Below are 144,179 nucleotides of genomic sequence, written 5' to 3' on the forward strand. Positions count from 1 at the left end.
TTGACTGGACTTGACTTGACTTCCTGGCTCTAGTAAGGACTCTAGCTGCTGCATTTTGGATCAACTGTATTTTCAGAGTGTTAGGGGATCACATTAACAAGCACAGTGATGACTACATCTATATACTTTGTAGCGATACCACGGAAGGTCTGCCTGAACACGTTTGGCCGATATCTGAAGAGGACCATCTCAAATACTATAGCATTAAATTCTTGTTTCAATGGAAAGTGTGTGACTGCGACATTTCCAGCAACTGATGAAAAAGTATAACATGCATCATTTTGCCATGGCGAGTGACGTAAAATCATCAGTGGTGGAACGCTTTAACCGCACGCATCGGGGCAGAATGGCACGATTTTTAACAGCCATCAATTCAAAGCTTTATTATGACATCTTACAAGATCTTATAGACGGGTATAATGCGACCTATCATAAAAGCATTAAAACGTTCATAAAGCAAACGAAGCGGATGTGTTTAATAATCTGTATGGAAGGATGCGTAAAGATGCACCTGTCTTTAGGTATAAAATTGGCGATGTGGTTATTGTGTCTAAAGTCAGATAAATCGTTTAAAATAGAAAAGATTTTAGATCGAAAAAAGAGAGGGAAACAGGTGTTCTGTCTCGTGAAATTGTGGGGGTGGCCGACTAAATTTTCATCATGGTTGCCAGAACAGGACATCTTGGACATACAGATTCCCTTAAAGTAACAGCGAGTCTGTCATAAGCATCATTTGTGAAAATCTATATCATGAGCAAAGGCAGATTTTACGTTACGCTTCCTTGCAACGCGTCAATGGACGTATATCCTGACAACCGTATTTCTAATTACAAAACAAAACTTGCCAGAAGTATGAACCTCAAAGGCCAGTGGGAGGTCGGCTTGATCAAATTTTATTATCCTATATCCTGGTACGCGTTTAATGAGGAGGATGCGGCATTTGTTATTAACACGACACCCAGCATACTGGGGTATGATGAGGATCGTCACGAAGAGACTGAGGGCATGATTATCTATATTAAAGAAAAAAACCTTCAAAACATATCTAAAGTAATATGTTAAAACCAGGATATTACGAGGATGTGCTGGTTAGAGAAATAAATGCAAATCGGCCTCTTAGAGTGACCCTCGGTTACGATCACGTCAAAAACAGGATATTTCTAAAAGCACAGACGAGCAGATGTTCGTTGTCCATAACATACGCCTGCCCATACCATAACCCCACCACCACCATGGGCCACTCGATCCACAACGTTGACATCAGCAAACCGCTCACCCACACAACGCCATACACGCTGTCTGCCATCTGCCCTGTACAGTGAAAACCGGGATTCAGCCGTGAATAGAACACCTCTCCAAAGTGCCAGACGCCATCAAATGTGAGCATTTGCCCACTCAAGTTGGTTACGACGAACTGCAGTCAGGTCGAGACCCCGATGAGGACGACAGGCATGCAGATGAGCTTCCCTGAGACGGTTTCTGACAGTTTGTGCAGAAATTCTTTGGTTATGCAAACCCGGGTGGTTGGTCTCAGATGATCTTGGAGGTGAAGATGCTGGATGTGGAGGTCCTGGGCTGGTGTGGTTACATGTGGTCTGCGATTGTTAGGCCGGTGTACTGCCAAATTCTCTGAAACGCCTTTGGAGAAGGCTTATGGTAAAGAAATTAATATTCAATTCACGGGCAACAGCTCTGGTGGACAATCCTGCAGTCAGCATGCCAATTGCACGCTCCCTCAAAACTTGCAACATCTGTGGCATTGTGCTGTGTGATAAAACTGCACATTTTAGAGTGGCCTTTTATTGTGGCCAGCCTAAGGCACACCTGTGCAATAATCATGCTGTCTAATTGGCATCTTGATATGCCACACCTGTGAGGTGGATGGATTATCTCAGCAAACGAGAAGTGCTCACTAACACAGATTTAGACAGATTTGTGAACAATATTTGAAAGAAATAGGCCTTCTATGTATATAGAAAAAGTCTTAGATCTTTGAGTTCAGCTCATGAAAAATGAGGGCAAAAACAAAAGTGTTGCATTTATAATTTTGCTGTGTATGTTGACATTAGAGGAAGTGCATTGGCATGGTTCAAATCATACTTATCTGACCGCCATCGATTCGTGGCAGTGAATGAAGAGGTATCATACCAATCACGAGTGCAGTATGGAGTACCTCAAGGCTCCGTATTATGACCGTTACTTTTCATGTTTTACATGTTACCCTTGGGAGATATTATTAGGAAACACTGTGTTAGCTTTCACTGTTATGCTATAGATACTCTATTGGAGATTAGTTTGTGATTCAGAGGGAAGAGAAACAGAAATTTATAAAGTATGGGGTATGATAAGGAAAATGAATGGAATTAGGATTGAGTTTAGATATCCAACATAAATAAAGAAGGCACAGCTGTTACACAGAAGGAGAAAGTGGAAATGATTATGAAAACATTTATCAAAATCCATAGCTCAGAAAATGTCAGTGAGGAAGGGAGGAAAGGACGAGAAGAAATGGCATATAGAGAATTAATTATGGAAGATGAAGAGGTGGATGATCTACTTAATTTGCTATTAACAATAGGAGAATTAAATAGTGCATTAAGAAATACTAGCTTATCAGCACTGGGTAAAGATCAGGTATGTTATATAATGTTAAAAACTTAAAAGAATCATCAAAAAGTATTATTTTAGAGTTACATAGTAATGTGTGGGAAAAGGGACAACTACCTAGTTGCGGGAAAGAAGCTCTAGTAGTTCCAATATGTAAAGCTGAGAAGGAAGGTACAAGTACTAATGATTACACGCCAATTTCTCTTACATCGCACTTATGTAAGAGAAATTGGCGTGATGAACATTTTTGTTATGGAAATTAAGGGGAATATTTGTAATAGGGTGACCATAGGGGCCATTTTTATGGGACTTGTCCTTGTCAGGATTTCTATATTGCCTAAAATATCCAGGGTTTGGCTGTTTGCACTTTGCAGATCTATCGTTGCATTCACGAGAGCTGTAGACAGCAGAGCAGATGGCTCCTTGTGCATTTGAATCACTCTTGCGGTACTTGTCATGCTGGCTCGGGCCCGGACGCTTCCCAGACACCGGTAAATCCCCTCTCTCCAGCTCAGGCCAGTAGTGTCTGGGAGGTACACGGGACGGTGGTAATTAGCCCCGAGCCAGAACAGCTTATTAAGCGTTGCGTCATCAAACGCCGCCGCCGCGGCGATCTTGCAAAACTTCTCCGCATACTCAAAAAAGGGATAACCCTCGAGGATCAGGGCGGTGAGGCGGGAGGCGGCGTCCATGCCACGGAGCAAAAACTGGAAAAAATAAAAACACTTTTTTCAAAAAACAAAAACAAAAAATGTTGGACGCCGCTTACTGTTGTGGGTCCTGTATTACTGTCACGCTTCACTGGAGCAAGGCGCGAGGAGACACGGAGATATCCAAAAAGCCAGGTGTATTTAATTCCAAAGCACAGAACGAGGAGCTTGGGGAAAGACGAACAATACAGGACATGGGAGACAGGGAGACACAGGGCTTAAGAACACTAGGAAATCAACGAGGAAAACCAGGAACAGGTGGGGAGTAATTAAACAGGGCTGGAGACAAATGAACTAATGATGACAAACGAGGACAGGAACAGGAAGGCCAAATATGGGCCCGAGAGGAGGGGGAAACAAGACACAGGACTGACACTCGCCGTCACGAGAGTTTTTTTGGCACACGTCAACATGACATCAGAGCAAGTCGGACGTAACTCGGACACTTTTCTAACCGGCATGCATTTCACGGTGATCACCGATGATCGGTTGTGCACAGACTTTGCTCGTCTCAAACAAGCCTATTGATCGTGCGCAGCGACGCTTCAAGTCGAGGGTCATTCTACAGAAACGTCCACTTTTGGTATGGCAAGATGTCTTAAAATGTATTTTATGTTCTTTTTTTAACATTTAAACTATTAGATTTACCTTTTGACTTTATGAATACACATAAATGACAGATTATTATTATTTTTTTTTTTTTTGTGCATTTATTTACCTTTTTTTCCCCACTCGTCTAATCTTACTACTTTGGCAATTTTAAAGGTTTTAAAACCTTTAGTTTTTAAGAAATATTATTTCTCTATTTTTTTCAGCACATGTAATCAGAGTTACAGAAAAATAATAATGCAACAAATAAGGAGATTGTTTTATTTATTTTAATCAGGTTTGTTAAGTCATTTGCACAACCATGTATTTGCTATAACAATGAAAACATTTAAACAACAACAACAACAAAAAGTTATAAACAAGTAATGATGCAATCCTTTAAATCTTAACTCTTGAGTGTAGCAGAATTCAGTGGATGTAAAAATAATTATCATGTCACATGTGACAAATTTTATTTATTGTGACATAAGACCAAATATCCTTATTAGGGGCCAAGCACTGAAGGTGCGTTGACGTTCTTATTCTTCTTCTTCTTCCGCTCAGGAAGTCTATGGCAGCCCATAGAACTGCTTGCGGAAAAGTTGTGAAATTTGGCACACTGAAAGAGGACAGTCTCAACATTAACCGTAGCAAATTCAAAGTCTCTAACTCAAACTCTCTAGCGCCACCACTTGTCCAAAGTTTCAAGTCAAGTCACCTTCATTTATATCAAGAGGTCCTCGCTGCAGCCTGTAGCACGATGACGTACTGGATCAGATCCAATACGTAGTGGATGTTTTATGCACATGCGCTGTATAGGTCTCGAATGAATTCATAGTTTTATTTACATTTAATCTTTATCCAAAGCGATTTAGTCTAAGTGAAGTCTAACAGTACATGTAGCAATTAAGGGGTTTTGATCTACATTACAATACGCAATGATCTACATTACATTACAATGTTAAAACTTTAATGTCTAAATTCATCCACGATGCTTTTGTCTTTACTGGCGACTTCAAAGTTGTTTTTTTGTTTTTGTTTCATATGTTATCGCCAGGATGCCCAAATCAGTGCTGTATCCATTATTATAAGGATACAATAAGCACTGTAACATGATATGAAGAGTTTATTTGCAAAAACAGATACCTCCGTTTTTTTTTTTTTTTTTTAAATCATGTTTTTTATTATGTTATTATGTTTTTATTGTGTTTTGTTGTTAATTAGCTGTTTTTTAAGTTATTTTTAGCCTAGTCAAAATAACCCAATTGCAGTTTGATTGAGATTAATTGGAATGCACAATGAAGAAACATGATTTATGAGAATTGTTAAAAACATAGTTATCTGTTTTTGCAAATGAACTCTTCATATGCAGATGTTGCACTGTAAATAGCTAATTATAAATATATACATCACTCTGACAGAGTTAGCTAAATGTCTTTTTGATTGTATCCATCATGTTTATTTAAATTTCATAGGGGATATTAAATAAAAAAAAAAGTGTTTTATTATGTGATATGTGAATGTATAGTATTATCTGTTATGATGTATTTTCTATGCCAGTGTGATTTTCTGTTCAGGAAATCTGTACAGACAATAAAGTTAAACAAACAAACAAACAAATTAATGCCGATCCATTTTGTTTATATAGCTATTACAAACATTTTCAATAGGCTAATAATAATTTTTTTTAAAAACATTAAATTTATAATAAGACTTTACCTCGATAATAACGCCTCAGGCGGGTAACATAAATGTTTTATTAGTTGACTTTCACACATCGTCTGATACAATACAAAACACTCAAAAAGAGAGAGAGAGAGAGAGAGAGAGAGAGCGCTCTCGTAACGGAATGGATGGTATGTCTTTAGCCATTAGATCTATCTCCAGGGATTTAACTTGCATATGAATAACACACAAATAATAGAAATGGTCATCTTTGTTGAGGAGACTGTGTGTGTATTTATTTGTAGGACAGATTGACTGTAAAAACCCGATATAACCCGGGATAACTGGTCTATTGGCTAACAGAATCCCGACTGACAGGATTGTTTTTCTTCTTTTTATTTTTATACTGTATAAAAAAAGATGTCCACATATTTTAGTAGGCCTATAACTTTTATACTCTGTCACGTAGGCCAGAGAGGGAGAACGAAAAATAATATTTGATTCATGAACGACTTATTGACAGAATAAGATTATTATAGAAAAAAAAAAAAATAAAAAAAACAAGACAATAGAACCCATTTTTTTCATAAAGAACAAACAAAATTGTAATTAGTAGATTCCAGAACGAAGCAAACTACAAAAAGTTTCAATAGCCTGCACTACTGGTTTAAAATCACAGTATACTATAATTTGTGTAAGCCTGTGAAACACACCTATATATCTCGTAATTACAGTTTAATTTACATTTAATACTAGCTTTTAATGACAACATCCACTACTTATTGGATCTGATCCAGTACGTCATCGTGCTACAGGCTGCAGCGAGGACAGACTCATTTATATAGCGCTTTTAACAATACAGATTGTGTCAAAGCACTTAACAGTATCAAATTGGAGGATAGAGTGTCAGTAATGTATAATAATAAGATTAAACACTCAATTTTCAGATAAAGGCATTTCATTATTGAATTCAGTAATGTCATTGTCTAGCTTAGTTTAGTTTCAATAGTATCTGTGAAATCAAACTGACGATAATCACTAGAAATTAAGTGTCCCCAACTGAGCAAGCCAGAGGTGACAGCGGCAAGGAACCAAAACTCCCTCTGTGACAGAATGGAGAAAAAAACCTTGGGAGAAACCAGGCTCAGTCAGGGGGCCAGTTCTCCTCTGGCCAGGATATTATTGTTTATTTATTGATTTAATTAAAATTTTAAATGTATAAATGTATTATATTTCTATTTTTATATTGTTGCAATTTCTAACAATAATAGTATTATGTAGTTAGGTATTTTATTATATTTTTAGTTATTTAGTTTTATTTTTAATTTTATTGTATTTTTAGTCAAGGTCTTCACTGGGGATATGTCCCCGGGGCTAATCCAGGTGTCTGGCCTCCACCGACGATCAAGGCCGCAGATCTGTGGCATCATCTCCCGGCACCGATCCACCATCTGATCCGGACACGGACAGAGAAACAGAATAAGAAACAAACAGACAAATATTATCATAGATGCCATTCTTCTTACGATGTAACAAGTACATTGTGTGTTATGAGGAGTGTTCCCGGTTCCGGTTGATCTAATTAATGCAGCCTAACAATCCTTTAACGGATGTGAATAATAGAAGTGTAGTAGCGTGTTATGTGTAAACCAGATTAAAGAAATGTGTCTTTAATCTAGATTTAAACTGACAGAGTGTGTCTGCCTCCCGAACAGTATTAGGTAGATTGTTCCAGAGCTTGGGTGCTAAATAGGAAAATGATCTGCCGCCCGCAGTCGATTTTGATATTCTAGGTATTATCAAATGGCCAGAGTCTTGAGAACGCAGCGGACATGGAGTATTATAATGTGATAAGAGCTTGCTCAAGTACTGAGGAGCTAAGCCATTCAGGGCTTTATAATTAATTAACAAGATTTTAAAATCTATACAATGTTTGATAGGAAGCCAGTGCAGTGTTGACAGAACCAGGCTAATGTGGTCATACTTCCTGGTTCTAGTAAGGACTCTAGCTGCTGCATTTTGCCGCTATTTTCAATTGTTCGTAAAACCTACTTTTTCGAACTCGTTCTAGACAGTTCGTCCGATTTTCACCAAAATTGGCTCAGATCATCTACAAACCATGCTGGCAAAAAGTTATTGAATTCAAGTCAATTTGTCCAAGCGTTTTTGAATAACACACTAACGAATTTGCCGAAGAGCATGCAAAAATGTATCTAAGGCAATATCTCCGCAAGAGTTTGACATATTGAGACCAAACTTGGTGTATTTTATAATAAGCATGACCTGAGGCTACCTGCACTTTTTCGGCGCTGTGCCACCTAGTGGTCAGGAGATATGAAAAATGCATATTTTTGCTTATAACTTGTGAATGGTTGGGCAAAAATCACAAAACTGGTCTCTTTAGATTCAGTGCATCATGCGAGTCCATTTATATCAAATTATTACCCATGTCAGCCATTTTGGGCATCGGCCATTTTGAATTTTATTGTAAAATGCTATATTTTACAAACACATCAATATATCTGTCACGGAACGGCGAAGAAGCGCCACGAAAAGACGGAGTCAGGGTCCAAGTGCAGGGAAGGTGCTCTTTAATTGAAACAAAAAACCAACACTGCAAAAAACAAAACAAAAACAGGAACGGGATACACCAAAGGCAACTAACAACACAATGCCTGTATCCCTTGAGTCGAATCCACACTAACACAATAACACTTAATTTAGCCAGGCAGAGTAGCGGGAGTGTGGTGCATAAATAGTCCGTGGAAATTGGGAACAGCTGTGGGTGTAATGAGTGGGACAGGTGTGTGTGATGTGACAGGTGTATGCATTTACATGAGATGAGTCCGGGAGGAAGGGAGATGGTGATCTCTGGTGGAGACAGGGAGAAGCGCAGGGCCCGGACTCATGACAGTATCGTTACGAAACTTGGTATGGGTCATCAGAACAATGCCCTGAAGCAGGGATGGGCAACTTCGGTCCTGGGGGGCCACAGTCCTGCAGAGTTTAGCTCCAACCCTAATCAAACACACCTGATTGTAGCTTTCTAGTGATCTTGAAGACCTTGATTAGCTGGTTCAGGTGTGTTTGATTAGGGTTGGAGCTAAACTCTGCAGGACAGTGGCCCTCCAGGACCGAAGTTGCCCATCCCTGCCCTGAAGGAACCTGGGAAGTTTCGAGCCAGCGCCACCTAGTGTTAAAATCAGATATTCACATGTTTATAACTTTGGGTGTGGTTGACTTATTTTCAAGGGATTCACCTTTTTAGACTCCTGAATTCTTGCCGAGTCCAGCGATACCAAACTTGCCAGGTTTTGCCTTATGGTTTGTGCAACGTTGCATTTTTGCACTTAAAAAACATTTGCCAATATATTACTTTTTACTTACTTTTACTTTTGTCATTTAGCAGACGCTTTTGTCCAAAGCGACTTACAAATAAGAATATAATATTAGAAACGTTACTCCAATCAACACGAAACCATTCGAAAACATAGCATGCTGGCTATACGCCAGTGCCCAATTGCCAAAATTTTGATAGTAAGTGGCACAAAACTGCAAACAAAGTCAGCAGTCAGCCATTTTTCATCTATTCAAATACAAATATATCTATAACTCCAAAACAAAATGAGATATTTTCAACAAATTTGACACACATATGTATGGGCACACTCTAAGGACATATAAAAAAATTAGTGGGATTGTGCCTCTTGGTGGCGCTATAATTGAACAAAACATGAAATTGCCATTGACTACAATAGAGTATTATGATATAAAATGTTATATATTTTGAATGCATTGGTGTGCCATTACGAAAATTTGTATGTACCATTGAGACCATGACCTGAAAGTACTCAAAACGTTGAGACGGCATTAATAGATTCCTTGGGTCATGCTGAGAACAGTGATACCAATGTTGCCATAGTCAGCCAAACTTCCTGTTCGCCATTTTTATTTTCTTTAAAAACATACTTTTTCTAACTCCTCCTTAACTCCTTTACTTTCACCAAAATCAAATCATATCATCTTCAGACCATGCTGACAAAAAATTATGGATTTTGTGTCGATAGACAAAATTGTCTTCGCTTACCACAGCAACAAATTTGAAGCATGATGCCAAAATGACACTTGAGGCTGTATCTCTGCAATGCTTTGGCATATTGACACCAAACTGTGTGTGTGCCATTGTCACCTCACACAGGACACACCACATCGCTTTCGTCACCGTGCCACCTGTTTGTCAAAAGTGATAACGGCGGTACAGGACAATAAAAACCAAAACAAACAGACTGAAAAACAGCACATATCCAAGGGCTGTTGCAATACTCAATGAACACTGAATGTATATATTGCTGTTTTATTTATTTTTTATTTATTTTTATTTTTTAGTATTTGTTTTTAATTGTAAATCTTATTTTTTTGCACTGATACAGGATTGCACACAATTTCATTGTACTTTGTGTAATGACAATAAAGATTGTGATTCTGATAGGTCATTCAATCACATTACTAGTAGTTTTATATGATTTTTCAGCCATTTGGACTACAATCATCTTAAAATGGCTTCAATTACTTATTGCTGCAGTTGGTCTCATGCTTGCTTCTGTAGTCCTTGGCCCCATAATTGTTGCTTGCAACTATATTTCTTCAACCATAATTATTAGATGAGACTAAATTGTTACATTTGGCATACATTTGGCAATTAGTGAAAGCAGTTAGTAAAAGAACATAAACATAAACTGCAAACAACCATAAGGAAGGTAACACCAGTGACAATTTTCATGAAAAATGCATTTTACTAAATGTCTGCTGTATCAAACTACATGTTGTCAATCATGGCATTCTCACTAAATTAAATTTAATCCATTTGTATTCTATTTTTTTTACAATTCCCTATCAGTAAAGTAGGTCATACCAGTGACTTCAACTAAAAGCATAATATGAAATCATGAGAGAAATTAGAACATTTCTGATAACTGAAAAGAGACAGTGGACTTAACATGAACCTTTTTTCATAGATCTTCAGGAAATAGAACCAAGGAAGTCAAGTGATGTCATCAGTGTGATTTTTATTCTCACTCACCATGGTTGGGCAATTATGTACAACACCTGCATGTTATTGGTCAAACTACTTTGGATATTTTAGGCAATCTATTCTAGCAAAGATTGGGCAAACATTTTCAGGAATAATAAATGTACAAAATGGAACACCACAAGGAAGCATATAGTCCTTTACTATTTTCTTTTATGATTAATAATGTGTTTTTAAGTATTGAAAAATTAATTTAGCTTCATACAGATAATGGTGCAATCTGGAAACGAGGGAGGAATATAAAATGTATTGTTACAGAAGTAGAAAAATGGTCATATAAGTGTGGTTTTAGATTTTCTGTTGGAAAAACAAAAACTTTTTCCATTTCAAAATGTAGGATTAGCAAAGAGGTCAAACTAAAATTATATGGTCAAGAAATAGAGTATCATGTTTTAAATTTCTGGGTATATGGTTTGATGCAAAACATGTTTAAAACACATTCAAAAAATTGTAGCTAAATGTAAAAAGGTACTGAACTGAGGTTTTCATTTCTCTCTCGCTTCGTTTTTCACGAGTTCATCAAACAACAGTGGTAAGTGGTAATTTAAGTTGGTATCATGAAGTGAAGTGAAGTGACATTCAGCCAAGTATGGTGACCCATACTCGGAATTCGTGCTCTGCATTTAACCCATCACACGTGCACACACACAGCAGTGAACACACACACACCGTGAACACACACCCGGAGCAGTGGGCAGCCATTTTATGCTGCAGCGCCCGGGGAGCAGTTGGGGGTTCGGTGCCTTGCTCAAGGGCACCTCAGTCGTGGTATTGAGGGTGGAGAGAGCGCTGGACATTCACTCCCCCCACCTACAATTCCTGCCGGCCGGAGACTCGAACCCGCAACCTTTGGATCACGAGTCCAACTCTCTAACCATTAGGCCACGACTTCCCCTTCATCAGTCACGGTGAGTAATGGCTTCTTCTCCTGCTATTGTTGTTTGCACTTCATGTCACATGTATAGTTTATCTCTCTCTGTCGGCAATGAGGGATTCACATGTGACAAATGCAGGGAAATAGTTAGGCTGAGAGAGAAGGTTTCAGAATTAGAGACACGCATCCAAAATTCAGTTGAGGATAGTAAGAATGTAAGGGCTGTAGATACTGTTTTGGATGCGACTAGCTCAGGGAGTCCTGTACATTGTTCGGTTCCGGTTGAGCCCGTGCAGCAGGGCAGCTGGGTGACTGTAAGGCGGCCTAGTCGCGGGTCGAAACGCCGCTCTTCCGTTCTGATCAGAACATCAAACAGGTTCTCCCCACTCAGTGAGGCACCCACTGAGAAACCTGATGAAAGTGCTCTAGTTATTGGTGATTCTATTGTACGGAACGTGAAAATAGAGACACCAGCCACCATAGACCATTGCTTACCGGGAGCCAGAGCGCCTGACATCTTGGAAAATTTAAAAGTGCTGGCTAATGCTAAACGTAAATTCAGTAAAATTGTTATTCACGTCGGCGCTAATGATGTTCAACTTCGCCAGTCGGATATCACTAAAAATAATGTTAAAGAGGTGTGTGAACTTGCAAGTACGATGTCAGACACTGTAATATGCTCTGATCCGCTCCCTGCTTACCGTGGCGATGAGATTCATAGCAGACTGTCATCACTCAATGGCTGGATGTCTAAGTGGTGCCCACATAATAGCATAGACTTTATAGACAATTGGACGAGTTTTTGGGGCAGACCTGACCTATTGAAAAGAGATGGTGTTCATCCCTCCTGGGGTGGTGCCACTCTTCTCTCTAGAAATGTGGCACATATTCTTAGAGTTTGTACTTGACTAATTGGGGCCCAGGTCAGGAAGCAGACAGACTGGCTAAACCGACCGTCTGCAAGCCGCCTTACGTCACAGAAGTCAGTTAATTCTCAGCACATAGTCAGTAAATTCTCCTTCACCCAGATATCACACTATAGAGACTATGTCTGTTCCCCGAACTAGAAAATACAGAAAACGTCCAAACCAAATTAAGAGTAACAATTTAATTGATGTTCAACAAATAAAAAATGTTTACAATACAGAGAAACAATTGATAAAACTTGGCTTACTGAATATCAGGTCCCTTTCTACAAAAGCACTTTTTGTAAATGATTTGATCAATGATAATAATCTAGATTTGCTCTGTTTGACAGAAACATGGCTAAAACCAGATGAATACATTACTTTAAATGAGTCTACCCCCCAAGATTACTGCTATAAAAATGAGCCACGTCCGAAATGTAAAGGGGGAGGTGTTGCTACAATTTATAGCAATATTCTCAGTATTTCTCGGAGGGCAGGCTTTAAGTATAACTCGTTTAAAGTTATGGTGCTGCGTATAACATTATCTAGAGAAACACGTGTTAGTGATAAATCCCCTGTGATGTTTGTACTGGCTACTGTATACAGGCCACCAGGGCACCACACAGACTTTATTAAAGAATTTGCTGATTTTCTATCTGAGTTAGTACTGGCTGCAGATAAAGTCTTAATTGTTGGCGATTTTAATATCCATGTCGATAATGAAAAAGATGCATTAGGATCAGCATTCATAGACATTCTGAGCTCTATTGGGGTTAGACAACACATTTCCGGACCTACTCATTGTCGAAATCATACTCTAGATTTAATACTGTCACATGGAATTGATGTTAGTGGTGTTGAAATTCTGCAGCAAAGCGATGATATCTCAGATCATTATCTAGTCTTGTGTAAACTCCATATAGCTAAAACTGTAAATTCTACAACTTGTTACAAGTATGGTAGAACCATCACCTCTACCACAAAAGACTGCTGTGTAAGTAATCTTCCTGATTTATCTTAATTCCTCAGCATATTCAATAGCACATAAAAACTTGATGATGTAACAGAAACTACGGACTCTCTCTTTTCTAGCACTTTAGATACAGTTGCTCCTTTACGCTTAAGGAAGATCAAAGAAAAAAGTCTGACTCCATGGTATAATGAGCACACTCGCACCTTAAAGAGAGCAGCCCGGAAAATGGAGCGCAGATGGAGTAAAACAAAACTAGAGGTATTTCGTATAGCCTGGCGGGAAAATACCCTATCCTACAGAAAAGCATTATAAACTGCTAAATCTGATTACTTTTCGTCTCTTTTAGAAGAAAACAAACATAACCCCCGGTATTTATTCAATACAGTCACTAAATTAACGAAAAATAAAGCATCAACAGGTGTTGGCATTTCCCAAAAGCACAGCAGTAATGACTTTATGAACTACTTTACTTCCAAGATTGATTCTATCAGAGATACAATTGTAACCATGCAGCCGTCAGCTACAATATCGCATCAGATAGTACACTATAGATCCCCTGAGGAACAATTTCACTCATTCTCTACTATAGGAGAGGAAGAATAGTATAAATTTCGTCTAAACCAACAACATGTATGTTAGACCCTATTCCATCTAAACTACTAAAAGAGCTCCAGAAGTCATAGATCCTCTTTTGGCTATTATTAATTCATTACTGTCGTTAGGATATGTCCCCAAAACCTTCAAATTGGCTGTTATTAAGCCTCTCATTAAAACAACACAACTTGACCCCAACGATTTAGTTAATTACAGACCAATCTCAAATCTCCCTTTTCTGTCAAAGATACTAGAAAAGGTAGTATCCTGACAATTATATTCCTTCTTAGAGAAAAATAGTATTTGCGAGGAATTCCAGTCAGGATTTAGACCGTCATAGTACTGAGACTGCTCTCATTAGAGTTACAAATGACCTGCTTCTATCATCTGATCGTGGTTGTATCTCTTTATTAGTTCTACTGGATCTTAGCGCTGCGTTCGACACTATCGACCACAACATTCTTTTAAATAGACTAGAACACTTTGTTGGCATTAGTGGAAGTGCATTAGCATGGTTCAAATCGTACTTATCTGAACGCCATCAGTTCGTAGCAGTGAATGAAGAGGTATCATATTGATCACAAGTGCAGTACGGAGTACCTCAAGGCTCAGTACTAGGGCCATTACTTTACACGCTTTACATGTTACGCTTGGGAGATATTATCAGGAGACAATGGTGTTAGTTTTCACTGTTATGCTGATGATACTCAGCTCTATATTTCTTCGCGGCTCAGTGAAAAACACCAAATTGAGAAACTAACTGGATGACAAGTAACTTCTTACTGCTAAATTCTGAAAAAACAGAGGTGTTAATTATCAGACCTAAAAACCTCAAATGTAATAACCTAGAACACTATCTAACACTTGATGGCTGCTCTGTCAATTCTTCTTCATCAGTTATGAACCTAGGTGTGCTGTTTGATAGCAATCTTTCATTTGAAAGCCATGTTTCTAGCATCTGTAAAACTGCGTTTTTCCATCTCAAAAACATATCTAAATTGCGACCTATGCTCTCAACATCAAATGCAGAAATACTAATTCATGCGTTTACGACCTCAAGGTTAGACTATTGTAATGCTTTATTGAGTGGCTGTTCTGCACGCTTGATCAACAAAATACAGTTGATCCAAAATGCAGCAGCTAGAGTCCTTACTAGAGCCAGGAAGTCAAGTCCAGTCAAGTCTGCTTTATTGTCAATTCTTCCACATGTACAGCACATACATACAGAGAATTGAAATTGCGTTACTCTCAGACCCTTGGTGCACACAGTTAACATTAAACACTGACAATAGACGTTCAAATACAGATAAATACAGTTTAAACATATGTACATACAAATATACAGATATACAAATGAGGACATTGTAGAAAAATAAAGAGAGAGATAGATAAAGTGGCATAAGGCACATGACAGATAGAGTGCAAACCAGATAAATAAAACAAAACTGTGCAGATATATGTGTATAGAGTGTGTGTATATATATATATATATATATATATATATATAGTGCAAGAGGAGCTTATCAGTAAGAGGACATTGCAGAAAAATAAAAAAAAGAGATAGATAAAGTGGCATAAGGCACATGGCAGAATAGATGTAGATATATGTGTAGTGCAAGAAGAGCTTATCAGTATGTTAAAGTGACAAGAGGACAGTCTTTTATTAGACTATCCGAAGAGGTAGTTTGCAGTCAATGCTGGATGAGGTAGTGCTCAGTCCTATGCTGCACAAGTAACAGGTGCTGGTCACAGTTTTTAAGTGGGTGGGGGCTGGGGGGTGGAAGGTCCTGGGGATGTGGGGAGCTGGGGGGGGGGGATTCGCAGTATCAGTGTTTAGTGTTGCATGGGGTAAAAGAAGGGGGGGGGGGGGCAAGGACGGGAGGGAGTTCAGCTTCCTGACAGCCTGATTTATGAAGCTGTCCTTCAGTCTGCTGGTCCTCGCCTGGAGATTCCGCAGTCTCCTCCCTGATGGTAGAAGACTGAAGAAGCTGTGTGTCGGGTGGGTGGGATCACCTGCAATGCAGAGGGCTTTGCGGGTGAGACGGGTGCTGTAAATGTCCCTTCAAGGAGGGGAGAGAAACACCAACGATCTTCTCAGCTGCTCTTACTATGCGTTGAAGTGACTTGCGGCAGGATGCGTTGCAAGCGCCATACCACACAGTGATGCAGCTAGTTAGGATGCTCTCGATGGTGCCTCTGTAGAAGGTGCACATGATGGGGGCCGGGGCTCTGGCTCATCTAAGTTTGCGGAGGAAGTAGAGATGCTGCTGTGCTTTCTTGGCCAGTGCTACAGTGTTGTTAGTCCAGGAGAGGTCCTCTGTGATGTGCACACCCAGGAACTTGGTGCTGCTCACTCTCTTCACAGTCGCACCGTTGATGGTCAGAGGGGCATGCTGAGTGTGTACTCTCCTGAAGTCAACAACAATCTCCTTCGTCTTCTCCACATTCAGAGAGAGATTGTGGTCACTGCACCACCCGGCCAGGCGGCTCACCTCGCTCCTGTAGTTTGTCTCATCTCTGTTGCTAATGAGACCCACCACAGTCGTGTCATCCGCAAACTTAATGAAAAGGTTGGAGTTGTGTGACGGTGTGCAGTCGTGGGTCAGCAGAGTGAAGAGGAGGGGGCTTAGCACACATCCTTGGGGGGCCCCAGTGTTCAGTGTGATGGTGCTGGATGTGTTAATGCCGACCCGTACTGCCTGAGGTCTCCCGGTCAGGAAGTCCAACAGCTAGTTGCACAGAGAGGTGTTGAGCCCCAGCTGGACCAATTTGTGAGTGAGCTGTTGAGGGATGATTGTGTTGAATGCTGAACTGAAGTCTATGAACAGCATCCTGACATATGAGTCTTTTTTGTCCAGATGTGTGAGGGCTGGGTGGAGGGCAGTGGCGATGGCATCATCGAGCGGTTGGACCTATATGCAAACTGGAAGGGGTCCAGGGAGGGGGGGGGCAGACTTGATGTGGTGCATGACTAGCCGTTCAAAGCACTTCATGAGGATAGGAGTAAGTTCGATTGGACGGTAGTCATTGAAGCAGGATGGAGATGACTTCTTCGGGACTGGAATGATCGTGGTAGCTTTGAAGCGTGTGGGGACAACGGCCTGATTTAGCGAGATGTTGAAAATGTCTGTGAAGACATCAGTGAGTTCCACTGCACAGTCTCTCAGTACACGCCCAGGAATGTTGTCAGGATACGGAGCTTTGCGTGCATTGATCCTGCTGAGGGATCTCCTCACACTGTCCGGGGACAGCGTCATCACCTGGTCGTCGGGAGGAGGTGGAGTCTTCTGTGCGGTGGTGCTGTTTTGTGCCTCAAAGCGAGCAAAGAAGGTATTCAGCTCGTTCAGCAGGGGGATGGTGCTGTCACAGGTCTGTAGTGGGGGCTTGTAGTCCGTAATGGTCTGTATCACCTGCCACAGGCTCCGAGTGTCTCTGCTGTCGCTGAAATGATGAGCTATCCTCCTGGAGTACTGTCTCTTGGCCTCTCTGATGCCGCGGGAAAGGTTGGCCCTAGCTGTCTAGCTTCAGGCCCTCCTCATCTCCAGCTCTAAAGGCAGCGTTCCGAGCCTTCAGAAGTCTGTAGACCTCCCCTGTCAGCCACGGCTTCTGGTTGACCCTGACACTGATAGACTTTGTGACCGTTACATCATCAATGCACTCGGTGATGTAGGCAGTGACAGTCTCTGAGTACTCTTGGAGGTCTGTAGTGTTGTTGTATGTGGCAGCCTGTTTAAACATATTCCAGTCAGTCTTGAAGTGCCTCTGACGACCCTTCCGGCCCCACTTTTATCTGTTTGTGTATTGGTTTGATGACTTTAACGAGCGGTCTGTATGCAGGCATTAGCATGACAGTGATGTGGTCTGAGGCTCCGAGGTGGGGGAGGGGGAGGGCCTTGTAAGCTCCTTTCTGGGTGGTGTAAACAAAGTCCAGAGTATTTTTTCCCCTTGTTGGAAAGTCTATGTTTTGGTGTATTTTTGGGAACACACTCTTTAAGTCTGCGTGGTTGAGATAAGAGCTCGGTACGGAAGTACGACCATATTAGCCCGGTTCTGTCAACACTGCATTGGCTCCCCATCAAACATTGTATAGATTTTAAAATCTTGTTAATTACTTATAAAGCCCTGAATGGCTTAGCTCCTCAGTACTTGAGCGAGCTCTTATCACATTATAGTCCTCTACGTCTGCTGCGTTCTCAAAACTCTGGCCATTTGATAATACCTAGAATATCAAAATCGACTGCAGGCGGCAGATCATTTTCCTATTTAGCACCCAAACTCTGGAACAATCTACCTAATACTGTTCGGGAGGCAGACACACTCTGTCAGTTTAAATCTAGATTAAAGACACATTTCTTTAACCTGGCTTACACATAACACACTAATACACTGCTATTATTCAAATCCGTTAAAGGATTGTTAGGCTGCATTAATTAGATCAACCGGAACCGGGAACACTCCCCATAACACATGATGTACTCGTTACATCATAAGAAGAATGGCATCTACGCTAATATTTGTCTGTTTCTATTCTGTTTCTCAGTCCGTGTCCGGATCAGATGGTGGATCGGTGCTGGGAGATGATGTATGTGGCCCTAATCGTCGGCGGAGGCCGGACACTTGGATGAGCCCCGGGGACATATCTCCAGTCACCGTCGCCATCCGATCCGGTCCGTATCCAGCCCAGATGGTCACTGCAGTCACCAGATCCAGTCCGTATCCAGATCAGATGGTGGATCAGCACCCAGAGATGTCCTCAGCGGAGACCAGGACACCGAGATGAGCGCCAGAGACAGATCCCCAGTGAGGCCCACTTAGACAACCATCGGGAAAGACCACTGGAACCAGTTGAGCCCTTACAATCTGACTTTGCTGCAGTTGGAATTGAACAGCTGGTTCGTTTGGCCAGAGGAGAACTGGCCCCCCGACTGAACCTGGTTTCTCCCAAGGTTTTTTTCTCCATTCTGTCACCGATGGAGTTTTGGTTCCTTGTCGCTGTCGTGTCTGGCTTGCTTAGTTGTGGACACTTCATTTCCAGCGATATCGTCGACCTGATTGCAAAGACACTATTTAAACTGAAACTGAGCTGGATGATGACGAATTCAATAATGAAATGCTTTTAACTGAAAATCTTTTTTTTTAAAAAATCTTTTCATTTTACATTATTGACACACTATTTTCCCTTTTTGATATTATCCAGTTGCTTTGACACAATTTACATAGTTAAAAGCGCTATATAAATAAAGGTGACTTGACTTGACTTGAATATAATGAGATGTTTAGTGGGGGGCTGAGAGGATGGCTCTGAGAAGTATGTATACGGGTTTGATATGATCTTTATTTGATTATGTTAGCATAGTGTATCAGTCTGCTGCTAATAGTGTGTTGAATGAGGTGGACAAAGTTCAGTACAAGGCATTAAGATTATGTGCGGGGGCGATGAGATCTACACCAACTGCAGCTTGGTAAATTGAAATGGGAGAAATGCCTTTAGAAGAATTGTACTGTCACTAAGATATTCGGTGAGTATGACACAATCAAAACACCCAGCAAGGATAAAACCATTCTGGGAAAAAGGGAAGAATCAAAAGCTTTGGTTGGGAAATAGCTAGAGAGGTAAAAGAAATGGAAATTAGTGAAATTCTAATAAGCCCAACAGTTCCATGGCCAACAGTCCCTCTGTGGTTAAAATATCAACCTACGGTGGACATGATATTAAGTAAGGAAAATAAGGATGAGTCAAAACCAAATTCTCAAATAACACATAAGTACATTCAAGAAAATTATTATGGATATATTCAAATATATTCTGATGCCTCAAAAAATATGTAAGACAAAGTAGGTGTGGCATTCAGTATTCCAGAAGTTAAAGTCAAAGCCAGTAAAATAATCACAGATAATTTGTCATATACATTGTGAAATGATTGCAATTTTACTGGTATTGCAAGTGGTGGAAGAAAATAAACCAATGAGGTCAATGAAGATATGTTCTGATTCAAGTTCATTTTGATCACACAAAAAACAAGTAATTCAGAGAGCAGAGCAGATATATTGATTGAAATTCTTCAAACAGTATATTGGATTCAGATGGTGGGAATTAATGTAGCTTTGTGTTGGGTACCAGCTCATGTAGGAGTAAAAGGAAGTGCAAAGGAAGCAACAAAGAAAGACATATGCAGTTAAAATATATTAAGAGTAAAATGAAGTGTTTACTCAAACAACATGTGAAGAATAGGTGGCAGAAACAACAAGGAAGAAAAAAAGAACGGAGAAGGTTTTATAGCATTCAAAGAATTGTAGGTACATATAGAGTAAAAGTGAAAAAAGTGAAAGTGATGTGACATGTGGCCAAGTATGGTTACTCATACTCGGAATTTGCACTCTGCATTTAACCCATCCTAGTGCACACACACACACACAGCAGTGAACTCACACACACGCACACACACCGTGAACACACACCCGCAGCAGTAAATATAGAGCAACAGGAAGAAATAGATCTCAAGAAACCATAATTTCAAGTTTCACGATTTGGTAATATTGCTGTTAATAGCTATTTTAATAGAATAGGGAGACATGAAACCAGAAATATTGTAATCAGGAGGAAAATATAGAACATGTTTTACATGTCCAAGATACAGCAATAAAATACTGATTGCTGACCTCAAGGAAAATAAAGAGAAATTTGATTTGAAAAAAATCAGGTGCTTTAAATTTTAATGCGGTATTTAAAGGATTGGTTTATATAAGTAGAATATAGTGATTTCAAGGGTAGATGATGATCCTGACCCAGACTCCTAATCAGTAGGTGGCGGCAATGGGCCTAAAAGTTGTATGCCATCCGCCATTAAACCGCCAAGAAGAAGAAGAAGAAGAGATGCAGAGGCTGGAGTCTTCTTCTTTTATGAAATTGCATAAGCTCGTTTGAGTGTAGGTTACCATAGACCATAATACAAAATAATAGTACGGGGATTTTAATTAAGCGAGCTAAAATCAGAACCGGTGTTGTATTAACCATAGTTAAGGCTGCAGCGCAATGGCAAACCGAAACCTAAAACTGGTGAATATTCAAAATAGTGCTACATCCCCGCACCCACAGAATGTAAAGAGCACCACGGAATCTCCTGCAGATCCCAGTGAAAAGATGGAGCCTGCCGCTCCATCACCACGGGGCCCCAGTCCTGCAAACGCTGAGCCTCAAGAGATGACTCTAAACCTCAAGAACTTTAGGAGACCCGGGGAGAAAACATTCACTCAGCGGTGCAGACTGTTTGTTGGTAATCTCCCATCAGATATGACGGAGGAAGATTTCAAGAAGATGTTTTCCAAATATGGCGAAGCAAACGAGGTGTTCATCAACCCAGACAGAGGATTCGGCTTTATTCGCCTGGTAAGACGCTTACAAAACATGTAACGTTTTTAGTAAAGCAAAGTCTAATAACTTATTTTTAGAGCGTGGTGCATAAATAATTACATGAACGTACTTCTCTTGGGCTGGGGTTTTCTGGTCTAATTATATAATGATTATTTAGCTGGTATTTCAAAACCAGCTAAATAATCAATCAAATAATCACCAGCGAAGTATTCAAATAATAAAACCAACCAGCTATATGAATTGCAAGATGTCTGCTTAAAGGTCGCTTAACCTGGAAAGCATCTGCTGTGTACAAACATCTGATAGACATCTTTAAGACGTAATGTTTTGCATACATTATAAATATTCTATTTGACATCCGATAGGAAACGTCACGTATTGCAGATGAGCAAAAATACATCTTGCAGATGTAAATGTATGCGTCAAAATAGAGGTCTCTGTGATGTGCGTGTTCTATCAGGGATTTATGCTGCATTCACGTGCTATCGGAATTATCATAAATACGAGTTTCCTAGTCGCAAATTGGCCATATAAGGCCGTTCATGTCTGCTTTCCGACTAGGAAGCTTGTATTTTCGAAAGTTCCGATAGCACTGAATGTAGCATTAGAAACGAGGTTGAGCCTGAAGCATGCCCCCGTAAAAACTTTTTTCCCCCTTCTACACATTCCGAGTTGGTATTTTAACTAGGCGTCCAATAACTTTCAGAATTATTTTTAATACCATTATTATCAGTACCAAGCTATTTTCTAATTGTAACCTTGTTGACCACAGTGACTTAAGATGTGACATAATGTCTCTTATCTGACACATTATTTTAAGGTCTTGCTAAGGAGTTGATCAGTAGTGCTGGGGGTATTCCAGTGCTTCTTCCCAATTCACCTACATATACTTTATCCTAAAGGTATCTAAACTTTTTGTGAAAGGAAAAAAAAAAAGATACTTTCTAAGTGTGTATGGGAAGAATTTGTATTTTCAGATACGCACTGAACATAATAACAAGTAGCCTAGTTGATTTGCCAGTAGTAGGTTGTCTTTTTTGGGGGGCATAATGCGTAACAGAAAATGGCCAAACATCTGTTTTTCTGCTGTGCGTTGCTCACATTGTTTGCATTTTTATAAAGGTTTGCAGTGTTGTTACAGATAAAATATAACATTAAATGAATATTTTTTCACCAGGTTAGGTTTTATTAATAACTTTAACCCCTTTCAGGGCGTCTTTGTTAACCAACGGTCTTCCGAACATATTTGTTGTTCTTCTTTTTAATTTGTGTTTGTAGTTAAAAATGAATCCTCCAAGTGCAGTGGGTTGCGGGCAATATCAGTTAGATCAGGGGTGCAAAACTCAATTCCTGGAGGGCCACACACCTGCAAAGTTTAGTTCCAACCCTCTTCCAACACACATACCATGAAGGCATCCTGAAGGGCTTGATTAGCTGGATGATGTGTATTTAATTAGGTTTGAAGCTAAGGGTAGTGTAAACCCACGCATTCAAAGTAATTCAACAGATTAAGTAGAGTAAACTTAATTAAAAAAAAAAAAGTTCTGTTAACTTAGGGTGCTTTCACATCTGTAGTTCGGTTCATTTGGTCCGGACCAAAGGCAAAAAATTATACATTGTAGCTATTTTTAGCCATTTTGTTTCCTTTTCACACCACATTGTTTGCTCTGGTCCGAACCAACTGAAACGAACCAAAATACAGTCACATGACAACATCCGCTTCACTTGTCAGCTAGATGTGTCTTTGAACGCATTCCCTAAACTGCTTTTCGATTGGTCAGAAAGAGCATGCGGGAAAATTTCGACGGTGCCCCCCGGAAGTAAACACAGACAGGAGTAAAATGCAGCAGACAGCACACTGCTATTACATTATTATTACAAATATCTATGAAGCTCCGCACCTCCTCACAGCCCCAAGTTTGTCCGCGACCTGCCATGCTAAAATGCAAACTGTCAACAAACACTTCCTCATCCTATAATGCACAGCGCAGCTGACTACGGCAGCTGGTTTAGTCCAAAAATGCGCAGTTCTTTTTGCAGTTGGGTCTGTTTGAGGTCGGATCGCGTTCTCACCACAAACGAACTGCTCCAGGGTTCGTTTGAAAGCGTACCGAGACCACCTCTTCAAGGAGGTCTCGGTATGCTTATTTGGTCCACTTTTGGTGCGCACCCGAGTGCGATTTCTGCATTCTCACCTGCCCAAACGAACTGCACCAAGAGGAAAAACTAACTCTAGTGCGATTCAACCGAACTAAGGGTGCTTTCACATCTGTAGTTCGGTTCATTTGGTCCGGACCAAAGGCAAAAAATTATACATTGTAGCTATTTTTAGTCGTTTTGGTTCCTTTTCACACCACACTGTTTGCTCTGGTCCGAACCAGCTGAAACGAACCAAAATGCAGTCACGTGACAACATCCGCTTCACTTGTTGGCTAGATGCGTCTTTGAGCGCATTCCCTAAACTGCTTTTCGATTGGTCAGAAAGAGCGTGCGGGAAAATTCCAACGGTGCTCCCGGAAGTAAACAAAGACAAGAGTAAAATGCAGCAGACAGCACACTGCTATTTTGAGGCTCCGCACCTCCTCACAATCCCAAGTTTGTCCGCGACCTGCCATGTTAAACTGCAAACTGTCAACAAACACTTCCTCATCCTATAATGCACAGCGCAGCTGACTACGGCAGCTGGTTTAGTCCAAAAATGCGCAGTTCTTTTTGCAGTTGGGTCTGTTTGAGGTCGGATCGCGTTCTCACCACAAACGAACCGCTCCAGGGTTCGTTTGAAAGCGTACCGAGACCACCTCTTCAAGGAGGTCTCGGTACGCTTGTTTGGTCCGCTTTTGGTGCGCACCCGAGTGCGATTGCTGCTTTACACTGTTATACTTTTTGTTAGACTTTTTTTTTAGTCTTCGAGTTAAAACGTATTTGTGTTAATATATTTGAATTATTTGTTGATGAATCAAGCACCATCTAAATGTATAATTTTACTGTACTTATTTTTTTAATTGTTTCAACATTAGTGTGTGCGTCTGATGTGAGTTTTGAGTGTATCAGGATTGATAGAATGTATTACTCCAATGAAATTTCAAAGCAGAAGGTGGCGGTAATGCATCTCACGTGCTGTTTTACCAAACACATGCCTAAACTAAAAAGAAGAAGCCACCACGTGGTGAAGGCGGGAACTGAATCTGAGGACAGCACTAAATCTCTGCAGCAAGTTGGATCTTTGCGCTTAACTTTTTGACGATAACCATCACGGGTCTCAAAGTAAGTGTTAAATACATATTTTAAATGTGTTTTAAGAGGGCTTTTGAAAAATGTTTTTACGTGTTTTTTTTTTGTTTTTTTTTTAATGGAGTAATAGTAGACTTGCCATGGTATACTGTAAACCCAGTTATATTCGGTGTGAAGAGGAATACTGCGATGTGATTTTTATTTTTTTTTATGCCGGTTTAAAAGGGAAATATGAATTGGATTTACATGGCAGCAGTTGTACATCTATCAGTGTACTAACGATTAAAATTAAATGCCATATAGGTGCCTGAAGAGCATGTTACGCTTGTATGAGACAGCGAATTATGAACGGTGAACAGACTTTACTTCTAAGTCACATTTGAGGCGAAGCTGCTAGAAAAGAAAATTTTCATATGCTAAAATCATTTTAAAAGATTTGTATTTCAGTTTGGTCCAGCTAGTTTCCTAATCCTAAATAAGTGTCCCAGGTTTCATGCCAAAATCGGTGACCTAGCGAAAACTGTGACCAGGGGGTCGCTGTTCAGCAAATGTTCGCGTGGTGGCATGTACGTGTTAGATCAGACAAGCGGTGCTGTAAAATGGTCCGGTTACTGACGTAACCTCGGTTCCCTGAGGTAAGGGAATGAGCGTTGCATGAAATGCTAAGGGGAAAACTCCTGTTTTACTTTGTTTTGAAGCCTGATTTGTTTACGTTTGTGTAGCTGCACAAACCAATGGCACTTTAGACTGCCAGAAAGGGAGGCTAAAGTGTATGTCTGACCCCTATATTACACTGCCCTCCAAAAGTTTGGAAACCTTCCTAAACCTTCCAACAAGACAATGACCAATGACACTTCCAAGCTGTGCAAATCCTATTTGGAGAGGAAACAGTCAGCTGGCATCATGTCTGTCATGGAATGGCCTCCCCAATCACCCGACCTCAACCCAATTGAGCTACTATGGGAAGAACTAGACTGTGATGTCCGTAAGAAGTGTCCAACCAGTGTGAATCATCTTTGGGCAATCCTGCAGGAGGCTTGGAGTAATATACAGTATCAAGTCAATGTTTGAATAAACTGACAGCTCGGATGCCCAGATTATGCAGAGCTGTAATAGCTGCTAATGGTGGATATTTTGATGAATCAAAATAATTTTTTTTTCTATGTATAAACTGTTTATGTAATAAAATGTTTTTGTATTTTGTGTTGTCCCTTATCAGTGCAAAATTATCACAAATGAAAAAGGATTCATGCCAATATTGTCCAAAATCCCACTTTTCTAGGGCGTTTCCAAACTTTTGGGGGGCAGTGTAAGTCGGTTCAGAGCGCCATCAGATCATCCGACTGAAGCGACAATCATTGATTCGTGTGCATCTTATAGCGTGGCAAGTGACGCAAGGCTCGTTCCCTTATCTCAGGGAACCAAGGTTACGTCAGAAACCCTTTCGTTCCCTTTCGACGGTCCCCCCCTTGTGTTCCCTTTCGACGGTCTCTCCCGTTGCATGAAACGCTAAGGGGAATGCATCCAATCACGCCGCGCTATGAGCAGATACAGGTCATCCTTCTCTGCGAGCCCAGTCTCGGAGCACTAATAAGGACCCCTAAGAACATGAACACATTGTGCCCTAAGCTAGTAGCCGAGAAGCACTAATATAACCAGCTTTGCCCAAGGGGTAAGAGAAGTACTTTAACTGAAAGAACTCGTGCCTGTAAGGCAGGGATGTCCAAGTTGTAGAATCTGGCAAATGTGGACGGCGACCACCAGTAGGGGTGTGCTCAAAATATCGATTCTTAGATACATACCGATATAATAAAAAAAGATACAGTATCGATATTCTAGCCCTTAGTATCGATACTCCGCCCAGCCATTAGGGGGCGCAGCGGCGCCCGCGAGTTTAAAAAAAACTCATGGAAAATGTTAAAGCAAGATGTAGCATTTAAGTGATTTCATAGTGAAATATGTTATGGCAGTACATGGTGTCACAAAAAAGAATTATAAGAAGATTTAATAAGAAGTTAAGAATAATAAGAAGAAGATTTTGTGCTTGTGTGAGCTCAGACTGTACCCTTGGAAAGTTAAATGTTGACTTGTGGTAATTTCCAGATGAATACAATTTGTGTACAATTAATCAGAGCACTTAAAGTTGCAAATATTTAAGCAAAATGCACTTTGTTATAATGCACTTTTGTCTTCAATAAATTGAAGAAAAATGCAGAGTTCTGTTTGTTGAGTAAATGTGTTCAGCATTAACTAATTGGCTCTGGCCCATGTATTTTTATTGAATCGTATCGAATCGTGTCACATTGTATCAAATCGTATCGAGACAGCTCTGTATCGAGGTACGTATCGAATCGTGACCTGTGTATCGAGGTATGTATCGTATCGCCAGGTTCTCCAAGGTATACAGCCCTAACCACCAGTCGACGGCCGCACAAATCTCACCAATAGAAATTCTGCTCGACCATGCCCAGGAGGAGGCCATCCCCCTTGTGGAATGGGCCCTCATACCTATAGGGCAGGGGTATTTAACTAAAATTTAAAGAGGTCCAGTTAGAGAAAATTTTGTGAAGCAAAGGTCCGGAAAATCATAATGTCTAACTAGTTAGTGTGATGGCTTATATATTTAAGTAACCTAGTAGTTGTATCTGCATGTAATAAATACCTCACTGCCAAATCAAATTAATTCAGTACAATTCAAAAACATTTTGACAATATTTATTGTCATGTAACATAGAACTGAACATATATGTATGACTGTAGATACAGTGGGTACGGAAAGTACCCCCTTAAAGTTTTCACTCTTTGTTATATTGCAGCCATTTGCTAAAATCATTTAAGTTCATTTTTTTCCTCATTAATGTACACGCAGCACTCATATTGACAGAAAAACACAGAATTGTTGACATTTTTGCAGATTTATTAAAAAAGAAAAACTGAAATATAACTTAGGGATTCATGTTAAAAATGACAAACCTCCCGGCGGAGAACTGCGCCGGCCTGGACAACGCGATAAACTACCTTTCTTCTAGCTTCTTGAAATAAACGTGTAACGTTAGGCTAACTAAAAACGTCAATTAATTAATTTTCTCACTTACCAATGTAACTGTCGTTCTCCCGAGTGCTGAGCGCAGTCAGCGCACCATGAACCCTTGAAGTTTAAACAGTGGTGCTCGCACGCTTTTAAGTGGTCACTCTTCGCGAGATGGGACAACTGATCAGCGCATAGATACACGTTCAATGCTATTTATGTCAAAGATCATTTTATGCATCTATTTGGAGGGATGAGTTATAAGAATAGCCTTTTAGAATACCCTGAAACTCGATATGAGCATGTTGCTTGTCAATAAAAGAGCTGCAGGGCATCTTACATGACATATGATAACTAGAACTTGTAATCATGTTAGTGTGCTGATTAAATAGATGACTAGCGTGTACCTATTAATAAATAGATAAAACCGTCCAGATTGCTATACACTGCTAGAACACATGTAGCCTATTTCTGCCTGATCAGTTTGCTGGTATAATAATAGGTTGATTCAGTGCAGGTGTGAATTAAGTTTATTTTTTTTGGAATAAAGGTGTGTCAAAGTAAAATTGAAATAAAATCACAAATATAATGTAGCATAATAATTTTAAATAGCCTGATGTTTAAACGCACATAAAAAGCATGGTTTAGCCCAAAGAACCCTTTTGTTCCAAAAAGGGTTTTTTCTCCTTATACAGAACCTTTTTGGCATAAAGGGTTCTTTGGAGTTGAGTAAAGAATCCTAGGGTTCTATATAGAACCCCAAATAACCTTTTTTTTCTAAGAGTGTACTTTAGTCATTAGGTCCAAACTCAAGACATGAGGTGCTGATTGACAGTGCTTTCAAATCACTCACTCGTTTAACCGACACCAAAACTAGGAGGAGGGTCGTTTTAAGCAATTATGGGCTGCAAGTCAGCCGAATTGAGCGGCTCGAAGGGGGGCCCTCTTAGGGCCCGCATGACTATTGACAAGTCCCAAGACGGCATGGTCTGGGGGCGAGTGCCTCCATGCACCCCTGAAGAACTTAACGATCAGGTCGTTCCTACCGATCGACTGGCCAGCTTCGAGAGCTGCCACATACACTTTGAGCACGGAGGGGGCGCGCCTCTTATCCAGCAGCTCTTGCAAAAAGGTCAACATGTGGGACACATCACATGATATCGGGTCCAAACGTGCAGAACACCAGTTATGGAAGACCAACCGTTTTAGGCTGTAAAGGCATCTTGTAGATAGGGGTGTGCGATTATATATCGTCTGCGATAATATCGTAATTGTTGTTTTAACAATGTGCAATTTGACATTTATAGAGTATTTTGCAAAAACCGAACAAAACGCCTACGTAGTGCATGCATACATTAGCGTGGTGATGAAGTGGGTTAAACAGTGCATGTGCGCATTTAGAGTGCGTTCTTTCACTGCATGATTCGGTCTATTAGAATGCATTAAGAATGATCACAAAATTCAAGATATGGGGGCATAAAATGTTTATATTTACATTTCATATAGTTAAAATCACAATTATTGTCTTCAAAAATAAGCATGATTACAAATGTTATATTGCTTTTATACAACAGCTCAATAAAAAATAAGTTAATATTAAGAGACTTACGTTTTAGACAGTATATTGCCTGTTTTTGCTCCATTTCTCTGACAAAAAATAATTCCAAACAGCTAAAGCACTGTTTTGCGTCTCTGAGCAACCTGACGGTGTTTCGTTCCTGAATGAATCAACTGTTTAAATTATTTGGTTCAGTCGTAATGACTGACTTATTAACAGTGACTTTCTGCCACCTACTGGTGGTTTTAATTTCACATTTAAAGTCTATTTTCATTTTTAAAATAATTTTAAATATCAGTATTCAATGTTTTGTTTAATGTCAAAAAATTATGCATTTGTAACTGGTTAAAGCACTCCATGTCTCTCTGAGCTGCATGTAATGGTGTGTAAATGCATCTAAATGCCACTTTAGATGCAACTTCTGCAAAGATTAATTTTGATGATACTGGTTTTGTTTGTTTGGTAACAGACTAAATGTCTTATCTTAATTGACTGATTAAATGTAACAATTTGACTCAAAATGTACACTATTAGAAACAATGGCTTTATTAAAGATAAAAATCTATTTAAACTTAAATTAAAAGATTAATCACTGATGTGAACTGACCGCACATCAACACAATAACACGCGCTGCAAAATATCGTCTACTTATTGTTATTGAAAAAACATAGAGAGATCTTTTTTTTTTTTATCACACACCCCTACCTGTAGATGGCGCTCTCGCCTCCAAAATTATATTGCTTACACTCGCTGGGAGCTGATTAAGCTCCCGTTGAGGCACCATGCATGAAGGCTCCACAGCTCCGGCCGGGGATGCCAAATAATGCCCTTCGCTTGCGAGAGAAGGTCCCTCCTCAGCAGAATGTGCCACTGCTTCTGAGGGCAGCACTAGCTCTGGGAACCAGGCCTGGTTCCTCCAGAGCGGGGCCACTAGGATGAGAGAGCACTTGGTCTCCCTAACGACCTGAGGAATCGGGGCGATTGGGGGAAATGCGTATAGGCGAGCACTGGGCCAGTCATGGGCCAGAGCATCTCGCTGTATTGAGAAGTATATTGGGCAGTGAGAGTTGTCTTCTGAGGCAAAGAGGTCGACCTCTGCCCTCCTGTAGACTGACCAGATCTCTTGAATCGTTCGAGGGTGTAGCGCCCATTTGCCCAGGGCTAACTTGCCCCTGGACAGCATGTCTGCACCAAGGTTCAAACTGCCTGGCACACGAACCGCCCGTAACGAGAGGAGTTCTTTCTGTGCCCAAAAAAGGAAGCGACGAGCCATCTTGTAAAGAATGTGTGACCTCAGACCGCCTTGGTGATTGAGCCACCACCGTCATGCTTTCTGACCGGACCAAGACGTGGTGCCCTTTTAAGGCTGGAATGAAGGTTTTCAGGGCTAAGAAAACTGCCAACATTTCTAGGCAGTTGATATGCAGGCGTTGCTCCAGGGCTGACCAGTAGCCGAATGCCAGATTGCCCTCCAACAGGGCTCCCCAACCTGAGTTGGATGCGTCCGTTGTGATTACCTTCCTTCCGGAGGTCAGGACTAATCTCATTCCTGTTTGAAACAAGCGAGCGGTTGCCCAGGGGGCCACAGCCTTGATACAGCGGTGGTCTACCCTGACAGGAAGCCATCCCAGGCTCCAGGCATGGGGTGGAACACGGGCTTTGAGCCAAATGTGGCCGCCTATAGAGCAGGTCCAGAAATATTACAGAGCCGGCGACCGCCACGAGACCGAGCAACTTCTGAAAAACCTTCAAGGGACATGTCGTCCCAGATTTGAAGAATGCTGTCAATCGCTGAATGGTCAGGGATCATTCCAGCATGTTCCATGTCCACATTTGGGCAGAGTCTAATGTCGTTCCCAGAAAGACATCCTGCTGTCTGGGCAACAAATAACTCTTCTGCAGGTTGATCTTCAACCCGAGGTGCTCTAAGTGGCTGAGCAACTGCGTTCTGTGAGCGACCAATTCCCATTCTGATCTGGCTAGAACCAGCCAATCGTCGAGGTAGTTCAAATGCGGATTCCCATCTGTCTCAGAAGGACTGCATAAATGGAAGGACTGCATATTGTTAGGCCACTCCCTCAAACGCGAATCTCAAGAACTGTCTGTGATGGGGAGCGCATCTTTCAGATCCACTGTCAGAACCAGTACTCAGGTAAAATCTGACTCGCTGTTCGCTTTGTTGTCTGAGACCGAAGTTTGAATAACACCCCTAGAGCGAGGCAGCCTGCGAGTGAACTGAAATGAGTAGCCTCGTTGAATTGTGATTAGAACCCAACTCGATGCGTCCAGTATGGTTGGCCAGGCTGATAGCAGCGATGTGAGAGGATCTATTTTTTGTGAATGAAGGCTTGGCGCGCCTGAATTCGCGAGTGAGAGAGTGTGAAGAGGAAATTTGCTCTTTGGTCCGCTGTCACAGCAGTAAAATATTTGGGTACGCATTGCACCTGTAAGGCATGACCCATGGAGAACAAAACTCTATTCAGAGGTGTTCGGAGGCATGGAGGATGAAAGCGAGCTGTTTTGAGGGAGTTCCGGCCGAGGACTACTCCTCTCCTCTTCCTCTCTGAAAAAGTTTGCTTTGCTAGACTCAATGCTCTGGCAACATGAACGCGGCGTCAGAGTGGGCGTAGTCCAAATCGTCTAGTCTGAAGCTATCTATGATAATAATGATTGGTGACAGCATTCTCACTTAATCCGACTAAAAAGATCAAACCGCTCATTAGATGAGGGGTGCTGATGATCTTCACATGTAAACACACTGGCAGATCAAAGTGCAGCGTGAATGAATGAATGAACTCATGCAGACGAGGGCGTTAATCCTCACGTTTAAAACACACTTGCGGATTAGAGCGCTGCAGGGGAGAGTGAAGTACACGCTGTGTTGGCGTTAGGGCTGGACGGTATATTGAGTTTATAAAATATATCGATATATTCTTTATAAGGGATACGGTATGAGGCAATACCGTTTATAGCGATATACAGTAGTTTGATACGAGCGCATATGAAAAATATAGTGGAGACCGACTCTATATAGTGGAGACTGAGAAATGCACAATCCAATTTGTTCTAAACATGTGGCAAGCTTTATATTAAGGGCTTTAAAAAACACTTGTAAGATAGTATTTAAAGTTTTCATTTAGACAACCATTCTTAGTAGTAGGCTAACACATTAGTAGACAACAGCAAGCATTAATGTTTAAATTGTTTTCTGTATAAGAATTTCGATGCTGGTGACAATATCTAGCTCGTCCCGTTTTCTTTAGTCTTAAGACATGAAACGTGTTTTACAGCACCACTTGTCTGATCTAATGTGTGCGTGCTCCCGCGCAAATATTTGCTGAACAGCGATCCCTGGTCAGTTTTCGCTAGGTCACCGATTTCGGCACAACACCGGAAAATCAGCTTCTCTGCCATTTACTCTTTTATGTAGAAAGCAGGAAAACACTGATATTGCAGTATCACACAAATGCTGTTTGATACTGCAAACCGGTATTTCATAATTTATTAATTTATTATTGTATTCATAACACACTGGTTTGTAGTGCAGATAGTTGTACCATTTACTGTACTTTGTTAATCATCTAGATATTTGCCTGTAGTAGCTATTGAATCAGAAGTCTCACATTCATAGAAAATGGCTTTTGTGTTGTAAAATAAGGTTGGATTTTCTGGTATGATACTGTGGCAGGTCTACATTAATTTTCTTGTACTCAATCATAGATATAATGCATTAGCTAAATTTGAAAGTTTTTGATGGAGGATTAAATTTTGACATTGTGTCGGCAAAGATAGCCTAGTGGTTAGTGCGCCAACTGTGCTCATGGCGACCTGAGTTCGATTCCAGTCTCTAGGTCCTTTGCCGATCCCGCCCACCTCTCTCCACCCAATACTTTTCTGTCTGCTCTCAACTGTCCTATCTAATACAAAAAGGCATAAAAGCCCCCCCCCTCCCAAAAACAAAAAAACATTTACATTTTGTTTTCTTGCCTTTCAGGTTGTAGGCACCAGTATTATTTGGCAGTGTAAGTTGTTCAATTTTATTTATTCCTGAGTATACTGCCTTCTGCACATGCATCCTTCCTCCAACAATGACATCAGTTCACACATGATTTTCTACAGATTTTCATACAGTATATTATACAGAAACATGATTTTTAAATGTTTTTAATGAAGTATCTTTTGTTCACCAAGGCTGCATTTATTTGATCACATATACAGTAAAACAGTGATGTTGTGAAATATTACAACTTGGATTAAATTGTTTCCTTTTAAATATATGTTAAGATGTAATTTATTGCTGTGCTCAAAGATGAATTTTCAGCATCATTACTCCAGTCTTCAGTGTCATGAGCCTTCAGAAATCATTCTAATATACTGATTTTCAGTAATGATACTGTGAAATCAGCTTTGCGTCACAGGAATAAATTACATATTAAAATGTCTTTTACAAAGTTATTTTAAATTGTAAAACTATAGGGCCTTTCACACCGAGGGACCTTTTCATAGTACACAAACTAATTGCGGAACTACCCACTTTTTGGCGTGTTCGCACCGCGGGAACTAGGAATGGTTTTAGTTCCCGGAACTCCGTTTAGAGGAACTAAATTAGCTCCTACTTAGGACTGGGCGATATATTGCATGCGATATGTATGCGCATCTCTTCAGTAAAGCCGGTTTCTTGATTAGCGCTAAATCTCCCATCACCTGTTTTCAAATGCAGCGGCATTTAATACACAGAGCTGTAGTTCACTGACAAGCTACGCAATATCACTTTCATTATCGCTGATATATCACCTTCGATAATGAATGCGATATTGCGTAGCTTATCAGTGTACTATATATGTATCGCATATATAGTATCGCATGCGATATATATATATCGCTTGCTATATATATCGCCCAGCTCTACTCTTACTTCAGAGTAGGGTCTATTTACAAACGGCACTTACCTGAATACTTCCTCTATGGCATTTTGTGCTTTTATCAGCCTCAATGAAATGTAACACTGCAAATTGTCGTTGGAGATTCTTAGTCCTCCTTTCCATTCTTTCAATCGCTTGACGTATACATCGGAATTCTATGTCCATTATTGTGAAACCCGCGAGACGCAACAAAAAAACAAGTCCGATCACAGCATTCTCCATCCTACTGTTGTTAACGTTGTTCTTCTTTGTTTACGTTCTACGCCGCGTACAAATGACGTCGCTGTCGACCGGCTTAAGTCACTTCTTGGTACCCACTGTCGGTGTGAATGCAACCCTTTAAATGGTACTGGGAAATAGTTCACGCAAGTACTGTACTTTTAGTTCTGGAACTAAAGCAGTGCGAAAGGCCCTTGTTTGACACTTGGTGAGCAGAAGAGATTTCATTGTGAACATTTAAAGGGGTCATTAGATACTGATTTTCCCCAAGTTGATATGATTCTTTAGGGTCTTAATGAAAAGTCTATAACATACTTTAGTTAAAAACAGCACCCGTTTTACCTTGTCAAAAACAGCTCTGTTCACAGAGACCCATTTCGGTGCATGTCCCTTTAAATGCTAATGAGCTCTGCTCACCCTGCCCCTCTCTTCCGTGGGGTGACGAGCCGTTCTCTGAAACTGTTAACTTTAGCCGCATTTAGCCGTGGGACTTGCTAGCTAGCACATTATTAGGAAAGATGACTTGCAAAGACTCGTAAAAAAAACCTTACACTCACTTCTTCTGTAGGTGAAGCTGGATCACAAATGATTCACGCGAATATAGATTCATTTAGGTAGATTTGGGGAGATTTTTGTCATTTATAGGGTGGTTGTGTCCACATACTGCCAAGAGACATTTCAGTTCAAACAACATGAAATTGTTTGTGAATTTTGCATCTGATGACCCCTTTAAAAATCATAATTGATACAAACTTGACAAGTACTGTATGTCATTATGTGACAACATTTGAGCTCCAGAACTGCTTGCCTAAGACTTTGAATTACAGGCAAAACTTTTGTAAATAATGTTCGGTTTTTAACACACACCACTTGTTTCATTTCAGAAAATACAAAGCCAGGCACCAGTTGTCTTGCATGAGTCACCAAGGACCATGGTTTTAGCTAAAAACAATCGTTAGTGTTCTACTGAAGAAAGTAAGTCTGCAACTTTTATTTGAGGAACTAGGCTTTGAGTTTGTATTATTTGTTTCTGCGCTGCCTTATGGAAGGACAGTGTTTCCCCTGCCATTATATTAGGGGGTGCCCTAATTAATACAATAAATATCAATAAATATAACAAATAATTTCATTTTTTCAGGAAATTCAGACAACAAATGCCGTTTTGGCACTCTTTGATGTGTGGCGAGACAGATCGCTGTATAGAAGCCTCAGTTCTAACGGCAGCGTGGAGCACAATCATCCCTTCATCTTTATTACTAGTTTTAACATGAAATATAACTTAATGAACATCTAATTTAATCAGTCAATTAGTGTTTCAATTGCGGAAAAGACGTCAATAAAACAGCTTGGCATGTCACGTAGCATTTTATTTAGCTCAGGTAAGTCATCAGTGTCTACAGCTCGTTATTTGCTAGAGAAATTAAGTCTAGTGAAGAGCATCTTGAGAAATATTAGTCTATATACTTCATTAAATTTACATTACCTGTTAGTGATGTCTTAATTATTTAATGTATATTTAAATAGATATTTTATGAAACATGTTATGACAGCCTCTGTGTAAATTATTATATTTCAACAACAAATAGAAATTGTGTAATTTAGAAATTAATTTAAAAACTGCATTATGTGCAATCGACATGTTTGCATACACATTTTTTAATTTGAGTTGATTATTAATGTTAAAAATAAATAGTAATTGAATTTTGTGCTATAGCAATTCTAGTACTTTCATGGAGTGTAGCATTTATTCATTTACATTTACATTTATTCATTTAGCTGACGCTTTTATCCAAAGCGACTTACAATTGCTATATATGTCAGAGGTCGCACGCCTCTGGAGCAACTAGGGGGTTAAGTGTCTTGCTCAGGGACACATTGGTGTCTCACAGTGGATTGAACCCGGGTCTCTCACACCAAAGGCATGTGTCTTATCCACTGCGCCATCACCACCCAGCAGCAGTATCCATATCATTTCAGATTGTGTTATTAGCAAATTATTAATAACAGTATGCATAGCAAATCAAATTATGTGTTTAGTTGCAGCAGCAGTAGGTAGACCACAGTTTACATTTACATTTATTCATTTTGCAGGTGCTTTCATACAAAGTGACTTGCTGAAGTTTCGGTATATAAAAATGGATGGTATGTGAACTCAAGCGAATAGGCATCATTTGCGTTTCATTTAAAATGGGCTTCTTAGTACCTTTTGTGCAGCTGTAGCAGCAGTATGCATAGCTATTCAGATCGCTAGTTTAGTAAATTTTAATAGCAGCAGTACACATAGCAAAATTAACATGCAATGTTAGAAATATTTGCAGCAGTCTGCATGGCAATTCAATTATTGTTGCTATTATAGCAGCGGAAGCAGAAAGCGCTTTAGTTGCATGTAATTTTAGTGATAACTCATGGAGGGTAAATAAACTCTTTAAAGTGCAATAGGCATTTTATTACTTTGCTATTCAATTCAATAGGGTTTATAGAACTTTTCAAAGCGAAATAAGCATTAATTGGTTATTTAATAAAGGGGCAGTAGCAATTCTAAGTACTTCTGTTCAGCAGTATGCATAGCTATTCAGATCACAATGTTAGCAATTTTATAGCATTCATATCAAATTCAGATGCAAGGTTAGAAATAATATTAGCAGCAGCATGCATAGCAAGCAGTGTTAATTTCGTTGACGATGACGAGAAATATTCGTCAACGAACCTTTTTTCTGTGACTAAGACGAGACGTTGACGAGCTAAAACTAATATCTGATGATAAAAACTATGACGAAATTTATGCGCGTCTTCATTAACAAGACGAGACGGGACTAAAATGTTATTTGAGGACTACCGGACATTCAAAATACATCCTATAGGCTAAGTTAACTGTCTTGTCTTTCAAAATGTGCGTCTCTGTCATTGGATAAGGTGCGTTTGCATATCTAGTCTCAGTATGGCAGCCGCAATGGATGGATAGGCTACCAAAACGCGAACTAGCGATCTGAAACAATGGCCTCAGCACCCGAAGGGTTAGGGAGTGGGTGACCAGACGTCCCGTTTTTCCCGGGAGTCACAATTCATTGTCGATTAACTTAAAGTCAGTGAAGGTGCGATAGGGGGAAACGCGCTGATAGAAGTGCTCTCTCTCGCGCACGCTCCACTTCTTCAGTTGTCATACAGCGCGTGATCAGTTCTCAGTGCTCAAATACACACACAGCAGTCCAAATGTCTCTCATGTAGAGTATCTCACGGAAATACAGTCCGTTATGGTTTAAGTGAGCTTAAACAGGTGGGTGAAAACTGAATGCATGTCAGTAGGCTATTACATGCATACCTTCCGTCTTAAATGGACAGCATTCCTAATTATCTGTCATAAATGTTAACCAACAAAAGATGTTAAATGTATACTTGTTAAGTAAACCTACTGTATCTGAAAAATTAGTTTAATTTATATCTCTACCAAAAAATGAAAATTTATTCCAGTTTTTCCAAATTCAATCCTTGATTCAAATTTCTCATAACTAAGCTTAATTGATTTGGTCTAAAGAGAGAAGAATTAATGACTATTTTTGTTTGAATGCTACATATAAAATAGCTACCAAAATAAATGTTGGTAACTGCAGTTTGACTAAAAGTAATGGCTAAAAGTTGACAAAAATGCAATGAATTTCGTCAACTAAAACTAGACTAAAACTATGAAAGACTCAAATGACTAAAATGTGACTAAGACTATTAAGCATTTTCGTCTCAAGATAAAGACTAAGACTAAATCAAAAATGCCTGCCAAAATTAACACTGGTGTACAGTGATTTATTCTTTTGTCAAATATTTTTTTAGCTTATTAATAAGTTAAAGGTAAGTATTTCCATTGCAGTAACATTGATGAATGTTAAAGAGAGAAAAAAATAAATAATTACAACTCTTGAATGACAAATTTAAAATGATTTGCTCAGGCCGCCCGAGCCTGAGTCAGGTGGTTGCTGGGGGTTACTTCATCTTTCAGCATACAGTGCGATTCCTGTTTCTTAATGACGCACACAGTGCACGTTTCTACCTAGGTAAGTTTGAGCTATTGGCTCAGACTCACATAGTTATTTAGGTCATTAGTTAAATAAGTAGCTCTATTAGCCCAGAAACACATTTAACTCGGGTGACTAGTTCAACCGACCAGGTACACACAGCAATAGTTCACTAGCATTAAGCCATTCGGCAAAGCCGGCCCAGGCTCACTTAGATAGCAAAACACATGGTCTCACAGCTCTCCGTAGCAGCAGCAGTACATATGTCTTGGCAATAGATCTGTTCGTTTTGGGGGGTTTTATCTTTTATATTCCTTCTGCCTGTAGGGATTATTTTAAGCATATTATTGTAAAGCAGCAGCATGCATAATTGTTTTGTTTTCTTCTTCCAGCTTGTTGGGGTTTGTTGGGGACTAAAATGGTCGCATTTGCGACCAAAAATATTAATTTGCGAGTGAAGTTTTTGCTGAGGTCGCCACTGGCGACTATATATAATTTGCATGAAAGGACTTTTTTCCCGATTGTTTTGCGCTCACATCTTTTGTTATGTTCACGTATTAAACTTACATAAGACGATGCGCATCAAAGTTTTACTGGAAAAGAGTTTCAAACAGGCCTCGTCTCTGCCGCACACAGTCTGGTGAACGAAGTGAGAGAGACCTGAAAGGGCCTGTTTACACCTGGTCACTTCATACATTTTCTCTGATCGGTTATCTATATGATTTGTTAAAACGTTTCCCCATTTACACTTGGCCACATAAATGTGTCTTCGCAAAACGGATATAAATCCGTTCTTCAATTGTCGCTTCATATGCAAATATAACGGAGTTCACGTCAATGAAAGCAATGGATAATTTTATTAATTATCAGCTAATTTCAATATCAGAGACCGCAACAAGAGAGCGCGTGGCATCAGCACTGGAAAGATAGGCTAGTCTCGCTACTTTTAATGAAGAAGATTGTGTGTTGAGCATCTGCGACTTACTTTCAGGTTCATTCAGTTTGCGCGTCGCTTGCTGAAGAAATACTCCGCTACTCATCCGCGGTGATGCTTGTTGCATTGCGCTGTCATATCTGACTATAACATGCCATATAGCCTATAAAACGCTCTCACACGTCTATTATTTTAATATTATGGGAGGAGTAAAATTACCATATGTGGTTTCAACAACCAGATGCATTTACACTTGTCCGATTTCGCCCAGACCACCTCCTGAAGTGGTTCGAGCGATTGGATTTATATCCGTCTCGAATGCGTTTAGGACGGCATTTACACCTGGTCTTTTCAGGATCAGATAGCTATCCGATCAGGAAAAAATGCATGAAGTGACCAGGTGTAAACAGCCCCAAAGTGCAAGTGCAGAAAAGCCGTGTCTATTTCGTGCACAACTTGAACAAACTTCAACAGGTAAAGCTGTCAGCTCTGTGGATACTGGCAATATCGTCAACAATTCTCATTTATAATCATTACTAATATGGCTTCTTCTTATCGAGATCTTAGTCTATATGCTGTGTTCTGTTAATGCATGGACTTCCTGTTATTTGAAGCGCACTTGCCATCCAGTAATCGCAAAAAGCTTTGTGCTGTCTTACTTTTTAATAAACAAAGTATCAGCTTTAAAATGCTACGAAATTCTAATTATGCGGTTTGGGTGCTCTTTAATGCGGACCACAAGCGCACACTTTCGGTAATATAAACACCAGTACCCCGCGTCCACACGGTCCGTGCATGCGTCCGGGTCGCGCGAGCGGAGAGTATCGCACTTAATGCTCAGGCGCGATCTCTTTAGCACCTCAGTTAAAGCAGCAAATGAACCCATTATATATTTCGATTTACTACTATAGTATGAAATGAACATGATCAAAAGGTAGGCAATAAGAAAGCCTATAGTACTGAAATGTTTTATGTAAAAGCTCATTCAGTGTTTCAAACTGAGGAAATGTATAAAGCTTGTAAACATTGCATTGTAATACATTTACCTCAGAATAACCACTCAGTGTCCATAAACTCATCAGTCAGCTAGAAAAATAACTATAAAGAGGAGCGTTTTGCTATATTTATGCGCTGTTGCATATTAATATTTTTACTTATTCTGTTGTACATGATTTAACTCCTCCTATAAAATTGCATTTTACTAATGAAGAAAAACAGACTGAATGTGTGAAAGACGTGACAACATTTATAGGATGCACTGCACTCAGTTGCCAAGTGATGCTTATGGTCCATGATATTGGTACAGATTCTGTGTAACGAACAATTCTTTGTGACTGTATATTTCAAGTTGTAAAAGACATTTAATTCACACTTTAAGTGAACCTTAGTCCCCCGGTCGACCTGATCATCTACAAGATGGATTAAAATGCTGATAAAGCCTAGAAAAGATAAGGCATAAACACATGACAAAATGATTGAAATGTTAAAATAGGGGGGGAAAATAAAATGATAATAATAAAATAAACCACTTTTATTCTGTGGCACCTAAAAAAATAATTTGGCGCCTAAGTTTTTCTTTTATAGGAGCCAATGGCTCCTTACTCGATTTTTTTTGTCTGGAGCCCTGGGTTATTTTATATGCTATCTGTGCAGCAGCAGTATGTCTTAAATACTCATGGCACCGTATCGCCATATGCATTGGAAGTAGCAAGTTCCTGTACTTGCTTGCAGCAGCAGGAGCAGCAATAATCTAAAACTACAGCTATAATCAACAGCAGCAGCGCTGTAGCAGATCTATTCGGCCAAGACCAAATACATTAACATTGTCATATCCATCACCATGCTAAAATCTTCCGACAGTTGTCATGATTAAAAAAAAATATATATATCTATACACACACACACACACACACACACACACACACACACATATATATATATGCGCGCGCTTCAACGTTTTCGGAGATGTGAGATCCATCGGGGTTCAGTAGCCGTTCAGAGATCATTACACCCGCAGAGAGTGCCTGACCGCAGCCAGATCTTCTGGAATGTACCGCTGGCTCTGATATCTCTATAGTGGTTAAACGCGTGTTGAGTAAATCTAATGGCCAGTCTTTGGTCTCGTTAAATTATTTGTTTCAGAGCAAATAGTTTTGGCAAAATAATATCATGTTTATACAATATTGCACGGTCTTTGTACGGTTGGCTGAATTGCCTAGCAACTTTTATGATGGCTGTTGTTGTTTATTACAGTATGATATGATTATTCAATAAGTAATATTTTATGTAAATTATAATAGTATTTAATAATAGTGTTTAGAACCGAGGCATGGTGCGTGTTCGTGATATTGACGATACAACAAAGATAACTCTTTCCTCAGTGGACATTCAGACTTATGTTTTATCTTCTGTAGGAGATCCTGTATCAGATGCAGGAAATCACAGTCGTTCAGTACATCTTTTTCTCATAATACTTCATTCTACATAATGCAAGCTTTTACTAACTACAGTAATACAATAAGTTTTCAATGAAGCAACTCAACGTCCCTTCTCTACTATTTCTAAAGTGACGTTTTGGAATTAGTAGCTGTTAAACTGTCAACTTTAGATTTAAATCTGTGGCGGAAGGAAATAGTTCTGCACAAAAGAGGGCTTTTAAAAACACGCTGTTGTTTCTAATTTATTTACACACTCGTGCCGTCGAACTGTTCTATAAATGCAATATAACACTCGTAGACGTGCGATGTGGCTGTACCCTATATGGCTGTACGCACTTCTACTCATGTGATTTTGCTCATATATGTATACATGTGTAACTTGAATTAAGAAAATAAACAAGGTAACTGTGTAGGGCAACAAGCTACTGTCTATCCAACAGGGGCAGGTTTATGCAGGAAGCACAGCTTTTCCAAATGTAAACCTCTAAAATGAATAAATTAAAGTTAATGAATAATATTTCTGTGGTGTATTTTCTGGTAATCAAATGAACATTCAGAACATTAGGATTTATTTAAATATTCGGTCCTACTTTATATTAGGTGGCTTTAACTACTATGTACTTACATTTAAATTAATAATTTAGTACAATGCACTTATTGTGTATGTACATGTTTTTACATTGTACTTATATTTAAAAAATACCTATATGTAATTACATCTGTAATTAATTTCTGTAATTACATTTATAAATACACTATTAACCCATCCCTTACACCTACCCATACCTCCAAACCTGTCCCTTACCTTACCCGTATCCCTCCTCAATAGCAGCAAAAGTGTTTTGCAATACAATATGAACACAATAAGTACATTGTACTTATTTTTTGATGTAAGTACATAGTAGTTAAGGCCACCTAATATAAAGTGTGACCAAATATTCTTTTTGCAGTTTAATATTCAGACACTAGTCTCACGATTTGATTTAAGTGTACTGAACTGTTTTTTATTTATTCATCAAAAATTTGACAGATTTCCTGAAATTCTGCATTATACAGTAAATTCTAATTTTTATGACTGGATTTCATGCTTCAGTCCGCGTTTTCTGCATTGTGGAAATCATAGGGCCCTACTAATGTAGCAAACGTGTATGATAAGCTCATTGTGAGGGTAAAAAGACGGGGACATTGTTTATTTACTCTATAGCATTGTGTCTCACCAACTAGGTGACAACGTAGCGTTAAATCACCATTCAACAGACTCAAGCCACCACCGCACTGCTGGCTATTGGGCTGCAGAAAGATACTAACTTTTCAATCTTCTACGTTACTGACAAACTATGCTGACTTAGGAAATATGATGTGACCGATGTGATAAGAAATGTGGCCGTAGAAATGTGCCGCAGACGCATTCAGTGATGTGTAGATCAGATCTAAAGTCTGCTGTTAAATGAACCATCCATTCATCATATCATCAAGCAAAACTAAGAATTAGGATCCGTGTTATGTGACGATCAAATATAGGTGCGGGTGGGTGGTGGGCGGATAATTTGTAGCAGCGGGCTCGGGTAAAGTTTGAGCTCATACGCGCATCGCTACACTACAGTGACCTGGGTCGCCAGTACCAAATATTGGAGCACACTCTGCTGGACAAGCTAAATAATTATACCATTTCAGGGGTAGACGATAAGGGAAATTTGTCTTTTGAAGTTCACTGGCCCAGGTCAACGCGTCGGGTATTGATCCCAATAATCACGAAAAAGAACAGTTTGCTTGAACAACATGAATAACATTTATTTTTTTTAAGGTAGGTTTAGTGCAAAGTGCAGCAAAACTGTGGAAAAACATGAAACAAGTGCAAATAAACTTATTGCATAGGATTCATTCTCTGTAGTCACACAGCAATTCATTACATTATGTTCATACCATAGGTTTCATACACGTTAACTTTTCTCTAACTTCGTCTGCATATGTGGGCATTGATCTGCAGAGCTCACAGTAAACCTCTTTTTTTTTTCTTGATCGTAGCCCAGCTAGGGGTGGGCGATATGGGAAAAATATCATATCACGTTTTTTTTTTAGAAATATCACGATTCACGATTTTATCACGATTCTTTGTCATGTTGGTTTTACAAGTTGTCTGAGCATTACAGCCAAACTAGAAAGACAAAGCCTTTCAAGGTAACAAAAAAAAAAAAAGACATGGCAGATATTTAGGCCAAAGTGGGCGAAGATAAAAATCTTTGTCATCATTCTATCTTTCTTATTAAAAAATAAGAACAAAGATACACATTACAAATACACATAATATACATATAAAACAAACAGTGCTTTATTTTCAGGTTCAATAGGTGTATTTAGCAGGAGCATTCAATGAAATTGAATGAACAAATATAAAAATAAAACACTACATAGACTGATTCCTAAAGCAACTGTATTAAAGTTTTTCAGTCAAGAATAGTGAGTGATTTTTCTCTTTGCGTTTTGTTGTTTTGTTAACGTTAAATGAATAGTTCCCCCAAAAATAAATATTCTGTCATCTGTCAATTCTGTCATAATGTTTTATTTTTATACCATCATTTACTCAAAAGTTGTTTTAAACTTGAATGAGTTTCTTTCTTCTGCTGAACATAAATGCTATTTTGAAGAAGGTGGAAAACCAAACAGTTGCTGGTCCTCAGTGACTTCCATATGATTTTTCTTTCCTACTATCAAAGTCAATGTAGACCAGCAACTGTTTGTTTACCCTCATTCTTCAAAATATCTTATTTTTGGTTCAGCACAAGAAATTAATAGTGGTTTGGGACAACATGTGAGTGAGTAAATAATGACAGAAATTAAATTTTAGGGTGAACTATCCCTTTAATGACAGTCGACAGCATGTTTAGTGTCCTGTCCCTTTAAGAGCTGCACGCATCTAATATACAGGCACGCATCCGTTTCTCTCTTAACTATTTACTTTCATTTTAGAGATAACCAACTGAGTCTGTATGTAAACCTTGTGTGTTTTGACAGTATTAGCGCAAAAAATAAGTTAGTTGAGTAATCAGGCGCTGTTAGACAGGCTTTTTAGTGTGCGTGCTTCAGGTGTATGCGCTCAGAAAAAGCGCACGTCAGACCAGCGCGTGAATGAAACATTTAACCAGCAAGGCTTGTATGCAAATAATGTACTTTTGCGATCGTGAATAAATGCAGTGTCCTGTCAGAGTAACTCTACTGCTATATGTCGTGTTGTACAGTACATAGAGACGGAGGCACCAGAACTGTATTTGACATAATGTGTGCTGTAGCACGATACTACGATATTTCTTCAAAAGCAGATTGTGGAGACATTTTTATCGTCCACGATCAAAAATCGTAATATCGCACACCCCTAAGCCCAGCCAATTCCAGCTGTCTCGCCACTGGGGCTGAAACTTTCTCTGCCTTTTCTTTTCGTATTCCCTTTCGCTTTCCCTCAATTCCTCTGGTGATTTTCTCTTCCTTGCCTTCTCTTTTTTACCCGGCGTTTGGCCGGGTGATGGGGTTTTCAGAAACATGTAGCCTAGCTTAATAGTAGCTATAGGTAGGTGCTGAGCAGCAGTGTGCAGTTTGCGCGCGTAACCGCGGGAGCGAGCAAGGCGGTGCAGACGGAGCGCATAAACCCGCTGCATCTGTAAGGCCGTCGGGATCATGTAACGTGTTAGCGGTGGTTACCGAGACGATTTAACAGAAATCAAAACACAGAACCACAGGTAATTAATGTGAAATTAGACTTTTTTTTTTTTTTTTTTTTTAATCGAGGCATTATTTTTACTGGCCCCACCGGGCTAGTGGTTGGAGCGATCTGGTGGCCCTGACGGTTTTAAAAGTACGTCCGGGCCACCGGGCCATTTATATTGTCGAACCCAGCATTTAGAAGCATTTCATCTGCGTAATGGCAGCGCTCATCGTTTACTCAGGAAAAAGGTCTATACGTTCTGTCATAAAATGTTCATATCAGCGGTAAGGGTGTTTGATATATATCGTCTGCGATAATATCGTAATTGTTGTTTTAATGATGTGCAATTTGACAATATTATATTAGATTAGAGTCAACTTTATTGCCATTGCACATGCAAGGTACAGGGCAACGAAATGCAGTTAGCATCTAACCAGAAGTGCAATAAGCAGAGGTACAGGATATACAGTGCCTACAATATGTTACATATGTATAGAAATATACAGATAAGGCAGTACTATGAACATAATTTACAAATTTTAAGTACTATCAGTATGATATACAGATTGGTGATATGAACATACTATACAGATGGATTATGCAGTAAATGTATGTACACTATGAGCAAAAACTATGAACATAATTACAAATGGATATGAATAAGCTATACATTAAGATATATAAACACTAGTGCAATGAACATTGAAAGTGCATAGAAAATAAAAAATTCCAGTACATAGTAGTCAAGTGTGTAGATGGATTTTTTTTTTAAACCGATTTAGTGATGGGAGGGGTGGAGAGTTTGTAGTGGTGTGTGAGGGGGTATCATCGGGCAGAGTTCAGTAGGGAGACAGCTGTAGGGAAAAAGCTGTTCCTGAGTCTGCTGGTCTTTGTTCGGAGGCTCCTGAAGCGCCTCCCAGAGGGCAGTAAGTTAAACAGTCTATGGTCAGGGTGAGAGGAGTCCTTAAGAATGCTGCGAGCTCGACGTAAACGGCGTTTTCTCTGTTTGTTGGACGTCCTCAATGGCAGGAAGTGGTTTCCCTGTGATGAGTTGGACGGTTTTCACCACCCTCTGCAGTGCCTTGCGGTCAGCAACTGAGCAGTTCCCATGCTAGACTGTGATACAGTTGGTCAGGATGCTTTCAATCACACCCCGGTAGAAGTTCACCAGGATGGCTGGAGACAAGTGGTTCTTCTTCAGTGTCCTAAGGAAGAAGAGGCGTTGGTGAGCCTTCTTGACTAGGCTGGATGTGTTGGTGGTCCAGGTCAGGTCCTCCGAGATGTGGGTTCCCAGGAACTTGAAGCTGGAGACACGTTCAACAACCATCCCGTTAATGTGGATGGGGTCATGTGTGCCACTTTTCTTCTTCCTGAAGTTCACAATAAGCTCTTTTGTCTTACAGGTGTTGAGGAGCAGGCTATTGTCAGCGCACCATGCAGCCAGGTGCTGTACCTCCTCCCTGTAGGCAGTCTCATCGTTGTCTCTGATGAGGCCAATCACTGTGGTGTCATCAACAAACTTGTAGTTGGATCCATGCACAGGCCTGCAGTCATGGATGCAGAGGGAGTAGAGAAATGGGCTCAGCACACAGCCCTGTGGTACGCCGGTGTTGAGTGTGATGGTGGTGGAACAGGTGTGGCCTGACCTAACATGCTGAGGTCTGTTGGTCAGAAAGTCCATAATCCAGCTGCAGAGGGAGGTGTTAACACCCAAGTCTCCAAGTTTAGTGGTCAACTTGGAGGGAATGACGGTGTTGAATGCTGAGCTGAAATCAACAAACAACATCCGTACATATGTGTTGTTGTTATCCAGGTGTTCCTTGATGTTCGATCAAGATGGCGCCGCGTATGACTGCTGTGGTGTGGAACGCTCCCGTACTTTTGTTGTTTTTGTTTGTTTGTTCTGTGTTTAGTCATTCTCTTGCTGTCAGTTTTACCAGAGACGAACTACTGGACATAAGGCAACACACACCGGACAATTTTTTTTCCGGTTTTTGATTATTCAGACGCGTTGTTGGATGTTTTGGTCGGAGGGGCAGCGGTCCTAGCCAAACGCGCGCTCAGACGGAAAAGAGGGAAGCGCGCCGGCGCGCTGGTTAAACTCCGCGAACGCGGCTTCCGAACTGCGCTCCCAAGCATTCATCTAGCGAATCTCCGATCCCTTCCTAACAAAATGGATGAACTACTTCTCCTCACCCACACAATTAAGGACTTTTCAAACTCTGCTGCATTGTGCTTCACTGAAACCTGGCTGAGTGAAAACATCCCGGATAGCATGCTTCATTTGCCGGGATATCAGCTGTTCAGATCAGACCGCATCACGGAGCTAACGGGGAAAACGAGAGGTGGTGGACTATGTTTCTACATAAATGAAGGTTGGTGTTCAGATGTAACAACTCTGAAGAAGATGTGTTCTCCTAATTTGGAGGCCATCTTCATAAACTGTAAGCCGTTCTATTCACCCCGAGAGTTTTCCTCTTTCATTCTCTTGAATGTGTACATGCCTCCGGACGCGTGCGTGAGCGCCGCGATGCAACAGCTGGCCGAACAAATATCTGAAACAGAGCAAAGGCACCCGGACTCTTTTTTAATCATTCTTGGAGATTTTAATAAAGCAAATCTCTCCTGCGAACTGCCAAAATACAGACAGCACGTTACATGTCCCACCAGAGACAGTAATATATTGGATCATTGTTACATAATAATTAAAGATGCATATCACTCTGTCCCACGGGCAGCTCTGGGGTTCTCTGATCACTGTTTGGTTCATCTCATACCGACCTATAGGCAAAAACTCAAATCTTCTAAGCCTGTATTAAGAACTGTTAAGAGATGGACTAATGAAGCAGAGCAAGATTTAAAAGCTTGTTTTGACCTCACTGATTGGAGTGTTTTTGAAGCCGCTGCCACCGATCTGGATGAGCTCACAGAGACTGTAACATCATATATCAGTTTCTGTGAGGATATATGCATCCCCACCAGGACATTCTTATCATTCAATAATGATAAACCGTGGTTTACTGGGAAACTCAAACAGCTTCGTCAGGCCAAAGAGGACGCTTACAGAAGTGGGGATAAAATCTTGTATAACCAGGCCAGGAACAGACTAACAAAGGAGATCAGAGTGGCTAAAAAGAACTACTCTGAGAAGTTGAAAAAATAACTTTCAGCCAACGATCCGGCGTCAGTATGGACTGGTCTGAGGAACATCACCATGTACAAGACACCACCCCCACAGTCTGTGGAGAATCAACAACTGGCTGACGATCTCAATGTGTTTTACTGCAGATTTGAAAAGGCCAGAGTGACACCCAGCACCCGCTCTGATCTGCACTTCACACATTCACCTTCCCCCCCTGCAACCCCCCTTACTCCCTCCCCCACCATTCTACCTGCGTTTAAAGTCTGTGTAGAGGATGTGAACCGGATCTTCAGAAAACAGAAATCTAGGAAAGCTTCAGGACCAGACGTTTTCACCTGCCTGTCTAAAAGTCTGTGCTGTCCAATTGGCCCCCATCTTTACACAAATCTTCAACAGATCTCGGGAGCTGTGTGAAGTTCCCTGCTGCTTCAAACGCTCCACCATCATTCCCGTCCCCAAAAAGCCCAAAATCACTGGACTTAATGACTACAGACCTGTCGCACTCACGTCTGTGGTCATGAAGTCACTTGAGAGACTGGTCCTGGCCTACCTGAAGGACATCACTAGACCCTTGCTGGATCCTCTTCAGTTTGCCTATAGAGCAAACAGGTCTGTGGATGACGCTGTCAATATGGCATTACATCCTGCAACACCTCGACAAACCTGGGAATTATGCAAGGATCTTATTTGTGGACTTCAGCTCAGCCTTCAATACCATCATACCTGACCTTCTCTCAGACAAACTGAGATAGCTCTCTGTGCCCTCCTCCATCTGTCAGTGGATCACCAGCTTCCGGACAGACAGGCTCAGCCTTCAATACCATCATACCTGACCTTCTCTCAGACAAACTGAGACAGCTCTCTGTGCCCTCCTCCATCTGTCAGTGGATCACCAGCTTCCTGACAGACAGGCAGCAGTTAGTGAAGCTGGGCAAACTCACATCCAGGACTCTCACCATCAGCACTGGCGCCCCTCAGGGTTGCGTTCTCTCCCCACTGCTCTTCTCCCTCTACACGAATGACTGCACATCAAATGACCCCTCCGTCAAGCTCCTGAAGTTTGCGGACGACACTACAGTCATAGGCCTCATCAAGGACGGTGACGAGTCTGCTTACAGACAGGAAGTTGAGCAGCTGGCTGTCTGGTGCAGTCTTAACAGCCTGGAGCTGAACACGCTCAAAACTGTGGAGATGATAGTGGACTTCAGGAGAAACCCCCCTGCTCTCCCCCCACTCACCATCATGAACAGCACTGTGACTTCAGTAGAGTCATTCAGATTCCTGGGAACCACCCTCTCCCAGGACCTGAAGTGGGACAATCACATTGACTCTATTGCGAAAAAGGCCCAGCAGAGGCTGTATTTCCTCCGCCAGCTAAGGAAGTTCAACCTGCCTCAGGAGCTGTGTTCTTCTATAACTGTTTGGTTTGGTTCAGCTACCAAAACAGACATCAGAAGACTGCTTGGGGTGGTGATGGCGCAGTGGATAAGACACATGCCTTTGGTGTGAGAGACCCGGGTTCGAATCCACTGTGAGACACCAATGTGTCCCTGAGCAAGACACTTAACCCCTAGTTGCTCCAGAGGCGTGCGACCTCTGACATATATAGCAATTGTAAGTCGCTTTGGATAAAAGCGTCAGCTAAATGAATAAATGTAAATGTAAATGTAAGACTACAACGGACAGTTAGGACTGCTGAGAGAATTATCGGTGCCCCTCTGCCCAGCCTCCAAGAACTTTACACCTCCAGAGTGAGGAAAAGGGCTAAGAAAGTCACTCTGGACCCCTCACACCCAGCTCACTCTCTCTTTGTACTGTTGCCCTCTGGCCGGCGCTACAGATCACTGAGCACCAGAACAGCCAGAAACAAGAACAGTTTTTTCCCCCAGGCCGTATCCCACCTGAACAACACATAACACACCCCGGTACTGTACATCTGTAAATAACCCATCAAACCTTCATCTGTACATAGGACACATGCACGTTCACAGTTCTGTCTATGGTCATGTCTCTTTTCTGTATATTTTTATTACTATTTTTATTCTTAATTATTGTATATTCTCTTCATTAGTGTTCTTTATCACCTTGATTATATGTTGTCTGCACTATGTTTGTACTTTCTGTACTGGAAGCTCATAACACCAAGACAAATTCCTTGTGTGTGCAAACACACTTGGCAATAAAGCTCTTTCTGATTCTGATTCTGATTCTGAGGTGTGTGAGTACCTAGTGCAGTACTGTGTATACTGCATCCTCAGTGCTCCTATTGCTACGGTAGGCAAATTGGTGTGGGTCCAGTGTGGGTGGGAGGCAGTTCTTGAGGTGTACCAGGACCAGTCGCTCAAAGCACTTTATAACAATGGGTGTGAGTGCTACGGTAGTCATTCAGGCACGTTGGGGAGGAGTGTTTCGGCACAGGCACAATGGATGTGGACTTAAAGCATGTTGGCACAGTTGCTTGGGTGAGGGACAGGTTGAAAATGTCTGTGAAGACCCCTGCGAGCTGCTCTGCACATATCCTGAGCACACGTCCAGGAATGCCGTCGGGGCCAGCAGCCTTGCATGCATTGATCCGGCTCAATGCTGTGCAGACATCTGTGGAGGTGAGTTTGAGGGTCTGATGGTCTCCTGAGAGTGTGATCTTGGTGGCTGTCTCCTTGTTGTTATTGTCAAAGCGAGCATAAAAGTCATTTAGCTAAGGAAGGAGACATCTGTGACCGTCGGAGTGGAGTTGCATGGCTTGTAGTCACTGATGACCTGGATGCCCTGCCACATGCGCCGGGGGTCAGAGTTGGAAAAATGTTCCTCTACCTTTAGCTTGTAGCAGTGCTTGGCCTTCTTGATGCCCCTCTTCAGGTTAGCCCTGGATATGCTGTAGGCCTGAGCGTCATCTGATCTGAAAGCCGTGTTGCGGGCTTTCAGCAGGAGCCGCACCTCCTTGTTCATCCATGGCTTCTGATTAGGGTACGTTGTGATCTGTTTCACTGTTGTAACACTGTCAATGGAGGTATTGATGTAATCCAGTACAGAGGTGGTATATATATCAATGTCCGTGTGAGAGCCACTGGCAGCCTGAGAAGCAAACATACTCCAGTCCGTGTGTTGAAACTTGTCCTGAAGTACAGACTCTGCTCCCATTGGCCACACTTTGATGGTCTTCACTGATGGCTTCACACGGTTGATGAGGGGTGAATATTTGGGGGTGAGAAACAAAGAAAGGTGATCAGACTGTCCCAGGTGGGGGAGGGGAGTCGCGATGTAAGCTCCAGCGATGTTTGTGTAAACATGATCCAAAGTTTTGTCTCCTCTAGTGTGGCAGGAGACATGCTGATGGAATTTGGGGAGCACTGTCTTGAAGTTGGAGTGATTCAAATCACCTACAACAATAAATGCAACCTCCGGGTGTACAGTCTGTTGTTTACTAATCGCCGCATGCAGTTCGTTCATAGCAAGCTTGGCATTAGCATCCGGGGGAATATAGGCTGCAGTTATAATGGTGGAAGTGAACTCCCGCGGCAGATAGAAAGGTCTACACTTCACCATGAGAAACTCTAGGTTAGGTGAGCAGTGTCTTCCAACAATGTCAGAGTTCGTACACCAAGCTTTGTTTACATAAATGCATAATCCTCCGCCTCTGGTCTTGCCAGAGTCATCTGCCGTTCTATCTGCTCGGAGCGTGTAGTGTCCGGTTAGATCAATAGAATTATTGGCTCTGTCGCTCTGTAGTTTCAGTGAAAACCATGACGTTGCAGTCCAAATGTTTCTTACTATGGGTGATGCGAAGTCGTATCTCATCCATTTTGTTCACTAATGACCGCACATTGGCGAGGAAAATGATGGGTAAAGAGAGCCGGTGCTGTGTTGGCTTTAGCTTAGCTCTTAGTCCTCCGTGCTTCCCCCGCCTTTGTTTACAATCTCGGCGCCGCCTGTGAACACTTCCGCCCGGCCGAGCAGAGTGCGTAGCCTCGGGTGTTCTGGAGATCTCAGGGATGAGTCGATGATTGGTTATAAAACTGTTGGAAAAGTGCAGACCGATATCCAAAAGCTTCTGTCGGGTGTATGATGTTAAGGCAAAGCTGTTCAGTGCGAACAGGCCCAAGATGAGCAGGATAAATACTGCAAAATTGCAAAAACTGGAGAGACGCTGAGCCTCATGATATGTACGCGCCGCCATCTTGGTCAATATTGAGTATTTTGCAAAAACCAAACAAAACACCAGTGGAGTGCACGCATACATTACCCTACGTGGTGATGAAGCGGGTTAAACTGCACGTACGCATTGAGAGTGTGTTCTTTCACTGCATGATTCAGTCTACTCTTTTTTACAGTCTATTATTAAAATGCATTAGGAATGATCACAAAATTCAAGACATGGGAGCAGAAAATTTATATATTTACGTTTCACATAGTTAAAATCACACGGAGTGCCGTTTTTTTCTTCAAAAATAAGCATGATTACAAATGTGATATTGATTTTATACAACAGTTCAATAAAAAATAAGTTAATATTAAGAGACTTACGTTTTAGACACCATTGCTCTATTTCTCCAACAAAAATAATTCCAAACAGTTACAGCACTGTTGCATCTCTGAGCAACATGACGGTGCTTCGTTCCTGAATGAATCAACAAATGATTTGGTTCAGTCGCAAGGACTCACTTATTACAAGTGACTTTCTGCCACCTACTGGCGGTTTATTTTCATTTTGAAAATAATTTTAAATATCCATATTCAGTGTTTTAAAATGTCAAAAAATTATGCATTTGTAACTGTTTAAAGCACTCCATGTCCCTCTGAGCTGCATTAAATAGTGTGTAAATACATCTAAATGCAACTTCTGCAAAGATTAATTTTGATGATACTGGTTTCATTTCTTTGATAACAGCGTAAATGTATTATCTGATTAAATGTATTGACTGATTAAATGTAACAATTTGACTCAAAAGATGTACACTTTTAGAAAAAAATTGCTTTACTAAAGGTAAAAATCTATATAAAATTAAATGAAAAGATTAATTAATCACTGATGTGAACTGACCACACAGAATATGAAGAATATCAAAAACTGCAGCTGTCTACGGTAGTCAGATATCAGCACAGTAACGCACTCCGCAAAATATCGTCTAATCGTTATCGAAAAAATCGAAAAAATATCGAGATATAATTTTTTTTCAATATCGCACACCCCTAATCGGCGGTATATCTGCGGCATATTCGACGATACCAATATATCTGCGATAGGCTCATATCAACCGATAAAATCATCAGAACGGTCGGGCTCTACTAGAGACCAGTAATCCTTTTGTGTGTTGATTTAAAAATATTGTCAAAAGTTTTGACCAATCGTTTAAAAAAGTGATGGGGCAAATAATACATAATGCTCAGTCTTATTGTGTGTCTAATTACAGTCTTATTGTGTAATCGGATATGTTTTTGAAGTGACAAAATTGACAGGTCGTGGAAGGCTGGAGTGAGTGGACCTAGTGTGTGGATGAAGACTTGACAGATCTGTCCTTGTATTATTTTAGTGTTTTGAAAGCGTGGGGCTGATGAGTTTGAGAGGAGTTTAAAAATGGAATATAATAATGGATGTGCACCTGATAACAGTGACTCTTTCCCAAACATGGAGGTTTCACCAGATTTTGCAGAAGATTTTTCTCACCCACTGCTTAAAGGGGTCATCGGATGCAAAATTCACTTTACAAGTTGTTTGAATATAAATGTGTGTTGGTGTTTGTGTACACATCCCTCCTATAATGATAAAAATCCACCCAGTGTTTTTTTTTTTTTTTAAATCCCTATTTTAAAATCCCCTTTCGCAAATCAGGCTGTTCTGAGATTCCTGTTAGAATGACGTAGTTCTGCACAGACATCTCCCACGATAGTTGATTGACAAGGCCGTCTTACCTTAGACCCACACTGAGTGAGCGGAGAACTGTCCGCCATTGTGTTGACTCCAGTGCAGACAAGATGTCTCTTGATTAAGCAATTGAGGTGTATTGTTGTTGGATGTAATAATGAACATTGCAGTTGTCATGTACTCCTGACATCTGAGACCCTGAAGACGCAGAGGATTAACGTTACTTTCGTTTTGAAGTGAATGCACCGATTCCCGTTCTACCTAAATGCATCTGTATTCGCACGAATCATTCGTGATCCAGCTTCATCTACAGAAAAGAGTATAAGGTTTTTTTTAATGAATCTTTGCAAATTGCATTTCTTAATAATGTGCTAGTTTGCCAGTTTTGCGGCTGAAGTTTACAGTCTGCTCTTCACCCCACAGAAGAGAGGGGTGTGGTCAGCAGAGCTCATAAGCATTTAAAGCAACATGGACTAAAAAAAGCAGATTGCTGAAAACAGAGCTGATTTTGACAGGGTAAAAAGGATGTTTTTTACACTACCACTGAGAAATTTTAACCAAAGTATGTTATATACTTTTCATTAAGACTCTAAAAATCATATCAACTTGTGGAAAATGTGCATCCGATGATGATATGAGAGCAAAGAGTTTGGAAACATGCTCAGTTGTGGCGAAAAACATTTAGATGAGTGTTAATGTATTGAACAAAGATAAGTTCAAGAGTAAAACAGATATTCCTTGGAAATCACACTGGGGTTGATGAAAATTGTAAACCTGAATGGAGAATATTGTATAAACCACCACTGACCAAAATTCTGGAGACTTGCAATGGAAATTATTACATGGAATCATTGCTGTGAATGTGTTTATAAGTATTAAGTTAGTTAAAGTAAGAATAAGACATGAACTTATGTTTTATAAATTAATGAATAATATTGAAGGTTTTAAAGATGTATGGAATCATGAAAATGGTTTGTGCACTTTATTTGATTTAAGTTATTTATTCTTCTCAAATTGTATTGAATATATTTGGTGTTTTAAATGGATCTTAATTAAGATGGATTGTATGAATTGTTGTAAAAAATTAGTTTAATAAAGTAGCTTTAAAATTCAAACTCTTTCTCTCTCTCTCTCTCTCATTTATTCAGGAGGAATCTGATGAACCAGTGCTTGGAGATGTTCGGATAATAGTTTGCCAGATCTCTTTCACCAGTATGCTATTATTACAACTTCAAGTGACACTTGTCTGCTCAATTACTGTCTGCTCAAATGTTTTTGGCATTAAATATGCACCCAGCCTTATCACTAACAACATATGTTCCCTGAATGTAAACCTGTAAAAGGAAATAATTTTGTTTTAAAAATGTTTACATTGTGTAATTTTACTGTTTCTGCTGTCTTGTCATTGTCAGGTTTTAGCCAGATAGCCTTCTACATATTGCCTTTACAGGTTTACCTTGACATAACACATTTACTTGACTTGAAAGTAGGGCCAAAAAAAATGCTTTTGTTGAAAAGGTTAAAAATTATTTTATCAAAGTACATGTGCATTTGATACTTGTTAATGAAATGCATTTACATATTGAGGTTGTAAATGTTTTGTGGTATTGTGTAAAATTTAGATTTTTAAAAACTATACTGTGTATAAATAATTTTTAAAAACTATACTGTATAAATAATTTTTCAATGTAATTTTTTTTTTTTTATTGTATTTTAAAAATTAATTTGCATTGTGTTAAATGGAAGATGTCAAGATGTGTTTGAGGCAATCAGTTGCCACCAGAGTATGTGAGCGGAGTGGAGCGGCAACAATTTCCCCTCCACGCTCCAAGGATTCAATGATCACTTCGCTCCAGCTCGACTCCGGGTTTGCCAATTCCCGCTCCCCCCTCGCTCACTGATATCAGAAACACTACTCCGCGGCTAAAGTATTTCAGTATGTTTAAAATATCACAATTCTGTTCATAACATACACTCACCTAAAGGATTATTAGGAACACCTGTTCAATTTCTCATTAATGCAATTATCTAATCAACCAATCACATGGCAGTTGCTTCAATGCATTTAGGGGTTTGGTCCTGATCAAGACAATCTCCTGAACTCCAAACTGAATGTCAGAATGGGAAAGAAAGGTGATTTAAGCAATTTTGAGCGTGGCATGGTTGTTGGTGCCAGACGGGCCGGTCTGAGTATTTCACAATCTGCTCAGTTACTGGGATTTTCACGCACAGCCATTTCTAGGGTTTACAAAGAATGGTGTGAAAAGGGAAAAACATCCAGTATGCGGCAGTCCTGTGGGCGAAAATGCCTTGTTGATGCTAGAGGTCAGAGGAGAATGGGCCGACTGATTCAAGCTAATAGAAGAGCAACTTTAACTGAAATAACCACTCGTTACAACCGAGGTATGCAGCAAAGCATTTGTGAAGCCATAACACGCACAACCTTGAGGCGGATGGGCTACAACAGCAGAAGACCCCACCGGGTACCACTCGTCTCCACTACAAATAGGAAAAAGAGGCTACAATTTGCACAAGCTCACCAAAATTGGACGGTTGAAGACTGGAAAAATGTTGCCTGGTCTGATGAGTCTCGATTTCTGTTGAGACATTCAGATGGTAGAGTCAGAATTTGGCGTAAACAGAATGAGAACATGGATCCATCATGCCTTGTTACCACTGTGCAGGCTGGTGGTGGTGGTGTAATGGTGTGGGGGATGTTTTCTTGGCACACTTTAGGCCCCTTAGTGCCAATTGGGCATCGTTTAAATGTCACGGCCTACCTGAGCATTGTTTCTGACCATGCCCATCCCTTTATGACCACCATGTACCCATCCTCTGATGGCTACTTCCAGCAGGATAATGCACGATGTCACAAAGCTCGAATCATTTCAAATTGGTTTCTTGAACATGACAATGAGTTCACTGTACTAAAATGGCCCCCACAGTCACCAGATCTCAACCCAATAGAGCATCTTTGGGATGTGGTGGAACGGGAGCTTCGTGCCCTGGATGTGCATCCCACAAATCTCCATCAACTGCAAGATGCTATCCTATCAATATGGGCCAACATTTCTAAAGAATGCTTTCAGCACCTTGTTGAATCAATGCCACGTAGAATTAAAGCAGTTCTGAAGGCGAAAGGGGGTCAAACACAGTATTAGTATGGTGTTCCTAATAATCCTTTAGGTGAGTGTATATTGAAAGAAAAAAAAAAAAAAAATAATATAACATGAGAGTAGTTTCAGTGTGGCTTTTTGGAACACTAGAGCCCTGATGGCACACGTACATCTTGGAGACGTCTATTTGATGTCTGCATTTACATCTGCAAGATGTATTTTTTTAGGGTGTTTGCTCATCTGCAATACGTCTATAGGACGTTTCCTTTTAGATGTCAAATAGATGTCTATTAGATGTCTTTAAGATGTTTATGATTTAGAATGTATGTAAAACTGACATCTGAAAGATGTCTGCCAGACGTTTGTAGACAGCAGATGCTTTCCAGATCAAGAGATCCTTAACAGACATCTCAGAGTTTTCTAATGCTGCATTAACAGCGCATATTCTCTAAGAGACAAGAGACGAATATACTTCAACATATGCTGATAACAGTATAAATGAATAGACCTGTTTTAAAGACCATCTACAACAACAAGACTCCCCCCCACCAACCCCCCCCCCCCCCCACCAGATATTTTTCAAACCGTAACCGGTCCACGGTGTAATAAAAGGTTGGAGACCCCTGTTCTAGGTTATTATTTTTGGGGGTTTTAGGTCCGATAATTGACACCTCTGTTTTTTCAGAATTTAGCAGTAGGAAATTACTCGTCATCCAGTTTTTTATATCGACTATGCATCCCATAAGTTTCTCAATTTGGTGTTTCACTGGGACGCGAAGAAATATAGATCTGAGTATCATCAGCATAACAGTGAAAGCTAACCCCGTGTTTCCTGATATTTCCCAAGGGTAACATGTAAAGTGTGAAAAGTAACGGCCCTAGTACTGAGCCTTGATGTACTCCATACTGCACTTGTGATCGATATGATACCTCTTCATTCACTGCTACGAATTGATGGCGATCAGATAAGTACGATTTGAACCATGCTAATGCACTTCCACTAATGCCAACAAAGTTTTTTTTAGTCTATTCAAAAGAATGTTGTGGTCGATTAGTGTTGAACGCAGCGCTAAGATCCAGTAGCAATAATAGAGAGATACAACCACGATCAGATGATAAGAGGAGGTCATTTGTAACTCTAATGAGAGCAGTCTCAGTACAATGGGATGGTCTAAATCTTGACTGGAAATCCTCACAGATATCATTTTTCTCTAAGAAGGAATATAATTGTGAGGATACTACCTTTTCTAGTATCTTTGACAGAAAAGGGAGATTTGAGATCGGTCTGTAATTAACTAGATCTTTGGGGTCAAGTTGTGTTTTTTTTTAATGAGAAGCTTAACCTGTTACCGTTCACCAGAGCGACGTCGCACTGAACGCTCTTTGTTTGCATGTGTCATTGTTTTCTAATAGAATAAATGAAACGGGACAAAGTTAATCTTGACAAACTATATATCATTCTGAGGGTCTAAGCCTCAAGCATCGACGACAGATCGCTGTTTTTCGATGGAAAGCTTATAAGGAATGAGTGGCACAAATTTGCTACATTTGTGTAAGCAGTACACATCCAAACACGCAGAGTAAAAAAGCCGTACGTACCTTTATCATTGTAATAACGAGCCACAAACGCGTCCACTGCTGAAATCCCAGTTTAGTTAGAGAGGTAAGGGTCCACAGAACAACATCCCAGCGAGCATTTTTAGTCCAGCGAAACAATAACGTTGTAATAAGGATGAATATTCCTTTGTTTACGTTTCATTTCTTCAGAGAGTTATTGTTCGCGTCCGTTATGGAATAAATTACGCTCAAAAACAGCGTCTTGGTGGTAAAAAAACAACACGGTGTTGCAGCATACGGTTTTACAAACATAATGAGACCGTCTACGGAAAAAAAAATCTTGAATTTTTTTTTTTTTTTCTACATTTTTTATGTGTGTGTGTGTATTGTGTGGGGAATGTGGCCGTGTCTGCATGATTATAATATCTATGGACGGACATCAGCGTGTTTATTACCGACTCTATGACAGCTATCATTGCGATTCATTGATCAGCTATTATTGATTATATGGCCCATCTGTTTCATTATCATCTGAATGGAAGCACATCAGCGTGTGTTTACTGACTCTATGACCATGTCTGGCAATATCACTTCATGTCTGGCAATCAGAATACTTCAGTATACATACTATATACAAAACATTTTTTTTCTATTTTTCTTTTCCTTTTTTATTACTCAAATAATTATTTTTGTATTTTTTAGTGCTCAAATAAATCTGTCTATTATTTTATAATTGATTGAAAAACTATGCAGGAACATGTATAATGACTAAAATAGCTTGTATAATTCTGCAATCCATTTGGTGGTTATTTTTCCTCAAACAGGGGGGTGGGGGGACTATAAATAGTTTCAGAAAAAATATTGCAGGAATCTCATTTTTCATGGTATCTTCTTCAAATTTGAAATATGAACTCATGAGACACATGGCTTTCGATCCATTACTTTTCTGGATTGCTCCAGGACTTATTTCATGTATTTGTATATGAAATAAAAAAACATTCAGTGTGGAAAAATATTTTTCAAGGCACGTCAGTGCCTATAACTTTTTATCTTTTTGAGCATCATCGACTCTGGATGATAGATAGTAAAGCCCAGAGTCTCTTCTTTCCAAAGATACCTAATTTGTTTAAGCACACTTTGTCACAAACTGTTACCATTTTAATTTAGGTAGGTTATTTTCACCTGCGAGGCCCCAAATGGGGGTGAAGGTTAACAGGTTAATAACAGCCAATTTGAAGGTTTTGGGGACATATCCTAATGACAATGATGAATTAATAATAGCCAAAAGAGGATCTATGACTTCTGGAAGCACCTCTTTTAGTAGTTGGAATAGTGTCTAACATACATGTTGTTGGTTTAGCTGATTTAACAAGTTTATACAATTCTGCTATAGTAGAGAATGAGTGGAACTGTTCCTCAGGGGATCTATCTGATGCGATGCTGTAGCTGACGGATGCATAGTTACAATTTGATCTCTAATAGTATCGATTTTGGAAGTAAAATAGTTCATAAAGTCATTACTGCTGTGCTGTTGGGAAATGTCAACACCTGTTGATGCTTTATTGTTTTCTAATTTTGCCACTGTGTTGAATAAACACTTGGAGTTATGTTTGTTTTCTTCTAAAAGAGACAAAAAGTAATCAGATCTAGCAGTTTAGTTTAGTTGGACTCTTTTCCTTAATCTTCCTTAAGCGTAAAGGAGCAACCATATGTAAAGTGTTAGAAAAGAGAGTCAATAGTTTGTTACATCAAGTTTTTCTGTGCTATTGGATAAGCTGAGGATTTGAGATAAATCAGAAAGATTACTTACAAAGCAGTCCTTTGTGGTAGAAGTGATGGTTCTACCATATTTGTAAGAAGGAGTTGAATTTACAGCTTTAGCTATATCGAGTTTACACAAGACTAGATAATGGTCTGAGATATCATCACTTTGCTGCAGAATTTCAACACCATTAACATCAATTCCATGTGACCGTATTAAATCTAGAGTATGATTTCGACAATGAGTAGGTCCTGACACGTGTTGTCTAACCCCAATATAGTTCAGAATGTCTATGAACGCTGATCCTAATGCATCTTTTTCATTGTCAACGTGGATATTTAAATCACCCACAATTAAGACTTATCTGCAGCCAGCACTAACTCTGATAGAAAATCACCAAATTCTTTAATAAAGTCTGTATGGTGCCCTGGTGGCCTGTATACAGTAGCCAGTACAAACATCACGGGGGATTTATCATTAATACTTTTTTCTCTAGATAATGTTATATGAAGCACCATTACTTCAAAGGAGTTATACTTAAAGCCTGTCTTCTGAGAAATACTGAGAATATTGCTATAAATTGTAGCAACACCTCCCCCTTTGCCTTTTGGACGTGGCTCATTTTTATAACGGTAATCTTGGGTGATAGACTCGTATAAAATAATGTATTTGTCTAGTTTTAGCCATGTTTCTGTCAAACAGAGCACATCTAGTTTATTATCAGTGATCATATATACAAAAAGCACTTTCGTAGAAAAGGACCTGAAATTCAATAAGCCAAGCTTTATCATTTGTTTCTCTGTGTTATATACATTTTTCATTTGTTGAACATCAATTAAGTCGTTACTCATAAATTGGTTTGGATGTTTTTTTCTATCTTCTAGTTTGGGGAGCAGACAGTTTCTATAGTGTGATATCTAGGTGAGAGGTGTCTATAGGTGTCTCTATGTGCTGAGAATTCTGTGACGTGAGGCGGCTAGCAGATGGTCTGTTTAGCCAGTCTGTCTGCTTCCTGACCTGGGCCCCAGTTAGTCAAGTACGAACTCTTTAAGACTGTGCCATATTTCTAGAGAGAAGAGCGTGTGCTATCTGGGTGCGCAAACCTTTTTCCTACCACATGCTAATTACATAGTTGTCAACATTAAAAGGTATCATTACTGCTTTTTGCAGTGAAAATGTTGTTTGTGAAGGATGGAAATAACTACGTTTTCGTCAGTTATTTTACCTACGGATCGCTGCATTTCCTCTACAGATTTCTGCTCATTCGAAATCGGAAACAGAAGTAGCAATAGGGCTACATTTGTTTGAATGCACAGTGAATAAGTGTCATAGCGGTTTAAATGCTTTCACCTGAAAATAAGGGGCAGTCGTGGCCTAGTGGATAGAGAGTTGGACTTGTAACCCGAAGGTCGTGGGTTCGAGTCTCGGGTCCAGCAGGGATTGTAGGTGGGGGAGTGAATGACCAATACGCTCTCCACCCTCAATACCACAACATGAGGTGAGACCCTTGAGCAAGGCACCGAACCCCAAATGGTGCCACAGCATTGGCTGCCCACTGCTCCGGGTGTATGTTCACTACTGTGTGTACACTTGGATGGGTTAAATACAGAACCCAAATTCTGAGTATGGGTCACCACCACTTCCCTATTTTGCCCAATGGTCGTGTGATTGGGGCTGTGGAATCGAATGGCAGGTGAAGAGGGCTCTTGCTCGTGTCACGATTCCTCGAGAATGTCCCACAGGTAAACTGTTTGTCCCCAAGTCCTCATCGTGCATCCTGGAGTTAGGGAGACTCAGCGACTTTGGTGGCCGACCTTGGTCCGTGGCGTATGCCATTTTGTAGCCTCTTGGCCTGTCTGCGCCCAGTCCAAGTCTAGTAATTCTCCTCCTGCCAGGCTGCTTCGCCCTCTCCCCATTCCGTCTCGCCCTTGGTCGCACTTCGCTTTGGATTTCGTTACGGGTTTGCCTTCCTCCGTGGGAAATTCAGTAATTCTAACAGTCGTTGATTGCTTTTCTAAGGGGGCCCGTTTTATCCCCCTTCCCAAAATAGGGACTTGGTCGATGTGACTAAAACACTCGATGTGTAAGATGGGCGGCCACTTGACTGAAATTACGGATAAAGCGACAATAAAAATGAGCAAACCCCAAAAATCTTTGGAGAGCAGTACAAGAGTCAGAGATGGGCCAATCAATAACGGCACGCACCTTAGCTGGATCCATACTGATGCCATCGGTGGACATGACTGAACCCAAAAATGTAACCGAACTGACATGAAAAACGCACTTCTCTCCCTGCGGCTAAGGAGACGGCGCTAGCAGTGTTTGATTTATGTTTTTAAGATCCATGAGCTACCCATTGACATTGTCTCTGATAGAGGGCTTCAATTTGTCTCTCAATTTTGGAGGGAATTCTGTTGACAGATCGGAGAGGTGGCTAGTCTGTTGTCGGGATTTCACCTACAGACTAATGGACAAGCCTAACATGTCAATCAGATCCTCGGGCGTTTGCTCTGTACTCTACAGTAGGTGCTCACAACCCCATTTCCTGGTGTGAACAGCTGGGTTGGGCCGAATGCGCCTATAAACTCGCTGCCGTCGTCCTCCACCGGATTATCTCCATTTCACTGTTGTCTAGGTTACCAGCCACCTCTATTCTCCGCACAAGAATCGGAAGTATCTGTCCCCTCTGTCCAAGCCCTTATAGAGCGCTGCCAACATACCTGGAGAAGGGTGCGGAAGACATTGTGTAAGCTAATCGCCACCGCTTTAAAGCCCCTATATACATTTGTGGCCAGAGAGTGTGGCTATCCACTCGTAACCTACCCCTTCAGTCTCTAAGTTGGCGCCTAAATTTATTGGCCCTTTTTCAATTGTCAATGTCCTTAGTCCGGTGGCGGTACGGCTTAAGCTACCACACTATTTACTATTTCCCCACCCTCTCTCCTGTCCTTGTCGAGGGTTCGCCACTCTATAGAGTCAAGAAACTGTTGGCTGTCTGCCCTTGGGGAAGGGGTTTTCAGTACCTGGTCGATTGGGAGGGGTATGGCCCGGAGGAGAGAAGCTGGATCCCGGCCTGGGACATTCTGGACCGTTCGCTCATCGAGGACTTCCTTCACTCTCACCAGTCTTCTTCCTGAAGGGGTACTGTCAGGAGCTGGGTTTGACTCTAGTTTTCTTTTCCTTTCTATTTCTTGTGCTGCTATCCTAGACTCACCTGTTCACAATCAGCGCTCGCGCTGACTGGGACGGCACCTGTTTCTTTTTGACGCTGATTTGATCCTCTATTTCCCTCTGCGTGTTACTAGGTGTCTTTGCCAGATTATTGTGCTTCGTGGCCATTCTGTCAGCCCTCTTTGTAACAGCCCACAAGTCTATATATATACAGTGTGTGTATATATGTGTGTATATATATATATATATATATATATATATATATATATATATATATATATATATATATATATATATATATATATATATATATATATATATATATATATTACACACACACACTGCTCAAAAAAAATGAAAGGATATAATTCCCCACTTGGATCAGATCAGGGGCACAAAAAAAACCTGATCTGTTTGAGTCATTGAATATTGAGTATCTGCCGATAGCGAGTCCCGATCCGATACTTGTATTTTCCTAGTGCTTGGTGTACATTTCACATGCATTAAACTTATTCAAATCAATCCAATCTATACAGGGATGTGCTGAGATTTTCTCGGGCAGGGGCTCAAATGTGAAAAGGGGCATCTATCATCACTAATATCCAATAAAATACTTAATATATATACACTAGTGTTGTCAAAAATATCGATATTTCGATAAATATCGATACTGAAATATCTGAACGGTACCAATATTAATTTCCCGAAGTATCGATACACCGATACTAGCCGAGCTGTCACTTTCACTTCTCTCCAAAGGTGCGTGGACAAGCACCACATGTGACCGCACTCGTCTCCTTCGCTCTGGTTAAATAGCAAAAGTGAAGTGAATAGAAAGATGACTGCTCTGGTTGTTAAAGAACACAGCAGGAGCGCTATCTGTAGGGATCTATGATCTCCGCAATGCAGAGAACGCGCACGGAATCCAGTCATAAAAACGGAATTTACAGTTTAAAGCGGAATGTCATGGAATTTGTCAAAGTTTGGATGAATTAATCAAAAGTAGGTCATTACACTTAAATCAAATCGCGATATGGACTAGTATCTGTAAATATTAAGCTGCAAAAGTGGATTTAAATATGAATCCTGCATGTTCTGCGCGTCTCTGTGTGAATGTGCTGCACGTGCGGTTGTGTTTACTAATGTGGCGCTCCGGTGATTTCAGCGTCTGCCGTCTCAATGAGGACATAAATACATCATCAATATCTCCAGAACTGATCTGAAAGGCACTTTACGAGCATTTTACCATTTAATTTGAGTAAAACTAGCATCATATACACAGAACTTTAGAAGTATTCACGGCAACCCGTCAAAATAAAAGTTCAGTTTAACAGCCTATTAAAGACCGTGTGCCAGAAATAGGCTATATTACTATTATTTAGTAGAATGTACATAATACTACTACTTACTACTACTGTTAATTTTTTTAAAGAAATAATCACAAAATATTTTAATTTTAATAGTAAATCCCCTTCATTTGCCAAAAATGTAAATGTTTAATTTTCATTAATTCAAATATAAATTAATTAAAATAGTTTTATGCCTTCATCTGATATCCAGTAAAATTTAAATACACAACACAGAATTTCTGAGGGGGAAAACACATTTCATAAGGCTACTGTAAGAATAAATAAAAATAGTTTGTATGCATTCAAATAGCCTAATAGACATGCTAAAACACAGAATTTGGTAACAATAAAACATAAGGTGAGAAAAAAATAAAACATTTCATACGGCCCTAAACGTGTCATTTTTGTTACATTTTTAATAAATTAAATGTTAAATTGTATAATTTTCATGATTTTAATGAATTAGACATGTTTTTAGATTAATAGCATTTCATTTGACCATTAAAAAAAAAGAGTCCAGAAAAATTCAAACGGAAAAAAACGGAATCCAGAAAAATTAAAATGGAAAAAATTTAATGTAGAAAAAAATAAAACGGAATTTGGGGAAAAATCAAACGGATTTCATAGGGCCCTATATCTGGAAATATTTTGGTTATGAAGCAAATGAGAATATCAACAAATAGAACTTTGGATTTTAATTAGTACATGTATTAGTAAACGTTAGTTTCAATTAACATTTAACTAAGACTAATAAAAGATTAATAAATAAATCAACAAATGCAGTACCTCAAGACATTTTTTTGTTCATGTAAAATATACCGCATGTTCTCGACTTGTTACATTTATCTTTAAATTAAAAAAATTACCCCCTTAATATTGTGGAAGTTTTTTTCACCGTGGTATCGAAAATGGTATCGAATATCGATATTTTTCAAGGTATCGTATCGAAGTTAGAAATTCCAGTATCGTGACAACACTAATATACACTATATATTATCACATTCCCACGACTTAATATCTCGTGGCCACGACAAATCTAAACCAAAAAGACACTAGCTTTATTTTTTTATTTTTTGCATCTTCCAGTGACAGTCATTTATTAATTTATGCCAGGAGTTATGTAAATTAAAAACGAAGTCGTGATCGATATGAAGCTTGAGTCTTAGAAATTTGTAATGATGTATAGTTTATGAAGTTAACTGCATTCTTTTACATTAAAACTAGCAGTAACTATGAACTAATGTAAACAAAGAATGCTGTGTGCTGGCGTCCTCCCACAGGTTTAGAGATTTTAAACAAGCACTGTTTATACACATTTAGTAAACCAAATGAAACAATACGCATTTTAATGCTATAAAAGTGTGCACATTGAGAGAAATAAACAGCAGATGTTCATATTAACAACTTCTTTAACTTGAACAAACGCTGCTAATACACATATGCATTTGTTAATAAAGTTAAAAAAAAGAAAATATGCATGTTTTTTTTTTAAAGCTAGTGAATAAAAGGAAACGATCCACCCGCATGCCTCTGCTCAATGACTGTGCCTGGATCAGTTGTGATCTGCTATCTCGGACCGATGACGTCACTTCCATGGAGGCATGCCCAGGCATGTTGTACACGCCCCCGTCCTTTGACTCCACCCCCATGTCAAAACAGTGCCACAAAGCGAGATGCGCAGAAACATGAAGCGCAAAGGGGAAAACGGTATCGTAAGCGCAAACTTGACCAAAACGCAAAATAAAAGCAGCATTGCAAATAAATGAGTAGATATGGCCATGGAAAATATGTATTGCAAAATTATTGCTTTTGCTCTGTTTCATTTATATTTTGCAATTCTTTTTATTTTTGTTTGCAAAACTTCTTTTCTTCTTGCAATACTTCATTTTCTTTTGCAGATCTTTATTTTTGTTTACAAAAAGCACATTCATTTTTTCTCAATACTTTTATTTTCGTTTGCAAAATTTTATTTTCTGACTCCATACACACTGCCTTTCTTTGCGTGAACATTTGGGCTGCATTATGCAAATGTTTCCACATCTTGACGTAGAGATGTGGGGGCTTGTTTGAACGAGCTGTTTTAGGGAGGCGTGGCAGAGTCTTAACTCTGAAAAATAATATCTCTTTGGTTTTGAGATTTTAGTCTTTGCAACTTCAGGGATCTTATCTATGCACAATCAGCTTGTAACACTCCAAAGAGAAAGGAAAACTTGAATCTCATCATATGACCCCTTTAAGTGTAACACATAATTCAAGATAAAGGAATCTGATTCAGCAAGGAATATCAGAAAGCCAAGTCCTGACTGTGGCAAAAGGAGGAGTTGGGGATAGAGGAGAGTCATTTGCTCCTGAGCAAGTGGAAAAAGCTGCTGAATAATACTGAATAGAGCTTATATAGGAATGCTGCGATAGGTGTCGTATTCCTATAGGTAGATGTGATCAGCTGAGAATCAGCTAACGCGAGCATGACTCACGTGACTTACCAGAGCTAACGCTAACCCTTAATTTCAGGTTAACTTAAACTGCAACAGAAATGCATTACTTAATGTGATGATAGTACTGCTACTACTAATAAAATTTGTACAAACATTATTTTTAAGGAGTATTTACCAGAAATATCATTTATTAGAGTTTATTTAGCAGAAAAATGTGAAAACACAGTATTTCTGGAAAAAAAAACTTTTTTTTTATTTGTGTGTAAAATCTATTAATTGGACATGCTTTTGATTGTTAAGATTTAATGAAATCGTGGAAATTGAATCCAGAAAAGTAATGGAAAACATAGAATTTGGTCAAAATAAAACTGAATTTGAGGAAAAAAAACATTTCATAGGGCCTTAAAAAATGTATTTTTCTTAAACTTTTAATAAATTACTGTTAAATTGTGCAAGTTTCAAGATTTCAATTAATTAGACATGCTTTTTGATTAATACAATTTAATTTAACCATTAACAGAGTAACAGAGTATAATTACAGGACCAAGCACTCCAGTGGCAAAATGAGGAGCTAAGCATTGCATGGAGCATGGAGACCAAATGCAACAATGAGTAATAAAAGCAATTTTAGGATGATTTTAATTGAAATGGCTGAAAAATCATAAACACAACCTCTAGTAATATGATTAAATGGCTTATCACTTTTGACCACCAGGTTGCGCTGTAATCAAATCATATTAGTGTGTTCTGTGTGAGGTAACAATGGCACACACAAAGTTTGTTGTCATTATGTTAAAGCTTTGCAGAGATATAGCCTCAGAGTCATTTTGGAACCATGCCTAAAATTTGTAGTGGCGCTGTACGAAAACGGTACCTAAATTTTTAAAAGACCCAAGTGAATAATAGCCTTTAAAATTACATAAAATACATATATAATAGCAATGAGGCAATAATTAGTTAAAATAAATTAGTAATAATTAGTTCAAATAAAGTATCAAAAGCAAGTAATCATATGGTTTTTGTTAATAAAATGGTTAAAATATATAATGTATTATAAAAATAGAGCTAATGTACATTACACAATATAACAAATGCCTACAGAGGGTTTTTCACTTGACTTCGTGAACTAAGGGTGTACTCACACTAGGCATGATTGCCCCCCTTCTCCACTCCCCCACTGGCCTGCACTCACACACTTTACTTTCCGGGTTGGAGCATACTTGCGTCATTATGAATGAATAAATGAAGGAATGAATTAGGTATTTAAATAGCGCTTAATTGTGTATCACTGTACACTGAAAACGCTTTCCAATCACCTGTTTGTGTAGGTGTATAAATGATTTACCTTACAAATCTGATGAAATGGCACACTCTGCATTCCCAGATGAACATTATAATAAACACAAAATCACAACAATATGCAGAAATCGAATTTGAGGCGCTCCACACATGTAAATGATAACAGATTGTGTGTAGCAGCATTTACTGTGAACCAAGCCGCTCTGACACGCACATATGTAACCTATAATGACAGGGCATTATGGGATGATATTAGACTCAAATTATTAATAGATGCATGCACAATTATCCATGTACTGCATAGATTTTATGCATGTATCTTACTAACCACAAACAAATGTATTTCAATTTGAGTCTGTGGAATTCAGGATTAAATGATTGTGCAGCGATTTTAACAAATACAGACATGTTTGAGCATAAAAATGTTGTGATCTGCATTAATATATCATAAATTGCTCATGCAAAAAGGAATCCGTGCATATGTGAATCAGGTGACACACGTGCATTTATTGACATCTTGTTTGCATTAATCTTGTTCGGTTCATTTGGATTTTGAGACTTCATTTTCGCAGTTTGCAGCATTTCACGACGCCCACACACACAACTACCAATGAACAAAGCCCAGTGCAATTCATTAACGTGTACACGATTTGAAAAATTTGCAAATGTGCATCACTACACTGAAACAAATGCTTTTCAGCCAGTGTCTGCAGAGTTAAGAATTACATCAATGTGCAGCATTTTGTACAAATAGAGACTAATTTTTTAATACAAATGTTATAGTTTGTATTAAACTATCATCATTTGTGCATGCAGCGATTAAAATGTGCATTTGTGGATCAGGCGACGCACGTGCATTCATTCACATCTCTTCTGAGTCGATTCTATTTGATTCATTTAATTTTGAGACTTTGGTTCCGCCCGCCCAATCCACACACACACAGCTCGCGATCCACACGCAGCTGAGCCTAAGAACATCAGCGACCACTAGATAGCACTAGCCCCAGTAAGTAACAACAGTAGCATTTTTAGAGATTTGCTGTTTACACTAAGTGAAAATAGCCATTCTATACATGCTGTAAAAGTAGCAGATATTTGCAATAAGTGTAAATAGTAATTAGACGATATTTATAGGCTACTTATAAAAAAATGGCGAATTAGCATTGTCAACTTCATCTTTGTAGACGATACTGACTCAGAAAACAGTTTAGTAATAAGTAGGCCTAAATAAAATGTGTTCTAGCTATTTTTCCCTAAACATTCATTGTCATTCCATTAGCCAGCAGGCTTTATGCTAATAGCCTATAAAAGGCTCATTGTTTTAATATAGTACAGTTTAAGTTAATGTAATAGTTTAATTAATTGAATATAAACGTGCAATTACTAATGGCTTAAATGAGCAACTATAATAGCCCTTTAATGATAATAATAATAATAATACAAGGAAGGAATAACTGACAACGTGCCGCTGAATTACAGAAAAAAAAAAAACACAAAGGTACCATCAGGACGTTCTTGTTTGGCTAAATTAATATGAGCTATTCTGTGTCCTAAGACTAGTTAAATTAGAACAAGTTCAATAAAACATTTTTATTATATTTCTACGGGCAGAGTAGAATAGCCAAACCAAAAAGAAACAAGGAAAACACAATGTAACATTCATAAAAGTGTACACAATGGAATGAGCACAGGTGACTGGGGCTAGTGCCATCTAGTGGTCGCTGATGTTCTTAGGCTCAGCTGCGTGTGGATCGCGAGCTGTGTGTGTGTGGATTGGGCAAGGCTAAACGGGCGGAACCAAAGTCTCAAAATTATGAATCAAATAGAATCGACTCAGAAGAGATGTGAATGAATGCACGTGCGTCGCCTGATCCACAAATGCACATTTTAATCGCTGCATGCACAAATGATGATAGTTTAATACAAACTATAACATTTGTATTAAAAAATAAGTCTCTATTTGTACAAAATGCTGCACATTGATGTAATTCTTAACTCTGCAGACACTGGCTGAAAAGCATTTGTTTCAGTGTAGTGATGCACATTTGCGAATTTTTCAAATCGTGTACACGTTAATGAATTGCACTGGGCTTTGTTCATTAGTAGTTGTGTGTGTGGGCATCGTGAAATGCTGCAAACTGCGAAAATGAAGTCTCAAAATCCAAATGAACCGAACAAGATTAATGCAAACAAGATGTCAATAAATGCACGTGTGTCACCTGATTCACATATGCACGGATTCCTTTTTGCATGAGCAATTTATGATATATTAATGCAGATCACAACATTTTTATGCTCAAACATGTCTGTATTTGTTAAAATCGCTGCACAATCATTTAATCCTGAATTCCACAGACTCAAATTGAAATACATTTGTTTGTGGTTAGTAAGATACATGCATAAAATCTATGCAGTACATGGATAATTGTGCATGCATCTATTAATCATTTTGAGTCTAATATCATCCCATAGGGCATATATTAAACCATATTTAATTGAATCATAACGTTTGTGAATTCACAATAGTGCTATGCTTTATTAAATGGGTTTTTCACACAGCTTTGGAAAACGGTTTAATAATGCATTTCATGGATTCTCGTCCATGGAATGCTCCAATTCCAGATTTTGCCAATTACTCAATACGTGAACTTGATTACTCAATGTAATCAAGGATTTTTAAAAATTGAGTACTTGAATTGAATCGAGGGATCATGACAGCACTACTATTTTCATTGACGAAATACAACAAAAACAGGAACTTGTGTGTAAAATATGTCAATTAATATTAACTTTTTGTTTATTGGATTGTTTCATAAAATCAACATCACGTTTGCGATACTGATATTTGGAGAGAAAAAAAAGTTTGTTTGATCATATCAGATTATTTAAATATAAAACGCATATAAAAGTGTTTTAATAAACTAAATCACGCAGTGAAAGCATGAACTCTAATGTCAGACTCTAATGTCACAGTCTAACCTAAATCTCATAGTGTATGCATGAACTCTGAGTGTTTTTGTTTGTTTTTTTGTGATATACTTGATAATGTCAAATTTGCATATAGTTTAAACAACAATTACGTAGATATTATCGTAGACTATACATATCACATCCCTAGGTGGGATCAATATTTTTGTAAGTTTATACTTTTTTTTTTTTGGATTTTATTTATTAGACTCTTGCCAAGAAGACCACAAAGACATGCATGAGTGTGCTCACCTGTGTTTGTAAATGGTTTCTTGCAGCATTTAATTATCCGTGTTTTAAATTGTCATCATTTTGATTATTCAGGAAACAAGGACACTTGCAGAGATTGCTAAGGCTGAGTTAGATGGCACAATGCTGGGGAACAGACCAATTCGTATTCGTTTTGCCACACATGGGGCTGCACTCACAGTACGAAACCTGTCTCCAGTGGTGTCAAATGAGCTGCTGGAACAGGCCTTCTCACAGTTCGGACCAGTTGAGCGGGCAGTTGTGGTGGTTGATGACCGAGGCCGACCCACAGGGAAGGGGATTGTGGAGTTTACCAATAAGCCTGCTGCCAGGAAAGCCTTGGACCGCTGTGCAGATGGAGCCCTTTTGCTTACAATGTAATAATTTTCATTTTCTCAGTATGATCTGTGTAGATTAGTGATAAACCTGTCAGATAAGATGATATTTAAGTTACTGGTCTTTATGCCTCGTCAAAATATATATTTTTTTCACATAGATTTTTTTTTTTTTCCTTCAGGTCCCCTCGTCCAGTCATTATTGAGCCAACAGAACAGTTTGATGATGAAGATGGGCTGCCAGAAAAGCTGTTGCAAAAATCAGCACAGTATCACAAGTATGTCAACAAGACCATTTAGATTAATTGTATTCTGAATTTTGACAGCATAACTAAGGAGAAAAAAAATAATGTCTCAGTGGAGTTTTAAATTAGCTATAAATTAATCACAGCAATCTGCAATACAGAGAAAGGGAGTACCAACCACGCTTTGCACAGCCAGGCACCTTTGAATTTGAGTACTCATCTCGCTGGAAGGCTTTGGATGAGATGGAGAAACAACAGAGGGAACAAGTCGAAGGGAACATACAAGAGGCAAAGGAGAAATTGGAGGCTGAAATGGAGGCCGCCAAACATGAGCATCAACTCATGATGATGAGACAAGGTAGTATGCAGCTATAAGAGCCATTTAGAATATTTTGAGGGAAATACTTAAGTATTTGGATATAATGAAGTTTTTGTGCTTGAAAAAACAGCTATGCATTGTTTCAATTATATTGATACTGTGATGAAAACACAAGAGTAGACAATGAGTGTTATACCACATTGTTGTGTCTCATTTCCCTCCTTCAGGGAACAGTACTAATGTTCTAAACTTTGTCAGTGTTAATATTTGTGGACTTATATTAACAGATCTAATGAGACGTCAAGAGGAACTGCGCCGCTTGGAGGAGCTCAGGAATCAGGAGCTGCAGAAACGCAAGCAGATTGAAATGAGGTGTGCTTTTGTCTGAAAGAGTAAATGTATTTATGTAGGCTATGCCAGTGATTCTCACCTGGTATGACCATGGGACCCACATTTTCCCATGGTAATCAAGCCACATCAACCCATTTATACCAGTCAAAAGTTTTTGAACCGTAAGATTTTTAATGTTTTTTTAAAGAATTCTCTTCTGCTCACCAAGCCTACATTTATTTGATCCTAAATACAGCAAAAACAGTAATATTGTGAAATATGTTTTACTATTTAAAATTACTGCTTTCTATTTGAATATATTTTAAAATCTAATTTATTCCTGTGATCAAGCCTAAATTTTCAGCATCATTACTCCAGTCTTCAGTGTCACATGATCCTTCAGAAATCATTCTAATATGCTGATTTGCAGTTCAAAATTCTTCTTCTTCTTATCAATATTTAAAAGAGTTAAGTATATATATATTTTAGGATTTTTTGATGAATAGAAAGATCCAAAGATCAGCATTTATCTGAAATAAAAAGCTTTTGTAACATTACATACTATACCATTCAAAAGTTTTTTTTTGTTTGTTTTGGATGTAGAAATTACTTTCATATTTAATTATATTTTTATATAGCAAAGATGCTTTAAATTGCTAAAAAGTGACAGACATTTATAATGTTACAAATGATTTCTATTTCAGATAAATGCTGTTCTTTTAAACTTTCTATTCATCAGAGTATATATATATATATATATATATATATATATATACACTGAACAAATTATGCAACACTTGTTTTTGCCCTCATTTTTCATGATCTAAGACTTTTTCTATGTACACAAAAGGCGTATTTCTCTCAAATATTGTTCACAAATCTGTGTTAGTGAGCACTTCTCCTTTGCCGAGATAATCCATCCACCTCACAGGTGTGGCATATCAAGATGCTGATTAGACAGCATGATTATTGCACAGGTGTGCCTTAGGCTGGCCACAATAAAAGGCCACTCTAAAATGCGCAGTTTTACTGTATTGGGGGGGTCCGGGGTGGTCCGTAAACCAGTCAGTAGCTGGTGTGACCACCATTTTCCTCATTAAGTGCAACACATCTACTTCATGTAGAGTTGATCAGGTTGTCAACTCTTCAATGGCTGTGCGAAGTTGCTGGATATTGGCAGGAAATGGAACACACTAGGCGCATTTCCATTACAGATTTGCGCAAAACTTTGGTGATATTTTATAAATGTCGACAAAGTATTGCGAAATGACTGTGTTTCCATTAACAGATGTTATGCGACAAAAACTTAATGTTTTCCTCTCGCGATAAATCATGCCAACGGAATTTTATGGGATTTTGACAGATTTTGGCTATATTTAATTGAAGGATGCGTGTGCATGTATCTTTAAAAAAGCAGCACGGAGAGCTGCTTCAGAAACGTGCGCGATGCACCTCATATAAACGCAAGCATAGACTCCGGTGGCCGTATCAGAGCCACACTGTTCCGCCGTTGTGTGCAGTTTAAATTGTCTAAGCATGAATGGCAGGCAAAGCCCCTTATACTTGAGAGCGGCTACGTATTAAGTGTTTCTTGGAGGTTATAGTACATTAAAGACTGATCATATGACATTTTACGTGCACCATGTGACCTGTAATTGCGGAAAAAATGATTCCTTTTTCGCATTGCCTGAAAAACCACCTCATGCGAGCGTAAAAACGTTTTTTTTGCAATATATGGCCGTTTTTGCGAAATTTACGCATTTCCATTAGGTGTATTTTCAATTCGCAATTTCAATTTGCGCAATTTGAAGGGTAATTGAAACGCGCCTACTGTCGTATACGCCGATCCAGAGCATCCCAAACATGCCCAATAGGTGACATGTCTGGTGCAAGAACTGGGATGTTTTCAGCTTCCAGGAATTGTGTACAGATCCTTGCATCATGGGGCCGTGCATTATCATGCTGCAACATGAGGTGACGGTCATGGATGAATGGCACAACAATGGGCCTCAGGATCTCATCACGGTATCTCTGTGCATTCAAAATGCCATCAATAAAATGCACCTGTGTTCGTTGTCCATAACATACGCCTGCCCATACCATAATCCCACCACCACCATGGGCCACTCGATCCACAACTTTGACATCAGCAAACCGCTCACCCACACAACGCCATACACACTGTCTGCCATCTGCCCTGTACAGTGAAAACCGGGATTCATCCGTGAAGAGAACACCTCTTCAAAGTGCCAGACACCATCGAATGTGAGCACTTGCTCACTCAAGTCTGTTACGACGACGAACTGCAGTCAGGTCGAGACCCCGATGAGGACGACAAGCATGATGAGCTTCCCTGAGACGGTTTCTGACAGCTTGTGCATACATTCTTTGGTTATGCATACCGATTGTTGCAGCAGCTGTCTGGGTGGCTGGTCTCAGACGATCTTGGAGGTGAAGATTCTGGATGTGGAGGGTCCTGGGCTGGTGTGGTTATACGTGGTCTGCAGTTGTGAGGCCCGTTGGATGTACTGCCAAATTCTCTGAAACGCCTTTGGAGACCGTTTATGGTAGAGAAATTAACTTTCAATTCATGGGCAACAGTTCTGGTGGACATTCCTGCAGTCAGCATGCCAATTGCACGCTCCCTCAAAACTTGCGACATCTGTGGCATTGTGCTATGTGTTAAAACTGGACATTTTAGAGTGGCCTCTTATTGTGGCCAGCCTAAGTCACACCTGTGCAATAATCATGCTGTCTAATCAGCATCTCGATATGCCACACCTATGAGGTGGATGGATTGTCTCGGCAAAGGAGAAGTGCTCACTAACACAGATTTAAACAGATTTGTGAACAATATTTGAGAGAAATAGGCCTTTTGTCTGAGATCTTTGAGTTCAGCTCATGAAAAATGAGGGCAAAAACAAAAGTGTTGCGTTTATAATTTTGTTCAGTGTATATATACACACACAGACAAATATATTTTATATATACAGTTGTCAACATTTGAAGTGGATCAAAAAGGTTCATCAAAGTTTTCCTAAAACAAGAATACATTGTGGTTTTAGGACAACTTTGAAAGGTTTTAATCCACTTCAAATGATGACTAGTATGTATGTATGTATGTATGTATGTATATGTGTGTGTGTGTATGTATGTATGTATGTGTATATATATGTATATGTATATATATATATATATATATATATATATATATGTATATGTGTGTGTGTGTATGTATGTATGTATGTGTATATATATGTATATGTATATATATATATATATATATATATGTATATGTATGTATGTGTATATATATATATATATATGTATATGTGTATATATATGTGTGTGTGTGTGTGTGTGTGTGTGTATATATATATATATATATATATATATATATATATATATATATATATATATATATATATATATATATATATATACAGGTCCTTTTCAAAAAATTAGCATATTGTGATAAAGTTCATTATTTTCTGTAATGTACTGATAAACATTAGACTTTCATATATTTTAGATTCATTACAACACAACTGAAGTAGTTCAAGCCTTTTATTGTTTTAATATTGATGATGTTGGCATACAGCTCATGAAAACCCAAAATTCCTATCTCAAAAAATTATCATATTTCATCCGACCAATAAAAGAAAAGTGTTTTTAATACAAAGAAAGTCAACCTTCAAATAATTATGTTCAGTTATGCACTCAATACTTGGTCGGGAATCCTTTTGCAGAAATGACTGCTTCAATGCGGCGTGGCTTGGAGGCAATCAGCCTGTGGCACTGCTGAGGTGTTATGGAGGCCCAGGATGCTTCGATAGCGGCCTTAAGCTCATCCAGAGTGTTGGGTCTTGCGTCTCTCAACTTTCTCTTCACAATATCCCACAGATTCTCTATGGGGTTCAGGTCAGGAGAGTTGGCAGGCCAATTGAGCACAGTAATACCATGGTCAGTAAACCATTTACCAGTGGTTTTGGCACTGTGAGCAGGTGCCAGGTCGTGCTGAAAAATGAAATCATCTCCATAAAGCTTTTCAGCAGATGGAAGCATGAAGTGCTCCAAAATCTCCTGATAGCTAGCTGCATTGACCCTGCCCTTGATAAAACACAGTGGACCAACACCAGCATCACTGACTGTGGGTACTTGACACTGGACTTCAGGCATTTTGGCATTTCCCTCTCCCCAGTCTTCCTCCAGACTCTGGCACCTTGATTTCCGAATGACATGCAAAATTTGCTTTCATCCGAAAAAAGTACTTTGGACCACTGAGCAACAGTCCAGTGCTGCTTCTCTGTTCAAAAGTGGCTTGACCTGGGGAATGCGGCACCTGTAGCCCATTTCCTGCACACGCCTGTACACGGTGGCTCTGGATGTTTCTACTCCAGACTCAGTCCACTGCTTCCGCAGGTCCCCCAAGGTCTGGAATCGGACCTTCTCCACAATCTTCCTCAGGGTCCGGTCACCTCTTCTCGTTGTGCTGCGTTTTCTGCCACACTTTTTCCTTCCCACAGACTTCCCACTGAGGTGCCTTGATACAGCACTCTGGGAACAGCCTATTCGTTCAGAAATTTCTTTCTGTGTCTTACCCTCTTGCTTGAGGGTGTCAATGATGGCCTTCTGGACAGCAGTCAGGTCGGCAGTCTTACCCATGATTGCGGTTTTGAGTAATGAACCAGGCTGGGAGTTTTTAAAAGCCTCAGGAATCTTTTGCAGGTGTTTAGAGTTAATTAGTTGATTCAGATGATTAGGTTAATAGCTCGTTTAGAGAACCTTTTCATGATATGCTAATTTTTTGAGATAGGAATTTTGGGTTTTCATGAGCTGTATGCCAAAATCATCAATATTAAAACAATAAAAGGCTTGAACTACTTCAGTTGTGTTGTAATGAATCTAAAATATATGAAAGTCTAATGTTTATCAGTACATTACAGAAAATAATGAACTTTATCACAATATGCTAATTTTTTGAAAAGGACCTGTATATGTATGTATATATATGTATGTATGCATGTATGTATTGTGGCGGGAGGAGCAAACGACAGACACAGTGGTTGTGGCGTCAGGCCTCGGAGAGGTTTTTATTAAACAATAATAATCAAAATAGTGTCCAAGGGGAAAAAGTGTCCAAAATAAACAGGGGATCTGGTGTCCTCGTCGTGCTGCGGGGTACGTGAAGGAGGGCAGTGTTCGGAAAGGAAGGGTCCAGGGAAGGGGCGGAGTCCGGTGGCCGCACGCGCTCCCCTCTCAGGTCCGAGAGCAAGTGGCGGCGGCCTCTTCCAGCGGCTTCGTCCTACTCCTTGGCCCCCAGAGTTTCTGGGGGATTAAACGGCCCGGCATCCTGGCCCGTCAGCCGTAACCAGTCAGTAAGGCAGTCTCCCTTCTCGATGCTCCCTTCCTGGACCCGCGAGGACACCAGCGTGCATGCACGGGGAAGAGACCGGTCTGCCGAGGAGAGGCGCGCTCGGCATTAAACGCCAGCCCTGGCTGTTTCAGCGCCCCTCCTCTCTCACACACCCACTCCCGTCGGGAGCCTGGTGAAGGGCGGCGAATACGGGACGGGGTGGTGACGATGATAAGGGGGTAGGCAGCCGACTCGTCACAGTGTGTATATATATATATAATAGCTATAGCGTTTGGACCAATCAGACACACATTTATTCTTTATATATAATGAATAATCCAGCAAACCCTCTCACTCAACAAACAATCCTTTTTCCCCCGAAAGAGCACCCTAAAATGCTCAGTTACCAGGGAAACCATCTGATAAGGCTGCTTTATTGCTCAAAAGTATGTGAGATGCAAAGTGCAGTAAGAACAGACCCTTCTGAAACCCATGCAATGCCTATAAAAACAGAACTTTCCTCCTTTTACTCATAGACAAACCTTTATATATATATACAGGCCCTACATTGTACATTGTATGTCTGAGTTACAACAACTTCCTTTTCCATGGCGAAACATCGAACTTTGTTAGGCCACGACGGACATGTCCTCTAATGTAAACTCAAGATCTTTGCAATTTAACATCGCAAAGGCCTTCAAATTAGATTGACCAAATATAATGTTGATGTCATTAAACATCTAGAAGGAATTTGTTATAGGGTAAAACATTCCACTTCCTGTTGCCAGCAAGTGGTGCTATGACTATAACTGAATATGGGCATGGGCATGTGTTCAAGACTGGACTCTTATCAAACATGTGAGCATGTTAAGGCCCTCAAAACTGTGATTCATTTTGGAAAAGAAGAAAATAATGAAGAACAAAATGGAGAAACAACAAACGCTTTTCTACATAGCTCAAAATTCGCATTTGAATAGTCGGTGGCAAATTTTTTAAATAAGAAAACATACTTACAGGCTGTGAGTCATGAGCGCCAGACTGTCCTTGCAAAGTTGGAGTTGCCCCATTTTATAGAAACAGCCTTTGTGCAAGCCAGCATTATAAGCTACAAGGTCAGGAAATAGTCCTCCTTAAAATGCGATGCACACACAATATTAGGGTTGAACTGTTCTGGAACAGTGTTGTAAATACAACTTAACCTCTGATTTCTAGTTGTGTCCTCTTTTGGAAGCCCAAACAAAGTAGTTTCGCTTTCACAACGAAACACAGCGACTCCATGACATGGCGGCGGCAGCAACAATACTACAGCGAGAATAAAAATCACGTCCTCTATCTTTGCACTTTGATCATAAGATGGCGGCGCGCGCAGTCGCAGCAGCTTCTCTCTCTCCCGACAAATCGGTGTTTTCGTGTTTTTTGTCTTGTAAGTCGCAATGTTTTTGCACATCTTCGTCTTGTCTACCTGTCTTTAAGCGCGCATACAGTCGTGAGTTTCTGCTCGATGTCGGCAGAACCACATTTTTAGAGTTAAACTCCGCGCACGCTGAAGAGCTGCGGGACCTCGGTCTGCTCCGAATGCCTTCTCCATCACCGACCCCCACTACTGCATCTCGCCCACAGCGGAGGCGCTACAAGTGGCGTGAGAGGAAGCAGAAGAGGGGTAAGCACGGAGGTATCCGAGCTAGGCTAGCGGCCAACCCACACAAGCCAGCTATCCCCACCATCGTACTGGCGAACGTACGCTCTTTGGACAATAAACTGGACTACATCCGACTACTCCGCTCTACTCAGAGGACTGTAAGAGACTGTTGTGTTTTTGTGTTTACGGAAACATGGCTTAACAACAGCGTACCGGACTGTGCCATACAGCTCAACCAGCTAACATGCTATCGAGCTGACAGAGCTCTCGTCGAGGGAGGTAAGATCCGCGGCGGCGGTCTCTGTGTTTACATCAATGATGCATGGTGTCGCGACGCTGTTGTGGTCTGCAAACACTGCTCACCCCTGGTGGAGTTTATGATTATTAAGTGCCGGCCGTTCTATCTACCGAGGGAATATACAGCCATACTGCTCGTTGCTGTATACATCCCTCCCAGCTCCAGCAACAACAACAGGAGTGAGGCACTAAATGATCTGTACCAGCACACCAGTGAGCAGCAGACAGCCCACCCAGATGCTTTTCTTATCTTGGCTGGGGATTTCAATCACGCAGACTTAAAGAGTGTGTTCCCAAAAATTCACCAACACATAGACTTTCCAACAAGGGGAAAAAACACTCTGGACTTTGTTTACACCACCCAGAGAGGAGCTTACAAGGCCCTCCCCCTCCCCCACCTAGGAGCCTCAGACCACATCACTGTCATGCTAATGCCTGCATACAGACCGCTCGTTAAAGTCACCAAACCAGTTCACAAACAGATTCAAGTGTGGCCGGAAGGGTCGTCAGAGGCACTTCAAGACTGCTTTGACACCACTGACTGGAATATGTTTAAACAGGCTGCCACATACAACAATACTACAGACCTCCAAGAGTACTCAGAGACTGTTACTGCCTACATCTCCAAGTGCATTGATGATGTAACAGTCACAAAGTCCATCACTGTCCGGGCCAACCAGAAGCCGTGGATGACAGACTTCTGAAGACTCGGAACGCTGCCTTTAGAGCTGGAGATGAGGAGGGCCTGAAGACAGCTAGGGCCAACCTATCCCGCGGCATCAAAGAGGCCAAGAGACAGTACTCCAGGAGGATAGCCCATCGTTTCAGCGACAGCAGAGACACGCGGCGCCTGTGGCAGGGGATACAGACCATTACGGATTACAAGCCCCCACCACAGACCTGTGACAACACCATCCCCCTGCTGAACGAGCTGAATGCCTTCTTTGCTCGCTTTGAGGCACAAAACAGCACCACTGCACAGAAGACTCCACCTCCTCCCGGTGACCAGGTGATGACGCTGTCCCCGGACAGTGTGAGGAGATCCCTCAGCAGGATCAATGCACGCAAAGCTCCGGGTCCTGACAACATTCCTGGGCGTGTACTGAGAGACTGTGCAGTGGAACTCACTGAGGTCTTCACAGACATCTTCAACATCTCACTAAATCAGGCTGTTGTCCCCACATGCTTCAAAGCTACCACCATCATTCCAGTCCCTAAGAAGTCATCTCCATCCTGCTTCAATGACTACCGTCCAATAGCACTCACTCCCATCCTCATGAAGTGCTTTGAACGGCTAGTCTTGCACCACATCAAGCCTGTCCTCCCCCCCTCCCTGGACCCCTTCCAGTTTGCATATAGGTCCAACCGCTCGACCGATGATGCCATCACCACTGCCCTCCACCCAGCCCTCACACATCTGGAGAAAAAAGACTCATATGTCAGGATGCTGTTAATAGACTTCAGTTCAGCATTCAACACAATCATCCCTCAACAGCTCACTCACAAACTGGCCCAGCTGGGGCTCAATACCTCTCTGTGCAACTGGCTGTTGGACTTCCTGACCGGGAGACCTCAAGCAGTACGGGTCGGCAGTAACACATCCAGCACCATCACACTGAACACTGGGGCCCCCCAAGGATGTGTGCTGAGCCCCCTCCTCTTCACTCTGCTGACCCACGACTGCACACCATCACACAACTCCAACATTTTCATTAAGTTTGCGGATGACACGACTGTGGTGGGTCTCATCAGCAACAGAGATGAGACAAACTACAGGAGCGAGGTGAGCCGCCTGGCCGGGTGGTGCAGTGACAACAATCTCTGAATGTGAAGAAGACGAAGGAGATTGTTGTTGACTTCAGGAGAGTACACACTCAGCATGCCCCTCTGACCATCAACGGTGCAACTGTGGAGAGAGTGAGCAGCACCAAGTTCCTGGGTTTGCACATCACTGAGGACCTCTCCTGGACTAACAACACTGTAGCACTGGCCAAGAAAGCACAGCAGCGTCTCTACTTCCTCCGCAAACTCAGAAGAGCCAGAGCCCCGGCCCCCATCATGTTCACCTTCTACAGAGGCACCATCGAGAGCATCCTAACTAGCTGCATCACTGTGTGGTATGGCGCATGCAACGCATCCTGCCGCAAGTCACTTCAACGCATAGTGAGAGCAGCTGAGAAGATCGTTGGTGTCTCTCTCCCCTCCCTCCAGGACATCTACAGCACCCGTCTCACCCGCAAAGCCCTCCGCATTGCAGGCGATCCCACCCACCCGACACACAGCTTCTTCAGTCTGCTGCCATCAGGGAGGAGACTGCGGAGTCTCCAGGCGAGGACCAGCAGACTGAAGGACAGCTTCATACATCAGGCTGTCAGGAAGCTGAACTCCCTCCCGTCCTTGCCCCCCCCCTCCCCTCTTTCACCCCCATTTAACACAGCAACACACTAGGAACTCTGACTCTGTGACACCCCCCCCCCCCCCCCTCCCCCCCCCCCACGACCAACAAACTGTGACCGGCACCTGTCACTTGTGCAGCATTGGCTGATCACTACCCATCCAACATTGACTGCAAATTACCTCTTCGGATAGTCTGACAGAAATTTATCCGAACAGTCACTTCGACTTGTCACGTTAACAGACTGATAAGCTTTTCTTGCACTACACTCAAAACAAAACAAAACAAATCTGCACAGTTTTGTTTTTGTACATTCAATTGGTTTGCACTCCATCTATTCTGCCATGTGCCTTATGCACTTTATCTATCTCTCTTTTTTTTATTTTCTACAATGTCCTCAGACTGATAAGCTCTTTTGCACTACAAATATATCTACACAGTGTTGTTTTTATTTAACTGGTTTTGCACTCTATCTGCCATGCGCCTTATGCCACTTTATCGATCTAATTCTTATTTTTTTCTACAATATCCTCATTTGTATATTTGTATAGTTGTATGTACATATGTTTAAACTGTATTTATCTGTATCTGAACGTGTTTAATGTTAACTGTATGCACCAAGGGTCTGAGAGTAATGCAATTTCAATTCTCTGTATGTATGTGCTGTACATGTGGAAGAATTGACAATAAAGCTGACTTGACTTGACTTGACTTGTGTATATATTTGGGCGGTGTTATGCAGTCACTCACAGTGACGTAGACGTGTGGACAAGTCTTAACTTTTATAAAGAATATCTCTTTGGGTTTGAGACAGAGGTGGGGCAAGTCACACATGTTCAAGTCTCAAGCAAGTCTCATGTCCCTACCATCAAGTCTCAAGCAAGTCTCAAGTCACAGTACAAACAAATCAAGCAAGTCAAGTCAGTGGCTCACCTCAAGCAAGTCGAGTCCTGATAAGGGTCAAGTCACAGTATCAAACAGGAACAAATATATTTAATTATACATTTTAAATAATAATGTTTTAAATATAACATTTTGAAAATAGGCAAAAACTGATAAGTCTGTAATTGAGAAAATATTAATAAAAATACAAGATAAAAATATGTATCTCATATTTATGTTATATTGAGTTTGACCATCCTAGGAGACACAGATAATATTTAACAGATGTTTGAAAATGATTTTGCACTAAATATCTCCAGGAAAGACTGGGTTTCAGTCTGGGAGCATGCTAAAGAATTTTAGTGTGTAACAAAACATGCTATTCAATTTAAAATAACATGCTGACAACAAATCACCCCTTATATCAGAAATATAAGGGTTTATATTTTTATGTTTAAAAATATAAAAATATTTAGTTTTTTTTACTGTGTGGAGTAGGGCTGTTTATTGGCAAAAATCCGGCGATACGATACGTATCACGATACAGGGGTTGCAATACGATATATTCCGATACTGTAAGCAAGGCGATATATTGGGATATTTCTTATTTTAGGAATAGGATATATATTTTTTAGGAAAGCTATCATTAAGAACACACCACCATATGCAAACCTTAGCAAAAAAATAAATAAAAATAGTTTAACCACAACACACTGCAGAACACTGGGATCTGCATTTGCAATAATCAGTCCCTATAACATTCAACATTATTGAACCACTTTTTGTGCAGTACGAGTAAAGGGGGAAATATTCAAGTGCTTGTATGAGTCTTTAGTTAAATGTATGTATAAAATTTATTTTATAAAAGATATATTTATAGACTCTACTTTAAAGGTGCCATAGAATGAAAAACTGTCTTTACCCTGGCATATTTAAATAATAACAGTTCTGTACATGGAAATGACATACAGTGAGCCTCAAACACCATAGTTTCCTCCTTCATATGTAAATCTCGTGATTAAAAAAGACCACTGAAAAACAGGCGAATCAGAACATAACACCGACTGTGACGCAACAGTCGGGATCACTACGCCCCGAACATTTGCATAAACCCGCCCTTGTTCTAAGCCGGCCGAACCATCAGAAGCTCTGCAGGTATTGTAAATAAACAAGCGCGGACAACAGCGAAAATAACAAAATAAATGTTATGTTCCAGGCCGTGCAGGGGGTGTGAAGTGCAGGGATGGGTTGGTGTCTGTATTCAGAAAGGCACAGAAAGCAAATAACGCGAGCCACTAAAGGGACATGGTTAGCTCCTTGCTAGCGGTAGCCTGTTACAGTACATACGATTTCACTCTCAGTAAGGAGAGATGAGGATGATGGCGAATGACTTACAGATCCTGAGCACCACTGACAAGCATCTGATCTTGTGAAATGTGTGGTAAGTACTGTTGCTCCATAATGTAAACACAGTTTGTGTGATCGCGTCTCTTGAAAGTGAAACTATAATGCGATCGATGGATCGTTCAAAAGCAGTTTCAATGCCTCGCATATTAATAACGGCTGCCTGATGCCCGCGTTTTATATACAGCATAATTACCCGACGATATAAATTTTTATTTATTTTTTTTATTTTATTTTATTGCTAGTTTATTTCTGTATATATGTTTACTGTACTTTTTCTATTTGTATTTTGTAAACTTGAGGTTTTTCTTAATTTTGTTGGACAGTCGTACAATACATTTCACTACATGTCGTACTATGTATGTATATGTATGTGACAAATAAAATAAATTTGAATTTGAATTTGAAATGCCAGAGAAAGCATTTAAATATATATTTTCCTCCCTGTGCTTCCTTCTTGCTGATGAGCCGTACTGTGAAACAGCCAATCAGAGCAGAGCTCAACATTGAGCAGCACTGTGAAACAGCCAATCAGAGCAGAGCTCATTATTATTCATGACCCTGCCAAATAAGCCAATAACAGACCGTTTCATTCTAGGGAGAAATCCTAGGGTTGTAAATGGACATGTAAAATCGTTTCTGGAGATTTTTTGCCCTTACCTAAGCCACATACCTTCTGTGTAGATATCAGAGAACAATTTAAAATACTGTATCAATGCATTCTATGGCACCTTTAAAGGTTCACAATTTAAGTTTACAATTGTGACATGCAATGTCATAACAATTGATCTGAACAAAAAATTACTTCTGCTTAATATCAATGAAAAATAAAGTGCTTGCAGGATTCCTAAAGAAAACAAAACAATTGTAAAACAATCAAATAAATACAGATGTTAAACATTCTCAGAACTTTTCAACTTGGATTTCACAGGTTTTTCAGTTTGTATTTATGTTCCGCGTGGAATTGCCGAGACCGCGACGCGAGCACCGCCCCAACTGCACAAAACACCCCCGAATTACGACGAGAGAAAGCTGCAGCTGTGCGGAGACTCTACCGTCCGCTGCTCCCCGTGCAAAGGCTCTTCAACACGGGACGCGGTAAGCGGCAGGACCGAGATTGCGCTCGCGCCGCGGTCCCGGGGCGGACATTACCACAAAAGCCCAATTGGCACCACACTTCAGCTTTGTACATCGAAACGAGAGCTGGAGCAATTCTTTCATCCTCCATTACTGGCAGCGAACTATATTAACACTAACATTAGTGGAGTGCCCTGATGCTAGTATTTCCTGTCACTGTTTAAGTTCAGAGATGAAGACTAGCGGTCGGGATATGAACTCAAAACGAAACAACTGCCATGAATCTTGTATGATTTTTTTTTTTTTTTAATATCGATATTCCGTTTTGGAGAATCGATACAGTATCGCCAAACAAAATATTGTGATACGTGTATCGATATTTTCTTACACCCCTAGTGTGGAGATGTGCTGATATCGTTTGGTCTCGTTCTGTATCGCATCTTGTCAGTGTCTGCACTTGCTTGGCCATTTGTTGTGAAAAAATAAGGAAAGTGTGTCCAGCTAAATTCAGCTTAGTATTTTGTTAGACACGTATAAAAAAAGCTTAGTTTACCACGGCAGCCATCGCGTGAAGACCGAAGAGTGTAAAGACCATCGACTCAACCATACGACTCAAAGAGGCAGGGACACAGGCAAAGGATATAAGTATCGTTTTTTATTTCTCCTCTTTCCTACTACTTGTTTCACTTCTGTTTCAGTTTTTATAACCATTTCTTACTGTGTGTAAGTAAGTTGTGGTTTTTTAGCATGTGTGTTTGGCACTGTTATTTTTAAGGATGACTGATAAACTACTGTCGTTTGATTTGTATTTGTTATTTATTTTAATTTGTTAAATTTTGTCTGAATTTATGATGTCTGTATAGGTTTTTTATTAAGTTTGTTTTATTTAATTAGTTATTTTAATACTTCTACAAACTAAATGGAAATGAAATAAAATATATATATATATATATATATATATATATGTATATATATATATATATATGTATGTATATATATGTATGTATATATATATATGTATGTATATATATATATGTATGTATATATATATATGTATGTATATGTATATATATATGTGTATATATATATATATATATATATATATATATATATATATATATATATATATATATATATATATATACATATATATATATATATACATATATATATATATATATATATATATATATATATATATATATATATATATATATATATGAATTTATATATATATATGAATTTATACATTTATATGTATGTATATATATATATACATATATGTGACGAGTTGGCTGGCTCCCCCTTAATATCATCACCTCCCCACGGGAGTGGGTGTGTGAGAGAGGAGGGGCATTGAAACAGCCAGGGCTGGGGGCATGTGATGAGGCGCACCTGAACCGAATATAGCCTCATCACTGTCGCTGTTTAAATGCCGAGCGTGCCTCTCCTCGACAGACTGGTCTCTTACCTGTGCATGCACGCTGGTGTCCTCGTGGGTCCAGGAAGGGAGAGTGGAGGGATTTCTGTGCTGCCAGAGACGTGAGCCGCCGGACCCGTGGTCCGGACGAAACCGCACCCATGATACAGCCGTCGGGCCAGGATCCAACCAGTCCCGTCGAGCGCCGTGGGCCAAGAGGACCAGACCTCAGAGGGGAGCTCGTGCGGCTGCTGGACTCCGCCCCTTACCTGGACCCTTCCTTCCAGAACACTGCCCCTCCTTCACAAACCCTGCAGCACGACGAGGGCACTTGGGGCATGTACCATGATGGTAGATGAACAAATTCAGAGTTATAGGATAAGTTTTGAGTTGACAAAACCAAATCACTCCAATCTGCCTTTGTTGGTACCATGAAGCTGATCATCAACTTTCTCTGTCAACTCAGACTTGATCCTGAATTAATGGAGCGCGTGCACATGAATGTGTGACATCAGCGGTGAGCAGCCAATCACAACACCGAGCAGGTGTGATTCACTTCTCGCGAGAGAGCCAGCGAGATTCAAAAATCTTTTGTTAAAGGTTAAGCAATTAAAGAATATGAGGAATTTAAACGCATTTCCACTGAAGTACTTGTCCATGAAAGAGGACAAATAAAGGAAATTATCTTGCTCTATCATTGCAGTCACAAGTGAAACTTGTGAAGTTAGTTTATATAGTTGATAATATATAGTGATAGAGACTCAAACATGTAAGGTCACATGTATCCATTTTTAAAGCGTTATCTATTGATTCTACCACTTATTTATATTACATATGATCTGAATATATTAATATTCATTTAAAATAAATGCTTTATAATAATTGCTTGTGTGTAATTGAGTAATGACAGTTCACAGTTGGGTGCATTGACTGGTATTCGATTGGCAGACAGCTCAGTGATTGAAGCTAGATGGATAGACTGTAACTGGAAACACAGACAGTTCATGATTAAATACATTGGTTGGAGTAGACAGTTTAGTGACAGAAACTGGCCTCTTACTGGTAGTCAGTTCAACATTAGAATCATCGAGGGAAACTGGACTGATTCTGGACAAACAGACAGTTCATAATCAAATGCATTGGCTGGAACAGGACTGACAGATAGCTCAAAGTCTGGGGCATAGACAGAGACTGAAGCTGGCAATTCAATCAGGCTCTTTGGTCGAAACGGGACAGACAGATAACTCTCTAATGGTCTCTTTGGAAATGACAGGGTTAACAGGGCATACAGAAGGTTCATTTAAGGCTTCCATGGCAGTGATGGGGTTAACGGGACAGATATGGGTTGCATTTATAGTTTCTGAGTTCATGACAGGCAGGGTTAAGAGTTCACGAACGGCCCCTAGAGGCGCAACGCAACAGTCAGGAAGTTCACCCAGAACCTCCTCAGTTGAGACTGACGGGACTTGTAGTTCAAAGACAGCCTCTTCGGCTGGGTCAGGACAGGACAATGGTTCACAATCAGCCTCCTCGGCTGACTCAGGGCAGGACAACAGTTCATAGGCCGTGACATGAGCAAAGAAAGATTCATTATTGGCCTCTGTGGCCAGTTCAAAGCAAGGAAAGGGTTCACAGATGGCCTCCATAGCTGTGACAGGGTATGACGAGGATTCACATGGCCTCCATAGCCGTGACAGGGCAGGACGAGGATTCACAGACACCCTCCATAGCTGTGACAGGGCAGGACGTGGATTCATAGGTGGTTACCACTGACACCTCTGAAGTTTCTGCAGCAGACGCCGCCACCTCTGGAGGTTCTACAGTGGTAACATCAGGAAACAGGTAGAATTCATTAACAGGACAGGTACAGTGCTCATCTACGGTTCCTTCGACCATGATATGATGGGCTGGACATGAATTGCTGGGTGCCATTACCACGCAAGGAGCTGAAGCGAGCACTGCCGCTTCGGGAGGTCCTGCAGCATGCACCGCCACCTCTGGAGACATCACAGTGGACTTTGCCACCTCGAGCAGTTCTGTGGTGGTGTATGTAGCCCAAACGCAACATAAAGCGAATCCCATCATGGGAAGTGCTTCAGACAGGGAAATCAGTTGAGGAACAGAAGGGTTGGAGTGAGTGGATTTGGGGATACCAGCTACGCGTGGATACCAGACTGGGAAATCGAAGAACTGACCTTGAATATTTGGGTGTGACGGACAGGACGTGACAGGACTGATCAGCTGTGACGTGGTGTGACTCTGTATGATGAACTGAGACATGAAGAGACTCTGGAAAACCAGTGGAGACTTGAAGAGACTCTGGAAGACCAGTGGAGACGTGACGAGACCCTGGCAGATCAGCTGTGAGGTGGCTTGATTCATGACAATCAACGGTGACTTGGCTTGACTCAGGACGATCAACTGTGACTTGGCTTGACTCACGACGATCAACTGCGACTTGGCTGGACTCACGACGATCAACTGTGACTTGGCTGGACTCACGACGATTAACTGAGACTTGACTTGACTCACGACGATCAACTGTGACTTGGCTGGACTCACGACGATCAACTGTGACTTGGCTTGACTCACGAAGATCAACTGTGACTTGGCTTGACTCACGAAGATCAACTGTGACTTGGCTTGACTCATGATGATCAACTGTGACTTGGCTGGACTCACGACGATCAACTGTGACTTGGCTGGACTCACGAAGATCAACTGTGATTTGGCTGGACTCACGACGATCAACTGTGACTTGACTTGATTCATGATGATCAGCAGTGTATTGGCTTAATTCAGGATTTGCAGCTGTGACAGAACGGGATGCTGTTGTGTCCTCAATGTTGCGATCAAGCTCCACTATAGCCGTCATTTTGTGAGCGTGCTCTGGTACGGCCGCCATTACACGAGTGAGTACGGTGCCGCGTTCCTCCACGATGCCCACAGTGAACGCTGAACCAACAGTCATCAAAGCATAATCCAGAAACTGACTCAGTGACAAATGCGGACCCTCGTGAATAAGCTTAGATCTCAGTGGTTGATTAACACCCTCACAGAAAAAGTCTATCAAAACACAGTCTGGTAGATCAGAGTAATAAGACGGGACCTGACCAGATTTCTTGCGACGTGGGATTAAATTCCCGAATAAAACGCGGCAGCGGTCGGTAACTCTGGTGCAATTTGAACGGTAGTGGGTGGTCTAACAATATCCCGTTCCCGGCGTCCTTTCAGAACTGCATATTTGTGCTTTATTTAAGCGCCAGTACAGCCTGCACTCGACTGTTATGCACGCGCTGCACGCATGAACCAGTGCTTCGTTTTATTTGTGGGGTCTGTGCGCAACGTGCATAACGGTGCTCAGAGCAGGCTGTACCAGTGGTGAATATTCGGCCCGCAGACAGAACAGGCAGGTTGTCGATGAGTGACAGAGCAGAATAAAGATGGAGCAAAGTGTGGATGAGCTTTCCTTGAAGAAAGTTCAACTCGGTTTTGTTTTTATTTTTCTTAGCCTATAATTTTAAATGACAGGTGTCGAATTTATTTAGCCTATTTATTTTTCTTCTGCGACACTATTCCTAGGCTACTGTGTTTACAGCAATGCGTTAAAGGAATTTTATATTTTGACAAGACAAATAAAATTATAGGCTAATAGGCAATATTTGTACAACCTAAATTTTTTTCCCCCTCTGCGACATTTGTTCCTATTGTGTTGTAAAAGTTAAATGAATTGTAGCCTGACAAGACAAATAAAAATAGGGAATTCAATTTTTGTACATTTATTTTTCTCTGTGACACTTTTTTTTCCTAAAGTGCCTAAAGTTTCCAAAATGTTAAACGAATTTTGTGTCTTAAAATTTGTTTAACATTTTGCTGTCAAGAAAAGACTCTTGACAAGACGAATAACAAATACCTAAATTCTGTGCAGTCTACACTTTTATTTGTTAGCCTATCTCTCCTTCAGTAGAGGAAATGTAAATGTGTGATTCTGGAAACGAGAACTAAATTTAGCAGGAACGGTCGGGTCGGGAAGAAAATTATTCAAAGTGGACAGCAGGTGAACAAAGAGTGAATATATCGCGGGAGCGGGACTTAAAAAACAGTCACGCGCAGACCTCTAGTGCAAACAGAGGCAAAAGGTCTCTGCACACTGAGTCCGAAATTTTCGCATGCGTTTTTTCGCATTCGCAATCTTAAAAATTCGTCACGCACAGAGACCTTGCACACTGAGTCCGATGCGTTTTAATTAATCCGTTGCGAAAAAAATCGCAAAACTATACAAAATGTCTTTAAGTAGTGAGGATGATTTTGTTGTCCTCTCTCTTTTTAAAAAAAGAAAAAGGAAATATTGGGTCCATCCAATCCTTAAATTGCGCAGAGAGGAAGGTTCCACCTCCTTATCAAAAAGCTGCGGGATTATCTCGAGAGATTCAAAGTTTATTTCAGGATGTCAATGCCTCAGTTTGATACTTTGCTAGTGATACTGAATCCACATAATAAAAAGACCACCAATTTCCGTGAACCAATTTATCCTGAACAGAGACTGTCTGAGGTATAGAGACACACACACACAGACACACACACACACACACACACACACACACACCGAACTGCGGCATCGGAAAGGTGCGCGCCAGGCATAAAAAATAGGCTACAGCAGTTCTTTATATTCTGTATTCCGCAATTTGTTTGTCATAAAGTGCGCTGTGCTGCAAGACGAAGTGTATTAATTTGTCTGACACTATTTTGGATTTCGCTTGTACGGTGGCTCTGAATTGTCAAAACACCTTCTCAAAGCATCTCAAAATGCTTTATACGGATGCGAATAACGCAAAAAATCGAACCCGATCCGAATTTTTTTTTGACGGACAAAAATTTCGGAGGCAGTGTGCAAACGTGATTGACAAAACGTGAGGTCGTATTTATTTTTCAACGTGCGAAAAATTCGGACGAAAAATTCGGACTCAGTGTGCAATGGCCTAAAGGGTTAATCCAGGAAACACGGGGCAGGTATCAAAACACGAGAAAACAGGCAAGGCAAGATTATAACCACTGAGTGGGCTCCGTAGAGTAGCTGTCGCTAGGATATACGCTATACAATACTTGGCGATGACAGAGAGGAAGTCCAAGGCTTATAAAGCGTGTCTGATGAGATCAGCTCTGTACTCAGTGCAATGTGTGATTGGTGACAGCTGTGATCAGTGCAATGGATGATAGGGGTGTAAGAAAATATTGATACACTTGAGTATCGCGATATTTTGTTTGGCGATACTGTATCGATTCTCCAAAACGGAATATCGATATTTAAAAAAAAAAACAATCATACAAGATTCATGGAAGTTGTTTAGTTTTGAGTTCATATCCCGACCGCTAGTCTTCATCTCTGAACTTAAACAGTGACAGGAAATACTAGCATCAGGGCACTCCACTAATGTTAGTGTTAATATAGTTCGCTGCCAGTAATGGAGGATGAAAGAATTGTTCCAGTTCTCGTTTCGATGTACAAAGCTGAAGTGTGACGTCATTTGGGCTTTTGTGGTAATGTCCGCCCCGGGACCACGGCGCTAGCGCAACCTCGGTTCTGCCGCTTGCCGCGTCCCGTGTTGAAGAGCCTTGCTGCTTTCTCTCGTAATTCGGGGGCGTTCTGTGCAGTTGGGGCAGTGCTCGCGTCGCGGTCTCTGCGATTCCACGCGGAACATAAATACAAACTGAAAAACCTGTGAAATCCAAGTTGAAAAGTTCGGAGAATGTTTAACATCTGTATTTATTTGATTGTTTTACAATTGTTTTGTTTTCTTTAGAATCCTGCAAGCGCTTTATTTTTCATTGATATTAAGCAGATGTCATTTTTTGTTCAGATCAAATGTTATGACATTGCATGTCATAATTGTAAACTTAAACTGTGAAACTTTAAAGTAGAGTCTATAAATATATATTTTTTTCTTTTTATAAAATACATTTTATACATACATTTAACTAAAGAATCATGCAAGCACTTGAATATTTCCCCCTTTACTTTAGGTTTGCATATGGTGGTGTGTTCTTAATGACAGCTTTCCTAAAAAATATATATCCTATTCCTAAAATAAGAAATATCCCAATATATTGCCTTGCTTACAATATCGCAATGTATCGCAATATATCGTATCGCAACCCCTGTATCGTGATGTGTATCGTATCGCCAGATTCTTGCCAATACACAGCCCTAATGGATGATGGGAAATGCATTCCGGGGGTGACGTGCAACAGTAGTGTAGTGCAAGAGTCAATGTGGTGAGCGAGTGACCTCTGATGGTGAGTAAATGGAAGTTCATAGACCGGATTTGTGACAGCGATGATGTGTTTCATTGGTCATCAGCATTGTAAACCCTGCAAAGTATTATTAATATTATTTGTAGTACATTTGTAACTCTAGACTGTATTAAATTGCTTTGCATCAAATTATAAAAAATAAAATAAAATACTTATCGCTGTTGTAAGGGTGTTTCTAATACAGAAGCTGTGGAAATGACATTAAATTTGATATTGTCATTTTAACTATCATTGGAAATTCAAAATGGCTTTTCTGTAAAACCCACATTACATTTGAAAAGGTGCATTTAAATTTTATCACCTAATCATCCACACAGGTCATTTGTACTTGGACTCTAGTGATTGACATTATTATTGTTGGTTTTATTGATCAGTTGTTGCGGCCCTAAATGAAAGCCTGCTAATGAGTTATACATATCAAGTCAAATAAATTCTTTCTTTTGAAAATCTAATTATAACCATGACTGGATTCTGAGTATGTGCAGTTTAACTAAATGTGAGTTATATATTCTTAGGCATGAGGAAGAGAGACGTAGACGTGAGGAGGATATGATGCGCCATAGAGAGCAGCTTGATATGAGACGGCAACCAGATGGATTCAAGCCCAATTTCATGGAGAATGTGAGTATAGGGAAAATCCTTCACATTCATTCTGATCTTTTAAAGATTCAATTTAGCTGGGTTCCAGACTGTGACTAAAATGGTCACAAATATGACAAAAAATATTGTGACAGGATTTAAAGGGGTTTATGAATTAAGGGGTCACATTATCCTTCGTCTTTTGACATATAAGGGATCATTGTACTATAATAATAATAGTAATAATAATAATAAAACTGTAATAAGATTCAGAAATCAAAAATTATTTGTTAGTCCAGAAACAACTTTTGATTGAAACCAAGTGCTGCAACCTTTGTTGCAATGGAAGTAGATCTAAATATAATGCGATCTAATACTAATGCTAATCAACACTTTCCATGATTAACTCTTTCCCCGCCAAACACAGAATGTTCCGTTATTAATGAGACAACGCTTCCCCGCCAAACACAGAATTTTCTGTGTTTCTGTGTTCTCACTGTTGACAATAACAAGTTGACAGTTCCGAGTAAAAAAGTTACTTGTCCAGGTGAAAAGCTCCTGCTGCTGCTGCTTCATTTCTTTTGGCGTAAATGTAATTTATTTTAAAGTAATAGTCTCATCAGTGCTCTATTAGGTCTTTAATTTAATCAAGTGTACTTTAATAAAGTGTAAGTCAGTTAATATTAACTACTTGCTTATTGAACTAATGTTGTATATAATCAGTGTCACATTTGCAATCGTGCTGATAGTCAGGAAAACATCACTCTTAGTCATGTGATGTTGCTTACCTATATAATATATTACATAGAATGTTTATCTTTTTTTTCTACCGCAGTATGTTTGTTCATGTTTGTTTCTTTATGTGTGTTGTTGTGCCTATTAGTTTTGATTTCTCCACGAGTCAGAGAGGCTGCACGAGCCTCAACTGACGTGACCTTGATATAGTCAGTAAAGTCTTTTAGTCGTTTACACAAAGTAATAAAACCAGAATCATTCTAGTAAAATTCTTTCACTTGCCCCTTCACAAAATCCACAGCGTAAAAGCGTTAATGACGAGCCCTTAGTTGTTCATGAGTCCCTTGTTTGTCCTGAACAGATAAACTGCCTTCTGTTCTTCAGAAAAATCCTTCAGGTCCCACAAATTCTTTGGTTTTCCAGCAGTTTTGTGTATTTGAGCCCTTTCCAACAATGACTGTATGATTTTGAGATCCATCTTTTCACACTGAGGACAACTGAGTGACTCATATGCAACTATTACAGAAGGTTCAAACGCTCACTGATGCTCCAAAACCTTTGAACAGAATTTGGAGATGTGTACATTTTTCTTATTTTGCCAAAATATCTTTATTTTTTATTTTTTATTATATAGACAAAATACTTCCAAGGCACTCACGTGGTAAGATAAAAAGCCTTTAATGTACTGGGCTTAAATCATTACAAAATGGTTAAAAGTAGATCTACGCGTTCCGGCAAAAAACAGCCTCCTTCAGGACCGTCCGAAATGCGTAGATCTACTTTTAAGCATTAAGTCCAGTACATTAAAGGCTTTTTAACTTACCAGTATTTCGTCTATATAATTTGTTTTTTTTTACCTCCACCACATCCAATGATCGCCAGTGGCTTTATAATGACACCCATGTAGCACTCTCTGCTTCAGTTTTTTTAAATCATATTTTTTTCATTTAGTACTGCCCTTCAGAGGCTACAGAAGATAGTTACATGTTACCAAGAAGACAAAATGTTAAATTTACTCTGATCTTCAAATTCAAAAAGTTTTCACCCCCCCAGCTCTTAAAGCGTATATTAAAGGGGGTCATATGATGCGATTTCAAGTTTTCCTTTCTCTTTGGAGTGTTACAAGCTGTTTGTGCATAGATAAGATTCCTGAAGTTGCAAAGACTAAAGTCTCAAAACCAAAGAGATGTTCTTTATCAAAGTTAAGACTTGTCCACGCCCCCCTAAAACGGCTCGTTCAAACACGCCCCCACATCTTGACGTCAAGATGTGGAAATATTTGCAGCATGCAGCCCAACTGTTCACGCAAAAAAAAGAAGGCGTGGTTTCAGTAACTGCAGTAGTGTTGATGCAGCCATGACAGGGAGACGCTGTGTGTTTGTAGGTGAAAGCAAAAGCACTTTATTTGACCTTCCGAAAGTAGATGCATTTAGGAATCATTAAGATTACTTACAACAGAACAGCAACTTATTTTATGGACGACCGTTTCGTGAACCAAGGAGAGGAGGTAATTCTGACTTTGCTATGACAGTCTGGTGCTTCTGAATCAGGAGTACTGTATGTTTTGTTATTAGTTTTAAGTATTTGCTATTGACTGTTTAAATGCGGAATTCTGCGCGTTGTGTGTGTGAGAGAGAGAGGGAGACACGGTCAAACAACCGCGGCTTGTGTGCAAACACATAGGAGCTTCATCACTGTGTCTGTCACGCGACTCTGTTCCCCTCTCGTGCTTGAACTGATGGCAAAACTAAGGACATTATTTACTGTCTTTACTATAATTTTGAAAGCTAAAGCTCGCGATTATGGAAAGGGGTGTTACATTTCCGATGCGGCTTGTGGTGTTCGGCCAATCACAATGCACTGTGCCAGTTGGCAAATCAGAGCAGACTGTTGTAAGGAGGGACTTTGTAGAAGATGAAGCGTTTGAGAGAGGCGGGGCATAGACTTACAATAATGTACAGTATTTGAAAAATAATGTTATTTGAACATTAAAACATGTCAACATTCTACACCAAATACACAAAATAATGATATTTAAAAAAGCATCATATGACCCCTTTAATGCTTATTAAAGCTAATATTATTTAGATTAAAAGCTGTGTTCTTGACCTGGTAAGAACTCCAGTAGTTGCATTTTGGACTAAAGCTAATAAAACCAATGAAACTAAATTAAAAAAATGATTCAAACCAATAAATTAATCACTTATAACAGACTTCACACAGCTACTTGACATCAAGGGGGTTTAGGAGACTTAAAGGGGCACTACACCTAAAAATGAAAAATCTTTTAAAAACCTTTAAAAAATTAAGATTTTCAGAATTATAATTTGTATGCTTATAATTACATGAAATATTTAGCATGAATACTCCTAGGTCTAATAAGACAGCAGTTTTGGATTTAAAATTAACTGTTGTTTTATACTGCTATCTTGCACTAAATCAGGGTGTCCAATTCTACTTCTGGAGGGCCAATGTCCTGCATATTTTAGTTTCGATCAGCTCCAACTCGATTGTCTGAAAGTTTCTAGTGAGTCTGAAAACCTTGATTAGCTGGTTCGGTTGTGTCAAATTAGGGTTGGAGCTAAGCTCTGCAGGGCTGTGGCCCTCCAGGAATAAGTTTGGACATCCCTGCACTAAATCCTTGCTTACTGGAATTATAGCCTGTCTGGTGCTTGTGTACATTTCTAGTTTTGTGTGGACTGAGACTTAAAACTAAAATGTCTCCTTCACTTTCAGAGAGAACAGGATATGAGAATGAATGAAATGGGTACCCGTGGAACCATTAATATGGGAGGTATGATCAGCTGTCAAACAGCTCAGTGAGGCCTTTTGTATTTGATGTCGTTTTCGGGTAATGCATTACTTGCATGTGCATTTAAAAGTGCAGCTTTGCATCTTTTTAAGATGAGTGTTTTGTCTATTTTGTTAACTGATGAATTCATATTCTCCTAATTAATTAAAAATTAGGGTCTTTTTTCCTGTCGTGGTTATGGAGTTGAAAATGTGATCTTATAATGCGTTTTGATGCATGGCTACATGGCCTGTCTACATGCATGGCAAAGATCATCATACTTGAGGGCTGTTGAACATTGATTTCCAAAACTGTTTAAATTTTGTATTTAATCATTTTATTAATCTTTGTTCTTTTTTATAGTTTGTAAATTGTATTGAAGTAATGTAAAATGTATTGAAGTATTGCCTTTTTTGATTATTTGAACGAACACTTGACACCCATTTACACATTATAGCATATTGTAATGCACTATAGTTTCATTAAAACTTTCAGTAAATTAGCCCTGCCAGTGTATGTGAACTGTACGTTGTCTTACATAGATTCATTTAACCCTGTCGCTGTGGTTAGCGGTAACCCCTCACAAATGAGTATACCAGGCCAAGTTGGAGCCATGGGTCCTGATGCATCATCAAATATGGGAACTTCCCTGATTCCAGATAATGGAGTGATGGTAATGTATTGATGTTTGGCATCTCCTAATTGTACAGTTTGTGCTATTAATGAGTTTTTTTTATTATGTTGGATTGATTGGTGAATTGTTTACACTTATTAGGTTGCCTTGAGAAAGCAAACCTATTGAAATGTAAACTACTACTTCGCCATCATTTTACAAGACTAAAATGTCTGATTCTAACTCTTTTAGAGGTTTAAAGCTGTAACTACCAAACTCACGTCAGACCTTCAGATTGTTCTGATTTATGGTGCGTTCACACCCGACGCGAATGAAGCGTAGCGAATCACGCGAGTTGAAAAATCTGAACTTTGGCGGATATTCACGCCGCGCTAACCAATTAGGAGCTTGCTCTAGTAGTGACGTGATTACGAGCAGAGGCAGAAGTCCGAAACAACAATGGAGGACAAAATCATTGGCGCTGTATGTGGATACCTTGAGCTGTACGATAGACCAAAGATTACCTGTTAGATTTACCCAAAACTAATTATATCTTATGTTTATCCACTACAGAGACATCAGAACCAGTGGCAAATTTCAGAAGGACTAGCTGAGGTTATGCTCCTCTCTTCGGGATACATGAGCACGAGCGCCCGGTGATCACCTGGAGCTCACGACTCCGAAATCGGCGAAGCACATTTTCAAATAGGCGCTGTTTTTATAAATAAACCGCAGATTTGAGTTTTAAACAACTACATTCTCGGCTGAAATACACACGTCCAGTGTTTGCATAGCACATAAAGTGCAGCTACCCTCTCAACAAAATCCATGGCAGCCATTTCACAACGAGACTGGAGCCACCTGGCAGAAGCCCCTCCCATGACGCGAATTCGTGTCTGTTGTGAAATGAATTTCACGCACGAATGAAGCGAGTAAACTCAAAATGTTCAAGCGTCCAACTGCATGTGGGGGCGATTTATTTGCACAAGTCGCGTCTGGTGTGAACGCCGCCATTAGTGTTCTATATAACTATTCTATTCTTTTTAAACTTATCAAACTTTGTTTTCCTAAAAATAATCACAGACCTGCCAACCTATACCATTTTGCGTAGCGGGCACGCATTTTGAGTAAAAGCACTCATTCATATTCAGTCAGATCTGCTGCGGTTTATTTGTGTTCATATAGCTGCACTTACTGAACAGCGTCCTAATATTAGGGCTTTTAGTCCAAAAAAGTGCACGTACTTGCATAAATACTGATATATTTGCACTAGAGCTTCGTCCGTGTCTAATAAACTTTTAAAAAAGTCTTACCAGAACATTCACATCTGTGTTCAGCTGCTGACAGAGCAGAGAGTTACCATGTTTGGGTAACAGCTTCACAAACAGTCTTTTCAACTACACAGTATTATTTCTGTATTACAGTCATTCATAAGTTAATAGTTCAGATATAAACACTGATGTTTATGGTAGCGATCAAAATAGACCTTTTGAAAGTTAACTGGCGCTTCAAATAACGTTTGTGTCGATTGCATTGTTTTGCCACTAGGTGCAGAAAAGTGACTTAAATATATTTGTGATTGAATCAAGAGATTCTTTTAAAAACACTGATTCATCCAGTAAAGAAACAAGTGAAGTTTTTATGAGAGACATTAAATCATTCATTCAAACTACTTTTTCATAATTTTAATATGAACTAAATGTATTATAAATACATATTAATTTAAATGTTTAATAATTAAACACTTTTAAATAGACTGCAGCAATAATATTTTGTCACACATTATTTTGTTTCGTGGGAGGATCGTGAGCTCTGTTTGAGACAAAAAAAAATTGTGATTCTCAATTTATCCAGAATCGTGCAGCTGTCGTATGTGACTGAGTGCAGACCTTTGGTAAATATCTAACATGAATAACGTTATCCTAACACTACATCATTTTCAAGCTAGTTTGCCTATTCACCAGGCATTTAAGTTGGCAAAGCAGTGTAAAGTTATGTGCTCGGTGACAGAAAAGTGTGTGTGTGTTCATGCCTTGCAGCTAAAAAAAAAACAAAAAAACATGACATCAGATGAGGACACTGACAGGGAGACAGAGAGCAGCAGACCTAACAAGAAACCAAAAAGAGTCCATGCCCCACGGCAGTTCCTCACAAAATATGAGGATATATCATATACATATAGCCCCCCCCCCCCCCCCCCCCCCCCCCCCCCCCCCATTGCCACAGTTACAAGTGGTACTCAAAAACTATTTCAAAGGTTGGCAGGTCTGCAATTATATAAAACTATATTAGCAGTAAAATACATATTAACTTATTTTATGTATATATTTCTTATTCTGTTTAATTGAAATGAGCAGTAAAGGGTCAAGATTTAAAATATTTCTTATCCTATGAGTGAGAGATTAAGATACATAAAAGTTGTAATGATTTTCCGTTAAAGATTTTAAATAATGATTTTAATGCTCTATAGGCATTTCTACAACAATTATGTATAAGTATACTGACAGTACAGAACATTTCAGCTGATTCTATGCAATATTTATCATTCTGATACACAGAGGCAGATCAGGTAGCTCATGAGGACTAAGGTTATGACTCTATCTAGTGGTCATCCTTGGTATTACAGTATTCACCTTTAAACAATTTTCAGTGATGGTTTTCATTTTTTTGTGGCCGTTGAGCATGATACATTTTTGAAAATAAGCATGTTTCCTCAGAATGACTTTTTCCCTTTATGTAAAATGTTTTGAAGTGTTTAGAAACTGCACTTTAAATATATAAGAAAATTACTGCTATCTTTTTTTTTTACTCTCACTTTAATAAATCACCATTTCAACTGTTTAAGCTATCCAAAAGCCATTTGCAATTTAAGTCAATAGGGTCTGGCTGCAGACTTGCACTTGCACTCTCAGTGCTTGCATGCTCAGACTTGCACTCCCAGACACTTGCGCTTGTGCGGGTGATGTAACTTGCAGTCTTTTTTATTTATTATTTTGTTCTATTTATTGATTATTTTTAGTTTGAATCTCTCAACATTTTACTTCAGTAGCCAGGTGGTGAAGACAAGAAAAAAGAAACTAAATTACAATGTCACTTGCAATCGCCGCTTGCACTTTCCGCTACCTGCGACGTCACTTGCATTCGACACGAATCGTGTGCATTGCCAATGGAGACAAGACGCTGTGCTGGTTAAACGATTAAAACTAATTTAGTACAATAACAAACAGGGTCCTGCAAGTCATCTGTAGGAGAAAAAGACAAGAATATTTTTTAATCCGTTAAATCCGTGGCTAGAGCAGCAGAATATGAACGCAATGTGCAAAGTTTCTCGTTAAGCGGTTTCCTCCCGTAGAAAACCATAAACACTTAATATGGCTTAATGTATTAAGATACATTAAGTGCAATTAAAAGATAATATTCGATGTACAGTTATTATTAAATGCACTACAAGGCAAGCTGACAGCCATGAACACAATATGAAAACTTTCACTCGTCCTCCCATGTAGCAAAACACTTAATGTGGCATAATGGACTAAATTTAATATAATAATAATAATAATAATAAGGGACTTGAGGGTATTCAGTAGTGTTTGAATAAGATGATAAAGACAATTCATTAGCCTATAAGTCTTGTTGACACAAAGATACAGACCAGCATATATGAACGTGCATTATGAAATGCATTAAGTGATATTAAAAGGACGCAATGCTTTAAATTGCACGTTAAACGTTTTCCTCCCATAGAAAATCATTTGAAATAAAACACGTAATATAGCTTAATGGACAAAGACAATGATATAAAAGAGCTGTAGATGTTTATTCTATTTGGAAAAAAATAAATAATGTGAAACTTTGCGTGAGCGTTTATTCTGGGCTCACCTGCCTGTACATTAATTATGTATATTTTAATAATGATGAGGAGCATACTGAGTTTGCATTTTATCATCTTACTCCATTATGCTACATTATACAATGTTTTGCGTATGGGAGGAAAATACAATATACATATTAATTATATTAATAAACTGTATATTGAATTTGATATTTTAATAACACTATCTTAATACATTAAACCATATTAAGTGTTTATGGTTTCCTACGGGAGGAAACCGCTTAACGAGAAGCTTTGCGTATTGCATTCATATTCTGCTGTTCTGTAGCCACGGATTTGCAGGTCTTGTCTTTTTCTCCTACAGATGACTTGCAAGACCCTGTTAGTTATTGTACTAAATAAGTAGGGATTCGGTATCGAGTTCGATACTTTTTAGACACCGACCGAATAGCCTCGATCGAGTATCGAAAAACGTCTTGTTGTTCGGTACCAAATTTCGATACCTAAGGGGTACCAAATTTCGATACCACGAGGGCAGTTGTGGCCTAATGGATAGAAAGTTGGACTTATAACCTGAAAGTCGTGGGTTCGAGTCTCTGGTCCGGCAGGGATTGTAGGTGGGAGGAGTGAATAACCAACACTCTCTCCACCCTCAATACCACCCTGAGGTGAGACCCTTGAGCAAGGTACCAAACCCCCAACTGCTCCCCGGGCGCCGCAGCATTGGCTGCCCACTGCTCCGGGTGTATGTTCACTACTGTGTTTGTCCACTTGGATGGGTTAAATGCAGAGCACAAATTCCGAGTATGGGTCACAATAATTGGCCACAAACCACTTCCCTTCCCCCCTTTAATCTCATCAACGTCAGTGAGGTTGCAGCACTGGTGTGTTTGACTAGAAATGGCGACGCTCAGATTGATCAGTGTTTGACATCCGCGAGAGCGATTCGAAAGCACACGGAGCAGTCTGCTCTGTACATTGCACGGTTTCGTTTACTACACACAGACTGAACCACGTGTGACGCTCGCGGTGATTTCAGCGTCTGCCGTCTAAATGAGGACATGAACACACGAACAACATCTCCAGACCTGCTCTGAGAGTCACTTCATGAGCATTTTACAGTTTGATTTGAGTTAAACTAGCGTCATATCATATACACACAGAACTGTAAAGGTATTCATGGCAACCCTTCAAAATAAAAGTTCGGTTTGACTTGGAAGACACAGCGGCAGAAATATATTAATTTTGTTCAGTAGACAGTACATACTGCTACTACTAGGCTACTAATATTAAAATTAAAACTTAATTTTTTTTTAGTAATGATCACTCAACATTTCTTCCATGTTTTAATTTTAATAGTAAACTCCCTTTGTTTGCCAAAATAAATAAACTTTGATTTTCAATAATTTAAAGATAAACGAAATTAATGTTTTATGCCTTCATTTGAAAACCAGATACAGAACACAGGATTTCTGAAGAAAAATAAAACTATTTTTTAGGACAGTGATACTCAAATCTGGCTCGCGAGATCCACTTTCCTGCAGAGTTTAGCTCTAACCCTAATCAAAAACACCTGAGCATGCTAATCAATGTCTTCAGGATAATTACCCTGCGTCCCAATGTGTATACTATCTGCCCTAAATAGTATTTAAAATTACTAATATCACATAGAATTTAGGATGGATAGTGTGGGGACGCAGGCTTAGAAAATCACAGGTAGGTGAGTTTGTTCAGGGTTGGAACTAAACTCTGCAGGAAAGTGGATCTCGCGAGCCAGATTTGAGTATCACTGTCCTAGAGTCTCCTAGACTTGTCTTATGATCAGTTGTCCACATTCAGAAACATGAATGGATCTCTATGGCCCTCTGCTGGACATACATAGTCAAAACACTTCAGTGCTAAAATTGTAGTTACAGATTTTTTTCTAACCAGCAGATGGCAGAATTCTGCCTCTAACCTAGATCAATATCCAGAAAAAAAATTTTTTTTTAGATATTTTTTCATTAGGGGTTTTTTTTTTTTTTTTTAGAATATTTTATATGCACACTAATTAGTTGTTGATAATTTTTGTGGTAAATGCATAAAAAAAAATAATAATAATTATATATATATATATATATATATATATATATATATATATATATATATATATATATATATATATATATATATATATATGGGTCAGTGACAAAAAGGGGTTGGCAAGATGAGAAATTCAAAAACCTTTTAAAAACTTGTTTTAAAAGCATGCATCAGGTATTTTAAAATGTACACAGCGTGTTTGTTGATTTTATGTAGTTAAAAATTACATATGTACCATTTTTTACAAAAGTTAAGACTGAATGTACATGAAAATGTCAAATGGTGTAACCGCCAAAGAATGAGAAATATTAAATATTTTATCCACCTAGATGGCATGTAAGCTTTCTCATAGAAATAAATGCTTCATTTTAAAATATTACACGAAAATAGATTTTATTAGAGTTATCTCTAAATGTAAATTTCAATGCGTGTTTGCAATATTTGGCAGGACATATGCTGAAAACAAATTATTTTCTAAATCTTTGACAAATTATGTAAAAAATAAAAAAAAAAAAACATATTATTGTACTAAACTAGATGATTACATTTTATTCCACATTAATTTTCCTGTATATAATTATATTTTTATGAAAAAACTGGTTAGGCCAATTGACACAAACCAGTTACACCACCTGACCATGTTGCTTCTACAGCCAAAGGCCATTGTTTGTTTAAGAAATTGACACTGAAAATCAAGCATGACTGTCAACAAGTTCAGCTGAAGTGTTTTTTTTCTTTCAGTGCTAAAAAAAAAAATCTGGCAACAAGAAATTATCATAGTGATGAACAGTGAACTCATGTAATTTTAATTTCATATTGTAATTTCGTATTGTATTGTGGCATCTATTGGGGAAAAAGGGGCTCTTATATCATATTAATTATAAAATGTCAGAAATTTAATGAATTGTATTTTACAGATGTAAATTGTAATCTTTGGTTAACATTTTTATCACAGAATTTGTTCAAATGTACTCACCCACCTTCTGCTACATTATTAAATCATTTATGTATATTACATTATATTATATGATACTATAGATTGCTTAAAGGGATAGTTCACCCAAAAATAAAAATTTCTCCATGATTCCCCTCCCCACCTTTAAGCCAAGGGTTGGAGCCAAACTCTGCAGGACATCGGCACTCCAGGACCGACGTTGCCTACCCCTGGTGTACAGTATATGACTTTCTTCTTTCAAATTAATACAGTTGGAGTGACATTAAAAGTGAATGGGTGATATTTAATAGTCCAATAAACTGCATCCATCCATCATAAAGTGCTCCAGACAGCTCCAGGGGGTTGATAAAGGCCTCCTGAAGCGAAACAATGCACTTTTGAAGAAAAATATCCATATTTAAAATGTTATAAACCGTAACAGCTTCTGCTATCTATCATACTTGCATTCATGAGAGAGTGACATTCCAGCGGATGATGTAGGACGTAGCGTAAGCACTGGTGAGAATATGCTAGTCTCACGAGAACCAAGTTTTGTTTACAGCAAAGGAAAACCAATCTCCTCTTGGCTTATATTGAAATTCTTTGACATTTTTCTCCTCTACGATTCCATGTTCGTCACTTCTCACCAGAACTTATGCTAAGCCTACGTCCTACATCATCCGCTGGAACGCCACTCTCGTGAACGTGTGTATGGCAGTTAGCAGAAGCTAACATGAGGCCTTTATTAACCCCCGGAGCACCTTTTTATGATGGATAAATGCAGTTTATTGGATATCACACATTCACTCCCATTCCAATGCTTGGAAGAGCCAGGAAATTTTTTAGTATAATGCTGATTGTATTCGTCTGAAAGAAGAAAGTCATATGCACCTTGGATGGCTTGAAGGTGAGTAAATCAGGTGGTAATTTTCATTCTTGGGTGAACTGTCCCTTTAAAATGTTAAGTGAATGGAATAGAAATATGCATTAAAGCTAGCCCAAACATTTCAAAAACACTAATGTTGTGCAACATAATTATTTTGCCCTAGACTTACAGAGCTTTAATAATAAAGTTGTAGATAAAGAACCACTTTCTCAAAAAATATAACATATAACATTTAACAATGAAAATAGTTTCAAATTGTTGGTTAGTTTATATTACATCTTTAATCAGCATCATAAACTAGTGATATTTGACTAAATTGGCCAATAACAGAAAGGCTTATAATAGGAGTCAAATGGTGTAACCACTTACACCACTTTACATTTCAATTTAAAATCAAATTTGACATGCATTACCACATTTATATTTTTGCAATATTCCCCCAAATATTCTCTCAAAATTAATTAAAACCAGAAATTTTAGACCTAGTCCACAAAAAAGAGAATGTATGCAAGTAATTTGCATATTTATTTTGACATTTATTTTGAAATACACACACACATATATATATATATATATACATATATACACATATATATACATATATCAAAACACACCCTTGTGAAAAAAAAAGTATATTAAGTAAACTTGCAGCCAGACTAATTGTCAGCATACTTCAAGTGTGCTAATGATTAGTTAACTTGAAGTGTGTTATTTTGGAACAACTTTTTTTTAACAACTGTATTTTAGTTGTAATTAAATTATACTAAAGTATAACTTTTCCCCCCAATGCTGGATCCATTTTTTTAAGGCCATAACAAATACTTAAATGCAATGACAGACAGAGACAGATTATTAACAGTTCAAACAGTGTTTATTTACACCTCAAATGGTTTTAGCATTGCAAAACATAAAATGCACCAACCATGTTTTTAAAAAGAACGCTGAAAGAAACAAACATAAAAAAAAAAACGTTTATATACATGTCCAAAAAATATTGCAATTCTATAAATAATTCTCGCACATCAGATGTACTTATGTGTGGAAACTCCGCAAGAACAGCATTTGTTAAAGTACAAGAGGTAAGGTCAGAGGGCATGTTCATACAGCTTTTTCTTTTTACTACATCAGACTATATATATCCTGTATTAAACCCGTACTACTTAGAATGAACATCATGATTAGCAGTTAGGAATTGTATCAGTATGTCATGTTAATATTGCTTCCAGTGTATTAGTCAAACATACAGTATACAGAAGTGAGTACACCCATGTAGCATCACTATAAATCACATAATTCAACACTATTCAAGTTGAAAAGTATAGTATTTATAGAACAGATCAGGCTAAATTGTAATGTAGACACATGCCTTTTCTGTAAAGCTGCTTTGAGAAGTTAGTGTACTCTAAATAAGGGCATAAATTGCAAAAAACGGCAGTGATGCACTGACACTAGACTTGGTTTACATCATCTCTTCGTCTTCAAAGACAATCAAAACATCCAGTGGGTTCCCTCGTGACATTTCCTCTTCCTCCTCAACAACAATTATGGGGACTGCTGCCTTCTGCACCTGGTCGGGCTCCTTTTTCTAAATGCATTGAAAAAAGTGTTAGTATGTGTCACAAATCATACAATTCAGACTTGTGTGGAAAGACATTTAAATTTTCATAATTGAAAATAAAGGTGTGAAAGATCAGAATATTGTTTATTCAGTAGGGCCTGTGCCCATTTAAAACCCAGTAGTACTTTTCAAAAACATGTACTCATTTTCACAACATGTCTTCCAGAGCTGTCGGTCAACTGGATTTACTTTGGAAAAATTTTCAGGGGTGTATCAGCTGAATGTTCTTGAGCTTGAATTGAATTGGGTTTTTCATTAATAAAACAAATAATAAATCAACACACCTTTATACAAACCCCAAGCAACTTTAAGATAAGTGCAAGTGGAAATATAACACGCAAGACCTTTTTGTAGTGCATATTAAGAAAGCCTACTAGAACTAGAACTTTCAAGACCCAACTCTATTCTTGCGAAGCATAATTACATTGAATCAAAGGCAAACTGAAATTTAATGTTATTCATTCTGCCAGTACAGACTGAATCAAAAATGGTGGTGCACTACATTACATCTAACATCCTTTGATATCATGATGTCCTTCATGTGGTGTGAAAGAACCAGTATTTGTCTGGACTCTGTTTGCATGAGTTGATCAATGTATAGATTTAGATTTCAGTCTAAAATATTGTACTGCTTCAGAAGACACATTTGTGCTGTTACATTTGCGAAAATAGCAATTCATCCAAAAATTAAGAAATATACTTAAAAAACCTTTGTTGATGATTTAGTGATGGTTTACATCTCGCATAACACTAAAACCCATCAATTAAATCAATTGTACTTACTTCACTTTAGGCCTGTAGTATTACAGCCATCTTGTTGACTTGGACATCCCAGCACTCCTCCTTTGCTCTGAAAAGATTGATTTCAAAAACATATGCAAGTATGAGTTTATTAAATTAAAAAACGCGAGGAGCAAAAATCTGTCTGAAATAGTAAATAACGTTAGCAAAACAGCCATCATAAATGCTCCTCGAGCCGCTTTGTTTACCGGGGCTTTGGCTGCATTAGTAAACTTAATTAGCATCACATGGATATGCTAGATGAAACTGACGAAGCGGATCATAAATAACAATTAAAGGTCCCATGGCATGAAAATTTCACTTTATGAGGTTTTTTAACGTTAATATGAGTTCCCCTAGCCTGTCTATGGTCCCCCAGTGGCTAGAAATGGCGATAGGTGTAAACCGAGCCCTGGGTATCCTGCTTCGCCTTTGAGAAAATGAAAGCTCAGATTGCCCAATCTGGAATCTGGAGGTTACCTCCCCTTTCTCTGCTTTGCCCGCCCATGAGAAAATGAGCTATGGCCGTGCGAGGCGAGCGCAATATTGTTTTTTTCCTCGAGAGACATCATGGCTTGCAAACGAGCGAAGCATTGTTTTTTGGCACTTCAGATCTGTTATACTCTATGAACTGTCACATACTGTAATACAACCGAATGCCCAATAAAGCTGTTCACATTTACATATTTTCTGTTGTCATACATAAAACAAGTATAAATAGTAAATACGACCCATTAATAATACGTTAACCCTGAATCACTCTCACTATACTCCTTAAATCATATTAACAGACAAATTATGTTCATATTTAAAAGTCGAAACAGTCAGTAAGCGACAAGTGCTTGGAAACGCTGTTTTGTAAATGATTTATTGATGAGTCTGCTGCTTTAAGGCAAACTGAAAGCGCTGCTTCTCTGCCGCTCGCTGCCCAGAACAGACGCCAAGAGAGGCGACATTGCGCCGGGAGAGTCAGACCTTGCGTTCGCGGGGCAATACTGGAGACATCTTCCAACTGAATGATAGTTTTTTTTTTTTTTTTTTTTATAAAGTCGCTAGGTTTGTTAGTATGTACCCGTTATTGGAAAAAAGCCACCAAAAGGGTCTGAAAGTTACTAAATAAATAAATTGTTCTAAAGTCGCGCTCATGTGTGTGAGACGCAGGAGCTGATGGCAGCGGGCAGTGGATATTTTTATGTAAAGGTATAGGTAATAGGGATGTGCTCAAAATATCGATTCTTAGATACATACCGATATAATAAAAAAAGATACAGTATCGATATTCTAGCCCTTAGTATCGATACTCCGCCCAGCCATTAGGGGGCGCAGCGGCGCCCGCGAGTTTAAAAAAACTCAAGGAAAAATTTTAAAGCAAGATGTAGCATTTAAGTGATTTCATAGTGAAATATGTTATGGCAGTACATGGTGTCACACAAAAGAATTATAAGAAGATTTAATAAGAAGTTAAGAATAATAAGAAGAAGATTTTGTGCTTGTGTGAGCTCAGACTGTACCCTTGGAAAGTTAAATGTTGACTTGTGGTAATTTCCAGATGAATACAATTTGTGTACAATTAATCAGAGCACTTAAAGTTGCAAATATTTAAGCAAAATGCACTTTGTTATAATGCACTTTTGTCTTCATTAAATTGAAGAAAAATGCAGAGTTCTGTTTGTTGAGTAAATGTGTTCAGCATTAACTAATTGGCTCTGGCCCATGTATTTTTATTGAATCGTATCGAATCGTGTCACATTGTATCAAATCGTATCGAGACAGCTCTGTATCGAGGTACGTATCGAATCGTGACCTGTGTATCGAGGTATGCATCGTATTGCCAGGTTCTCCAAGGTATACAGCCCTAATAGGTAAAGTCTATGTGTGGGAAACACTGACCGTATCCAGACACAATATTTTAAACTAACCATTCGGAGATGTCCTGCTGTAGCTGCAGAGTTGCAACATCTTCATCCGGTGCTTCTCCTTCCGGATCAGATTCTGGGTCAAACTGAAAAGCTTGAACGACTATGTGTCTACGAGCCATTGCAATACATCCACTGTCAACATTAGCACATGGTACCGTGGCCGCAAGCTGCAGGCCACACACCCACCCTCCACCTTGCCCTCCTCTCTCCTCCTCATTAGCATTTAAAGCTACAGACACAGAAACGGCACATCCTAAGGAAAGCTCATTGTGGGACTGGCTTGTAGCGGCTGAAATTCTGCACCAATGCTGAATTTCGGGAATGAGACTTCAGATACAGTACTACAGACCACTTAGGTCTATATAAAAGCATCCAAAAAACAGCATGTCATGGGACCTTTAACACAAAGTTTAAAACTATTGTAATATAGTGAAAGGGTAGGTTTGTCTTACCTGTTGCTTTAGATTGGCGCGAGTGTCGGTTAGATCTGTGAGCCGTCTTCCTGGTTTAAAAGACAAAAATCACTGGACTTTGTCTGTGTCTGACTGAGAAAGTATCCACCGGGCTAGGAAACCGGCAAAGGATATAAGTATCGCTTTTTATTTTTATTTTATTTTTTCCTTTATATGTTTACTTTTGAAATGTTGTATGCATTTGTAAATTTTATTTAATTTCTGTATTTTCTTAAATGGGTGCGTATAGAGTATTTACAGAGTGTTCAATTTTAGTTTGTTACTTTTTCTTATTTGTAAGTCGCTTTGGATAAAAGCATCTTATAAATGACTAAAAGTAAAAAAGTAAAGTAAAAGAAAGAAAATTACAAAAAAATATATTTTTTATTTTCCCACTGACAAACTGTGGTGTAAAACCACATATTTAACACTTGCCGTTGATAACTTTGATGTAATGGCGTGTTAGTTCCTCTTTGCATTAGCGTTGCTGAGCTAGTTAAAATATGTACGAAAATAAATTATGAACATTCAAAAGTCCTAAATAGGAATAAACAAGCTCGAAATGCTTTCGAAACTCTTTGAGGTTGAGTGAGCTCAGCTCAGCTGTGATTGGACGGGTTGACATCACGGGACTGACTAGAAAACGGCCGCGGTTTTTGAATATTTTTAGGAAACACGCTAAAAATATATATTTGCCATAGCCTAAGTAAAAGTTATTACATTTAAAAAGGCTTAATGTAGGCGTAATATGAAATATTTATGTACACTGAAAATAATAATAAAAATTTAAGGTAAGTGGTTGCAAACAATATATTTGAGCTACATTTAAATATAAAATGTTGAAAGTTAGTCAACTAAATTTGTTTATTTAAATGTAGCTAAAATAAATTGATTGCAACCACTTTCCTTAAAAATTGTAAATTCAATTAATAATTTTTCCAGTGAAATAGTAAATATATAAATATTAAATAGGCTAGGCCTATATTTACTATTATGTATTTATTTGATTAGCTTTTAATTAGATATAATAACTTACAGCCCTATACATATATATTGCATAAACATATTTTCTCCAAAAACATTATTTAAAAAAAAAAAGAAAAAAGTTGTTTCAAGTCTGTTCAATGCAGTCATGTTTGAACGGGAAACCTGATATATGGTGTTAAATCAAAAGCAATTGTTTAAAGTGAACAGCATCAAAAATCTTTTTTTTTTCTTTTTTTTTTTGCAGTGAGCAGTGTTCTTTATCATTTCTGTAATAACACAAAACAAAAAGAGAAACAAATCTGTTGTACAGTTAAGTGACGGAACATTGTGTGAAATTATGACCCTGGTTGCTTTCAAGTGTGAGGATAGGGCATCTTCTGCATCCACCACAAACAGATTCTGTGTTTTAGCTAAAGAGAGTGCATGTAGGAATTTAGGAAGATGTTCAGCTAAATATATCCTGAACATTTACATAGTGTCTCATAATGTATTTGCTGTCCATCCACAATCACTCAAATGGAAATGTGTAATTATTAGCTCTAAGGATAAACTGTATATCATTCCACTTCCAAACAATATTGAAAGAGACTAAAAACTCCTGGGGAACGACTTCTGCAGCTTTATACAGATATCAAAGCCAGTTGTTGTTTTTCAGCTTTATTTCTCCATAAAATGTATAATGATATGTTATTAATAATGCAGTGATATAAGATTAATCTGGAGTGAGTGAACTTCAGTTTTTGGCCATGCAATATAGACCGTGTTTACTTGACTGTACACTTTATAATGCATTCACTTTATTTATTTGCAATGTACTATTAAAACAGGGAATATATTACAAATACAATAAAGTATACTTTTTTCACAAGGGCAGCATAAATGTGTAGTTCAGAAGTAAATAAATAATTTACAAAAAAGCACTTTTATATCACTTTCATCACTTGTATAAAAAATGTGTTTTTATACAAAGTAAAATTATATAAAGTAAATGTGTGGGGTCCAAACACTCCCCAAAGACCAGAAGTGTAAACTGGAAATGGGGACTACATTTTAGCAATGTGCTGGAACATGTTAAAAACATTTTATTGACTTCAAATGAAATTAAGCCATCAAGGTTTGTTTATTAACTTTACTCATCTAGTTTTATTTTTGGGATTGGAAATCTGAGAAAAAAAATTGTACACATTTTCTTTTTGCTTGTTGTTTTTAATATGAATAAATGTAGGCATTTCTTAGTAAATCACCATAGCATTTTGGAGAGGGTGCATAGGGATGCATTTATATACTGTGTTCATAGACGTACTCATACTAGTAAAAATGATCTGACACTAATATCCAATATAGTGTGCCATGTGCACAACACTGCCTTAATGTTACAGCAAAAAGAAACACCAAAATAGCAAAAGTCTGAAGGTAGTGCAAGTTAGGTGGTAATTCAAAGCCCTAATTAGTGAATTGAGCTGCTGTTGAGCAGTACCATAGTTGAACAGTGCTACAAAGTCTTAACACCAAAGGTTTTTAGTACACTCACTTAAGCCATAGAATCTGCATTCTAGTATATAATAAAATTTAAAATTTACATTTTAACATGTAGCTATGTTTTTTTTATTTTTTTTGTTTTTAGTTTGTTTATCTCTTTGTTTATATTGTGCATATATTTTATGCATATTTTCAGATTCTTGTTTTCATTGAGATTTTGCAGGCATTACTTATCTTTGTGTACTTGTGTACTAACTGAATAATTCTTCTTTTTTTGTTTTCCTCTTTTGGGTGTTCCTGGACTCCATTGAACTTCGTGGGGGAAAAATGGCATTTTTCTTATTTTTTGGCCCTTTTTTTGGCCTGTTTCTACAACAACTACAATATTATGGTGTGTCTAAAAATGGCAACATATTCCAAACAAATGCTTGATACAAACATGCCATACCTATATTCACATTTTAATTCAGCATAATGATCGATTTTCTGAAGGCGGACCTCTTCAAATGGGTTCCCCTGTGAGTGGGCGACCTGGTGTTGAATCCCCTCAACAACAGCAGCACTCACCGATGGTGGCTGGGGCAGGTCCTGTTCCTGGTGTGGTTGGTCAAAGTGGCTTTGTGAGAGGAAGTCCAGTTGGGGGACACTTTGATGGGCCTAACAACAAACGACATAGATACTAATATTTCTTTTCTCTGGTAATTGTGCTTACACATTTTCAGATTGAAGCACCTTGACTCATAATTACTGATGTATAACCATGTATTCTCTTTCTCATTGCCTTTTTCTGAAGAACCGTTTGTCTAAAATGGGTAGAAATTACTGGTCTGGTCCTGTGTTAATGTGAAAAATTGTCATAAACAATTAATGCCATTGAATCAGCTTGTACTTGACAAAAAATCCTAATCCAACTGTAGATTGCTTGCTACTACTATAGTTGTTTTCTTTTTTTTATTTCAATATCTGACATTAAGCCATGATTTTTTTTAGAATGTTCAGAAGTTTTCTGTTTTAGAATATCAGTCCTTGAATAAAATGTTTTAAAAATCATTATGTGCATCATTGCTTGAGCCACAGATTTAAAATAAATTTTGTTGTTGTATTAAATGTCACATGGCATGAAAATTTCATTTTGAGGTTTTTTAACATTAATATGAGTTCCCCTAGCCTGCCTATGATCCCCCAGTGGCTAGAAATGGCAATAGTTGTAAACCGAGCCCTGGGTATCCTGCTTCGCCTTTGAGAAAATGAAAGCTCAGATGGCCCGATCTGGAATCTTCCCTTTATGTCGTCATACGGGGAAAGGTTACCTCCCTTTTCTCTACTTTGCCCGCCCATGAGAAAATAAGCTACGACAGTGCAAGGCAAGTGCAATATTTTTTTTTCCCCTCGAGAGACATCATGGCTTGCAAACGAGCGAAGCATGGCAGTTGCTCAGAGCAACAAGAAAAGCCAACAAGGCTTACAGTTACAGTTATTACATGATAATAACTGTAACAGCGTACATAAACAAACCAACTAAAGTACTGTATCCAGTGTTTCCCACAGGATTTTATGAGACTTGTGGCGGCAGGTGACGTCACATGTTAATTTGCATATTTATGACGCCATTGCTAGTTTGCGTTAAGATGAGTTTTGGCACTTCAGAATTTCTACTCTGAGATGTCGCATACTGTAATACAACTGAATGCCCAATAAAGCTGTTAACATTTACATATTTTCTGTTGTCATACATAAAACAAGTATAAATGGTAAACACGACCCATTACTACGTTAACCAGGAATCACTCTCACTATACTCCTTAAATCCTGATTTATAATCTCGACATCGTCTGATAAAATCAATATACATCTAACTTGCACTAAAAAGTGACTATATGCGGTGGTTTTCGCTATATTACTGTTTTGTTTCATTCAGCGCACTGCCTGCGTCTGAGTAACAAACTATGCGCATATTAATTAATTAATTTATTTATTTTCCGAAACACTGGGATGAAGCTGTTGGGTCATATTAGTTTTTTCATAACTATCCAACTTACTACAGATACAGTACACACTGTAAAATGGTGGTTTGTTAATTAATTTATTTATTTTCCGAAACACTGGGATGAAGCTGTTGGGTCATATTAGTTTTTTAGTCTTAGGTAGTTTTTGTGTTGTGTTAATGCCTAAGTTAACATAGGGAAGTTAACTGCAGTTTCCCTGAGCCCAGCTTCCATATGAGTAATTAATTCTTTATTAATTACTAAAGGTTTCACTATATTTTCACTTTAGAATAGGCCTACTGTTGCAGTTTTAAATTAAGCCCTGCATAATTATTTGATAATTATTTATTAATTACTAATGGGCTCCCTATATTTTCACTTTAGAATACTGTTTCGGGTTCTAAGTAATTCTTGCGGAATTATCTAATAATTCTTTATCAGTTACTAATGGGTCACCTGTATTTTCACTTTCCCTCAGTCCTTGCCTTACATACAGGAACTGAATTAATGGTAATATGGTATATGCTGAGGAGGCATACATACAGTATATAAAATATAAAAACTAAGGTAAGTTAACGCATGGCACTGGAGTGTAATTGTGTATGACTGTTAGTTACTTACATAGTTAGTTAGCTAGACTAGTAGCTACTTCATAGTTATTTTTCTTGAACCTTAACTAGTAGATAATTAATAGTAGTTCTTCAAAAGGTATGACAGAATACATTAGTTATTGATTAGCTAACTGTTACTTAACACAGTCATAAAATTGTATTACATACTGATTAGTTAACACATATTCCTTGGTAGTTAACAGTAGTTAGTTAAGTGTTAATGAATCATTACCTGTTAGTTCTTCAGTAATTTCTTATTAGTTATGCAGTAAGTAAGAATCATTATTCTAAAGTGTTACCATATGGGTTTACAACGGCATAAAGGTGAGTATATGATGACAGCTTTATTTTTATTTTTGGGTAAATCATGTTAACTGTATGTAACTCGTTAACATGTGTTGCCCAGACCCACAGAAGAGGTTTTTATACAAACAGGCAACCACAGTCACAAAAAAAAATTCACAATAGGCCTACACTGTGTTCGGTAATATAGTAAAGTATAAAAGGGTTTAGATCTTACCTGGTGTAGAACCGCATGCTGTCGTCAGTCTTGAAGTATCAGAAGTGGTGTTAAAATCTTTACATCTACTCTGAATCCACTTACTGCGAGTTTCTTCATCCAGGGGAGAAGTGTGAAAAATCTTTGAGAAGCCTCACAAAACAGGACATGGAACTCTTCATTAAATAATTATATTACTGCGGTATACTCAATTTGTTATATTACAGCAATAAAATGTATCGTTCATTGACTAAATATTACAGCATCGGAACCTTTTATGCACCCTGAGATTTCACCGGAAATATGAAGGCTGCGTGCCGTGCATAGAATCCATTGCCCATCTGCAAACCAACTGCCCCCTAGTGGTCGGGAGCATTTCCATTGTGTTGTGGCTTAATGTCGTTGTGTTGTTAGCTTATTTTTGCTTTTTTACTTGCGTTGTGTTGTGCACTAATGGGCCACCGTACATTACTCACCGTGATTGATGAATGACTCCGATTTACCACTGACTACGTTTACATGGAAATCAGTAATCTTTAGTTGCTTTTAGAAAATTCCTTTCATGTTTCCGTTTTACATGTTATAATACATAGATCGTTTAATGGCATACATCATTATGTCCCCATGTGACGCCATCCGATGTCCCCTTCAGAATTTCACGTATAAACATAAAGTTCGTCTTCGTGATGATGCCTTATACAGTTTTGTGTGTTTCATTTTTAATTTTATGAAAGCTTCAAGTGTTGTTAATTATTTGTATGTGCATACAGACGACGGCGGTGTTGAAGCTCTTTTATTTGCCATCAAACGGTTGACCACTGCGTGAAATGTGAAGAAATGTCCAACACGACGACGCTAATAATGTGATCAAGGTGTGTACATGCCTATACTGCACTTCAATAATGACACTAAAATAGGAATACTCCACGTCTTAATTCAATTTGTGTTTACTTCGAGTATGACTTTAGTCGCATTAAATCAAAAATCTCTATTTACATGGTAGATTCTTAATAATCTACCAAGATTCTCTTAAAAGAGTATTGTCTTAATCGTTTTAAAATCGGAATATTGTTGTCCATGTAAATGTACTGACTGTTGTTTGATGAACTCATGAAAAACGGAGCGAGAGAAAAAAGAAACGGAGCGAGAGAAAAAGAAAACAGTAATAGACACGGATAGAAACGCGAATGACAAGGTAACCGGCTAACGAATGCTAATGCACAACCCGTGTGCTGCACTCGTGGTTTTAGATTAAACGCGAATGATCAAATTAGTCAGATTAGTTTGATAGATAATATCAGAAATATGGTTGGAATTAATTTATATTTTATCACTTTAAATGACAGAGAGTGATAGTAAGATAGAGATTCAACAGAAAAGCAGAGCTACAATCGCAAACCATTCAGCAACACGGCAGACAGGAACCGGAAGCTCACAACTGGAAGTGTGCAAACAAGTGCTCACACAACCGCGGTTTCATTTTCCAGTCAAAATCGAGGCTGTGGTGTGCAATATACAGTACATCTATTGAGATAATATGGTAAGTGTTGTTGTAATGATGTGTGATGTGACATTATCGAGTATATCACCAAATCACACAAACAGAGTGCACACATATGATTTATTAGTCTATTACAATTCAAGGCATTCTAAATTGTAGTTGGCAAAAATGCTTCTGTATGCTTTTTATATTTATATAATATATTTAACTTAATCTATAATCACAAAAAGAGAGCAGTTTTTCCTCAGATATCAGCATGATAACAAATGCAATAATCATTTTATACAAGTTTTAAAAAGTTAACATTAAGTGACTTACATTTTAGACACAATATTACCTGTTTTTGCTCAATTTTGCCAATGAAAATAGTTACAAACAAAGATCAATGCACTGTTTTGCATCTCTGAGCAATGGACGGTGTTTACTTATTGAATGAATCAGCTTTTTGAATGAATCGGTTGAATAAATGATTAAGTGATTCACTCATTAATACAGTCAAATTGTTACGGAGTGGATGAGATGCGAAGCTTTATTCAAAGAGTTTATTCAGAGTCGAACGACAGCAAACGGGTATGGCACGGGCAAGACACAAGAGTAATCCTAGGGCAAGCATGGTTCTTCTATCGGCGAACGATATCCAGAGGGCTTGACAAGAGGAGTAATCCAATAACATGAGCAAAATCCAGGCGAGGTGCAAACACAGTTCAAAACAGCAAGGTTAATCCAAGATACACAGGCAAGAATAAGGTAAAAGGCGAACACAAAACTAGACTAGACTAGACTATAAACTATGAACTAGGAACTAATGCAGCTATCACTAGGTGAGCGATAAACGCTAAACAATATTCGGCGACTTGAGCAGGATCTGAGTGCATGTTATATAATGTGTGAAATAGCTTTCAGGTGAGTGTGTGATTGGTTGAAGGTGGATTCAATCAATGCAATGGAACATAAATATAGTCCAGGGTGTAACAGGCTGCATCCGAAACCGCCTACTTCTCTACTATATAGTAGGTGAAATGCAGTAGGCGAGCGAATAAGTATGTCCGAAACCTCAGTATTCATAGAAGAGTAGGCAGGAAGTACCTGGGTGACGTACTAATTCTCGCGAGATTCGGACGTGCGTCTACTTAAAGTGTGTCCGAATATGCCTACTTCTCTACTATATGGTAGGGGAAAAGCAGTAGGCGAGCTAATAAGTATGTCCGAAACCTCAGTATTCATAGAGAGTAGTCGAGAAGTTCCCGGATGTCCTACTGCTTCTGCCCAGATTCTGAAGTGTTCATCCGATGGACACTTTTCTATCCCAGAAGCCCCCGCGAGAGGATACATCATCATCGAACCTGACGGAGATCAGCGACGCGGGTGCTTACAAATGTGAGTATTATCGATCAAAAACACGTTACATCTGTTAAAATCGCATTTCTTGAGCTACTGTATAGTAAACTGTTGATTTGCTGAAGGTGTAGATGCTAGACAGTGACGTTACAGTATATTTGTAGAGCTCCAGTAAACACGCACGTCTCCAAAGCGCATTTACATAAACCTTATACATCTTAAAGACCATTAAATGTCTATTTAATAAGAGACAGGAACATATTCTACAAGAATATTCAAAGGCTCACAGTGAGCTGAAAACCTTTCAGTTACTGAAATGAATAACAAATAATTTTAAATCTTAAGGTTTAGTTTATTTTAATTATTGTCATTTCAAACGAAGCTGTTACAGCGCTTTTCTGATTCTTGATTTCTGTGCATTTGATGCAGAGCTTTTGTGGTGGAGCAGGTGACCGCGGTATTTGTGGGAAAAAAAGGATAACAAAAATATAAAGTCTGACTGCTGCAGTGAGGGACGTGATGGACAGCAGAGACAGGTGAAGGTGGACACGGTGGTCTTCATCAGAATAAAGCTGCAGAACTGGCTCAGCTGTGTTGAGATGCAGTAGATGTGGTTCACTGCCTGTAAATACATGATTGTTAGAACAATGTTGTTTGAATAAAGCTTTTTCATGTGTTGTTGACTTGTTTATTTATTGTCATGGTTACTTTTATTTACATTTTACTCATTTGTTCATGTTTCCTGTTGTCAGTAAATAAAATATAATTGATTCATTAACATATGCATTAATTCATGACTTGACTGAAAATTGAGATGTATTCACCTTGGCTGCATTTGTCTAGTGTACAGTCATGCATAGCTATGGCATATGAAAAAGCAAATTACATTTTGCTTGTTTCACTAAAAAATATAATTAATTATTGGTCAGCATTTATCATTATTATTGTTCATAAGTGTTAGGCAACCAATGCATTCTGAAGGAATCTTAATTTCTAAGTAGTAATACTTACATTTTTTGAGTAAAATCAACAATCCTCTCCAAAGGTAAGATCTTTGAGCAGCTGATTGACACAGAAATTACAAACATGGAGGAAAACATACTAGGTAGGGTTGTGGATTTATTGATGCTTTGAGATGTTTGTGCGCCTGTCGCTCTTATTTTATTTTTATTATTATTTATTATTACTGCAGAATATACAAGCTCAGGGAAAGATGGTAGTAGCTTTAACAATGAACTAGAGCCCTGCACGGGCCTAAAATTTTGGCCCTGGCCCGAGAAGCTCAGGCCCTAGCCCGTCCCACGTCCGACAGCTTATCAGAATTACCGGCCCGTGTCTGACCCGAGCCCATCTTTTTTTCACCCCTTCTCCTAAAACAGTTTATACTACTGTTTCGGCTATTAAAATAGTTCAGTTGTGTGTGTAATGGCAAAATTATTATATTTGGTTTTGTTTTTTAAGTTAGACACCGGTGAGCAGTTTCTTACTAAAAACTCTGCACCGGTGTCTACCTTTAAGTATGTGAGTTCTTTTCGTGAGAAGCTTCACAAGGCTTGGGAAGTTGCTAAGGCCCATCTTGCTGGAGTTCAGGCTAAGATGAAAATCCGTTATGACCAAAAAAGTGTTGTGCGCAGTTTTCAACCAGGTGACTCTGTGCTGGTACTACTCCCTGTTCCTGGATCAGTCATGCGGGTGAAGTTTTCTGGACCATATGTGATTGACAAAAGGCTGAGTGAGACAAACTATGTTATCCGTACCCCTGATCGACGTCGCAAAAGCAGGATGTGTCACATAAATATGCTAAAGGCTTATGTATCAAGAGATGAGGCAAAGCCCGCTGTTCCTGTTAACCCAATATCAGTGGATGTTGTACTTAACTGCCCATATAGCCTAGATCAGCATAGTAGTATTGTTGAACTGATCAACAAATACCCGGCACTGTTCCATGATGTTCCTTCTCAAACCACGGTCATAAGTCATGACATAGATGTTGGACAGTGCCCACCCATAAAGCAGCATCCATACCGTGTAAACCCACACAAACGACAGCTAATGAACAATGAGGTTGCTTACTTGTTGCAACATGGATTTGCTGTGCCTAGCCAAAGTCCATGGAGTTCTCCTTGCCTGCTTGTTCCCAAGTCTGATAACTCCTTGCGATTTTGTACTGACTACCGGAAAGTGAACAATGTGACAAAACCAGACTCCTTTCCTCTTCCTAGAATGGAAGACTGTATAGACAGGGTAGGTTCTTCATGTTATGTCACCAAGTTGGACCTCCTTAAAGGTTACTGGCAGGTACCTTTAACACCTCGTGCCAGCGAGATCTCTGCATTTGTTACTCCTGACAACTTCCTTAATTATACTGTTATGGCCTTCGGGATGCGAAATGCTCCTGCCACATTTCAGCGACTAATGCAGATGGTCTTGTCAGGAATACAGCAATGTGAAGTTTACCTAGATGACATTGTAATCTATTCAATGACATGGGAAGATCATATAAGAACCCTGGAAGCAGTGTTAAAGCGTTTGAATGAGGCTTCTTTAACATTAAACCTTGCTAAATGTGAATTTGCAAGGGCGGTTGTCACATACCTTGGCAAATTAGTCGGGCAGGGCCAGGTAAGGCCAGTTGAAGCCAAGGTCTCTGCCATCATTGAGTTTCCCTCCCCCACGAACAAACGTGAGTTGCGCCGTTTTCTTGGTTGGGTACTACCGGGGGTTTTGCAAAAATTTTGCCTCAGTAGTGTTCCTTCTCACAGACCTTTTGAGTTCAGAACGCAAGTTTGTGTGGAACCCTGAGTCTAAATCTGCTTTTCAGGCAGCTAAGGATCTTTTGTGTAATGCTCCAGTCCTGTCTGCCCCTAACTTCACTCTCCCCTTCCAGCTACAAGTGGATGCTAGTGCTCATGGAGCAGGTGCAGTGCTCCTACAGGAGGATAGTTTTGGTATTGAGCACCCAATATGCTATTTTTCTAAGAAGTTCTCAAAATGCCAGAAACACTATAGCACCATCGAGAAAGAGGCCCTTGCCTTATTGCTGGCACTGCAGCATTTTGAGGTCTACCTAGGGTCTGGCAGTGGTAGTCCCATTGTAGTTTATACAGATCACAACCCTCTGGTTTTTCTTTCGCGTATGTCAAATTCCAACCAGCGATTAATGAGGTGGTCCCTCATTGTTCAAGAGTTCAATCTGGACATACGGTATAAAAGGGGACAGAAAATATAGTGGCAGATGCGTTGTCCGGAGTTCATGATAATGGGGACTAAAGCATGAATCAAGTGTAAAAAAAAAAAAAGTCATTTTTATTTGCAAGGTATACCTTGTAATTAAGGGTGGGTGTGTTACGTCCCACGTATTTGTTTAATTCCCTGTCTACACAAGATGTATGTGGTCCACTTATTTATTTGGTGCAATGTGGTTGTACTTAGTTTTTTTTCTGTTTTGCATTGTGTTTTGTACTCCCTCTCTGTTTTTTTCCCTCGCTGTCATCCCTTCAGACAGGTATAAGCGTCAGCTGTGCCTAATTAAAACCAAGCTCTGGGGGTGACCTGAATGGTTGATGAGACGGGAGCTGGTGGATAAAGCTGAGGTGGAAAGCCAGGAAGTGGAGAATCCTTCCTCCTGCCCCAGCATATGATCGTTGAGCCTGTGTGTGTTGGTTGACTGTTGTGAGGGCCTAAAGCCTGGGTTTGTGTTACTAAGCAGTTTTGTTGTTAATCAATCTAATCTGACTCTGTTGAACTATATTATCCAAGTTTCTATGTCTGTATTTAATTTTGGAAGCCATAGAGAGGTGGATGCCATTTTCTTTTGCTAATGTGTTTTCTCCTGTTTTTGGTCAGATAGGGAGTGAGGTAAAGTTATGTTGTTTATTTGCTTTTTCTTTATTCAGGTAAGATAGTTTGATCCTCCCCCATTTAAACTTATTGTGTTTGTTGTTTTGGCCTGGTCTCCTCTTGAAGGTTCTTGCTTCCTCTTTCATGTAGAGTCAATAAAAAGAAGTCAATTGTTATATCTCAAACCTGTGTGGTGATTGCTGGCTGGGACAGGAGTGATGACCTCCACTAAAAGCCTTGTTACATTTCTTTTCCCAGACGGGGAAGAAATGTAACAATTTAGAAAAACGTTTGGAGCATTTTTGTTCGTTAAATAGCCTATAAGTTTTTGTTTTTTTAAGTAACGACCAAGCGGCCAGCTGCATGAGCTGATCAAAGCCTATGTTTGATCAATTTAGCCTTCTCATATCATCACAACTTGCCAAAAATAAAATAGTATATAACAATGTTTAAACGTTAAACCTGTGCTATAATAGCACTAATAATAATAATGTAGGCTATATATATATCTAAGTTTGTGCGGAGAGTGGAACCTAAAGCGCGCTCTGCAGGACATGGAGGCACCAGCGCAAACACTTGCATTGTTTTCAGTGGAAACTAATTAAAATAGCCTATGCTGTCATTTTTTTCATTTTTTATAAAGGTAAGAGTAATACATCATTCGGACCTGTAAAGGGTGTACTTGTATTTGTGTGCACAAACAAAGAAAACATGATGCACTTTCTGCCGTCTTGAACAGGAGCGCTTCACAAAAATGAACCGAAGCTGAGCGAATACATGTCTCACAGACATGATAAATATATCTATAGAAAGCTTTAAATTATCACTTAACAAAATAAAAAAATTGAAAACAAAAACTCTTTTATTATAATCATAATCATAATCAATAAAGATGCATTTCTCTCTAAAGGCGCGTCTAGGAGACGGCGAGTCAGGATCAGCAACTTCATCCTTGCGACACGGACTCAGAAAACATTAGTTTATTAGTAAATAATTCAAACATCTCCTTACTAGCTATTTCCCGCAGACACATTCATGGTTATGTTTGCTGGGGTTTTGCAGCAAGCTTTAGCCTGTTGTGTGCATTTGAACGCAGAACTATTCAGCTGCTGCTGCTGCGGGACACTAAACACCATCGAGCTGCTCTCAGTCGCAGCACAGTCTCGTGTTGTTTCCACCACCGCGGCAATTTTTTTCATCACTAATCGATGGATGTCTACAATATAAAAATAAGGAGAAACCCTCTCATTTCTTGTTGAAACGAGAGCGACATTTAACAAGAAAAAGAGGAAAACAAAGGAGGTTTAAGCCAGTTTTGCATGTGGATGAACGATTTAGTTTTTTCGTAATAAAAAATAATTTCTTTAAGGATGAAACTGTAGGGTTACATTAGTTGAGTTAAAAAAGAAAAACTTAAATCAACCCAAAATTTGTGGGTTATAGGCTACTGCAATCATAAGGGCAGCTTTTTCTTCAACAAGACCAAAAATTAGCAAATTTCATCAGCATCAGAATATTTACAGATAGATGAATTAAACCTGTCACCCATATCTTTTGTTTTTGCGCTTGTTATAACGTCATAGATCACATGATAACGTCAACATGGCGGATCTCATTCATACTCAACGAGATTTGGCTGTAAAGTACGTACTCTTTTAGCGCTCGTTAAGTAAGTACTTCTTGAAAAAAAGTACCTACTCGTTGAGTATGCGGTTTCGGATGCAGCCACAGTCTGTGTGGTGTGAGAGTCAGTATAATGTGAGAGCGACCTCTGGTGGCAATTGGATGGAAGACCATGGACCGGATTCGTTACACAAATTATTTGTTCCTGAATGAATCAGGTGTTTCAATGAATCGGCTGTATCTCATTGCGGTTTTAATTTCACATTTTGAAATTTTTTTTCATGTTTTAAATTATTTAAAATATCAGTATTCAACGTTTTATGTTAAAAACAAAACATTAGGCCTATTTATGCATCTGTAACTGCATTTAAAATGCATCCATGTCCCCTCTGAGGTACACTGAACTGTGTAAATACATCTAAATATCACTTCAGATTCAGATTCCAGAAATGGTTTCTTATGTTGGAATGAAAGACACTAATGCCAAGTTCACACTGCACAATTTTAGCCCGATTTTTTACTTGACGAAATCGGAGGTGCTCATTCACGTGAGTGATAATCACGCAGTGTGAATTATCAAAAACGCGATCTGAGAGAATCCCTGATGTGTCGACGATGCCCGTGAAATATTTGGCATGCTAAATCTGGAGCTTTCGGCGATTCAAAATCATGCTGTGTGAATGAGTTCTGACTGAAAAATATATCGCCGATGACCTACAGCCAATGAGAAAGCAAGATACAGGGCAGCAGCAAGTTCGGGGGGAAGGCTGTTTTTTTTTTTTTTTTTTACAAAGCGATTAGCCATTTACAAACAAGGTGCCTACATTTTTTTTGCATTAGAATATACAGAACAGGAGGCTACATGAAGATGGAGAAGGGGCTAGGGTTTTTCCTGTAAATAATATCACTTCTTGTGTACGTTTTGAAACGTAGCTTGAGGACCAGACAGAGTTGTCTGTGATTCTTCCTATTGTAAAGTCATGCAGTGTGTAACCTCCTTTCACCGATCCATCATGCAGTGTGAACACAGCAGCAACTGAATGCTACCCCAGATAGTCGTGCAATGTGAAAACAACAGTGATCCGATGACTTAGAAAATGATGCAGTGTGAACTCGGCATAAGTACCCAAGTGCTTCTTATTCTTACCCAAAGGTACAAAATGGAAGTAAGAGTTAAAACTAAACACAATCTTGCTACTCAGTATGAACATTTATAATATATATATATATATATATATATATATATATTGTGGCGAGTGTCCCGAGCGCCTATCAGCGTCGCCCTGGCAACGGAGGAGAAACACCTGCTCCCAATCACTGCGGGCTGATCGGTCCCAGCTCAAGCGGCTTTGGAGAGGGCTACTGTGGTGAGTGGGGCGGGGCCGAGAGCCGTGGGAACGGAGCGAGGCCGGTGGAGTTAATGATAATGAGCGACACCTGCGACACTCACCGGTCTCGAGTCCCATGGAGGAGCTCCGGAAGGATAAAAGGAGGAGTGACGACAGTGGAAGACGAGAGAGAGTTTTGTGTGCGGCAGTCGTTTGTTTATTTTTGTTATTAAATCTTTAAATGTTTGCCGGTTCCCGCCTCCTTCTTCCCGACCTACGAACTTTGTTACAGCTACAAAAGCCGCTGCACCGCACTCCTGGTAGAGAGATGTCTCCTGAAGCAGGCCAAACTAACCGTGTCTCTCTTTTGCCCTTTAGACAGCAGTGCGTGACCGACCAGCCCGCCACTCTAACACGCTCCACGGATCACCGAGCACACAGACGGCAGGAAAGGAGGATCACCATGCACTGAAGACGAGCACCAGGACACGTTGGCACCTTCACCTCTTTCTCTGTCACAATAAACACACCCTCCGGGGCTTTTATTGCACCTTACCTCGTCGTGTGATTCTTCAGCCCGCTACAATATATATATTTATGTTCATACTGAGTAGCAAGATTTGATCCTTTTCCATTTTGTATTTACTTGTACTTTTGCTTTCAATCCTTAAGTACGTTTTAAAAAAAATGCTTTTCACACTTAAGTGCAATAAATATCACATACTTTAAGACTTTTACTCAGGTAATATTATAAATGGTGACTTCAACAGAAGTCTCGTAAGATATCTGTACTTTTACATGAGTATGGCTTTCAAGTACTTTATATATATACCACTTTATATAAGCACAATGGGCCTCATTTACGAAACGAACGTACGACCGAAAATTGGGCGTATGGTCGTTTCTACGCAAAACTTGGAATTTATCAATAAGGGCTACGATCAAATCTCATGTCAGGTCTGAGCTCGTGTACGCAAGTTTTTGAGTTAGCCTGAACTTGCGTGCAGCATAGAGAATTTCTGAGAATTTCTGAGAATTTCAGAGCAGGTGCCTCACACGCACGCACACAACATTTCAGCGTTACTAACTTGACATTTCAGCCATTAATCAAACTAAAATGCAGTCAACCAAACATAAAAGTTACACTGCACAATTTACAAGGTCCACTGTAAAATCAGCATTCAGCGCCGAAACAAACATTCATTGCGCATGTGAGGGGTGATATTTTACGTGGATATTGGAACACAAGTGAAGTACAAAGCCTTGTTTACATCACAGATAATAGTTTAGCAACCAAATGTTACATGGCAAAAATGGAAACATTTGGATGTCGAATGAGAGAGGCTTGTGAGCCCAGTGCCGTTTTCGATTTAATAAATTCATTTTAGCTTGACGTTGTATTCTGTTTATAATGAATGCCCCTATAGCCTAATTTGTGTTTTACTTCATAATTTAATATAAAATTGTATAGCTACTAATTTTTTTAAATTCTTGTTCTGTAATACCGTCAAATTTAAAGGGTTTGTTGTGCATTAAGGAGAACTAAATAATCTATAGAAGCTATGTTTATAATGTTTATAAATGTTTTGTTATATTTAATTTATATGTAGGCCAATATTAAATATATTTAATATACATATAAATTAATGCCATTGTTTGCAATTATAAGGTTAAAGGGTGTTTTTGGAGTAAGATCAATTTCTCTTTCATGAGATTGCTTCCTCTTTTTGGCCGGGTTATGTTTCTCCGTGTCGTAAACTCTAGGGGCGAGGCTTCTAAACCGGGGTGTTTTTAGGGGCGTAATATTCAAATGATGATTGTTTTCAGCCGCCACATTTCTCAATGTGCAATCTTTCGTACGATGGGATTGGCGGCATACGAATGTTTCATAAATCACACGAGGTCTGTCGTAAATTGATTTGTGCGCTAGTTTCTACGTTAGATTTATAAATGAGACCAATGACTTTTGTAGATTATGCAGTTATACAATGGTTATTAACATATCTTTATGTGAGTATTTGTCAGTCCTGTGTCTTGTTTCCCCCTCCTCTCGTGTCCATATTTGGCCTTCCTGTTCCTTTCCTCGTTCCCTGTCATCATGAGTTAATTTGTTCCCAGCCCTGTTTAATTGCCCTGCACCTGTTTCTGTTGATTTCCTTGTGTTAATAAGACCTGTGTTTCCCTGTCCCGGTGTCCTGTCTGAACGTCATTTATGTTCGTCTCTCCCCAAACTCCTCGTCTGTTCGTTGTTTTCAATAAAGGATCACTATTTGCAATCTCCTTGTCTCCGTGCTCCTTGTGCCCCGAGAGGGATCTGACAGTATTAGTATATGCACAGTATTAGTATATAGTTTTATTTTCAATTGAGTTGTGTTGCACCACTTAATTTTAAACACAGATTAACAAATCTGGGATTAGAATTCTAACCTGCAATTAAAACCTCCATCTGCGATTAATATTCTCTGCCATGATGGCTTCGTCATTGTAATTGAACAGCAACAATGTTAATAATCCTTATCCTTCTTCACTGACTACCAAACTCTCTCTCTCTGACATAAATTGCTTTAGTCGATAAAGGAAATAAACTTGTAAAATGTCAGCCATCATTATAAACTTCTACGTAGAGAGACCATTGATCAAACAGCTGATAAAGCAAGCAATGAAAACATTGACGCAATACATATGATTTCATAATCTTGGAAATATATTATCAGTATAGTATCAATTAATGGAGTATAGCTTATGACAAACAACCGAGTGTAGCATTTGGACCAATCAGACACATTTTTATTCATTATATTTAATGAATAATGCAGCAAACCCTCTCATTCAACAAACAATATGTGAGGGTCTATGGACTCTTCACCCCGAAAGTAATAATTTCAGTAATATTTTACTCGGTACATGTTCAGTAGCGCCTGCGTTACAACACACTTTTAGCCCCCAATTTTTTTTTCATTTTAATTTAAAGTCGTGCTCCGACTTTTTTATGTCCCTATAGGGCCAATATTCACGTCATAGTTCAGACGCGGGCCGGTCCTCGGGCCTGTTTTAGGCTTCTCCTTATCTTTATATTTTAGACATCCATCAATTATTGATGAAAAAATTGCTGTGCTGGTAGAAATAACATAATAGCCGTCAACACAGATGAAGAGTTCTGCATTCAAATACACACAATAAAGCAAAAGCCCCAGCAAAAGTAATTACCATGAATGTGTCCGGGGGAAATAGTAAGGATTCGCCATCTCCTCGTTAGACGCGCCTTTAGAGAGACGTGCATGTTCACGGATAACGATTATATTAAATAGTTTGTTTTCATTTTTATTTATTTCGTTAAGTAGTAATTTAAAGCTTTCTATAGATATATTTATCATGTCTGTGAGGCATGTATTAGCTGACTTTCGGTTAATTTTTGTGAAGCGCTCCTGTTCAAGATAAAAGCACGACGTTTTGTTGATATTTTGAGTGCACACAAATAAAAGTAGACCCTGTACAGTTACGATTGATAATACATCAATCGTAACTGTACAGGGTCTACTTTTATTTGCTCTTTTTTATTTACTCTTACCTTTATGAGCAAAAATTATGGTGTAAGTTGTTTCCATTGAAAATAAATTGCAATTAATTGCTCTGTTGCCTCTATGTCCTGCGTTTTAGCTTCCACTCTTCGCATAAACTACTGGATGCAGCACACATTTATTTAGCTTTAACGTTTAAACATTGTGATATGCTTGAACTGTTTTAGTATATCTATAGATTTTATTTTAGGCAAGGTGTGATGATTTGAGAAGGCTAAATTGATCAAACATAAGCTATGATCAGCCTGGCGGTCTGCCGCTGGCTGCTTGGTTACTTTAAGAAAGAAAAAACGTATTTAATGAACAAAAAATGCTCCAAACTTTTTTTATAAATAAACTGAATAAAAAGCTGGAACTAAATATAAACCCTTTGCCATTAGGGCAGGGCTCTAGTACATTTTGTCATTTTAGAATGTTAAGTTCTACTTCTGTAGATATTTTGGTGAAATTAACTCAAAAGTAATACAGGAGTCATATAACGCATTACAATTCTGAGACAGTAATATTGTAAGGTAAGGAATTACTTTTAAATAACAGTAACAAGTAATCTGTAATGTATTACAGTTTGGAAGTAACTTGTACAACACTGCTCATAGACAAACCTTTCTACAGATAAACATGCATCCCAGGACATTGTGTGTATGATTTTAGCTATCTTGTATAGTGTCTCTTGCATTGTATTTTGTTTTATGCATGCTTTATGAGTGAAGTACTAGTGTAATGTAACCCCACCTATATCGTGTCTCCTACCAAATTAATGCTCATTTGATGATGCACACTTTGGTGTATACCACCTTCTCATAGAATGCCAGGTGTGTGTGTAAATTAATAAAAGTATAGACTGCCAGAGCCTTTCGAACCATGCTCTCAAACAAAGGGTCATAAACCCCCCCAATATTTCCAGCCTCCCGCTTGGAAATTCAGCCTTTCTCATTGGTCAAGCCCATCCTGAAAGGTGTGACTCTTCCCTGACTTTAAAAGGCTCACGCACAGTTCCGCCTTCCTCTTCTGCTAAATCTTCTGATTGCTTCCCGTATGGTTGGACTCATGGAGCGCCTGAGCCGGTGTGGGCGCGCCCGGCAGGCCCCAACATAAAGCCGTGTGCGGTCTCCCCAGCCTGGGGAGATGGCTCTTGGCTACTAAGAGTCAGACTAATACCACTGGAGTTCATCTTCACTCAACCCTGAAGTTCATCATCATGGAAATGCCTTTGCTCAGACATTTCTCTTTCCCCGCTCCCGGCAGTCTCTGGATCTTCATCTCTGGATTGTGGCCTGCAGTTCCACTTCGGCCCACAGGGCCAGCAGGCCCCATTTTACACCCAGCCATGTGCTTACTTAGGAGAGAGGACTCTCTCAACCCCAACAGAGTCATGAACAACCTCGGAGTTTCAAGAGATTGCAACTTCGGCCATCGAATGGAACCATCCAGACTTTCTTCAGAGGCTTCACGAGACTCTCGTTTCACAGCCAAGTCAAATGCAAGTACCGTTCCTTTCACCACACAGAGGTTTGTTGTAAGCTATCATATACTGTGCTTTAAATTAGAGACTGATGGTTCTTTCAAATGATAAACTCAGCCTCATTTCCCCTGTTTCTGTCCGGTTTCATTCATCCAGTCTCACTTACCCTTCCCATGTACCATGTATGTGTGGTGTGTGTGTGTGTGTGTATGTATGTGTTTGTTTAGTCTAGTTATGTGTTTGTGATTTAGTTAATAAAACTTTGTGCATAATACATATGAGTATTTGTTTCTGATTTCAGATAAGAGATTTGCGGAATGACTACTTCCGCTCGTGACAATGGAGTGTGAGAAACGAGAGGCGCGACCGCAATCAATGGCACTCACTTCATCATCACCGCTGCCGTTAAATGCTATACAGCATATTCTGTTTTCTTTTCTTTCTCGTACACAGAGATGCACTGGGATAAGTGACAGATTCACATACCTTACTCGATAGCAGACAAGTTTTCTACAGGCTACCAAGACCCTCACAATCTGCCGGCTCAATGCACTTTAATTTTAATTTTTACTTGTAATAAACACCTCTCTGAGACCTGACGACTCACCCACTGTTTCTGTCTTTGTTCAGTCAGCCACATATTGTAACTGTAGGTACACTTAATTTTATTTAAACTTCACCTGTAAATTTAAAGTTAATCCCTAACTGAAATTTAAATCTGAATTTAAAGTTATGGAGCAACAGGATTCAATTTAATCTATGCTAAATATAAAATAAATCCAGGATCAAAATGATGGTTTAAATGTAAACCTGCTTATTTTTAAACAAGGTTTAAAGTTTGGTGCAACGGAATTACTAGATAAACCTTGATTTAATCTAGATTTAAGATTAATTCTTATTTGTCTCGGCGCAATACCCAGCTGGTGGAGGGAAAGCCTGAGGCGAGGCTGATGAGCCACACCGAAGTAGCAGCGGAGGCAGAGCCGAGGAGCTTGATGACACCAGTGGGGCTGACGAATCCAGGGAACTGGCCAAAACCAGCGGAGGAGATGGGACCAGGAAATTCGACAGGGATATCGGAGGAGGAAGGTCTCCGGATGGGAAAAGAGCCTCTAACAATCCAGATGGGACAGAGCCGAGGAGCTTGATGACACCAGTGGGGCTGACGAATCCAGGGAACTGGCCAAAACCAGCGGAGGAGATGGGACCAGGAAATTCGACAGGGATATCGGAGGAGGAAGGTCTCCGGATGGGACCAGAGCCTCTAACAATCCAGATGGGACTGGTAAAGAAGACAAAGGTGTAAGGGTGGGTACTTGGGTGGGAACTGGATCCGTGGACAGATATATGAGGTTCATGTCCACTCCTGGCTCTACGGTGGACTGATCAGCGCGCTTAGTATCTGGGGATTTGGTGGTACTGTGGTGGCTTCCACCTCTTCTGTGAAGGACCACTCTTGAAGTCTTGGGGTTTTGATGCCAGAAAAATAGACTTTATTATCAGTGATAATGCAGTCGAGAGTCTCTGCAGAGAATCTCCCGAATCTGTGTTTGCAACCTCTTATATACAGTTTTCGATACTAATTTCAGGCGTGTTCAATACATTTCCTATATCATTATTGTTTACCTTTTTTGGATGTCCCTCTAGTCTGCTTTCAGAAAGCAGACAGGAGGCCTCCATATACGTTAATAAGGTGGCGGGTGGACGCGAATGTGAGACGTGGATTGTTGGAGCCTATATTTTTTTAATGTGGATTTTATATTTTGTGTCACTTTGAAGTTAATTCGACTCACGTCTGATGATGACGAAAGGATTATTCTATTTGATTTGCATTCCTTGGTGAGAGCAGCGAGGTATGTTGATTGTAATTAAAGAAATATTTGAATGTTTGTGTAATGTAATCTATTGTGATGCTTACTTGTGATGTTTATGCAATTCAACATGTTTATGCGTCTATGTTTGAATTAGGAATTTGTAATTTGTATGTGTTACAACAGTTTTCACGATGCTGTGGGGTGTTGTGAGTCGCTACAAGATGTACAGAATAAAGATGCTGATTGAATACGTCGCATTGTCGTTGTGAAGTTAAGAAAACCTCACGCATCAGTCGAGGCTCTCGGATCCAAGGGACTGCTACACTGGTAACGCTGCATCTGATATAACACCAGCTGTTATGTGGGATGCTGCAAAAGCAGTTATAAGAGGGAACCTAATATCTTATACATCTGCAAAAAAAAGGGCAACAAAGGCGCGCATGATGGGGCTAATGTCAGAACTCTCAGAAATTTGAACAACTTCATAAACAGCACCCTTCAGAAGACAATTAAAAAAAAATTATATGATATTAGAAACCAATTAAATATTATCCAGACTGAACAAACTAAGAAATTATTATCTTTTATGAAGCAAAAGTACTTACCAACTGAAGAAGGAACGTGCAGAACACACAATTAAAGCAGTTTGTAACTCTAATGGTCAATTTACGTATGATACAAAATGAATCAATTAAGCCTTCGCTGAATTTTATAATAAGCTTTATCATATCCATATAAATCCATATCTTTACCATCACTGGCGGAGTGGGAAGGGGCATTTTTGGATGCATTACCCACTTCAGCAAAAGTACAAGAAACTATCAGCTCCTTGGCTTCAGGGAAAACCCCTGGATTAGATGGATTCCCTTCCGAAATTTATAAGGCATTTTGGCCTCAAATCTCAGAATTACGAGATAATTAAGTCATTAATTCAGAAAAACAGAGCAAAAACTTTTTTTTTCATTAAAAATTATCTCGTAATTCTGAGATAATTAACTCGTTAATTCAGAAAAACAGAGCAAAAACTTTTTTTTAATGAAAAATTATCTCGTAATTCTGAGATAATTAACTCGTTAATTCAGAAAAACAGAGCAAAAACTTTTTTAATGAAAAATTATCTCGTAATTCTGAGATAATTAACTCGTTAATTCAGAAAAACAGAGTAGATTTTTTTTCCTCAAGTGAATGCAATACACTTCCGTAGGCATTTAATAGAATAGAATGGAAATTTTTATTTGCGGCACTTAAAAAATTACATTTGAGTGATAAATTTATATCATTGATCAAAAACGTATATAGTAATCCCTTAGCAAAAATTTGTACTAATAATTTTATGTCTGAAACAATAGTATTAAGAAGAGGCTGTCGACAGGGCTGTCCTCTTTCCCGTTTACTATTTAACCTAGCAATTGAACCCCTCGCCGTATGTATTGCAAATACTGTTCATAAGATATCATTGTATGCAGATGACATTTTATTATATATAACTAAACCTGACCAATCTATCCCTGCAACACTTAGTATTATTAATGAATTTGGCAATATATCAGGCTATAAAATTAATTTTACCAAATCTAATGCATGCTGCTTATCCTCGCCAATTACTGAAAATCTCTATAATATATCACCCTTTACTTGGAGTCAGACATATTTTAAATATCTGGGTGTGGTGATATCTCCTAACCTTGAGGATTTGTACAGCAATAATTATCTTCCGTTAAATAAAAAAAATAAAGGATGATTTAGAATATTGGACTTTACTGCCCATCTCTCTCCTGGGAAGAATCAATGTGGTTAAAATGAATGTACTGCCACGCTATAATTATCTTTTTCAATCTCTACCATGCTATTTAAATAAATCCCTTTTCAAAACCTTTAATAGGCAAATTAGCACCTTTATTTGGAACAACCGTCCACCAAGGATTGCTTTTAAAACTTTATGCAAATCAAAAGAAATTGAGGGCCTAAGACTCCCAGATTTTCAGTTATACTATTGGGCAGCACAAACAAAAAATATTATAAGTTGGATACACCCTCTAGAAAATGCACGGTGGACTGATATTGAGAAACAAGCCATTTACCCAGTATCATTAACCTCACTACCCCATATTAATAACGTAAAACAGTATAACTGTATGAAGACATTCGTGATTTATAACACAGTCAAAACCTGGAAGGAAATTAAAAACAATTTGCAGCTTACATTCAAAAATCTCTATTTTGTCATCTTTGTTTTATAATCCTGATTTACCATCCTCTATAGGCAGGACATTATTTACTAAGTGGAAAGATCAAGGCATTGTCTCTTTTAAGCAGGGGCGTAGCCATCATTTCAAAAGTGGGGGGGGGCGGAATGTCTAGTGTTATACCTGTTTTTTTTTTTCAGTTAACCCTTGTCTAATTGACAGGTTTTATTTTTAATCATACCTTTTTGCTTAATATGCTTTATGATTATATTATTATATATGATTATAAAACAGAAGGAAAGAAAGAGAGAAAAAAGAAAAAAAAAGAAATACAACAGCTTGTCACTGGGACAGTACCCTTAAAAGGACATCTTTGTACCTTATTTAGTCCAAAAAGTTTCATAGTTGTACATTAGATTCAAGATTTTTATTCGTCACATACACCATTATACAGAGTATAACCAGCAGTGAAATATAAGTCAAACGGTACAAAAGTCATTACGGTACATATTGGTACTCTAATGTACTAATATGCACCTTTTTGAGTATAAGTTACAAAGATGTCCTTATAAGGGTACTATTGTTTAGATATTTCAGATTGTGAGTGTTGTATGTAGAGTACATGGCACACAGTAATGGATACTTGCACATTCACATACTTCTTTATTCTGTTCTGTTCTATAATACATAGTCTGATTACTCTGTTAAAAGAAATATCTTATCATAGACAATGCTGTAAATAATCTTTACCTCTGAAGCCGCACTGAAACTTTCTGCCTTATTCATGCTCAACTGTATTCACTTCTGCCTCTGTCTATAGCAAATAAAGCAGTGTTTGAAACATGTACATACAGGGAATAGTGACATACAGAAGAAAATAACACATTAAGTACACTGCTGGACAATAACCAGTCATTTGTATCCTAAATTATTTTTTAACACTTTAGAATGATAAACACATTCACTATTAACTATTTCCGACTTTTGCCTCAATAAACTCTTAATTTACTGCTTATTAATAGCTTGTAAGGTAGTCGTTATAGTTGTTAAGTTTAGGATTATGCTGGGGTCGACAATATAATTGGCCCGGTGGCCCGGACGTGCTTTTAAAACCGTCAGGGCCACCAGATCGCTCCAACCACTAGCCCGGTGGGGCCAGTAAAAATAATGCCTCGATTAAAAAAAAGTCTAATTTCACATTAATTACCTGTGGTTCTGTGTTTTGATTTCTGTTAAATCGTCTCGGTAACCACCGCTAACACGTTACGTGATCCCGACAGTTACAGATGCAGCGGTTTATGCGCTCCGTGACGCTCCCGCGGTTACGCGCGCAAACTGCACACTGCTGCTCAGCACCTACCTATAGCTACTATTAAGCTAGGCTACATGTTTCTGAAACCCCCATCACCTGGCCAAACGCCGGGTAAAAAAAGAGAAGGCAAGGAAGCGAAAATCACCAGAGGAATTGAGGGAAAGCGAAAGGGAATACGAAAAGAAAAGGCAGAGAAAGTTTCAGCCCCAGTGGTGAGACCGCTGGAATTGGCTGGGCTTAGGGGTGTGCGATATGACGATTTTTGATCGTGGACGATAAAAATGTCTCCACGATCTGCTTTTGAAGAAATATGGTAGTATTGTGCTACAGAGCACATTATGTCAAATACAGTTCTGGTGCCTCCGTCTCTATATACTGTTCAACACGACATACAGCAGTAGAGTTACTCTGACAGGACACTGCACTTATTTCCGATCGCAGAAGTACATTATTTGCATGCAAGCCTTGCTGGTTAAATGTTTAATTCGCGCGCTTGTCTGACGTGCGCTTTTTCTGAGCGGATACACCTGAAGCACGCGCACTAAAAACCCTGTCTAACAGCACCTGATTACTCAACTAACTTATCTTTTGCGCTAATACTGTCAAAACACACAAGGTTTACATACAGACTCAGTTGGTTATCTCTAAAATGAAAGTAAATAGTTAAGAGAGATACGGATGCGTGCCTGTATATTAGATGCGTGCAGGTCTTAAAGGGACAGGACACTAAACATGCTGTCGACTTTCATTAAAGAGATAGTTCACCCTAAAATGTAATTTCTGTCATTATTTACTCACTCACATGTTGTCCCAAACCTCTATTAATTTCTTGTGCTGAACACAAAAGAAGATATTTTGAAGAATGAGGGTAACCAAACAGTTGCTGGTCTACATTGACTGATAGCAGGAAAGAAAAATCCTATGGAAGTCACTGAGGACCAGCAACTGTTTGGTTTTCCACCTTCTTCAAAATAGCAATTATGTTCAGCAGAAGAAAGAAACTCATTCAGGTTTAAAACAACTTTTGAGTAAATGATGGTATAAAAATAAAACATCATGACAGAATTGACAGACAGATGACAGAATATTTATTTTTGGGGGAACTATTCATTTAACGTTAACAAAACAACAAAACACAAAGAGAAAAATCACTCACTATTCTTGACTGAAACACTTTAATACAGTTCTTTAGGAATCAGTCTATCTAGTGTTTTATTTTTATATTTGTTCATTCAATTTCATTGAATGCTCTGCTAAATACACCTATTGTACCTGAAAATAAAGCACTGTTTGTTTTATTTGTATATTATGTGTATTTGTAATGTGTATCTTTGTTTTTATTTTTTAATAAGAAAGATAGAATGATGACAAAGATTTTTATCTTCGCCCACTTTGGCCTAAATATCTGCCATGTTTTTTTTTGTTTTTTGTTACCTTGAAAGGCTTTGTCTTTCTAGTTTGGCTGTAATGCTCAGACAACTTGTAAAACCAACATGACAAAGAATCGTGATAAAACCGTGAATCGTGATATTTAAAAAAAAAAAAAATTGTGATATGATATTTTTCCCATATCGCCCACCCCTAGCTGGGCTACGATCAAGAAAAAGAGGTTTACTGTGAGCTCTGCAGATCAATGCCCACATATGCAGACAAGTAAGTTAGAGAAAAGTTAACGTGTATGAAACCTATGGTATGAACATAATATAATGAATTGCTGTGTGACTACAGAGAATGAATCCTATGCAATAGGTTTATTTGCACTTGTTTCATGTTTTTGCACAGTTTTGCTGCACTTTGCACTAAACCTTACCTTAAAAAAAAAAAATGTTATTCATGTTGTTCAAGCAAACTGTTCTTTTTCGTGATTATTGGGATCAATACCCGACGTGTTGACCTGGGCCAGTGAACTTCAAAAGACACTGGCCCGGAGGGCCAGTGGCAAATTTCCCTTATTGTCTACCCCTGTTATGGGATGCAGAATATGGTCATGAAGAATACAGAATTAATATGTGCTTAAGTATTAATAAACAACCAATATGCAAGCTAATAATTACATACTGTGGTTAAAAATGATAGCTGAGAAGTTGTTCATAATACTAATGTTATTTTTTATTTTTCTATATTTGACTAATTATTTTCTATGATTGGTCCATATATAATCCTACAAACGCTTGTGTATTAATAGATTTTATACAATATAAAAACAGCCAAGTGTTAAAAGCCACTCTATCAGTTCTTCTCACCTGTTAAGTTTGTTTTTCTTGTGTGTCGTCCTGATTCTGCTCTAACAAACTAAACCTAGGCTGACTGTTTCTTGTTCATTCTTGACAACACATAAAAACGTCAAATTAGTGCAATAATGACAGAGCACCCCTAAATTAAGATTGATCCTGTATCAGATCAGTGCTTGCATAAGTTACTTGATTGAAATACATCATGTATAGTATTGGCTGAGTTAAACATGTCACAATGCTGCAAACGCTGTAAAATCTCAGTTCAACATTATCTTTATTCTTATCTGAAGGGTTCTGATAACATACATACGTGTTAAAATAAAAGACGTTACAAAAGAGTTCCGGAAAAATACACTGAAAATAAATAAGTGCATGTTTGTCCAGGCAGCTTTTTTCCCCTCCCAGGGGCGTAGATTACGCGGGGGACGCGGGGGACGTGTCCCCCCCACTTTTTATAAAAAGTTAATTCGTCCCCCGCAATTTTTCATTGAACAGTTGTGTTCTCGACATGTTGAGGTTTTAATGGAGCAATGTATATAAATGCAGAATGATTTAAAATTCAAAGAGACAAGATCATTTATACATGACGTTTACGTTTCCATGGCAATCAGTCACTCAGTTTGTGACGTCACGACATGCCCAGGCTCGCGCCCGCGCTGCATCCATCAGGTTGAGATGAGTTCAAAGCGGCAAGAAACTCTTCACTCCTTTTTTACGAAGAAGTCAAGCAGCGTAAGTTGGCATGTGGGATCCAAATAGTGTTGCACAATGTTGAGTGACTCTGCCTATTGCTCTTGTTGAATAATTAGCAAGTTTTGATGTTCATTATATGGAGAAATAAAAGCTGCCGGGACAAACATGCACTTATTTATTTTCAGTGTATTTTTCCGTAACTCTTTTATTTTAACACGTATGTAGGTTATCAGAACCCTTCAAATAAGAATAAAGATAATGTTGAACTGAGATTTTACAGCGTTTGCAGCATTGTGACATGTTTAACTCTAATGTTCAATTCTACATGATGTATTTCAATCAAGTGCAAGCACTGACGATCTGATACAGGACCGATATTAATTTAGGGGTGCTCTGCCATTATTAAACTAATTTTACGTTTTTATGTGTCAAGAATGAACAAGAAACAGTCAGCCTATAGGTTTGTTAGCAGAATCAGGACGACACACAAGAAAAACACACTTCACAGGTGAGAAGAACTGATAGAGTGGCTTTTAACACCTGGCTGTTTTTACATTGTATAAAATATATTAATACACAATCGTTTGTAGGATTATATATGGACCAAACATAGAAAACACATAATTAAGATCAAATATAGAAAAATAAAAAATAACATTAGTATGATGAACAACTTCTCAGCTATCATTTTTAACTACAGTAGGTAATTATTAGCTTGCATATTGGTTGTTTATTAGCACTTAAGCACATATTAATTCTGTATTCTTCATGCATATTCTGCATCCCATAATCCTAAACTTAACAACTACAACGACTACATTACAAGCTATTAATAAGCAGTAAATGAAGAGTTTATTGAGGCAAAAGTCATAGTTAATAGTGAATATGTGTTCATCATTCTAAAGTGTTAAAAAATAATTTAGGATACAAATGATTGGTTATTGTCCAGCAGTGTACTTAATGTGTTATTTTCTTCTGTATGTCACTATTCCCTGTATGTAGATGTTTCAAACACTACTTTATTTGCTGTAGACAGAGGCAGAAGTGAATTCACAGATGAGAGTGAATGAGACAGAAAGTTTCAGTGAGGCTTCAGAGGTAAAGATTATTTATAGCATTGTCTATGATAAGATATTTCTTTTAACATAGAGTAATAAGACTAATGTATAATAGAACAGAACAGAATAAAGAAGTATGTGAATGTGTAAGTATCCATTACTGTGTGCCATGTACTGTACATACAACACACACAAAATACAATCTGAAATATGTAAACAATAGTACCCTTATAAGGACATCTTTGTAACTTTTACTCAAAAAGGTGCACATTAGTACCTTAGATTACCAATATGTACCGTAATGTACAACTATGAAACTTTTTGGAGTAAATAAGGTACAAAGATGTGCTTTTAAGGGTACTGTCCCAGTGACAAGCTGTTATATTTATTTTTTCTATCTTTCTTTCCTTCTATTTTATAATCATATATAATAATATAATCATAAAGCATGTTAAGCAAAAAGGTATGATTAAAAATAAAACCTGTCAATTAGACAAGGGTTAACTGAAAAAAAAACAACAACAAAAAAACAGGTATAACATTCCGTCCCCCCCACTTTTGAAATGATGGCTACGCCCCTGTCCCCTCCATATAATGAACATCAAAACTGGCTAATTATTCAGCAAGAGCAATAGGCAGAGTCACTCAACATTGTGCAACACTATTCGGATACCACATGACAACTTACGCTGCTTGACTTCTTTGTAAAAAAGGAGTGAAGAGTTTGTTGCCGCTTTGAACTCATCTCGACCTCTAATGAATGATGGATACAGCGCGGGACCGCGGGCGCGAGCCTGGGCATGTCGTGACGTCACAAACTGAGTGACTGATTGCCATGGAAACGTAAACGTCATGTATACATTTTCTTGTCTTTTTGAATTTTAAATCATTCTGCATTTATATACATTGCTCCATTAAAACCTCAACATGTCGAGAACACAACTGTCCAATGAAAAAGTGCGGGGGACGACTTTACGTTTTATAAAAAGTGTGGGGGGGGGGGGGGGGGGGGGGGGGCACGTCCCCCGCGTAATCTACGCCCCTGCTTTTAAGCAAGTTCTTAAAGAGGGCACCCTTAACCTTTTGAGCAGTACGGTCCCACATATGGGATTTAGAACGTTTGGTGAGGTCGCATAACTGCCAAATTCAAACTGTGGTTTCGCACGTTAACTGGTGCTGAGACAGAGAGAGACATGCACTGTGCTTGTCATATTATCACAAATATGCAGTGTTCTTAACTGCATAATGCATATTTTAGGTTTCAGACATTTAAATACACATAAGTACTAGTAAAACAATACATTTAGAGCTTGTAAAATACACACAGATGTCTACGGAAGCAACAATAACAATCCATTCAAATTTAATTTGCCGATGTGTTTTATTCATATCAGATACACATAGTATAAGTAACTATAAAGTTCACTCTATTCTTCACCCAGTTCACCGGCCACTTACTTGCATGTATTTCGGGAGAAATTGATGAATTCACATGCTGTAAATCCGATTGACAGGACTCTGAACTGCAGCGTGAACAAACATCGCGCCCATCTCGCGTTACAGATCATGATCAAGATCATTTATAAAGGCGTTTAAACAACAAAACACTAATTTACACATACTTTTGAATTGCAATATCAGATTGCCCATGACATGATAAGCAAGTTTGTGAATATATTAAATAAAAAAGGAAAAACGAAATGAAAGCGATCCATCTGTCATTCAGTGTTATTGTGGCCGCGGTGTGTCACATGACAATCATGACGCGTCGCCATGGAAACGGTAAGGGCAAATGTTCTCGACCAAAAGGCGACCAAACGACCAAAGGCGACCAAAAATAATGGTCGCCTTAAAAAAAAAACTCACTCTGGGGGGACCGTTAGAATATTTTAAACACCACTGAAAGGGTTAAATCTTTCTGAATTAAGAAGTGAATTTGATATTGACAATAAATATTTCAACAAGTACTTACAACTTAGACATTTGATAAACGATCTTCTTGCAAAGGGTCATATCTCACTGGAACTATCTAAATTAGAAACCATTATAGAGAACACATCAATATTGAAAGGGAAAATATATATATATATGCTAATATATATGCAGTCTTAAGAGATCAAGCTGAGTCACCTTTAACTTAATTAAAAAGCGTATGGCAAAAAGTTCTTGGTTGCAACTTTGATGATGAACAGTGGGATGTTGTATTCGGGTGTGTCTTTCTCATTCTCTTTCTTTTTCTCTAGTAACAAAATAATTGAACAAAATTATAAATTTATACAAAGAATATACTTGACCCCAGTTCGCCTTAGTAAGATATATCCTGGTGCATCTCCTTTGTGCAACAGATGTAAGACACATAAAGGCACCATTATGCAAATTTTTGGGAACTGCGAAAAACTAAAGGAGTTTTGAGATAGTGTACATGAATTCTCTGTTACTGTCTTGTGGAAGAAATATCACAAGACTCCTTAAAGGTCCCATGACATGCTGCTTTTTGGATGCTTTTATATAGGCCTAAGTGGTCCTTAGTATTGTATCTGAAGTCTCGTTCCCGAAATTCAGCCTTGGTGCAGAATTTCAGCCACTCCCACAATGAGCTTTCCTTAGGACGTGCCATTTCTGTGTCTGTAGCTTTAAATGCTAATGAGGAGGAGAGAGGCGGGGCAAGGTGGAGGTTGGGTGTGTGGCCTTAACCAGCTTATGGCCATGGTACCATGTGCTAATGTTGACACGCAGTCGTTCAAGCTTTTCAGTTTGACCCAGAATCTGATCCGGATGGAGAAGCACCAGATGAAGAAGTTGCAACTCCGAGGCTACAGCAGGACGTCTCCGAATGGTTAGTTTAAAATATTGTGTCTGGATACGGTCAGTTTTTCCCACACATAGACTTTACCTGGGCGGGCCGCAAAAATATCCACCGCCCGCTGCCATCAGCTCCCATGTCTCACACACACACGAGCGCGACTTTAGAACAATATTTAGTAACTTTCAGACCCTTTTGGCGGCTTTTTCCTATAACGGGTACATAATAACAAACCTAGCGACTTTTAAAAAAAAAAAAAACCTTAGCTATCATGCAGTTGGAAGAGGTCTCCAGTAC

The 144,179-nt window shown here is 39.1% G+C and overlaps 1 protein-coding gene across 5 annotated transcripts; it reads left to right on the forward strand.

Moving 5' to 3' along the window:
* The first annotated feature begins 20,848 nt into the window (after positions 1 to 20,848).
* On the forward strand, positions 20,849 to 115,729 carry pspc1 (paraspeckle component 1). 5 transcript variants are annotated; one of them, XM_079421737.1, is made up of 9 exons: positions 20,849 to 21,395; positions 72,395 to 72,696; positions 72,837 to 72,932; positions 73,061 to 73,257; positions 73,506 to 73,590; positions 94,846 to 94,951; positions 98,381 to 98,438; positions 98,978 to 99,108; positions 114,488 to 115,729. In XM_079421737.1, exons 1-9 carry the CDS (start codon positions 21,042 to 21,044, stop codon positions 114,698 to 114,700), a joined length of 1,542 nt encoding a protein of 513 aa, XP_079277863.1. In that variant the 5' UTR covers positions 20,849 to 21,041; the 3' UTR covers positions 114,701 to 115,729. The 5 variants fall into 5 exon arrangements, with proteins under 5 accessions (XP_079277863.1, XP_079277866.1, XP_079277865.1 ...); XM_079421740.1 differs by having other exon boundaries at positions 114,510 to 115,128; XM_079421739.1 differs by having other exon boundaries at positions 114,578 to 115,120.
* The last annotated feature ends 28,450 nt before the right edge of the window (positions 115,730 to 144,179 follow it).

This window comes from Barbus barbus (assembly GCF_936440315.1).
Source record: "Barbus barbus genome assembly, chromosome: 7".
In the NCBI taxonomy this organism is placed as follows: domain Eukaryota; kingdom Metazoa; phylum Chordata; class Actinopteri; order Cypriniformes; family Cyprinidae; genus Barbus; species Barbus barbus.

Excerpts from the sequence above, each read along its gene's own strand:
- pspc1 (XM_079421737.1), top strand. The coding sequence starts at position 21,042 with ATGGCAAACCGAAACCTAAAACTGGTGAATATTCAAAATAGTGCTACA. Across the intron at positions 21,396-72,394 it reads GATTCGGCTTTATTCGCCTG|GAAACAAGGACACTTGCAGA; the intron begins GTAAGACGCTTA and ends TTGATTATTCAG. Across the intron at positions 99,109-114,487 it reads TTCCAGATAATGGAGTGATG|CATAATGATCGATTTTCTGA; the intron begins GTAATGTATTGA and ends ATTTTAATTCAG.